Genomic DNA, 121,896 nt, shown 5'->3' with positions numbered 1-121,896 from the left:
ATGAATAATGCAGCCACCACTTGGGCCTAATCGGACTTTTGATGCAGCAGTTATGGCCTTTGAACGTTTGAAATTTTGACCTTTACTTACTTACATCCCCATTAAGCTAATCAATGAAATTCCAGAAAAACAAACAAACAAACAAAAAATCACCATTCCCATATTAATTCATCACATCAGACCGCTGCTGTCTGGGATGTTTAAGTAAAAATTCTGGCTTTATTAGGCTATAGCGCCCCTCTTTGGCCAGTAAGTGTAATTTCAAAGGATACAGGTAGTTGAATTTTTATAGCACACTTTGTGACTTTCAGATTTTTTTGAGGTTGGGCCTGTCAGTTTCAAATTATAACCTTAAACAGTGCCTCCATCAGACCATCTGTAATACAGCACATCATGTTGCATCCACAGTTTGAGATCAGTCGATTTAGTTGATTTTACCTCATTTAAACCTCCAGAAAATTAATATAATAAAAAATGTTACCCAATCTTGTATATCATGTACTTTATATGTCTTGCTGACTGTCATATGAACTGTTCTTGCTCTACGGGCGTGGTGTCATCCACAGCAAATGTGTGTAAAATGTTGATAATTCTTATATTTTGTTTTATTATAAGAGCCTGGCGTCAAACAGACTCCAAAGAAACACTGATGTGTACAAAATGTGTACAGGACATTGAAAACATAGGCCTACTGTCATGTTAATTTCATGGTTACCCACTTGAGATAATAAGAAATGTGCTCTTTGGATTGGATTGAGGAGTTTGGACTTCACATACCTTAGAGTTTGACATTGTGACTTTTAATGCCTCCGCTGGCCCAACATGTGTCATTTTTATAGGTGTAATGCAAGGGATGGTGCATTTATCCCTGCACCGCCCACGTAAAAGCCGTGCAAAGCGGGCACCAAATCGAGCCGCTCGTCATTACTCCTTAATTTGCCCCGAGGCGCGTCACCTTACCTAGCAACTGTCAGCCAATCAGAATTCAGCTGGAGTTGCCGCTGCATCACTGATTTTCTCGGCTATCTAGCGAGCAAAAATCAACCGCGAATACACTTGGAGTAATTCACATCATTAATTATTTTGTCTTGTGTGAGAAAATAAGCTTGTATTTACGAAGACACTGTAAGTTGTCAAAAAATTTTAATTTCTTTCCATATAGTATGGCCATGCCAAACGATGGATATCGTTACTAGCTAACGTTAATTTAATCAATCGGCGTTTGCTAACGGCGAATAGCTAGCTAATTAGCTGATTAATGTTAGAAGCCAACGGCTCTGCAAGGCTGGTATCAGATCATTAAAAGTAGTAGCGATGTATTTTGTACGCTGTGCTTGTCTGGCTGTGTTTCTTCTTTTTCTTTTTCCTGCTAGCCATTTATTTTTCAGTGTGCTTCATTACCGTGCAGGTGAGAAATGGGAAGAGAGAAGGAGGCCAAAGGAGAAGGCAAGGCTAAGCACACATCAGCTAACGCTAAACTGAAACGGCTGAGTGATGAGGAGAGAGCCGGAGCCGGAGGGGATACACCCAAGAAGAGGTGATGTGTGAACATTTTACATGAATCGTTGTTTCATCAGGCGAAAGTGCCGTCTTTTACATGTATGTACAGCTTCCTGCAACACATCAAAACCTGCTCTTGCATGCAGCCGGCTAGTTAGTTTGTCTTTCGTGTGGTTGAGCTGCTAATATGTGGTGACAAATTCATCTGAAGATTGAAAAAAAAAAAAAAAAATGGTACCAGCAGTGGTAGTAAATTAGTTGAGAGAAGGAGAGCCCTGTGCCTGCATGTGAAAGTGTGTGTATGTGCGTGTGTGTGTAGAAAAAGGGCATGCACAAAAAAAAAAAATACTCCTGAGTGAAGCTAAGCAGGCTGAGAGGCTGGGTTGGGTAGGTGACATTCATTATGCTGAGTACAGTGGGTACTCCATCTTCATATGAATAAATTAATTTACCTTGATATCTGATGTGCTTATTATTACCATGCATATGTAAGCAGACAAATGAATGCAGAGTGATCTGTCGTTGGCTCGTGTAATTGATGAGAGCACAGAGATGAATAGACACCTGTAAGTGCTACTGGCAGTGGAGCAGGCGGCTTTCTGTGACAGCTAGCCTCGTGTTATTTCATGGCACACTGACTGAATCACTGATTAAGGATCAGCTGTACCCTTCTGAGCTACAAGACTCCTGGAACTAATTTGCCTCTGCATGAAAGTCTTACCTGTCCTACTATCTTGGTTTAATATGCAAGATTGGGATGCTCACTGGAGGAGCCTGAAAACTTCTCAGTTAGGTGGGCTTTAATTGCAGCTCATTTTTATTGTACATCTACCTCTGAAGGGTGGAAAGGTCAAACTGGAATGAAACATGTTCAGGGCTGCGGGGGGATCTTCTGAGACACAGCCTGTCTTACTGATGGTGTGTTATGGCATTGTCTGACTGGAATGATACCAACTAGGCAGAGGCATGAAGCTAACACCAGCCTTATTTGTTCTCATTATTGTTTGCCTGTTATTCTCAAGCCTAGATTTTGTAACCAGAGCTACCAAAACTGACCCTGAGGGATACATTCAGTCATATCGCTGTGAAGGGATTGCAGATTTGGCTTATCCACAGATTATTTAGATGTATGTGGTGTATTTTCATGCTTGTTCACCTGTCTTAAGAATGCTCTAAATACACTTAAACACTCCAAATACTCTGTGTACATCACTGACAAGCTTTTCCTCTTGTTTGACATCTTGTCTCATTCCCATTCCCATCCCCATTTCCTGATGTGCAGCAAGAAGTCAAGTAGATCCACAGAGAAAACAGACAATGGGAAGGCCCAAAAGAAGGTAAATCACTTTCTTTCACTCTCTTTGTTACAAAGAACCAGCCAAATTTGACCAGATGTCCCATTTAGGCTCACCCCAGTTTAGAAAGTTGTGAGGACAATTCTGCGTCAGCCACCCTCTGTGAGCGGCTCAGGTTAAGTGCCCACCAGGGGAGGAGTTGTCGTGGTCATGCGAACATGCCCATAAATTTAGTTGTGTCTGGAAATAAGCGTGCCAGATACCAGGGTGAAAATTCCAGCCACGGTTATTCGCTGACCTCGGTCCCAGTTTGTGTCACAGCTACGTGCAGCAGCTTGTCCCATGTTATTTGATCCTGCAAGCTTCACTGAGTAAGTTTACATGCACACCAATACCCTGGTCATGGCGAGTACTGTAGTCAGGTTAAGACAATATTTTGATCACATGGTTTAAAGCACATTTTAACAACATTTTATTTCATAACCTTGTTACGTTGGATTCATTTGGCCTATTGCGTGCCACTTCTCTCTACTGCACCGACACCTGTTGCCATCTTTTAACTCCAACATCTGGACTACTGTGTCTTGTAACCTTTGACATCCCTAGTTTGAAAAAAAATCTGACAAAGGAATTTTCATGACTCAATAAATTAAGTTTGAAATCTAGCTGTTTTAACTGGATTGCTTACTCTGTGTATGACCTAACATCAATTAATGGTAAGATAAAGGACATGACAGCTTTATCAGTCAAAAGTTCAGAGCAATAAAATCTCCTGAACCAATCTGCCAAGACACCACAGATTATAGGACAATAGGATTATGTTTTGAATGTATGTGTGCATAAGTTAATAATCATTCGCTGCTACCTCTCCTGCATTGAACTGGCATGTTTTCACTAATTGCGCACTATATACTGTATTGTTGCTAGGCAAAACTGCTTGCTCACCGCACTGCCACTTCAAGTCACAACTTCAAAAACATACAAGGACTTATGCTCATTCTTACATCCAGAGACCTCTAAGTCTAACACATGTGCACGCTTGATGCGCACGATGCCTTGTCTCCTTACTCCATACCTATTTATCCCTTTTACTTTATATTTAGTATTTGTATATTTTTGGTTTATATTTTATATTTAATCTCCCTTGAGTAGCTTGGTACTGCATGCTGAATGTCAAACATGTTCAGTGACAATAAAGGTATTTGTAGTATTGCCCTAATGAGGTGAAAGTGAAATTATTGGCAGGCAATTCAACGTAATCACAAACAGCCTGGGAGGATGCCACATAACCTGTTGTGTGTCTGAGCAAATTTCATGCGTGCATTTGAGTGTGTATGTGAAAGGGTGAACACAGTCTCCGTTTTTTTTACCTTTTGCCTTTGTTCCTAATGTTGCTTATGTTTTTAACTTGTGTGTATGTGCATAAATTTTGCTCTTGCAACTGTTGCTTAATGTTGCTATTGTTCTACTAGTATTTTGTAATTTCTCACTTTGTTCAGGTGAGAAATTTGTGATTATTGCTTGAAAAGTACTCCTATAAATACAATTTATTCTTCCTTCCTTTATTCTTCCTTTTCTCTCACATCAGGTCAAAACACCTGAGACAGAGACACTGGAATATGCCAATAGTGACAGGTAGGGATGAAGCCCTAATGACAGCTGACAGCATCTTATTAAAGGCTTTGATAATGAGTTGACAAGCTACCATGGAGTGATTTTGCCAGTCAGTCCTGACATGGCATCTCTCCCCGAAAAGCTGAAAGGTTTGATATAAATAATAAAAAAAAAAAAAAAAAAAAAAAAAAATCAACACATTGCTGCTGCCATTGGAAATTAGCTGTAATCCATTAATCATTCAAATGAAATCTTATTTCTCGCATTATTTTTTCGTTCTCTCCTCGTCCCTCCTGAGGTGATTGGAATTAATTCTTCTGATTTGATGTCCGAGGGGACTGGACAGCAGCCATTCCCATTTCTCCCTAAGTGTTAAGCTGTCTCACAGAAAATTAATTTTGCGCTGCACCAAAGACAAATATCTGCGGCTTGTCAGGAAAGCAATAAATGAGAATGCATGTTTTGAGTAGTTGGATGCTCAGCAGGGTGTAGCTGGGACAGCAGGCTTTGGCCAAAGGCCTGCTGTGTTGAATCTATCTCACAGCAGTGTTTCCATAGAGCTGTTAATGGATTGTTTCCCAGACGTGGATTTAGCCCAGCCCAATGCTATGAATGACATTTCAAAGGAGATGTCAATTGGTAAAACTATTTTTCTAAAATCCAGCTTTTAATGTTTCCCTTTAGGGTTTTTCCTTCTAGAATGGCGCAGGTGGTAACTGTGCTAGTTGAGTGCGTTTGATGCAGGGAGGGAAGATGAAGCCAATTTAAGACCTAGCAGCAGAGTTTGGGTAGAAACATAAGGCTATTAGAACCACAGAGCGTAAATGTCAATGGACGCAGTGAACCACTCTCCTTTGTATAGCTTTCTATGGCTTTTGCTCAGTGGTGCAGTATGCCAAAAAAATATGGCCACTTCTTCACATACCCTCTTTCTTTCTTCTCCCCATGGAGCAGCTGAGCTCTGCAGTCTGACTGCTGCACACAACTCATAATCACAAAGTGGACCAGAATGAGGAGAATATAAGAGAAGTTGAGTGTTTCCTTCAGAAAAATTGTCAGGCCCAGTTGGAATGTGGTTGGGGGGCGGGGGTATGATTACGTGACAGTCTCTAATAAGCTGTGCAGGTGGAGGAGAAAAAAAACGTACTAATGGGAAAAATCTATGTACATGTTGGATGAATATAAAGGCCAGGAAATAATTAAGGGGTAGTTTATGAAATGACATTTAAAGTTGTATACATTGCAGTGTGTCGAGTATTGTGATGGTATGGAATAGGGAGTCTCAAATTTATGTTTACTTTCCCTCACTTGATACTCCCTGGTTTCACTCACCACTGAACTATAAACTAATTAAACGTCTGTAATGCAGGAAGTGACATTGGCAAATGACAGCCTGAAGCAGGTGCCGTGTTGTGCTTTTTTTTTTCAAAATACTTGATATTTACATTAAAACTGTGTTGAATTGAAGAGTTTTTTTTTTTTTCTCCCAAGAAAAGTGAAACTTCTAACTAAGCAAGATAAGAGGGGCAATTTTTGTAGCATATAACCTTTTGGGTTTAGTGGCTTCTGCATCTTTTTTTTCTCTGAATCTAAATTGATAACTTAAGCACATATATCTGGCATTTAACTCAGCATTGCCAAGAAAGACTAGACAGATTCAGACACGGGAGTGTGTGAGAAATACCTCATTAGACTCAATCAAAAGTCATCATTAGTGACTTCACACTCACTGATATGCGGAGCGACCACATTAGGCACACACAACATGGACACCAGTTGCTGCTACCTTAGTAGCTTCTAATGGGCATTCAGTAAGCCAGTTTGATGTGAATTATACTCTACAGTGCATCACGCTTTCCCTCTAACCAAATGTGGTGTGAAGGAGAGGAGAGCAGTGTAATTTATTAGCAGTTGTGACTTTAATTTGTTGATTTCTTAATTTGGTCCATTTCTCTTCCTCACCCTTTCTTCAGTCTGCAGGGAAATTCAAGCTTGCAGTCATGTAATTATTATTTTTTATTTCTAATTGCTATAATTATGCCATTATCATCATACTGTTTCGATAATGTTGTTTAATCACCATAATTATGTGTGATTTCTTGTGGTCAGTGAGTCATCATTGTGTGCTTTAGTTTTTTTTTTTTTTTTTCTCTATTTTGCATGAAGGGGTAATTTTGCCCTAACTATGTTTAGCCAGCAGTGTTGCACACAGTGGGGATAAAAGCCATTAGGCTTTTGCTCTACCTCATTATTAGTTTGTCAAGCAGAGCCTAATTTGACATCAACAACTTTTCTGTGACCTTAAAACAAAAAAACTAAATGGAAAATTCTGAAGACCTTATTTGTGTCTTTGTCTGAGTGCAAGACGGAAAACAATGGGTTCTTAACAGGGTTGACAAGTGGAGTAAGTAAAATTAAAAAAAAAAAAAAAAAAAAGATAGAAAGAAATGAAGAAAATGAGATGTTAATAGGGGTGTAAGCATTCACTGATTTAGATCAATGCACTAGGCCTAGAGGAATGGTACACCAAGGTAAAAAGGTGAATTTTCTTTTTAGTATTACTGTTGAGCACTATCTTCATCCTCCACTGAGATTTGAGAGTTTCTGTAATTACATAGCTGTAGTAAAATGGAGCTTTAGGGGTTTGCATTTTCTACAATAATATCCTCCAGGAGGGCTTTGTGGGAGGATAACAGGTACAGTTGAAGACTTTTTTTAAGCAAAGGGATGCATACAAGGCGAGAAGAGTAAAAGTTGAGTTTGATTGGATTGCCCCCATTACTACATGTGAAAGTAACTTTTAATCTCCAGAAAAACTTGTCATTTGATTCATGAAAAATCAACTGTTAGGTCTCTCTCTGCATAGGTGACCTCTTTTTGCAATACTGTTGAAGCAAGCCCTATACAAAAAAACAACCTAGTCCAGCAGCTTGTCTCTGCCAGTGTTGTCAAGCCCCCACTCAGCAAAAAATTTAAGTGTAGACCCACTTTGGATATCATGATAAACTGGGAAAACAGAAGTGTGGCATGTCCCAGTTGCTGCACTAATCTGGTGACCCATTTTCTGACTTTCTATGGGAGACAAACTTCCTGCCTCCCCTTTTTCACCTGCAGCCAGTCAAAATGCCAGCAACAAAAAAAGGTATCAAAATGTTCTTTAGTGCTCCACATGCTAACAGCTCTGCATGCTCAAGATTACTGAAGCCATTGCACATATAACACAGCAGCAAAGCATAATTAATAAGCAATGGCCTGTTTAAAAGGATTATACTCAGACTGATTTTCATTATTTTCTATCTACAAATGAGATTCCAAAAAGCATATTATCATGCTTATTAAAATCTGCTGGAGTCCATTTTAACGTGCATCTCTCTCTCTCTTACATATAACCGGATTAATCTCCAAAGATTCCTTCTTGCAACAGTGGCCAAACTACAGTAACAGTAAAATTGAGACGTTTGCTTAATTGAATTGCATCATTTTGCTCTGCAGTGCATTGCATTGAGACAGGTCTCAGTCAAAGGTACGATATTATTAGCTCCTTAAAATTTATCTTAGGTACATTGAATAGTCAATTTCCTGATGAATTGCTGATTGTCTAGTCAGTCTCAGAGGTACAGATGCAGTATATGCCCGAAGAGATTAAGGTCAGTGGTCATTAATCTACTGAAAGATCAAGTTGAAGGTACAGTTGTATCTCCTGCTATTCATAATTTGCAAGAACTTGCAATGCAAATCACTACAAGATGACTTGGGATAGCTCCATGAGACTACGGACAGTTGTGTTTTCTGATTTAAACATTAACAGTTAATACAAGGATGACAACCAGCATTGTACTCCACTTCAGGATAGGGGCATTTGTTTCCTTGACTTGTTTTTTGTGATATAGTGTGGTGGTGAAAGAGGAGTCATTAGATGGGGACTTCACTGAGGAGAAGAAAGGGACAAAAAGGAAAAGACCAAAAGATGAGCCTCTGGATGGCCCCTCTTACACCAGTTCTACCAGTTCTGCCCCTGTGTAAGTCAGTGCCAGTTCTCCATGCTTTGATCTGAAATGAAAGTGTTCTTCTTTATATGCAGGTTTTTACTGATATTAAAGTATGGTCAGGGAAATTTCATTAAGGGAAAGGGAGTTTGAAGCACCTAGACCATATCTCATTATTCTATCTGTTGAAGACAGGCGTTCTGATTTTCTGTATGATGTATAAGCTGTGTGTGCTCTATACTCCTTGAATGCCCGCAGCTTAAAGAAAAAAAAGAAGAAACATCGGCAGGAAGAAGAAATTGGTGGAGGAGCTCAAAAAAAGAAGTCAAAGCACGGAAAAGAAAAGGTAAATGTCTGTCCTCCTAAGGCAGTGTGTCTCCATGAATAATACCACATGATGTTTTCTTGAAATACAGCTCAGTGTGGGAGTATGTGAATTCACATTTTACATATTTCTCTTATTGACACAGTTGGTGAAGAAAGAGGAGGAGGGTGAGCATCCAGTTACAAAAAAACCAAAGAGGACAAAGGAGGAGATTGAGGAGGCCAAACTCCTGAAGATTAAACAGAAGGAGGAGGAGGAGCAGAATCGCTGGAGATGGTTGGGAAAAGCTCCTCTCTCAGCATGATCTGACCCCCACATCCACACACACACACACACACACACACACACAAACAGACTGCAGGGGAAAACTGGAGAAAAGCAATTTTGCTCTCTTAAATATCATCCTTGTTCTTTCTCTCAGGTGGGAGGAAGAGAAATATGAAGATGGGGTAAAGTGGAGGTTTCTGGAGCACAAAGGACCCTACTTCCCTCCTGAGTACCAGCCTTTACCAGATAACGTTCAATTCTACTATAATGGTCAGTAAAGCATAACAGTGGGATGTGTAAGAAACCTTGATTATTAGTGTCTTGAACTATAAACTACTGTCATGCGCTCCTAATTTTCTGCCGTGGCAATATGAGCAATCAGTAATGCATGTGGTACTACCTGGACACCTCACATATACTGTTAAGACAATTTAAAGTGACTGTTTACATTTGACGCAGTGCAAGTTAAGTGTAAGGATTTCAGGATCCTCAGGTATGCTTTTGTCAGTCAGTGCACCATTTCAATAACTTGTGACATAACAAACACATTGCGCCCTACAGAAAGTGCAGTGACAGTTTGATTCTAGGCTTTGTAATGACTGTGCACGTGGACATGTCATTACTACTCACATCTGTTGGCATTTCAATCTTTTGGCAAATCTTCTAATACTAAAACTTCAAGGAGCCTCGTGATAACTTTCACCTCACTGAGAAAGGGTTGTAACAGTGTGGATTTTTTTCTTATTGTGGTGAAGAAGTAGCGTATCCCTGCAGCTTGGCAATTTATCCCCCATATGTTTAATGGACTGTCCCTCCCCTTGAAGTGATGACCAACTGAGGAGTTTTGTTTCTCCAGAAGCTTTTGAAGATAGGATGGAAGACAGTCAGTGATAAGTAAAGCATATTGTTTCATGTCACACAGCATATGCACTGCTGTAATTTAAACCAGCAAAAAATGAAATGCCAAAAAAAGAAAGTAAAATTTGCAGCAATGACGGTAATGAGCTCAACCCCATGGTAGGTTTCAAATGACCCCGGTGATGTGGTTATCATCACTGGCCAACACTGAAACTATCAAGGAAGGGTTTATATTACCTAAACTCTGAATCATAGCCTTTATAGGAGGCGTTAACAAGGATAGAAGTTTAATTTGGCATTTGGAAGATGACTGGTATCATATCTATGGTGCCAGTCATCACTGGCGACATGTCCCTAAGCAAAACACCCAAAATTTTCAGGCAAACCTGAGCGCTTATCTTTCTGAAATGTATGTATGAATAGAGAAAGTGAAGAAACTGGGAAGAGTTTAGGAGGTATGCCTTTTGAATCAAAGAAATTAATTTTAAGTTAGGTGGTGTTTCCCACAGTTTGGCTGTTCACTTGTGGCAGTGGTTCACTCTTGTTTTCACAGCAGGAGGCTCTGTTGGGTGCAGTGCTACATGTCAACTGGTCTGTGCATCGCAAAATGAAAGCTGCACAACCTGTGTATACTATGTCAAATTCAGAAACCTGAGTAAATAAATAAATAAATCATCCTGGGTGGGAATATATCTACCCATCACCCGGGCAAGGCCTTTGGATGGAAATCTATTAAGTTTCACGTACAGTCTCATCAGTCTTACCTTTGTACCCTTCATAAGGTTCAGTCTGTAGCCTGGATTTACCTGTCTGGAGCAAGGCTCAGGCACATACTGTTTCACAGGCACACACACAAACAAAAGTGCACTAACTTGGTTGTTCACACATTGACAAACATGCACAGTATCACATCTTTAAGATGCCTAAGGTGTATTGGATCAAGTACTGTGATTGATGACTGTGATTGTTTTGGCTTTCTCCCAGCAGACTAGCTGTGGCAGGGAGTTAGTTTGATCTGTTAATCCCTATACGTGTGTGCATTTGTGTGTGCGCATGAGTTACAGTTGTTTGAATTGTGGTGTTGAATATAGATCTGTGTCCTTGTCTCCCTACCTACCTCTCTAAATTCCTGGATTAGCCCAACAGGGCCCTAGGGAACCTGTGGTTGGTGTTGCAGCATGTTTCATTTTGATCAAACCCTCAGCTCCCAAGTTAGGTGTATGCGTGTGTGTGAGTGTGTGTTATAGAGTCTGCAATTATTGGGGGTTAGGCCACTTTTGCTGTGTTCACTGCTCATTATTTTTGCTACCGCTGATGAATAAAACTGCCTCAGTCCATGTAGCTACTAAGTTGTGACAGCAAAGACACAAAGCAGTCAAAGACCTTCAAGCAAATACATTTTTGAAAGCAGTAATCAAAGTGCAGTTTGTGTGTGTCCAGGTAAGGCAGTGAAACTGAGCCTGGCAGCTGAGGAGGTGGCTGTCTTCTTTGCCCAGATGCTCGACCATGAGTACACCACCAAAAAAGTGTTTCGTGAGAACTTCTTCAAAGACTGGAGGAAGGTAAGGCAAGAAGGCTTCAAAGGTCTTGTCCATTTTGAGGGGAGGAATGAAAATCCCATTGGCTCTATGAAGTTGAGATTTTACTTGAAGTTCTACTGAAATTTTAATGGGTGAGGTGCTGTCCCCAGACCACTGTTACTCAGCAGCACCCCACAGGTTGTGAAAGCAATATTGAAAGAAATTCAGAATTTCAGGCTAAGGAAGAAAGGACAGAGAAGTAAAAATCCCCCAAATCTTCCTGAGACACCTTCTTAAGTCTTTTCCTTTCCTGTTAGGATTGAGACAAAGCAAGAGTTTAAGTTAAGCAATCCCCAGAGTCAGACTCACTGTCATTGAAGTGTGTCTAGAGAAACAAAGAAATGAACTTAAGGGTGTTCCTTGTATAAAATTTGGAAAAGCCTAAGGAAAAAAGTGAAGGCCAGAAATAAACATACAAGAAAATCACATTAGTCACATTTGCAAATGTGAACCAAATGGAGACATGAGTACAAATACTTTCTGTAATGTTATCAAGCAACACATCCTTGATAGTGCTGTTTATAATAGGAGTGTAGTAGTTCTCCATTTTCATTGTTCAGTTTTCATCATTCCTTGGTTTTTAGACCACAGTTCAGTTTATGTCATGGTTTGGTTTGAAAAAAAAAAACTGACTCTGGAAATGACCTCCAGTTACTGTAGGGGGGCTTTGAAAGAGCTTGAATTCAAAGTAGTTACTTATGATTATTCCACCAATCACAAGTTCACATTGCTTTGCATTACTATGCAATGCTCAATCATGACTGGGTGATATTACTGGACAATGTGACTGCAGTTATGCTTAATTTGTCAGATGCACATACATTTTGTAACTAAACTTCTACATAGCCAGCTGAATAAATCTCGCCTTGGTGTCAAAGCTAAAACAAAAAAGCTAGCAAGACCATATTCTCATAACATTAGTGGAGGAGCTTCAGAAATTTTCTCTTGGTGACTTTGAGTAAGCAAAATGTGTATGTTATGTATGAATGCTGGATGTGCACTTGTGTCTGTCAGGGTGTCCTATGTACATAGAAAACACCCTGCCAAGCCCCAAGGCATATCATGCAGAATTAATTTTGCGCTGCTTAGTGCTCAATGCACTTGAAAATACGATTTGTGTGAAGGCATTGATATGCTAATCCATACAACTAGCTCCCCTGCATATGAACAAATCCAATTAAACTGTTTTATTATAGCCGGAAAAACCTCTCCTCGCTTCACTGCCCTCAGTGCCCGCCCACCGTCAGATGTCAGTCATGCTTAGACACGCAGAATGACTGTGTGTCCATCCTGTCAGACTCTGGAGAGGTGTGTGTGTGGTGAAGAGTTCTGATCTCATCCTCCCTTTTTCATCTCATTCCTTCCAACCTGAGTGGAAAAATTGATCTAGCTCTATACTGCTATTTACCATCGGTTAGTCATTGCTAAGGATTTCGTGGGGTTATCTTCCCTTTTGTTTGTAAAATAGTTTGCCTTCTTCTTAAAGCTATTAAGTCTTCACGAGTCCTGACGAGATAACACTTAAGCCTCGTAGCCAATTCATGATTCTTGTGGTGAGTCCAGTCTGTGGCATCAGTGGCGATATTGCATCATTGCTGGATGTGCGACTGTGTGGAGGGTCTGTAAAGGGTTTAAGTGCAGTGTTGTGCACCTCTGGGTTTTTGAGCACCACAGACAGTGTTACAGAGGCCACGTTACAATGATTGTTTCTCTAAAAGAAAAGTCATGAGTGAACGGGATGGCATCAGTATGTCAAGAGGTCAAGGTCAATTGATAGGTATACTGTAGGTTTCTGTGGCTCCTGTTTAGCTGTGTCTGTGGGCTACATAGTTTATATGCGCTCCTTTCTGGAAATGTAACTGTGCGTAGGGCGACGCAAGACAGCAGGATCTGTGATTGGTCTGCTGGACGTGTTTGTGAGTGGATTTTCACAGAGAGCGAAGACAAAATAATGCCTGGTTTCCCTTAGAAATTCTTTCTGGAACTGAGGAAAATTGAAAACATACGGCGATACTGCCCACTCATCTCCAAATAATTCAGACTTCAAGATTTCACTAAATTCATGGTGAAAAATATCCCAAAACAGAGCAGCCCTGTGAGTCAAAGAGTGGACCTCCCTGTTGATCTGTGCTTCATTTGCACAGAATTAATACAATTTTGACACTGCTGTCCAGTGTGTCAGCGGTCAGTGTTTGCCCAGACTTCGTTGCACTGAGATAAATACTCACACCGGCGTAGGCCACTGTCACGTCGGTACGATGACACTTTGATGCAGATGGTTTATCTTCATACTTCACTCTCTCAAACCACTTTGACTGCAATTGACTGATATCTGTGGTGACCATGCACACTGTCTGTAGTGTAATGTATGTGTCTCTGTATGTGCGATCAGGAAATGACCCACGATGAGAGGTCATTGATTAAGGATCTTGACAAATGTGACTTTGGAGAGATCCATGCGATGCATAAAGCCAAGGTGGAGGCCAGGAAAAACATGAGCAAGGAAGAGAAACTGGTAAGGTTCAGGCTCCTGTAACTTTTTTATGTATCCTGTTCTTGTCTGCACTTTGATCTCCCAAAGTCCTTTCTGTTTTTATTGACAGATTGTAGATTGTTTTGGTAGACATTCTAGTTCATCTCAGTTCTGGGTAATTTACTCCTGTCAGCTTTGCTAAACTGTTTATTTGCAGTAAATGATCATTTACCTCTGTGCTATAGGCTCTGAAAGAAGCTAATCAGAAGATAATCGATGAGTTTGGTTACTGTCTGCTGGACCACCACAAGGAACGCATTGGTAACTTTAAGATTGAGCCTCCAGGGCTGTTCCGAGGCAGGGGTGAGCATCCCAAACAGGGTATGCTGAAAAAAAGGATACAACCAGAGGACGTCATCATCAATTGCAGCAAGTGAGACTTGGGCTGGGGCCAGCGAGGTTGGGGTAGTGGTGCATCGGTCAAGTTTCATAAAGAGCTGTGTGACAGACACAGTCATGAAGCATAAGTTTCATTTGGTTTCAACCTAGGGGAAATTTAATGTTTCAAGTTAAAGTAAAATTACTAGTGTAAGCATCCTCTACAAGTAAAGTATTTTATTCAAAATGTAATCAGTACTTAATGATTTACTTTTCAGAAAAGAAAACAATACTAGATGTGATCTTTGATCTTTGACCTTGCCCTGTGAGGGCAAGGACAAATTATTTTAATTGGTTAAAAATAGAAATTACAAAATAAAGTTCACAAACAAAATTGAGACACATTTCTCTTATTTGTTGACTGTTTATTGTGATTGGCTCCACAATCAGCCAGTTTCTCATGGTCCAGTTTCTGGTACTTATGAAGAACCTATAAAATTTGTAATTTGCAATAGATGTTAAAGCACAAAGTACCGAAAAGCTACTCCATAATCAAAACTGGAGTAAATCTAGCCTTATTAGTTACATCAGCCTGTATTTGCTAGTGTCTGACAGAGCACATTGAGATTGACAGCTGTACATGCATCAGAAATACGCTGCTGTAGATGATGCCTGGTTTGGATTTTCACAGAATGATTTTTTTTTTTTTTCCTTCAGATGGCCCCAGAAAGCAAGTTATTAATGACATGGCTCAGTCTTTACCTGCAACAAGAAAATACATGTTGTGTTATTTATCCCTGTGATTCCAGACTTTTCGGATAAATTTGATAATATTTTATTGATATCCACATCAGGCTTGCTCAGTAATCCTCCAAAGGCTTATATTGAAACACGTCAGTCTGATGTGAACATCAATAAAAATATGGTCTTGCATATCTATTTATTTTTAGTTCAGAGTTTTCAGAGTAGAGCTGATGGTCGGCCTTGTCACACTGTTTCACCCTAGCTTTTAACTGATATAAACACATAGGAACATTGTGGATTTAAAGTCATGTAAATCTAAAGCCTGTCACGTGTGCCCGGATTGTCTTACATTTATGTTAAAGAGGACTGAGCCTCTGGAATGCAGTAGCTTGAACCCAGATGGTGTTGCTTCTCACACTGATGACGTTCTGTTGCAACACACACACACACACAGAAACTCCTGTATCCCAGCGGCGCCGCCTGGTCATCACTGGAAGGAGATCCGATGTGACAACACTGTGACGTGGCTGGCCAGCTGGACCGAGAACATCCAGGGCTCCATTAAGTACATCATGCTCAATGCCAACTCCAAGCTCAAGGTAACACATCAGTCTGCTTTATGCAGGCAAAGTATACTTTTTCCTGGAATACAAAAATATGAACCTTAAACTCATTTACCAACCAGTCTATGCCATCCACACAAAATCACTTTGCTGTTTTTGTCCTGGGACGGACAAGCACAATGAATGTTTGATAGGTGGTATCTCCAAAGTTTACACCGCTCAACTTTTGTTGATCCCCTTAACCTCCTTTCTGTGCAGTTATTATTTCGTGCCAAGCAGATGAATATTTCACTGCCTAGAGCTGGTTTTATGTCACTCTAAATGTCACATTACGAGAATCTAAACCCTGTGCACACATCATACTCAATGTCAAGTCCGGAATTAGCTCTTTTTGGCAGCTTCAATGTCTTTAGTTAATGTGAAAGACTACAGTAGTCGGTGGTGTCCCTCTGTAACCAAGTTTTTCCATCAAGTAGTCTGCATTATATCATGGAGCATTATACTCCATGACTGAAAAGAAACAAACTGTGAAAAAGGCTACCCTGTTTGTGATTTTTGGAGTGTAAAAAGCTGGAATGTCAAAACAGAACTTGAGTTAGGTGGTGTTTAGTGCTAACAGATTCAAACCGGGTAAGCCTATTGACAAAAACTTTGCAACATAGTATTGTTTCTAATATTTCTTCAAATGTGTTTTGATAAGATTATTTTGTCAGTTATCCATTGCAATTGATTAATTAAGAACAGCAGGTGTGGCTCAAGTTCTCATACTCGTTGCTGTGTGCCTTGGCATTAATTATACCTCTATCTAGATGGATGGATGGATGGGTGGATGAATGGATAGAGTGATTGATCGTGTGTCAGGGATTGACATGATATATCTATCTATGGCGATAGATGGATAGATATAATGAGCAGTGTTTACTCCCTATAACAGAGGTAAAATTAGTTAAGTCCAACCTCACCAAATTGTTTTTTGTTTGCCAGTGATTAAAGTTGCTATGTTAGATGGATTTGCAGTGGCGATGTAAACTGGCTAAAGCAGCTACCATGTCGACTGAAAGCTACGCCACAGTGGTTAGACACATCAGTCGCTTGTGATTTGTTCACAGGATTCAAATCCTGTGAACAAATGGTGGTATGCTCCGCCAGATAACAAGACTGGTTTCTTTTAATCAAATACTAATCTCCCAAGTCCTGTATTCTACTAAGTGCTCTCCTCGCCATCAGCTGGTGACAGTTAAATACTCCTGCTCCTGACAGCCAGTTGAGCTTCAACTTAACTTTAGTTCCTCAGTGCTGGGGAGAATTCAGAGGGTTTACAGCTTAAACACAATGCTTTATGTCAAAGCCTGTCTGTGATTTCAGGTAATATTTCCTTAAGTAATTCAAAACAATCAGAGTTTATATCACCTCAGCACTGTTGTTGTCACTGATTAACACTTGTTTTTAGAACTTGAGGCTTGTATGTTCAGACAGTGTATCATCAGTATCAACCATATTTTGTGTGTGTGTGTGTCATGGCTGTGACCAGTGTACAGCGTAACGTCTTATCTTCCACCAGAGGAGAAGTTAGATAGTGGAAAATCAAATTCAGTATTCTAATTCCCTGCCCAATTCACTCACACAACCTCGGGCTTTCTCTCACAGCAACATTCACTTGGGGATGACATTGACACAAAATAATCAGATTTTTCATTTGTCAGCAAATTCGCAGCTCATTCAATAAGCTGTGAAAACAGAAGCAGATGTCTTTAATGACAGTTTTGAGAGTGAATGACAGCTCATTTGTGTTCATGTGTTAAAAAGATTACATGTTGTTACATATGTGTATCAAATCTCATTTTCCTCCCTTCGTAAATCTTTCTTTCTCTTCATTCATTCTGTCTTCCTCTGCATTCCCTTATTTGTAAAGGTTAAGTTATTCTACTGTTAGTCTCCATGACTCCGTGTGTGTGCGCGCGCACGCATGTGTGTTGTTGAGTTTGGTTATGTCTGGGTTTCAATATTCAGCCACCAGGAAAGGGCAGGCAAGCAGAATGTCACCATTTGGCTCTATTTCAATCAGTCATTATTATAGTTGTGTAGGCATGTGCATTTCAATATTTTTGTTAATTTGTATAAAAACATCTTCCATCCTGAATCCTAATGATTTTAGGGCTACGAATCAATTTTTGCCTGAATTTCATATTCACTTTTGCAGGGTGAGAAGGACTGGGAGAAGTATGAGATCGCTCGGAAACTCAAATCCTGTGTGGAAGGCATCCGCAGCCAGTACCACCAGGACCTCAAGTCCAAACAGATGGGCACGCGTCAGAGAGCTGTGGCCCTCTACTTCATAGATAAGGTCTGGCTCTGTGTTACTGGGGATGCCACAAATCAGCAGTTTCTCTAATATACTTTATTACTCTATACAGTAGTGCTGAGACAATAGTCCTGTTCCCACAATTAAATCATTAAGAACCACTCATATGCTCCAGACCTTGTCCTTCGTCTTAGCATATTGTCCTTTGTCTAACATGCACCGAATCTTATCAGCTTCTATATTTTGGCACGAGCCAGATGGGAAAAACTGAATGACAGTGTAAATGCGTAGGATCTCACTAGCTTAGAATTGAATATCTCCTGCTGCAAAACTTTTGTAATGAAGCTGCTCATACACAGTGGATCGTATGCCTACAAAAGGCTTTCCAATCAGGATGTTCTAATCTTTTAGTTTGTTAAACAAGTTCTCATTCACTCAAACACCTGTTCTCACACATAGTTGGCACTTAAGGGAAATCTCTAACTCAAGCATGCAGGGACCACAAGACAAATTTTACATTTTTATACACCAGATTAAAATTGGACGCTGGTATCACAGAATGACTTAGAGAATTGCTGAGTGCAACATGTTGGAAATCACAGCAAGGCATCTTGATGACCTTTCTTTTTCTCATGTAGTAGGAAAAAGAAAGAAATGGAGGGGAAAAAAATTCCCTCAATGATCCCAAACTAATTATCTTAATCTATATTGAGTGAAATATGATAGATTCGTTCAGTGATTGGTATTGGCTGAAATGTAATATGCTAGTGCAGCAGTTTCCAGCACATCAAATTAACCATGGCTGAAGTTGATTTCAATTCTGACATGGCTTTGTTTTATTTAGTCTTCAGTTCTGTATTTTGGCTTGATATGTAGTATGCTTAGTTGTCATTTGACTGACACAATTGCTGTATGAGCACTATAGGAGGAGAAGGAGTGAATGTGCTGAATGATTTTTGCATGCACTTCATATGAATGTCCATTCAGTGTGTACTTATCTCTGTACTCTTCTGACCCCGCAAAGCTGGCACTGAGAGCAGGTAACGAGAAGGAGGAAGGGGAGACGGCAGACACAGTGGGCTGCTGCTCGCTGCGCGTTGAGCACATCACCCTGCACGAGCAGCTGGACGGGAATGAGTGTGTGGTGGAGTTCGACTTCCTGGGTAAAGACTCCATCCGCTACTACAACAAGGTCCCAGTCATCAGGAAGGTAGAGCAAAGACACATGCACACTCAAAGATTCATCATCGCACCGCACTTCAAAAAGTATGGAAATACAAATTTGATGCTAACTGCTTCAGTGTTTATACAATGCTATTCCTTTCACTGTTCAATTATAATAGGCATCAGCTAAGGACACCAAAGTAGTAGCAATTTATTGTGATATAAAACCAATATCTTTCTCTCTAATAATCTAAATTTTGCCCTTTGGGTCTTTGGCAAAATACCCTGAGGAGAAGGTCACTTGCATACATATGCACAGAGTGTGAGGAGAAATGTCCTCAGGGCGCTGTTAGATTGGATTCCCATGGCTGCGGGTGTTCAATTTGTCTGTCTCTTAGAGCTGTTGATTCCCGCTGCTGTACTCTGCTTCTCTTTGGCTGTGTTTACATGCACAGAGAATTTTATTCGTAACCCGGTTACTGGAGCAGCTTGGTTTGGAGTCGATGCATGCAACTGTCATCACTCTGTTAGAATAACCCGGTTAACCTCCTGCTCTGTTTGTGAGAAATTTGGTTAAGGTGCCTGGCTTACTTTGATATTAAATTGGTTACTGTGGCATATAAAAGACTTACTCCTTTCATTTTAGGTTTATGCTGTCTGCATAAACTCAGAGGGAGGGAGGGCATAGCTGGTGGCTGTACCTTTTTCATACTTTTTTTGCTGGCAGATTGTTCTGTCTGGATGAGACACCACAGGTAGTCAGGGATATTCTCTCAACTGCTTTATTCATGGCAGCAGGGAGACTGAGCAGCTATGTATCAAATGTGTGTATTAACAGCTTAACCCAAAATGAACCCTTAAAGGACAATGTAAGTCTAATTTTGAGATATAGCCTCTTTACCAGTCATCTCCATTCATATCTAAGTTTGTTTTTTATAATTAGATATCAGTATTTTTATATGTGCTGTGATGTACAGTACAGGCCAAAAGTTTGGACACACCTTCTCATTCAATGCGTTTTCTTTATTTTCATGACTATTTACATTGTAGATTCTAACTGAAGGAATCAAAACTGTGAATGCACACATGTGGAGTTATGTACTTAACAAAAAAAGGTGAAATAACTGAAAACATGTTTTATATTCTAGTTTCTTCAAAACAGCCACCCTTTGCTCTGATTACTGCTTTGCACACTCTTGGCATTCTCTCGATGAGCTTCAAGAGGTAGTCACCTGAAATGGTTTTCACTTCACAGGTGTGCCTTATCAGGGTTAATTAGTGGAATTTCTTGCTTTATCAATGGGTTGGGACCATCAGTTGTGTTGTGCAGAAGTCAGTAACTCCACATGTGTTCATTCATAGTTTTGATTCCTTCAGTGAGAATCTACAATGTAAATAGTCATGAAAATAAAGAAAACGCATTGAATGAGAAGGTGTGTCCAAACTTTTGGCCTGTACTGTATCTAATTACACAGTAACATTTCCTTGTTTTTCATCACTTTAAAGTTATTAATATTTTAATACCAAAAGGAACTTGAATTTAACTGCTTACTTCACTAATTCTACCACTTAGGCTATACCATTAAGAAGAAAAAAAAAAAAATAATAAATGTGACAGTATTTGTAACTAAGATGACTTATGTGGTGGCCATTTTCTTTTTTTAGTAACACTGTATATCCTATATAAAGAGGCCCAATAAAGCTCCATCAGTGTGTGAAACAACAACCTGGTACTGATGATATTTTGTTTGCTCTGTTTTTGCTTTTTCAGTTTTGTCTCTTTGTTTTCAGCTGTATCACTGCTAAGTTTCAACCACAAACCCCCTTTTTTTTCGTCATATCAAACAAATGTTCTCGCTCGACGACTACGGCAGCAGAAACGCACAGATTTGACTTCTTTTAGGACCCAGGGGGAATACTGACTATAAAATGTGGTTTATCAAACTTAGATTTTCATTTTTTACAACTAAGTTTTAATACTTACCTTTTTTTTTTTATAGTCACATTTAAATAATCGCATGTATCTCCTGCAGTTCTCCAACCCCCATTTGAGAACCACTGCTATAGAAATTAGTTAAACCAAGTCTGACAAAGACTGGGTGCAGCCATTGCTAAGAATCATGTAAATGGTAAAGGTGACCTAAATAATTAGCACAAGCTTGGAAAAAAAGACAGCATTTGCCCTTTTAGTATGATGTTTTTTCATGCATTCATGTTCATTATAGAAAACATTGTTAACTTCCTTAGAGGTTCGTTGCATTGTTTACAGCAGCACACCCATACAGAGATGTTAATGGAACTGTGACAGTGCTGTAGTCAAGCTAGAGGTGCAGTATGTCGTTGCATGCCATTACTGTTAGTTCAATCACGGTCATGTTCAGTACTTTAGGATTAAGATCTGGGATGCAGTGATGTTTCTCATCATTTAAGGGTTGTTTTGACATGTAAAGACAAGTGATACCACTAAGCATGGCAGTCAGATTTTTGACACTTGCAGGTCTTTCACAGTGTAGCTTCAACTCACTGTTGAGGTTCATGGCCTCTTTGTGTTTACATTAACCATCTTGCCTCTCAAGTCTCAGCAGCAGATATTGGAAAGGAAAGTAGAGTTTACCACAAGCAGACATTGAAATACCACTGCAGTTAAAATGTCACTGTAATTAAAAGGGGGGTAAATGACTGATATTACAGAATGAGCTTGTAAATGATTATTTGCACAACATTATTTTCCACTATACATTTATAATAGGTTAGTTAGATTATTCTCTTAATGAAATTAAGGGCATGAATCATAATGTTCTACATGTAATTGTATTCAGTATAAGTCATTTCAAGTGGAATGTTCAATTGGTGTTGCTTTACAGTCGTGCTTTTTGGCAGGTGGAGTTTATTTTGGTGGTGTCTCTACTTCTTCTGTGCTTAAGTCTACATGACAAACACTTCTTCTATCAACATGGGTATAATAAAAGAACGAACTAATTTACATATTACAGTTGTTGTCAGCGATGCCATTCAGACAGTCAACACTACATTACAGGAAAACAGCATGAGTCAGGGAACAGTTTTTTTTGTTTGTTTTTTTTTTCCATCTACCTTCATCTGTACCCATTGCATCAAACGTGTGTGTGTGTGTGTGTGTGTGTGTGTGTGTGTGTGTGTGTGTGTGTGTGTGTGTGTGTGTGTGTGTGTGTGTGTGTGTGTGTGTGTGTGTGTGTGTGTGTGGTGTGTGTGTGTGTGTGTGTGTGTGTGTGTGTGTGTGCGTGTGTGTGCGTGTGTGTGCACACATACATGCATGAGTGCAGACACTTCCATCTTTTTCTCTGGTGTCAGCCCATAGTAGTCTCAATTTTAGAGATGGAAAGAGAAATGTTAGCACCTGACAGTGAATAATGTTTTGTGTCTTGGAAGAGGGTGTAATTATTTAAATGAGTATATTCAAAAGCAACACATTACCTCAGATTAATTAGTTCTTTGCATATTTTAGCATCTTCAATTCCCTGAGAAATCCGCAGATCACTGCTAAATGTCATTTGGAATAAAATCTAACAGGAATGGAAGGGAGGAATTTCCATTTCTAACCTCTAGAGAGGAAGATGGACCACAACACAACATGTCTGCTCACCAGTAACTAATTACATGATTGTCCATCTCTCTGCACTCTCACCTTCACTACCCACTGAGGTTCTATGTAGAATTTGATCATGGACTCTAATCCATGTGGTTGTATATTTTAAAATATAGTGTTTTTGTTTGTTTGTTTGTTTGTTTTAGTGCTATGACATTTCTGCTCAACTGAATAGTTTGGAACATTACACACAACAAAGGCTGTGAACTGATGTTGGAATCATGTCATTTTGAATGCATCATGTACATCACCAAGATGTTCCATATGCATAATACTTTTGATTTAATTAAAAAAGGTCATTCATACACTAAAGTAATCATTGATGAGACAGGGAATGGCCACATGAACCATCAGTGCCATCATCATGACAAAATGGGTTGGTGGTCAGTGTTTTTTTGTTTTTTTTTTAGATGGTGCCTGGAATGCAACATTAGTCTCCGTGGCTTCACTTGCCTAGATCACTCGTCTCCATGGTAACCATCAGAGTCACTGGAATTCGAAGAATCCTTTCTCACGTTTGCTACCGTCTTACTACTAGAATTACGGCGACACATACTCTGTTCTAGCGTAACCTGCCTAAACTTGTCCGATTTGTGACGTTGCAACATTTTTCTCTCTATCCTCTCTGCCTTCTCTCTATCATCTCTATCCTTTCTGATGCAGATACAAGCTTAAACTATTCACACAAACTTCGCCAGTCTAATTGACGTCGCATGCTGTCTTTCGCAGTCAACGTTTGGATTTGAATTGATGTCTATAGACGTCAGTGGCAGCCAATGAGTTAATGTAATGTCGCGTAATGTCACGTCCATGTTGTAAACACTACACATGTGCGGAGAGTGGGCGCATAGAAATATACAGACTAGAGCTAGTCGCGTCAGCCCTACGCCACATACTCAATGTCACGGAGTGGGCAACAAAGCTTCTAGCACTGTATTTCTATGAGTGGGTGTGCCTTCATGCATCAGTGGCAGGGAGCTGGTCACGGGTATTAAGCTAAGAAAGCGGTTTTGAAAAACTGACAAGACAAGTGTCTCAAATGTCTGCCATTTGGAAATATTTTAAAGTATCGGATTGGGACTCAGTATCAGCAGATACTCAAAATCAAAGGACTCGGACTCGGACTCAGGGGCAAAAAAGTGTGATCGGGACGTCCCTAATCTGAATACTATTTGAATGATCTCATGAGATGGCCCAATAGCTAGGGTTGGGTATCAACAACCAGTTCCAAGTTGGAATGGGTTCCAAATTCCCAAAACTGAGATTGGATAAGACATTGACAGTGCATTGACATGTGCGTTTCGATTCTACTTATTGGTTCCTAACTTTTTCATACTGTACTTTGGCATTCTTTCAGTCGTGCTCCTGAGTATAAACTGTACTGGTGTTTTACAGTCCATAAAAGTTGCACTTAGCTGCCAGGACCTGCTACGTGGACCTAACAACATGTTTTGTTATGCAGTACATGAACAAATCAGGTGAGAAGAGACACTTGTGTTAACATCATGGACCATGGCTGACTGCAGCAAACACTCACAAGTTTGTCTTGGCATCACTAAAAAAATAACAGCACAGCCAAATGCAGCACCAGCAGTAAGGATATTACATGCAAGGGAGGGAACACCTTCAGTATGATGAAGCATTTACATCAGTCAGGATGTCAGATGAACCGACATCTGCCTTTTTGTATTGAAGGTAAATGAACAATTTGTACAGATTATTTTCTTAGATAAGGGTTCAGACAGCACCTCTCTGCCACAGGTTCATCCCCAGAGACCCACATCTACGACAGAAACTCTTCGCTTTGTCCATGAAAGGGCAGATGAGTGAGGAGAAAGTGGATGAATGCCACCAAGTGGTGACAAGATGTGTGGTGAAGGGGTTAAATCCCTTTGCTAAGGTTGAGTCTCCCCTGTTTAGGTCTGCAAAATGCATCATTAATATCTTGTTATTCACAGAAAAATCCATGGACTTAAGCCTTCTTTGATATTTTCCTCTCATAGCACATCAGAAACAGCTGACAGAATAACTGTTATAGTCTACAGTAAACTAAGATTAGGTCTACCCCATAGTGGGTGTAGCATTATAATATGAGTGTAAAATTTCTAAATCCCACATACAACCATTCCTCCAGGGATAGCCTGGTACAGCCTAGAAAAATAAAACATAAAATCAGATCTGGAAAAGGTCAGCAAAGTGGCACTTACCAGTGATGGCTGGACAAGCATTTACTTGTCCAGACTATTACATTACAGTTATGGCACATTATATCACCGAGGGAAGGATGGATCAGAAAGTCCTTAAAACAAAAGCTGTCTACACAGCACAAATGGGGCGGTGGTAGCTGAGGAAACTAGGGACAGTTTGGATGATTTCAGGGTAAGGGGTGAAGTTGTATCTCAGAATGGATAACTCATCCGACATGGATGTGGCAGTAAAAACAAAGCTGCACATCATTAAAATAGGCTGTTTCACACATGCACGTAAACTTGGGGCTCAAAATCTTGACGTACCCGGGATGCGATCGTGTGGATGAAAAAGTCATCTATGACCACTGTGCTCTGAGAGAACCACCACATTCTGAGTAAGGATCATTTCTCATCATTAAGTTTAATATCAGGTATTATTGTCTATGTCTCAGTATTAGATAAACAATGATGCTATTAACTTTGTGTGTGTTGTAGACCTGCACTTTGTCCTTCTCAACGTCAACACACTGGAACTCTCTTTCCCTCATGCTTGAGAGGTGTGTTGAGCAGTATCCTTCTATCAAAATCATCATCAGATCAGCTGACAAAACCAATGGAGAGGGACAAAAGAAAGAGTCCCACCTGGGGCCAAATCCTCATACCCTCCCATGCTGCAAAAGCTGAGGGAGCATCAGTGCAAGATGGAGATACAATGTTTGTGTCCACTCTAAAGAAGACAGGAAGAAGAAGTGATATCAGATAAAAGAATAATTAAAAGAAAGTAGCACTCTGAGGAAGAATTGTATTCAGTGTCAGGGCCTTTCATTGAGAGATAACTGCAGTGGATCCTGACTTTAAGCATAAACTGGAGGATGATGACAGTCTGGGACCGGGTCAAGGACAAATTACCGGCAGCACTTCCTAGAGAAAGAGCAGGTATTCAATAATGTGAATTGAATTTAGACTTTTAATTATCAAATACTCATCTCCTGCATCATGTCCTGTGCTACTCCTTTGTCTAGTCTAATTGCTTATTATTACACTTGCAGCTGACAGAGCTTGGTGATAGTGAGAGGGACATGGGGACAGTCCAGCTGGACGAAGGGTAGAGAGGGGAGGAGAGGGAGAATGGTACTGTACCGGTGAGTAATTACACTTGATGTGATTGTCTTAAAAATCCTGTGTTTTCTTTGTTTTGATTTTCATCTCAGATTTAAACCTTGTAAATGAATAAATTTTAAGTGTATTTGTCGTCTTCTTCTTCTTCTCCTTCTCCTTCTCCTTCTTCTTCTTCTTCTTCTCCTTCTCCTTCTTCTTCTTCTCCTTCTTCTTCTTCTTCTCCTTCTTCTCCTTCTTCTTCTTTTTCTTCTTCTTCTCCTTCTTCTTCTTTTTCTTCTTCTTCTCCTTCTTCTCTAAGTAGGCCAGATGGCTCCCTTGGAGGAACTTTTGGCAGAAGATGATGATCTGAAGAGGACCCTGATTCAGACCACCACCTTGTCCATCTGGGAGAAGACAAATAAACTGGAGGTGTATAGGGACATGCTGCTGATAATGACCGCTGAGGACCCTGCTCTCTGGTGGTACAACAGGATAGACACACATCCTTTGCTTTCAGACCCAGCCCTCTCATACTTGTCTCTCTGCTCCCAGTGAGAGGCTTTTCTCTCCTGCTGGAAATCAGCAATCAGCCCAGAGAGATCACACATCCTTCCTGACAAGGCCGACATGCTGATTTTTCTTCAGAAGAATTGTTGGCTTTGTATTGCAGATATTCACTCTTGGACATTGTTGCTGCTTCCATAACAACTGCCCGTTGAATATTTTGTTAATTTTTTTTGTTATGTGTTTCCATTATTTATTTAAAGAAGTTTTGGTTTGTAATTGTTTTTGTTGATCATCCCTAATAAGAAACGATAATTACTTTTATAAATAAAGGGAAAAAGAACCCTTCCTGTCACAGGTGACAACATACTGATTATAACCTAAATAGTCCAAGAATAAAGGTAGGCTAATTGTTGTTCTTGAATTTTTTTTTCTATCAAAAAATATTGGAAGTGGAACTAAAATTTGATGAGAACCAGATTGATAAGCAGAATCGGTTTAATTGAAACGATACCCAACCCTACTAACAGTGTGAAAAACATCTGCTTGTGCAGAAGCAGGTAGTGATGGGTGCGTGCGCACACACACTGCAGAGGTTTGGTCTATTAGTATTTTTTTTTTTATTTTTGACACATCACTAAACCAATTAGGCAAGCTCACTTTGGTGTCTCTGCTTCCCTGAGATTCCCTGATTTACATTTTCATTCTGAAAGCACTTGCTCTTTACTTTATTTTTAATTATTTATTTGCTGAGGAGAAATTGCCATGCATCTGTGTGTGTGTGTGTGTGTGTGTGTGTGTGTGTGTGTGTGTGTGTGTGTGTGTGTGTATCAGTGTGTGTTTTTAAAGCACGACATCTGCTGCTATTAATTGGTGTCTTGCATATTTTAGCTAGTTTATTTGGAGAAGCGAGCAGCATTGAAACCCAAGGAGTTGTTGGAAATGTCAGATATAATTGTGCTGTTTTTTCTAGTCTGGCAACACAGAGATTGAGAAGTGATGAAGTCAGGCTCTAGACACTGGCAATAGAGTCTTTTTCACGGTGGAATTACATACATGCACACATGCCTGCACACACTGTGTCTGTGGTGTACCACTGTATGTAAGTCGTATTTCAGATGTTTTGCTAGCTAGTCAAATTTAACATACTGCTGCCACATGTCACTTTTCTCCATTTAATTTATAAAAAAGAGAGAGGGACAGCACCCTGGTCTGACTTTTTAAAATTTCTATACACGTTTCAGGCAAGATGCCCTTCTTCAGTGCGTATTCTGGGAATTTTAATCAGTAGACACAAGTGGGGTCACTTATAGGTCATTCCAACTGGCACTACCAGTACATTCCAGCAGTGGGGGCGTTTAGCTCTCTTTTATGATCCACTACACTGAGGATCCAACACTCAGTCTTGAAGGTTTAATTGTGAGTTGAGTCTCTTTTCCATTTAATTTAACATTTCACCGACTACACTTTCATCGTTGGTGTTTTTTTGCATGCCCTCCACCTACCACTTTCAGTTAACCAGGCCACCAACCACACGTTGGGGATCACAACAGGATAGCATATGTCAGGCCAAGTCTGGATTTGGCTGTCGCAAATGAAAGCTGAATAAAATATGCACAATGTTACGCTCCCTAGCATATTCATAAAGAGTTTATTTGTTGAGTGAACGTGCCCTCATTAGGATGTAGAAGATGTCCTCTTCCCAAATGGCCAGTAAGCTTGGCAGTGAATGACCCCAGCATAGTGGGGTTATTTATCTGCCATCTCCATAAAAAAAAATCCACTAGACCTAATTCACATGCTAGTGAGCAAAATATTTGACACCAGGCTGGAGAAGTACAAGCCGCAAGCTAGTGGCTGATTTAAAATTTCAGTTTTAAGCAATTATGATGAAGCTACAAATCCCTTTGACAGCACTGTGTCTGTGGCGCTGTGCAGAAAGAACAAAATCAAACATCACGATATCTTTGACTGAGTAGCTTTTTAGATCAGTATTGTGACAATATTGTAGGGTTGGCTGTTGATGCTTTTATAAGGTATTTATTTACACATGAGACTTTGATAAATGGTCATTAGTAATGTGGATATTATGATCATTTACTATGACAGGCTGCATCTAGTTACTTCCACAAAGTGAAGCTGCAGCTTTCACTGACCTTTCTGTCTTATACATTTCTGACCTGCAGTAGCATGTAGTTCTGAGTAAAATAAGGAGAAATTAATGCTCGCATGAAGACACCACCCTGTATTTTCTTCTGCAGGTGTATGCCAAGTAAGAGAGCGTCCCATTTGTGACTTAAATGTTGAAATACTTGCAAATGATATTTTGATTTCCGCTTTCCAGCGAACAGTAGAGAGGTGAGGTTTTGCAGGTGAGTCTAGGTGGTCTAGGTTTAGGTCAGAGTCTGCAACCTACTGCGAGTTGGTTTATATAGAAGTTTATGCAGAAGTTACAGTGATCAGTTCTCTGCAATGACAACAGTTCAAATAAAAATGGCCTGCTATGTTGATTTGAATGGGAATGTCTGTTATTGCTCCCAGAAAATTGCATCCATTCACTGTAATGCAACCAAGACAAGATAACATCACAGTATTACAATATCCAAAATCTGTGGCAATATCTACCCTTACAAAAAATGTCAGTACAGTATCTGTATATTGCCTAGTCCTATTTTCTGTTCATGTCTTCTCAGGTTTTCAAGAATCTTAAACTGTTCATGGAGAATAAGGAACCTGGGGACGACATGTTCGACCGCCTGAATGTGAGTGTCTCTCTGATGTTTCATTTCCAGTATGTGACAGGTTTTCTGTGTTTATAGCTGTGCCATATTCTCAGTTTTGCAGCCAGTTCATCACTTTTTTGATGTAAATGTGTGGGGATTAGCAAAAGATGGCTTATCAAAGATGAAGTGCGCTCACAGGTGCTCTGAAGTTCTTACTTAGAGTAAAACTGATCAGTAAAATGTGGGGTACCTGAAATGTTTTAGGGTTGTGCTAAAAGTGCAAGAAACTCTCCTTATTGTTATAATTTAAGAAAAGTAAAGAAGTAGAAAAAAATCTGATTGTGAGAATTTTTTATGGTTAATGGAGACAGAGGACTGGAGGAAAGGAAAGTCAGAGAATAAGGTGTAAGGAATGAGATTGAATGAGGATGAGCTATTGGTGTGGAGAGATGAAAGGGGTAAATTTAGGAAATGGAGGTGAGGAGAAGGGAAAATATAGGAAGCAGGGAGGCTGAAAGGAGGCAGGAATTTCAAAAGAGAGAGGGGATGGACTCAGGCAGATAAAAATGAAACTAGGAGAGTGAAAATTGAGAGCGAGCATGCTGGGTGGATGGATTACCGCACATAAAAACCTAGTGTCCTCTCAACCTCTTCCTCAAGCTGCAGGCAGCAAGGCCAGGGAAAATGTAGTCGCAGTATACATGGGGTACTTCTTCCACCGCTGGGCTAAGTGGGGCTTCCCAGGGTGCACTCAGTCTTTATAAAGCACAATCAAAAGCCTTATTTGTTTGTTTGGAATCATGCCTCAAGTGAGCATATTGTCCTTGTTGAGGAAGCAAATGTAAAATCACTTTTGTTTTAGCAGAACTAGATGACGAGTGAGTCAGCAGCTTTTTTTTTCCTGGAGAAGAAGCCAGACTATGGAGTGCTCTGCTGACACACAGCCTAGTAACCCAGGGTTAAGTGCTGTGATTGGTGAGAAATGCCATGCTTATGGGAGGCAGGGTTGTCGGTGGAACTGTTTGGTGCTGATGAATAGTGAGATAGGATGAAGGGGTTAATAAGAAGGAAGGTGAAGCATGTGCGTAGGTAAGAAGACGGTGTGAGGAGGGTGTTGAGAGCAAGTGAGGCAGCTGTATGAAAAGATTGATGGGTGGGAAAAGGAAGGTGTGAGGTAAGACAGGAACGAGAGGGTGAGATGGAGAGATGCAGCGACTGAAGCAAGGGAGCAGAGCACCTCTGCTCTGTGCCCTCCAGTGCGCCAGGAAATGTCAGGGTGTGTTGGAGGTGGAATGGTAATGGCTGCTGTGGGCAGCTCTGATTGATACCTGGAAAGGCCAGGCCACTGAGAGAGAGAGGAGGAGGGCATGTGGAGGAGTGGACGGAGGCGGGAGGCAAGTAACAGCTGGTTCAGGTGAGAGGAGGATGGAGAGAGAGGGAGGACGATGGGTGAAGGCAGGAGGTGGAAGAGGCTGTGGGGAGAAAATGGAGGGAGGGAGAAGGCCATAAGTGCAAGAGGAGGAAGATGTTAGAATGGGAGATGAATTGAAGATGAGGGATGAAAGATGAGAGCTTTGAGTACTGCCTGACTTGGCAGGTCTCGGAAAGAGGTGGAAGATGCTGATGAGAAGTGGAAATGGGGAACGGGGAGTGAAGAGGTTAAGGGTAAAGGAAAAGGGAAGGAAGAAGAGACAGAGTGAAAGAGGCTATTAAGTGGCTGTCGGCTCAGCCATGTTTGACCAACAGCCATCCTCCTGACATCTGGAGCTAAACTGCCCTGCCTGGACACCTTGGTGCCTATTAATATTTTCACCTGTATAAGTACATACATCAATATACAATACATAGCCTACATGGACATTTTTCTAGGCAATGTACTGTGTATTAGGGATCAGGCAATCTGCCTATCTCATGATACAATTCATTATGCAATACCAGGTTCATGATTCACTACAGTTGTGATGCAGTCTAATAGGTAAAGGGTCAATAACCATGGGGCAACTGCACAAAATTAAGTGATCATCGTATATAATTTGTTGGAGAGCTTGTGAAATTTTGATGAGCAAGTCATCATTTGTGATTAATGTATTACAATAAATGTAGGTAATATCAGTTTGTTTTTCTGCTACATAATGATACATGTCACATTGTTGCATCCAATCCCTATTGTGTATGTGCTGTAAATGTAACAGAGTACATGAACAATAGCTGAACTAGCCTGAGATTAACAGTAGTGCCACTGTATTTCTCAGTGTGGCTGGAGCTTTGTTTACCAAAATAGATTTCCTTGAGGTCTTACTTGGCAAGGAAAATGCAGGAAATCTGGGTATATTCTTTTTTGCATGTAGCATAGAGCGCTTTCATTTTGTATGCATTCCATGCATACAAAAGTATGTAAGCTGCAGATTCTCAGCTCTCCAAGCAGCATAATCCAAGTCCTCTTGACTCCCCATTTGACTCATGCACAAGCATCTCTGCATAACTTGAAGTGAAGTGTGCGTTTGTGCGATATTTAGGTGACAATGGACTAGGAGGTCCAGTAGTAAAGGAATGAGATTAAGAACTAAAAAGAGGGTGCATCTCAATATCAGTCCGCTGAACCACTTTGCCGTGTCCACACATGAAGGTGTCATGCAGAGGTTCATATGTGATGGTCTGATCTCATGTCAGCACACACATGCAGGAGTTTGTTAGGTTAATTTGTATTTTGTAGTGTTCGCTCTTCCTCAGAATCTATATCGTACTATAAAGTAAAGGTAACCTGTGGACTTTTCTAGATCAAATTGTCAAATAAACTAAACTACCACCTGCATGGTGAACTACATTATGTTGGCACATTTTATTTTGCCTCCATTCTTGCGCTCTTCCACCATCTAATGTAACAGATTTTACAGTGTAACTGATACAGAGAACTACCAAATTGGACCCAACAACAGCATGAAGCAGATCATTGTAGCCACAGTTTGTATTGACAATGGTCAAAATTTTCATCACATTGGTTGCCAGTTGGTTAGCAGAGGAAGTGTAGTCCATGCAGTAAGATCTTTTTTTTTTTTTTTTTTTTTTTTTTTTTTATAGATGGGAATTTAAACTTGTAGTAATGACATGCTATATTAATGCCTTGAGATATCACACAGATTACATGCACTCGCACATGTGCGTGCACACACACACACACACAGATGCAGCACATGCCATGGAGAGAGAGAGAGAGAGGGGTTAGGAGTTATCACATTTGCCCCTCAGACTCACAGACACCTTCATTAACGTTGCAGGGGCAGAGCAGGCTAGCTCATTAGCAAGGCAGACACGGCACACAGTGCGTGTGAGTGTGAGCATTTGTGTGCACTCAAACACACATGCACATGTATGTGAACACACCACCCTCCCTCACCTTACTTCTAATGGGCTCCTGCAGTGACAGGGCACACACTGCGGCCCTGGGCAGGCGTGTCCTGACCTCGCTCTGATTAAACCAACCACATCATTATTGTAATCTTCATCATAATCATCAGCAGTATTACTTGATTTGCCAGAGCCATAAGGCTACCGGCAAAATCATCCAGATTGCTTTTTCCATCCATGGGTGCATTCATCTGCATTTATATATGCATATGTATGTATGTGTGTGTGTCTGTGTCCTAATTCCTTGTATTTGCTCATCGTTTCAATATGTTGGCACTGAGCAGGCAGGTTTGTTTTGCTTTCTCACTGCCCTGTCTCCTTATGCTTCATCTTGTATCTGTTCTTTAGAAGCTGCAGGCATTGCATCGGAGCTAATGGCTATTTAACTACTGCCTGTGACGTCTCTAACTTGTACTAATACCTGTAGAGCTGTCAGAGGGGAAATAATACTGTGATCTTTTTTAATCTCCAAGCTTTAATGGATGATGATGATAATGAAGACAGAGATTGGATTTTAGGTGTTTTGTTTGTTATGGTATATTACAGGTGGCTTGGGGTTTAAATACCACAGTGACATGATGCTACAGTGCCACCTAGTGCCAGTGCACATGTTTTGATTATCTGGCATTACAATGGCTCTGTGCAGACAAGAAGTCATTCTGTTCTGTAATGCATCTGTCGTACTGATGTGTGTGTATGTGTGCTTTTTATTTATTTCGGCCATTTTGTCTTTCTGTCTTCCTTGTTCCCCCTCTCTCCTCCACAATGCAGACAAACATGCTGAACAAGCATCTGAGTTCCCTGATGATGGGCCTGACAGCGAAGGTCTTCAGGACATACAACGCATCCATCACCCTGCAGCAGCAGCTCAGAGAGCTCTCAAACAGTGGGTCACACAGACAAAACCATTACAGTCACACAAACACAAAATTATGCTCATTCCCAAAAATACACAGACTACATCTGTTCCATAATGGGTGTATATCCTGTTGGCCTTGTTTAGCTTTGGCATTCCTCTGCCATTTGACATTTGGTAGCAGCTTTAATGCTGTAGCCTTTCATCTTTCTGGCTTTTATCATCGTCTTATTACCTGGTTGTGTCATGGTACATCAAGATAAAGTTGTCATATTTTCCTTTCATATTTTGACTTTTTATTTTTAGCTGGTTTTATTCAGGCTGCCCTGATCTCAGTCAGCTTTTAAAGATAATGACAGCACTAAACTATAACTCTATCCACTACTGAGGCTCTCTACCTTGCTCTTGTCAGTATCCTATTGGCTGCCTTTGCCACAGTTTCTCTCTTGTGGACAGAGGTGTCACTCTCAGCTCTGAATTGCCACTGAGAGACAATCTGTTGCCAGCATGGGCTAATACCAACAGTCTGTAATTGCATGTACAGACTTGTGTGTGTTTGCCTAAATCAACCTATCTGTCTATCTATACACACACACACACACAAATATTATCATGGCTTGATGATGTTTATTTATTTATTTTTTTTAGCTCTATCTGTACGCTAGACTATTATAAAAGAGATTTTTGGTCTCAGTAGGATTTTGCTGTAGAAACACTAAACACTCCCCTGCCACCCCTGCAGAGTCTGAAAACCAGGCAGAGAAGCTGCTCTCCTACAACAGAGCCAACAGAGCGGTTGCAATTCTCTGCAACCACCAGCGGGCGCCGCCAAAGACCTTTGAGCAGTCCATGGCTACCCTGCAGGCCAAAGTAAGAGAGCTTCTATTTAATTGTTTATTGGAAAATAACAAGAACAGAATTCATCAGAAAGACTAAATTTTCATAACCTTCAACTGCGTTTCTGTATGTGCTCTGTTCAGATCGATGCTAGGAAGGAGCAGTTGGCTCTGGCCAAGTCTGAGCTGAAACAGGCCAAGAAGGAGGCCAAGGCCAAAGGCAGCTCTGACCCCAAGCTGCAGACGTAAGTAACACTCCAGTGGAGAGCAAACAGCCAGCTGCACACACAGATACCACGAATAACAACAACCTACAGATATAAGTACCATATAGCCACAGAAATAACTACAGCAGCCACTCAGAAATAACTGCTACAGTATGTACGAGGAGCGGCTGGTTGAGTACTGCTGCTTGGACACAGAAACCCTGAGGGGCTTATGGACACACTGAGTGCACCCAATGGGTGAGCCGTCTCTTCAGTCGAGTATCAAGCCTCCACCCCCTCTCTGATTTTAGGGGCTTCTAGGTCTTTTTCAGGGGAAACGATGAAATATTCCTTGACTGTTATTTTTTAACCTATCATTTGGTTTATTATTGGCTAACATAGTGGTTTGACTAAGATCAGCATTTTCTTCAACTAGATGCTAGATGCCAACATTTTCTATACTGATCCAGACATACTATATCAACCTGATATAGTATGAGCATTTTCTTGCTCAGAATTACATTGAAAGAATCCTGCAGTCATAAGCTTTCATGAATTGTCTACCCTGGCCTCAGGGGGTGAGTAGTCGTATTCACAGATGGATGTTTGACAATTTAGTGGATCAGATCTGAAAAATGGGTCTCCTAATTGTCAGGGATATTTTGTGCAGTCTCATCTCTAATTCCATGGGCATTTTTGCCCCAAGCAACAGGATAGAGCACACACATCCAGTACAGACACTCAGGTTCTGGACAGATGCAGAAAAAACAATGAAAACATGTAGTCGACACGCTGAATTAAAAACTGGTAAAATGTAACGTAAATCTGATTGTTTGAATCCCATAAAAATCTTCATCAGGATCCTGATTATTATTCAGATATAGATTAAATTTTGATAGCAACTGCTTTTTTTTGTTTTGTTTTTTTTAATTGTGTGCAGAATTTACATATTTTCTTTTTTCCCCCAAGCCCTCTTGAGTTACTACCCTTGTATGATAGATGATGCATGCAGTGAAAGGAAAGCAACATCTACTGTATATACTGTTCTATACTGTAACAAACAGCCACACTACTGCATTAGCTATTTTAACTTTGTTTCTAAATCAGTCGTGTATATATCCCAGTGGAATAAGATGAGCTGTTTTCTCCCAGGCTGGTGGAGCGCAAGAAGAATGCAGTGCAGCGCAGTGAGGAACAGCTGCTAAAGCTGGAGGTGCAGGCGACTGACAGAGAGGAGAACAAGCAGATCGCCCTGGGCACCTCCAAGCTCAACTACCTGGACCCACGCATCAGTGTGGCTTGGTAAGCTCACACACACACACACACTGCTGCATTAAATATTAGTATGTGAACATAGCAGCGTGGTGAGAATATATACATACACACTCACTGCCTACTGTGCCTGCACCAGAGCGCAGATGCATTATTCTAAAAGGGCTGTTGTTTTTACATGCACCAGTATAATTAAACATGTCTATAATTGATCACTGTTCACAACTGTATCGGCTGATGTAAGCCCAATCACCTGGTAGAGATCATTTCACTTGTCGTGAGAATTGGGTGTGAATATCTTGAAATACGACAGATCACTTCATTACTAACAATGTCTTTAAAAATATATTTAAAGTGTTGATCTTCCATTTGAAAGCAGTCATTTAAGCTTAATGGACAGGTGTTGGTGCTTGTTTTTAAAGAGCACAAGATCTAATTACTCTGAGAACAAATGCTTGGTTAAGCTTTTCTCCCTCATTGTATAGCTAATTGGCTGCCTTTCTTGTGCTCCTGCAGGTGTAAAAACATGGAGGTGCCTCTGGAAAAAATCTACAACAAGAGCCAGAGAGACAAGTTTGCCTGGGCCATCGACATGACAGAAGCAGATTTTGAGTTCTAACTCTGAACACTCTCAAAAGCTGAGGCAAAAACCAAACCGTAAACTTAATAAGACATACAGTACTTGACATTTTGTTCATGTTAAGTTCACAGGCTACTGCTGTTGTACTTGGTGAAGTTGGTGCAGCGACCTCTATAAACTCAGGGCTTTGAAACATTAGAATGAGTCAAATGATTAAGCACTGACTTTATGATGCATGTTATGTTTTGTTATCTGTTCATTTCTTTTTAATGTTTTTGGCACTTTATTTACAAGATGTTTAATTTTGTGTTTTGTTTTTTTGTTTTTGTTTTTTTTACTTTATAAAACTTCAGTTTCTATAACCTTGAATAAAGGCTCCTGGTATGCATTAAAATACAGGTTTTACAAGCTGCTTAAAGGCTACATCACTTAAAAATTATAAAAGTGAATTTACATCAAATGACAAATAATTTTGAGGGGGCCATTTTTTCAGTAAAATGCATATTAATGCCCACTTTTGCCTAGTTTCTCACAACTAACTAACTAACTGATGTACTGTGTTATTTCAATTCATGAGACAAGCACTGTATTAAATTACTTTAATAGAACAAAATTAGTAAGATTTGGAATGCATCCCACACCTTGGCACAAAGAGTGCTGTTTTTAAATACTATAGGTTCAAATGTTAACTCTACCCATCCTCCTCGTTGACAGGGATGGAAATTCTAGTTGCCTGCTAGCCCGTGGCTCGTACATCTCAGCCCAGGCTCGAGCAAATCTGTCCCCGCCAGCCAGAATTTTTCTGGGCTGTAATGATTTAATGATATGGTGATGGCAGCCAAATATCCACACCAGGTTGGCGCATAAAATCCACGTTTTCCATCCCTGTGTGAGGAATATAAATTCCAAAGGGCATATCACACTATTCTACCTTACAAATAACATCCTACTTTTCAAGTCACTACATAACTGTAACCGTTTATCACAATATTCAATATATAAAAAAGCATTTCACACAATAACACACCAAGTCAACATAATTCATGTTTAGAATGGAAAAGTCTGCTGCTCCTGAAGATAAACCGACTTCACACCTTGTTACTTGGGAACCTGTGGAACAAAGCAAACACATAAACAAAATTATGTGCATGTCGTAAGATGGGTTGGGTAGAGAAACTGGAGGTGATAATTACTATGAAATGCCAGAACACTTCAGAGGCAAATTACGTTGGGCAGAGGAGCCTTGGTACAGAAAACATTTAATATCTTTTGCAGTCAGTGGCCCCCCCAAGCTCTCTGGATCTCCAACAATGAATAAAATGCTGCCCTATGTTTTATTAAGTGGCCAAAGTCACAATATTCTTCATTCAAACCTCGAGATCTAGTACAATATTAACTACTAATGGGTAAAATGGCTGATATGTTACAATGGTTCAAAATCAAAAAGCTTGCCACTTACATTTGACCTTCATTATGAGCCTTGGCCCTCCTTGGCCTTCTCAGGCGGCGCCTCGATCTCTTCTACACCGGCCTGGGTCATCAGATCGGCAATGTTCTTCTCCAAGTCATCGATGCGCGTGCTCATTTCATCGAGTGGAGGAGCAGTTAAGGCACATAGCTACAAGAAGAGCTGGCATCAAGTCACACTTGAATGGAACAAATTACGATAGACTCAAAAAGGTCACAGAGGGGAGAAATACACTCAATCTGTTATGGCACTGTGACAGACAAGACCTGAGCATCAATGCATTTAATCAGTGAACAATGTGATAGGAGGCATCTGAAATGCGTGTTTGGATATTTCTTCCGATAATCTGGTCTGACATGGTCTGGAACTTGTCCTGCATCTGCTGCAGCAGCGTCTGGACCTGTGGAACAACACAAATAAGCCGTTAGGTCGTTGATTACGCAACATGAATGATGATTAAACTACATAATCAGAGTGATCGATTTCCGATGGCGGTGGCCACAGGACGTGCAACAACTTCACAGAGGTCAGAGAGCTTAAGAGAGGCAAAGTTTGAAGTGATCCACAATGACACTGGAATTAATACCTTGGACACTGTACACCATGTACACTCTTAATCCACAGCACATAGAACAGCAAGAAAAGATTATAATAGGCATATCCAGTTTCCTTGACAACAATGTGGATGTTAATCAACCCTGGAGGCTGACTTCATTTCACTAAGAGCAGCACAGAAAAAAGGCCCTCTGAATCACCACTGCAGTGCACTGGTGTTTTTTTTTTTTTTTTTTTTCCAGTGAAGTATCTGCAAAACCTGGCCCCTGCCTCTGTCATTTTGACGACTGCAGACCTTCAGGATTTCCCAGGAAAGTGAGGGACAGCTGACTTCAGCACAGGTTAACACAGTGGGATCATAATGGATGTGGATGGAGGTTTTGATCGTGAGTTTCCTTGCCCCTTAACTACCTGCAGAATAAACACCTGACTCACTCTAAAAAAAAAAAAAAAAAAAAAAAAAAAAAAAACCTACCTACACAAACCTACTAAGGGGATTCATGCAGCTGATGGGGGCTCCAAGGTCTGATGAAGCTCCATCTCAGTTATCAATGACATGACAGAGTTTGTCTCTTGTCAGTGCTCATCTCCATGACAACACTGATGAAAACTGTGGGAGCCATCTTAAATGTAAGTTACATAGGAACATATTGGTGGAATTCAGTTGAATATACCCAACTTTGGAGTTATGATGTGACATAAAGAACACAATTAAGCAACTTTGGTGTAAGATTGTAGTTGTTGAGAGCACTGCTGTAGGAATACACTGCCCTATTTTAGCATTAGCTCTGTTTTTAAGTTATATTGTGATTTAGAATGAGAGGTTTGACTCATAACCACCCGCCGGCTGGTTATGATATTCAACAAGGCTTGTCCACGGGTTAAGAGCAGCGTAATGGCCGCTAACCGTGATGTTAAGCATGTTACACAAACAAATTCACACAACTCAACTGTTTCACGGCTAACATTAGCTCGCCAGTTAGCCGGCTAGCCACCGCCAAGCACAGCCGAGCCCCTTCACTGCCATGGCTAACACGAACCAGCTAGCAGGCTGTCATCACGACTCACCACGTTGGTCAGGTCCTGCACCGACTTGGGGTCCGTTTCAGCCATATTGCGATACTAATGATTATCGATGCCTAATGTGGTGTGAAATTACAACGTGCTGGGTCCTGATTACTGTATTATCTGGCTAGCAAGTATCCGAAACAGATAGCAGCGTCGGTCGCACCACCCACCGCACTGTCAGCTGTTCACCCTCAAACACAGGAAGCCTCGCGAGATTGGGGCGGTTGGCATCGCGGCGCACGGGAACATGGGATATGTAGTTCTTTGAGTTTTTTTTTTTTTTTTTTTTTTTTTTTAAGTGCACTTTATCGCGTCTTTTGCCCCTAAAAAGTACACACGGGATTCATTCACGGCATTTATGTTAAATATACACGCATGTGCTGCAACTTAAAGCTTTATCTGCAACTTTGATTAACTTTAAATAATAAAATGATAGTGGAGGAGCATCTTTGCGTGCGCGAGTCTCTCTCGGTGCGTGTGTGTGTGTGTGCGCGTCCGTGTGTGTGTGTGTGTACGCCCTCCCCCGCGAGCGAGTTGGGATTTGAAAGTTGGAGCTGCCAAGGAAACTTTATCATATTCTGACTTTACAGCTGATCATTCCAGTGAGGTGAATGTGAAGGAAGGCGACTCCTAACGAAGGTAATTCACTATGAGCGCGTTAACCGCTTATAACCTAATGTGCGGTGTTGAATCTGTTGTGCGATATCCTGTCTCACTGAGCTGAACCCATCACCGGCACACAGACAGATGATCCCCGGCAGCTGACGGTACAGTAGCTACTGAATTAAATACAGTGCGCGTGCTGTGCATCGTGAACGCGCGAGCTATTTCTAAGTTTATTCTAAGAACAATTTACGATTTAAGCTTTAGGTTGGTCATTTCCAAAAAAACAAAAATGTTTGCTTGACATTTTAGAGGACTTTCCCAGGAGAACCCAGTTTCCCACGATGCTATAGTCGACATTAATACAAAATTGCATTATTAAGCCAATTTATTTTACTGGTTATATATTTGTAATAGTGTCAATAGGCGTTGGAATCGCGCTGTTACTGTGGTTCAAGCAGCCCAGAGTGATGTGTGTAAGTTCAGGCATGTTGTTGGCCCAACCCCTGCAAGTTATGCTTTGCTTACATAACAGAAGAGCTTGTTCTGTGAGTGGAAGTGGCCCAGTGCAAGGCTCCCTGATATGATGGTTTGCTCACTGCCAGGCAGAGAGGGGGAAAAAAAACAAGGCAAGTCCTGGATTGGTAAAGTCACTGAGTAATGTTTAACTTTGGGGAAACTTGTAAAAGAAAGCCTTGTTGGTAATAAATGATGGATTATGTTTCCAGAGCCACTGCAGGTACTTTAATTTAGAAGTACAGCTCTCGCTTTGAATTGTTAATAAGTCTTACAAGTGCTCCATATGACACGGTGTTGCTGGGAGAGATGTAATCTGAATGTCAGAGCCGGCTTTCCCTCCACCTGATCCATCTGCCTGACACTTCCTCCCCCCGGCCGTGAGGTCCTCGTGGGAATATTGTCATCTCCATGTCCTTTACAGCTGAGTTATGTGAAATAACAGATGTCAAAAGGGTAATTAGGGGCCCGTTTGTCTTCTCAGCTGACTTTCAATGAGAGCCCGGCGTGCAGCATCATGATTATGCAGCCCTGCGTGTGCTGCAGTGCTGAAATATTATCAGCAATCGTATCCTGGCTGTGGTCAAGACGTTTCCCCTGCACAGAAAGTCTGCTGACGTCTTAGGTTTTCTCGGTGTCCTCGGCCTCTTTCGACTGGCTCGTCTCGTCTCAACTGTTCAGGCGGAGTTGCTTGTCAGCTGACACACACTTATGGAAGAGGAGGGGTGGTGCAGATACACACCAGCACTCTGCTTAGTGTAGACAAGTTTATGCCAAGGTGTTGCTGGCAAATAATGCTATATAACTGTTGGCTCGTCAGTTAGGTGTAATTTATTGCACAGCCACGGGTTATTACAACAATTCCTGAATTTTGCAACTTCCTGTACATCTGACTGCTCATGCTCCGTGGTGTTTAGTTGGCCGTGGTTTTGTTTACACAGGCACAACACGGCAGCTCCAGCAGGAAACAATGCCTGCAGTCATTTCTCAGGACAGGAAGGGCTGAATTGTTTATCAGTTTCAGAAAACATTTCTGAAATGTCAGGAACCTCATTATTTGTTGGCTGGCCAGGAGAGCGAGGGAATTCCTAATCTCTCTGCTTAGGGATTTTAATGTTAATATCCCCTGAAGAATGTCAGCTCCCACATAAATTAAGCGACCACGATTTTGGGGAATGAGGCCCCTGTGATACGTGCGCTGCAGTCCTATTGGAGGAGGAAATGGGGAACTATGTGACCGCCCAAAGCTGTGAACCCACCACGGTGGCAGCAGTCAAAACTGATTTACTCATTGATTTGTTTTATCTGAATGAATGTGAGCTGAAACCCCTTTTCTAAAAGTGCATTCATTACAAATAATTTATTTGGAGAAAGTTTACAAAATTACTTCCCTTGTGGTCCTCCATTGGCCAAATGTGCAAGAAGACTTAGATAAAGGACATATGCAGTTAAAATATACAAATAAATAAAATAAGCTACAGAATAAGAACACCCTAAGACAACAAAAAAATAATACAATTCTTTATTTTGCACTTAAAAGTGGAGAGAGGTCAGCAGAAGGGGTTAAAAGGTTTAAAGCAATGGAGAGAGACTGAGACTGCCTTGTATTTCTTCTTGTTATCCCCTCGCTGCATGAGTCCCACCGTGGCTGTTGACTTAAATACTCAAAGCTCCAACCCCCTCATGGTTTCCACCACGTCTGCTCGGTGGTCTCCCCCCTCCATTACATCCCTGTCATCTTTGACTTCACCCTATCTCGGCTGTTAAACGTCCTCCGACACTCCTCATCCCTCCCCTCCGCAGGATCCACTTGTCTCTTTGACCGCAATTCCCCACCACCAGCCATCCCTGTCCCCTCTCTGTGGCATCCATTTTTATAAAACACACATCTCAGCGCCTTTCCTCTCCTCCCGTGTGGGAGCCCTGTGTGTCTTTAGTTAATGAACGGAGAAGCAGGCGAGAGTCCCTGTGATGGCGTGCGATTACTTCTCCAACTGCTTCTCCTGCTAAACATCCTCGGTATTCCTTTGTCCCTGGGTGTGACATCCATCCCTGCCTGTAATAACTCAATGTGAGGATGTGTTATGCATATGCATGTGCGTATGTGTGATGTGAGTGTGTGTGTGTGTGCAGTGGCTGAAATTCAATTTCCGTTTCATCTCCCGCGGGCAACTCAACAAATTACAGCCGATCTGTAAAGAATAATTGTTATCACCTAAAATAATTGATTTTTTTTTTTTTTTTTATTATTACAAACATGCAGTTTTATTCTAATGAAAAAAGTCACTTGGCAGAAATTGCATGATACTGTGTTTAGTGTAGAGTAACACTTGTTTCTGCTCCTGGTTCAGAGTCACTGTTGTTGCACTGAATTGATTTGCTCATGGTCAGAGAGAATGTATGGTGGCCAGCAGGGACAAAGTTTGAGAACAGGCAATCAAAGTGGTGTAAAACTGTGATTTTTCCAAATAATATCGCCTCAATAACTTATCAGCCAGTGTGGTGGATGACCCTTATCGATTTATCTGTCAAAGACACAGTTTACTGCCGCTTGGTGCCTGCTGGGTGTTAATTTGGGACCCTGTTGGTGAAGTTTGTTCGCCTCATAATGCCTGTCGGTCCTCTGAGACCTGTCTCTGTGTCCTCGCTGTGTCCAGGTGAAACACGTCGATATCCCTTAGCCCTCAGTGCCTTCGGTGTCTCTGTGATGGACGCAGAGGTGGACATCCAGGAGGACGTGGAGGGCTCCTGGACGCTGCTGTCATGGCTGGCCTCCTGCCTCATGGTGTTTGGGGGGGCTCTGCCGTACGTCCCCCAGTACCAGGAGATCCAGAAGAGCAGCAACACCGAGGGCTTTTCCACCCGGGTCTGCCTGGTGCTGCTCATAGCCAACATCCTGCGCATCTTCTTCTGGTGAGGAGGCACAAGAGGAGGAGCATGCCTGAAACCTGTGTGCTGTGATGCTGTTTGCTGTGTTATGAGAGATAGGATATAGGATATAATATTATACGAACGATGAATTTGCACATAGTGGTTGAATAAATTAAAGTCTGAGACTGAGTGTGATGCAACTCATGCATTATGATATGTCTCGCACAATAGACTGCAATACAGTAAGATACAATACCGACAATGTAATACAATCTGCCAATTATCTTCATCTTTGGTATTTTATACTCATGATGATGGCAAGAACAATAGGGAATTTCCCAGTTTCAGATCAATAACGTAAATCTATCTAAATAAGTAAAAATAAAGTAAGTAAAATTTATTTATATAACGCTTTTCCCAGAGAGAACTCCCAAAGTGCTTTACAAGTTAAAAATACAAATGCTCAAAGCTAATAAAACAATATACAAATGCGATTCAAAGAAATAAAAATACGATAGACGGCAATAAAACAATATAGATAGATAGATAGATAGATTTTTATTGTCATTGCACAATCATATACGTATAATAATGCAACGAAATTAGGGCTCAGTCCTTTCGGTGCAGGGGAGAATAGAAAGCATTGTGCATCTTGCTAGTTGAATAGCCAAGTCCAGTAATAGATGGCTGCAGCCATGTCTCTGATATCAGAAAAAATGCAACAGTCACGGAAACACTTGTTGGATATAAATATATATAATCAATATAAAAAGGTGATGCTAAGAAAATAAAAATGCAATAAAAAACAATAGAAACAATGTACAAAGGCGATACAAGGAAATACAAATACAACAGTGGCGTAATCCTATGGGAAAGCCTGTCTAAATAGATGTGTTTTGAGCTGCTTCTTAAAAATGTTGACAGACTATCTATCTATCTATCTATCTATCTATCTATCTAATATTTGTGGTGGAAATAACTGGCAATATTTCAGTATCATTTTCTTTAAAAAGACAACAAAAAATGTGTTGGCTCTGTTACTAAGGGGAACAAATCCGGCAAGTTTACAAATGAGCCATGTCAACTCTGAAAGTGCTAATGCTGATGTTAAAATGTGTTTTTTAAAACAAAACTTGTGGTCTTCTGTGACTTTGATGAGTAAATCGGTGAGTACATTAACCACATTAAAGCCAGTTATTAAGTAGAGACAATGAGAATTTGGTCAGTGGCATTTGACATCGTCCCTGGCAGGGTGTATGTGGAGCGAGGCTAACCACAGGCTGGCCCACAGAACTTGAATGCAGTAGAACGGACTTTCCCATTCAAATCAACATACCAGGAGGGTCAAAGCGGCTCTGATGTTTATGTGCACCGCTACCATGGACCTCCAGCAAGTCACTGACTCTCTCGGGTGAAAGGTTTTGCAGAAAGAACCCAGGTAGCGGAAAGACATCTTGCATTTCAGAGTTTTGACTGTTTTCGAAGCGCTGGTGTAACACAACAGCAAACGGAAATTCAAATTTTTACAATTCTTCCAGTAAATTCTGCTTTTAGCTTACACAGCACAACATTTCTGCACAGCTCTCAGGAAAGTGCTGCACTTTACAACCCTTCTGACCTCTCACTATAGCAATGAACTGTAATCTCAGTTTTATTCTGTACTAACTTGACAAACAGTGCAATGTCCCTTCTACTCCATTCAAGCCCTGTGGGCGAGTCACAGAAACTAATGTCCTGGAACAGAGCTAGATGTTAAGGTATTATTTTAGTATAAATATATGATACAGACCAATGCAATAAGCGCAACAGGATGTGATGTATGCAGTTAGATACAATAAAATACATACAGTGTGATATGATATGTACAATACAGTAATATGCTGCAGTACATTACAAAATGATATGATGTTATACAAGACAATGTGATATGATATGATACATGGCATGCGTTTCTATTGTCATAGGTTGGAAAATAATAGCACCTATATCTATCTTCGTCCCTTCTTTCCTCCTTCCCTTCCTTCCTTCCTTTCTTTCTTTTTCTCTTTCTTTCTACATTTGAACTTTCCCAACTTCTTCCTCCCCTGCTTTTTCCTCACTTCTGGAGGGATAAGCCATTCATGAGGTCATTCGTCAAATTGGTCTGGCAGTCTGAAGTTAATGGAATAGGTATAAACTCATCGAGTGTGATGAGAAAGGATGATAACATGATCCGGCCCGGTGCTAATCACAGCCATACGGCGCTGTGCACATGAGGCCTCCTCTGAAATTGTTTTGCACCTCAGGGAGCACGGGGCATTCTTCTGATTGGGAGGAAGTGAGAGGAAATTTAATAGATTCATTATAGAATCAAGTTGGGATATGATTGGGAAATGGTCTAGCTGTGCTGCTTGCACCGTATATAACACTTTAATAGTGATTAGAAGGGACAGAATAGAGTGAAATCAAATGGATAAAAATGTAAAAGATAATTATATTGATTACTTCCCTGGTCTCTTTTTTATTTAAATCATCACTTTTATTTATGCATTTATTCATTTATTTTGATAGCGCTGTACATGCTGGCAGTGAGTCGCAGCTCACTGGTATATGAAAATTGGAGTGTGTGATTGCATCAGTGTGTGTGTTGCAGGATCGGGAAGCAGTTTGAGCTCACGCTGCTCCTCCAGAGCGTGGTGATGATCCTCACCATGTTCGCCATGCTCCACCTCTGCTGCTCCGTGCAGAACACCAACCGGGTGAGCACCAAGCAGCACCGGTTGTCAGGTAACCAGAGTCCTCACCAACACTAGCCACCACTAACAGCACAGCAAATAACTCTGCAGCAGTAACTGGGACGGGTATAATCAGACAGCAGGTGTTTAACTGGAGGAGCTCAGGAGAGACTCAGCAGCGAATTGTACAGTCAAATGCTTTTCAAGTTACAAATTAAATTACTGTGTGATTCAAATATAATACAGTAAAATCCATTGTAAAACTCTTCCTCCTCCTCCTCCTCCTCTCTGTACGTTTCACTTCATTACACACATTATACCAGTGGTTGGGAATCTACGGCTCACAAGTCACGTCTTGCTCTTCACCACAAGTCATATGGCTTTCCACAAAAAAACGCCTTTATGCTAAAATTCTCTCTCTCTCTCTCTCTCTTTCTCTCTAACACACACACATACATACACACATATGCACACACACACACACACTAAAGACCAGGGAAGATTAAGCAAATAGGTCACTGATGTATCAGCAGTGACATTTTTTACAATGTAAAAAAATTTCACTTTTTTAATCCCTGCTTTTACGCTTTTTTTTTTTTTTTTACACAGTGTTTTCTTTCCCGTGTGTCTGCTCTGACTTCCTGGTCAGCAGTGTGTAAACTCACCCAAAAAAACGCAACACACATCCTGTTTTTTTTTTTTTTTTTCGCCTGTAATCGGAGCAAAGACGGCCACAATAAGATGAGCAAGACGTTGAATGAAGGAGGAGAGCTGAGTAGCAACCCTGTACGGCCATGTGGAGAGAGAGAGAGAGAGAGAATGAGCAGTGGTGATCGAGCGAGCTTGACAGTGAATGAAGAGAGCGAGCTGAACTAGCGAAAGCAAACATTTTTTTAAAGCTTTTGAATCACCGCAACCATGAGAAGTTTTTCATCATACAGTCATTGTGGCTGATAGACCTGGTAGTTTGTGAGATTAGCCATGGACAGAAACACACACAGACAGGATTAAACACATGATCTCCTCTAGGCTGCCTCCTGGTGGAGATAATAAACCCACATGCCACATGGTGATAGGTATGCCACTTCATAAAAACAACTCACAGGACTCTGTGATGGCAATATGTATGCAGATGTCTTTTATTGATTTGATGGATATGATGCAAACTGGTTACGTGTGTGCTGGCAGTTCAACCAAAATACAAAAAAAAAAAAAGATATTTTCCCACATATTTTTCCAGCAAACTGTATTTATTGACCTTGAAGGAGCAGGAGCTCACTCGGATAGATACTGTCTGCCAGTGTTTCTTTGGAAGGAAATACTTCTCAAAGAAATTCCTCTGTCCCCAGGCCCGTGCTTTATGCCGGATATTGGTGTTGAGTTTTTCATGTGTCCATTATTGAAGGTTTGAGCTCCACGAAAGTGAACCCATCCAGCCCCGTCATATGGGTTTATTTGGAGAAAGGGAAGATTGCGGTAAACGGGAGACCTTGTCAAATCACACAGAAACTATCAGGGGTATCTGTTAAATACGATCTAGTATGTGAGGAAATATGATTTTATTTTGCTTTTTGTATTTAAAGTGAGCTGTCTCTTTAAGAGCCTTAGACGTTCAACTCCTGCCTCTTGCCAAAAGAGGGGGCCATTGGAAAAGCTTTAAATAAGTCAGGTTCCTGCGGTCACTTGGACCTCCCCCTTTTGGAGGGCACTTACTCTCCGTGATTCTCTTTTTCACTTCTCTATTTTTTCTTCTCGGCCAATTACTTTTTCCTCCTTTTATGCAGAAGTTACAGCCGTACATATATCACATTATGGTAAAGCCTGAAGGGCAGTGGAATGAATGGTATCGTGACTGACGCCCATATTAAGATATGTGTGAGAGTGCAAGGCAGAGAAGAAAATGTCCTATGGATATATTAGTCACTGTAGCGTCACACATGAGAAATTAGCCTATTCTGAGCACGACTCTGTGTGTGTGTGTGTGTGTGTGTGTGTGTGTGTGTGTGTGTGGCTTTAGATATCATCAGTCACAGAGGGAGCTGGATGGAGTGGTGGTACTAGATTGGAGAGGCTTGGGAAGGACTAAGATTAAGCAGACTAATATCAGCACCCATTTTTCTCAGTGTGTGTGTGTGTGTGTGTGTGTGTGTGTGTGTCCGCACACCTCTTGTCTGCATGTGTGCCCACTTGTGCTGAGGAAAGGAGCACCATCCAAGTGTTATTTTCAGGGTCAGCTTTTATAGGATAAGTTTATGGGTAATTGTATTTTTCCTTTTATAGAGGCCCGGGTTGATTGCTGGTGGAAATTCAGTCAACCTTTTTTTATTTTTTAATTTATTATTTATTTTTTTTTTTTATTAGAAAATCGCCCATAGAGTGATTTTGGATGATGGAATCTTTTAATAGCGCGATCACACAGAGTATAATGCGTTATTGAACATATCAATTCTGGTAAGAGATGGTTGTATTTTTTTTATGGTGATTGATTTGTGAGGAAGGAGAAGCTTGACGCCTGGGGCTGCCCCTGACCACGGCTCTCTGTGGTCGACCAAATCCCTTACTTTCCCTTTAATTAATCAATTAATTAATTAAGGGAGGGAGGGCGAGCCGATCGACCAACCACAACCTCAGTCAACCAAGATCCAACAGATTAATCAGCCGGTCGATCAGAAAGGGCTCAGGTCGAATGATTCCTCCTAGTAAAGACGTGTCTTCATGTCCTCCGTTTACGTGCGCGTGAGATCGAGCTTCTATGTAAATGTGCTTCTACGATTTTTCACGCGCTCTCGGTGGATTCTCCGATGAGAGTGAGGTTTATGTAAGAGGCAAGAGGTCTTTCATTATGTCCCGGTCTTATCTTTGGCGTCTGTGCTTCTCTTGGCCCAAGTATTACTCATCAGCCCTTTTACTCCTTTAGGCCCATGCTCAAAACTTTCTCCTTTTTTTTTTTTTTTTTTTTTTTTTTTTTTGTAAATGGTAAACGCCACGGTTTATGAAGACTGGAGGGCTGACGGATTGAAATGTTTATTGTCCCCCTCCGCCTGGACAGATGATTTTAATAGGTTTGAAATGTACTTTTTTTTTTTTTTTTTTTTAAAGAATAGAAATGTAGCCGATGGTAAGTTTGCTGGCGACCCGTGTGAACTCTTTGGGAAAATCGAGGCGGTGAGATATGGAGGGATGACAGATGAGACGTGAGGCAGCCTAGAATCAAATCTCGCGTTTGAGGGAGTCTGGCCCGTGCGCGTCGCCCTGTCCACGGTGACCCCGGCCGCGGAGACGCAGTGTGACCGGCCTCTCATGCTGAGCCCCCTCCTCCCTGAAGGGCAGATGAGGGGTCCAGTTTCAGAGAGGGAGAGAGGGGGGATACGATGCAGGGGTGGGGTGGGGGGAGGCGTTGTCGGGACGAGAATAGATCTGAAAAGCCCGTCATCCCAACTGTTTGTTCCTCCCTCCCGCCGTTGCTAACTCTTTGCAACAGATCAGGGTCATGTGCATGTAAAGGAGACGCATGTATGTAGCTCTAGTTTTCCTACTGCGCTCCCATTCATTTCTCATTTCTCCCCATTTATCAATCCTCACTCTCCTCTTTCACCTTTTCTACCTACCTTTGGCTTTTTCCCCCAATTTGCTTTTTGGCCTGCTTGCCTTGCTGTCCCATCCTCTTCCTCTCCTTTGTCTTCTTCTCTTCATCTTCATCTTCTTCTCCTTCTTCCTCTTCATCTCTCTCCTTTTTTCTCTTCAATTTATCCGTCTCTTTTTCAGAGGAGACATGTGAGACTGCCAAAGTCCACATGCGTGCCATACCGGCGTCATCCATGATCCCTGCGCTGGCCCGCCAACACCTGTCCCCAGCTCACTGACCTCATTTACCACCTCGCAGACACACACACACACACACGCACACACACATGCACACACACACAAGAAATTTCAAAACAGAATAGCTGTTTATTTTTTACTTATTTTTTATGTACACACACATAGGCATACTGCACACAGGCCAAGCATCAACACTAATAGTGCCACTGCAGATGTTACCTTTTTGAACTTCATTTAAATATGTCACTAAAATTTCCATTTAAGTGGAGTCAGAGAGAGAAATCAACATAATTAGATCAGAATGTGCTTTTCTAGCAGGGTCACCTTCATTACCATATATGAGATGGCACAGAAATGCATGGGCTGACCTCAAAATTTATCTGTTTATTCATTCATTTATTTATTTATTTATTCCACCTATTTTCTACTTGTGATTACCGCCAGCAGGTTGATGTGAGCAAGATGTCTTCCCAGTTGGACGGTCATGTTTACGGAGCGTTCGGAGCGACTTGAACGCAGCGTTGCGGCCCTCGAACCAAGTGGCTCATGTTAGTTTCAAATAATGCATTTCATACCAAAATTTATTCAAGTTTCAAGGCATGGATAATTGGAAAATGGGATGCAGGAAGGTCCCAGTGTTGCTGTGATGAAGTGACATGTTTTAATTTTTTTTTTTTTCTTACTTCGCCCCCTTGAGTGTGTCTTGGAGAGCAGCGCCCCCGGCATCATGGAGGAAAGCAAATCTCTGTGGTGATGATGAAATCCAATCAGTTGTCATGGCTGTCGAATTTAAAAAAAAGAAAAAAAAAAAAAAGAAGGAGGGGTGGGAATACGAGGTTGAAAATAACCCGAATTCTCTTTTAAGAAGGCTGTCTTCTCATTGAGCCGTTAGAATGTGCAAAAATGAACGTGCAAGTTTTTACGGCCTCCACCGGCGAACGCGTCTTTTGGACAAAGTGTTAAATGAAACGCGGGGAGTCGGGTGATTGGAAGCCTCTGTGCCGGCGCCGCACATCAGTCTGTGTAATGGTCTCTCCGTGCTGCGAGCTGACTCAGAGTTATGACTTTGCAGTGACTTCCAGCGGCTGCCCCACGGTGCCACATTAACAGTCCCGGCCTCACCATGCAGGGGCTTGGGAGGCTGACAAGGGGGCGAGGGGGGGAAACCGAATGGATTCAAAGGCGAATGTGACCTCAGGCTAACTGTCAGGGCTGCGGCTGCAGTGAAAGCAGGAGGTAACTTTGAACAGGCAGAACATGGGAAACGCAATGGAGGGCTGTGGGAACACAGAGAGGGAAATATATATGATTTGCATATTCAGATTATGCAAGTTTGACACACACACACACACACACACATATATATAATTAGTACTCGAGTTGAGGGGGGATGAGGGTGGATGGCATCCCCCCTGTAAAACTGCCATCCTCACTTTTCATCAAGTGAAAAAAATTGACCATCCCCCGTGAATTTTTTTTTACAACTCGACTACTGTATGTAATCCATAACAAGATGGAATGATTAATGCACACCCCATTCAGGAATCATCTGGGTGCATTTCCAGAGTGGGACAACATCCTCCTCTACTGGTTAGAGTGGGAACAGCCCAACCTGAATACAATAATAATTGACTTTTTTTTTTTTTTTTGTACAGATAATATGTACATACAGTATGTTTTTTTCCCTTTACATCTAACTGCCTGTGCTCACCTGCCTACCTTTTGCTTCAGAGCTGGGTGAAGAAACAAAGCGCCATCGTTTGTTATTTAACTTTTCCAGTTGAGGGGAAACAGCCGGAGCCACCAGACCATGAACGGGGAGGGTGGAGGGAGAATGGACTGTTGACAGGTGGCTGCTGACCCTCAGGTCGTCTTTAAAACACTTAACACTCAAGTGGCGAAGGCAGTTTTCATTTGCTAGAGATAACTTCTCCCAGAGAGGTTGAGAGGCAGAGGAGACGCTGGAAGTGCGATAAGACTTTTTGGTCCGTCAGCGCTTCATTCATTGTGTCGTCGCCAAATAAAGTTTCTTTGTCACCTTATTTCACCTGTTCAGCACCCGGGCGCCGACCCCCGCTCTTCTTCTTCTTCTTTTGTCCTCTGAGCAGCTGGGCAGCCGTGAGAAGACCAGCCCATTTGACGAACTTGACTCTTTTTTTGCTGTCTGACGGCAGTAGATCGATTCAGGAGCGCTTCATTTGACTTATCTTTCCAAAAAGCACAATCTCAGAGCCAGACGCATTAACAGCATCTGCTTTTTCCCGATACTGAGCGGACTGTTAATTGCAAACGAAAGATGTTGATCTCTTAATTGCACTACTGACTTATACACCTGCAAATGGACGGCTGAACCAGCTGAACAAGTCATACAGTATCACGCCCGCTCAGACTCAACCATCATATTATGTGCTTAGTGTGATGTGACGACAACAAAAAATGAGTGAACAGGGAGACTTGAGAGTTTTTGAGTTGAGTTATTTGCCTCTGCGGTTAATGCCTTTGTGCTAATCCTCATTTGTGTTTACAAGGGCTTTGTCTTTGCTTAGAGCTGTGCTGAACACGGTCCAACCAGAGACACCGAAGCGTTTCACACACTTTAAAACATCGTTCAAGCGGCTCATGAATCGACCCGAGCCTATAGTCGGCGGATAAGTGCAGCGCCAAAGCACAGTGATGGTGGCTGAAGAGGGGACGAGTGATGCTCATTCACTTCCACCGCCCACATTTCACCAGCTTTAAACGGAGACAAAAGGAAATGCTATCCACATCATTGCATTTCTCCGAATGATATCATAGTTCATAGTTTTATTGCTTTTCAATCAAAACAAAGCAACGTTCGAGCCAAAACGGATGGCTTTTGAGGTCTGTCTGTCAAGGCTGCGATTGGATAGCGATTACTTTCCATTTTGGCTCGATGGCTGTCTTGTTTTGATCGAAATGAAATCAAAACCACCACACCATCTGGAGACATGCAGTAATGTGCTTAATATATAGTTTTGTCACACTGAATCATGAATGGGTTGCATTTCAAAGTGGCTTGCTTTGAATTGTGACATTATTTCAACTACAGCGAAGTTGAAGAGGCTATAAGCAAATCAGAAGTCATTGTTTTCTTCAGGACAGAGATGGAGGCACATGTAAAACAACGCAGCGGTTCTGTTTTTCATTTTGTTTTCTGCACGTCACTTTGAAAAGTAACGCCACGTGTGCACTGCGGCTCCTGTTGTTCCCCTGTAGTGATCGCATTTCGGTGTTCCTCTCAGCATTCGCCCGCCTGTGCCGGAGTTCAAACCTGTAACCCTCCCGTCACAAACCTGCTTCTCTAACTAGGCTACCGCCCCCATCCCTCCCTCGTAGCGGGAGACCGGCGTGTAGCGAGCCAGATGAGTCATTGTAACACCCTCGGTGTGGCGTTTGCCCTTCCTTTGGTTCTTGCGAGAGTTCGGCTCCACAAAGCAAAGAGGCTAAAACGTGGACTGTAGTTCTGCACAGGCGCCCCGGCCTGCGTGTGTGCTTGCTTGGCAGTGGTTTGTAAACTGAAATGTGAAGTCTTTGCACTTGTATGTATGTATGTATGTGTGTGTGTGTGTGTGTGTGTGTGTGTGCCTGACGTTGACCCGGTGTGCTGTCACAGTAAGTAGTCACTGAGTGGTGCAGTGCAGTGTATGATGACTCTGCCACTCACCCTTATCTGCAACACTCAGGCAGCACTGCAGCAGGACGAATCAGGTGTGTCACACACACACACACGCACACACACACACACACACACACACACACACAGATACACTTTGCATCCCAGCCGACTGCATACATTTTGCACTGCACACAGGAGTGTTGTGCTTACTTCCAACGCTCAGCGTGTTTAATTAAATCCCTGATAACAGCAAAAGTTTAATTAGCAAGTCAAATGAACTCAGGTAAGTGAATGGTGGTTTATTAGCGGGCGCCCATCGGATTCCTCGGGGAGAATTTTTTTTTTTTTTTTTTTAAGTATGGAAATAAAATAATGTGCCTTAGAGGGAAAATCTGTGGAGGTAAATTTTGCTTATGTGTTTTGCATAGAAGCCCAGAGAGCATTGCTGAGGTTTGCATTGAAGAAACGCTCCTCCCTGAACTAAACAGAGGGTTAGATAGTACACGCTGGTTTTGAGGAAGCTCTTCTCTCCGTCAGCGCTCCCACTGCCGTGCATCTCAGGTAACGCTGCTCCTGACTGGCAGCACGTCGGAGTTTGATGCTAGATGGAGGGATGACCGCATGTCTCTCACTCTTTCTGAAGGGCCGAGGCTGCCGGCCACCAGAGGCTGCTCCACCTCTCATGGCCTGATGTGAATTATTCAAACAATGAGGACGACAGCAGATTCTCTCCAGACAGTGCACGTGTGTGTGTGTGTGTGTGTGTATGCTTTTACGCAGGTTTTTATACATAGATATATAGACAAACAGATACTTTATTCATCCCCTTAGGGAAATTCAGGTCACCAGTAGCTCACAACAGAATACATAATGTAGTTTGCATCTGATGAGTGTTTCCAGCTCCTCACTTTTGTTGGGCGATGAGTCGACATTCCCCATGAGGATCGATGGTACTAAAAGCTTAAAAGATCTCCATCTCCCAGCCTTTACTCTAGCGCCAGATACAGATACAAATGCAAACACAAAACTCAAAGTCTGTCGCAACAAAGCTACAAGGGCTGCTGCCCCTCCGCCTGGTGAATTCAATCAGCAGTTCTAATTTTGTGAATTGAATAATTGCTCTGTTGTTTTATCAAGCACGAAAAGCATTTATGTAGTCATTTATCAAGTAAAAATCCCAAACATCTCCTCGTTGCAGCTTCATTCAAATCAGAGAGTTTTGCTTCTTTTCATTCATATCATTATAAAATTAATATTTTGTGTTTTTGGCTGCCGGTCAGCCTGAAGTAGCACCTGGAAGACATCACTTTGGGCATCACTGGTAACTGATGTGCTATATTCTGGTTTTTGATACTTTACAAACTAAATGATTGATCAATTGAATGGAAAAATAAGTGACGCCTTACTCAACAAGGAGAAAAGCCATAAGTTGCAGGCCTACTTTGCACATGATATATTTTATATGGAGATGGAGGAGGATCCATGATATGACGGGGAGGCAGGTGCATGAATATTTGTGTCTCAGTTTCATGTTCTTCTCCATTGCCTCGTTGCACAGATTCACCTCGGAGATCTCCTCTCACCTCCTGATAGACATCAGAATATACTGCAGATTAAAGATGCGACACATGAGGACAGCCTCACTAATCCAACACCCCTCTCTCACCTGCGTCCTGTGACTCTCTCGAGTTTAAAAAGATGAAATCTAATCAAAGAGATCACAGCTGTCACTCCAGATAAGGCACATTGTCTGCATGGAGTTAAATGCCATGGTGAAGCACTTTGCGACCTATGTCTGTGAAAAGCACTATACAAAGAAATTTTACTTACTGACTTACAAACACCTTTTAGTGGTTTTGGAAAACTATTCAATAAAAAAGCCTTTTCACTGCATAGTCCCTCAGACTATGTGAAATGTCTTTGTGAAAGTATGTGTGCTGCTATTTCTTGAGTCGGACGGGGAAAAATGTCTCAGGTGCAAAAGTTCAAACGCTGACAAATGGGCTTAATAGCTGAAAAAAAAACATTAATTCTAAGGTGACAAAAAGTGCAAAAATTTAAGGTGCAGGAAGAGAATTTGTTTTCCGTCAGCAAACCACAAACTGATGATGGATCGGAGCCCGAACGCATTTCTCTTTCTAAAGCGATTTAAACCCGAGCGTGCCGTCTCTCGATTGATCCGCCCGGCCGAGGAGAGGTGGAATCAAAATGAACGGAAAGTCACTCCCCGGCTGTCCGATGGAAAAATATGATGCCGAGCACATCTGTTTCTCGTCTGCCCCCCGCCCAACACCTTGTGGTTATTTATGGAATGTGGGTTAGTAATTCATGGACTCCGCTTTGACCCCGCTGGTCTGGTTGTGCCAGTCACGGCAGTGTTGCAGCTCATTACACCAGCACTACAGAGAGAGAGAGAGAGAGAGAGAGAGAGAGAGAGAGAGAGGAGCTGACAGACTAACACTGCCTATCACCGTCCATATCAGACATCTGGATCCTGACAGGTGTGTGTGTGTGTGTGCAAGAGAGAGAGAGAGAGAGAGTGTGTTTCAGGGCACGCAGTACATCTGTTTGTCTACCACTGCGTGTTTGCATGTGTGCATGTTTGTGTGTGTGTGTGTAGTGTGTCAGGTGTATGGACACGGGCGTCCATATCCAAGGCCAGCCTGAAGCTTGCTAATTGAACATCAAGTCAATACCCTCCAAGCGTCTGCTCCGTCAATGAAAGAGCCTGTTGTGCCTCTTCCGCTGGGACAAGAGCCGTCTGTCCGAGGGGCGTTTTGTTGTGATCGCAGCCTGCGGCGGGTGAAGCCCATGCAGCAGACAAGACGGGGATTATTGTTCATGTTGTATTGTTTTTACTTTCCATGGATCTGTCTGTCACTGACGGCGTCTTGCCAGTTGTCCATCTAATTCTCCTTCTCTTCAGTTCACTGCAAAAACGCTAAATCTTACCAAGATTATTTGTCTTATTTCAAGTCAAAAATGTCTTATTTCTAGTCAAAATATCTCATTACACTTTAAATAAGACATGATCACCTCAGAAGTAAATTGTTTTTAGACAATTTTCACTTGTTTCAAGTGAAAATTTGCTTGTTTCATTGGCAAAATTTGCCAGTGGAAAAAGTGAAAATTCACTTGAAATAAGTGAAAATTAGCTAGAAACAAGAAACAAATTTTGCCAATGAAACAAGCAAATCTTCACTTGTTTCAAGCAAATTTTCACTTGAAACAAGAGACAGTTGTCTAAAAACAAGTTACTTCTGAGGTGATCATGTCTTATTTTAAGTGTAATGAGATATTTTGACTAGAAATAAGACATTTTTGACTTGAAATAAGACAAATAATCTTGGTAAGATTTTGAGTTTTTGCAGTGCTCTTGTTTTAATGCTCCTCGGCTTTCCTGTTGAGCTTGTTGATCGTGCTTCCCAATCGAACACCCACATTACAGCGTTCTTCTTCTTCTTTTTCACCTCCAGTCAAGCGTTCAGGGAGCATTGTGCAGTTTTATCACTGTGCGACAACTACCGGTTGTCTTGGCCCACTCGTTAGTCTTCATTTCTCTTTACCTTCTGCTTTGCTTCTCACAGTTTCTGAATCTCACGGGTCTTATCTTACACCAGACGCAAAGCGGCGCCAAGAGCGATGCCAGTGTCTTTGCTATAGGTTCCAACTGGCGCACTTATCATCTCCCCGTCCAGCACCCACATTGTGTAAACAGCAAATGCATTGGTGCCCATCTGAGTGCTCATGGGAGTGCGGTCGGGTGTGTGGTTGGTGCACTGCTATCTTGGGGCGGCTGAAAGCGATTACATCACAGTCAGGTGCACAACATGCCCATGCTGCTTGTTACACACAGGGATGCCCGCCTCACCTCAGCAAGCTTTCGGTGAAAGCCTGCTGTTGCCGTAAATGATCTGATCGTGCGCTGCCACTTCGTGCATGAGCAGATCCGTTTACTCTGCAGAGAAGCGTTTCTTCTTACCTGGCAATTGCGCCATTATAGTAGCAAAAGTGTACAAGGTTTTTAAAGGGAATCGGAGATGGCACTCTGATTGGTTTATTGCATGTTACACCCAAAACACACCCATGATTAATTAAGAGACTAACTAAGTTCAACCCTTTTGAACCAGACCCCTGGTGCGATCATGACAACAATCCTTTTTTCTGCCATTAAAATAGCAAAAGTGGACTTGGACACACCCTAAATGCACTTGCGTCATGCTCTGCAGACCCATATCGCTCGACTTATTTCCGTCACTGTGCCTCTTTCTCCCCCTGTCATCTGTTCAGTAAAGAAAACATCCAACTGCCTGCTAGTTTGAGGTCCTGCAGCTCCTCTGTCAGGCCAGCCAGTATGTTCAAAACAGGAAAATACACACCGCAAAAATGACTTTGAGTCATTGAGTTTGATATACATCTCATGTGTGAAAACTGATTTTGAACTAGGCAACATCACGGCAGAGGAGCGGCTTTGAAGATCCCGTCACATTGCTGCAGATTTGTACAGTGACTGAGTGCGTGCGTTCAGGCTGCCCCGGCCAGATGTATTATGGCAGCATTAGAGGGTTAATGCACATTAGTCCTCGACTCTGCAACACGCAGAGTCAAGCTCGTTATTCCCCAGTGGGTTGAAGTGCGATGAGCTCGGCCTCAGCCATTCCTCCATCTCTCACTGATGACGCCTGCGTTGCTCAGTCTGCTCTGATCAGGCCTGATCAGAGGGAATGTGTTAGAGTCGACCCCTAGCAACCCTCTGGCTCGCTCATTAAGAGAAAGCTCTTGGTGTCTCACACTGCGTCGCTCACACATACACACACACACACGGCAGGCTTCAGTTCCCTCCTTGAAGCAGAAATCCACACTAAAACTCTTTAGCACTGTTAAAAAAGCAGCCATTTGGTGATGTGCTCGGCTCTTCTGGGTGCATTTTGCTGTTTGGTGGTGTGTTTTTCTTATTCCTGGGCATAACTGGTCAAACACAGACAACGTGACGTAAAAGCTATGAGTCGTTCTTCTCGACTTGGTAAACCTTTGCTGTTACTATGCAAAGGCGATCGCCGTGGCCATTCCTATCTTCACCTGCATGCACTGAAAAATCATAGCAAATGTCAAAAAAGTCATAATGATTTTTAACTCCATGTTGCCTGTAGAAAACAAAAGTCAAAAGTCAAAAACTGGATTTTTTTTTTTCGTTGACTGTCAATTGAATTGAACACATTCCTTGGCATGAACATTTCTGCTCCACCTACAAATATTTCAATTCACCCCAAAATAATTCATATTTGCGATTTATTTTTTTTATATTTTTTTTTCTCAGAGACAATAAACTATGCAGTAACTATCTAACAGGCAAGACTCAGCCGTACACCGATCTAAAACATAAAAGAAACCGAAACACATTCTGTGAATCAACACTAGACAGAATCTGAGAGGTACTGAGAGGGCATTATCCAGTCATATTTCATGTGTAAGAATCTGTAAATTTTATCTTTAATCTTCAAAGTTCAGTCAAATCCGACTCATTTCAGTCGACTCAGTTGAATTCTTTCAGGGTTGGTTTACAGCCCCACTGGGGGTTGTACGAGCACTCCGAGTTTTCCCAGCGCCATTTTTTTTTTGTCAACGTTTGTCCAGGCTGTTATGGATGGGCTTAGTTATTTTTTTATGCTTTTGGCATTTGTGCTTTATTTGATAGTGACAGTAGAGAGAGACAGGAAAGAAGGCAGGGGAGAGAGAAAGGGTATGACATTCAGCAAAGGGCCGAAGCCAGATTCAAGCTGAGGTGGCTGCAGCAAGGACTCAGCCTTGATATGTGATATACAACCTTTATTATACTGGGATCGCCTCTTGAGGCCAGGAGCCGTTTTTCAAAAGCCTTTGGTAAAAATGGCAACACATGTAGGATTCACAAAATCAGACATGCAAAGCAAGAAACAGAGACACGGCAATAAAAACCACAGAGAAATCAAACTAAGCAAAGTAACACTAAATGTTAAAACAGTTGCATCTGCCAAACAAAGAGTTTAAAATGCCAGTTACCTGAAATTCAAACAAGGCTCATTTGCATCTCAAGCTTCAGAGATTTTTGAAGTTCACTGCAGGCAGCTGGGACTGCGAACATAAAAGCTCTTTTGCATACGCCTGTTTATGTCCATTAGTCCTCCCAGTGTCACTTTCTTGGCTCTGCTGCAGAGCTGCAGAGTAAATGAGGAATACTAAAGAGCTCGAAAGACAACGGGCTGCATTTTCTTCCTGCATAAACACGAAGCCTCTCTGATTGATCACCTGCATCCTAAAAAACAGCACCGTCTTCAGCGTTATTACACATTTTCTGAAGTTACTTTTGCTGAAATAAAACTAAACGTATTCTTCAAGTGAAAACACCTTCTCTGTGATCTCGCAAACCACGCCAGGGCATTTTGTACGAGAACAGGAACTCGCGGCACAGGACAGGGTGCCTCTTTTCCTAATTGGTGAGGTGCCGCTGCGCCTCGGGCACGCTGCCATCCGGGAGACGGTACACTCCTCCGGGCGGCCTCCGTCTCATCTGCAGCACATCACACAACCTCCCGAGAACACCGATGACTCCTGGACTTCCCTGAAACCCCGGCGCATATGCACGCTCGCGCACACAAACGTGCACAAAACACGCACACACAACGTATGCCGCGTCCCCCGAGGCAACTATCGGGCTACCGTCCAGGAAAACACCACCTCATGTAACTGATGTGTGTTTCATGTTCGAGTGTCAGAGCCAGATGACCATTCTGCTGCTTTCCCTCTGGTTCAGCACTTTTTTAATGACTGGTAATTAGTGTTAAAGGAACAGCACACCTAGAATACAAAAAGGATAGAAAACTTACTTACTTACCCCTGGTGCATTTTTTCCATCCAGATAGTGTCAGTGATTCAGTGAGAGATCCATGATCCGCCTGTTTCTAGGCACCCCAGTTCAATGGGGCTGAATGGATACACTGCAAAAACTCAAAATCTTACCAAGAATATTTGTCTTATTTCTAGTCAAAATATCTCATTACACTTAAAATAAGACATGATCACCTCGGAAATAACTTGTCTTTAGACAATTTGCTTGTTTCATTGGCAAAATTTGCCAGTGGACAAAGTGAAAATTCACTTGAAACAAGTGAAAATTTGCTTGAAACAAGTGAAAATAGTCTAAAAACAAGTTATTTCTTAGGTGATCATGTCTTATTTTAGGTGTAATGAGCTATTTTGGCTAGAAATAAGACATTTTGACTTGAAATCAGACAAATAATCTTGGTAAGATTTTGAGTTTTTGCAGTGTGTTGTTTTGTGGAGGTCAAACCATAATAAACTCCATGTGAAAAACTTCAAGAGCAAAATCTCTTTCCAAAAATAATGACAGGGGTACGCGCATAAGCCACAGCACTCAAGGACACAGAGTTTTGTGAGGAACTATTTCCTGCTGAACACCAGCAAACTGTATCTATCTGCCCCAAATCTGCACTCCTTGCTGATGGATTGTATCAGGGAGCTGGGAAACTGGAAACCAAAATCACTCAGAAACTGAACAGATGGATAGACTGCACTGTACAGGGCAAGTGGCAAAAAGTCTCTCTTTTTTTTTTTTTGTATATACGATGAACTGTTCTATTAATAACAGCCACCTTAGACAGAGAAAACAGAAAGAGAGAAATAAATACATCCAGAAAATGATCAGTAATAACTTGAGAGGTAGAGGTTTTTTTTGTTTGTTTTTTTTCTGCTGTGACAGGCGTACAATTAATGAGACAACATTTTTTCTCCCCAATTTCTGCTGCCGTAGCGCCTCAGAAAATGGACTGCTTTGACCTTGCGGCTGAACCGTGACTGTGTTTTTCCTCCATTGATTGCTCCCTCACGCAGAGTGTGTGTGTACGTATGGGCATGTGTCTGTATGTGTGTGTGTGTGTGTGTGTGTGTGTGTGTGCGTGTGTGTGTGTGCTTTCCCAGCCCCTTGACCCTGACGAGGCTTAACTAATGAGCTGGATCGGCATTAGCGACCCACAACATGCACAACAATTCTGGGAACCCATGACCCCTGTTATGAAGGAATGGATTCGTCTTTCTTTCACCTCGCATGATGTCATAACTCAGGGACGCGGGGGGGGGGGGGGGGGGGGGGGGGGGGGGGGGCCTCAGATCAAAGTCAAAATGCAGATACACACCGACAGGGACTGAATTACCTTCACATTATACCGACATGAAAGGAGCCACTTATGTGTGACACTCATGGATAGATAGAGACAGACGAAGAGGGAGCAGAGGACCCGGCCTGGTCTCCTCAACCATTTTTACAAACCTGCGGTGAAGGTGAAGACTTTCAGCCTCACACACACACACACACACACGTGAATACGCACACATACACACACTAGCACAGACGGTGACAGGAAGATTGATGGCCTACTCTCGCGCTCGTTTCAGTTCCCTCCCAGCACGATACCATGCATCAGTCTCCTGTAGGAGCGTGACGCCTCCGCACACTAACAACATTTGTTTTGCTTTATCAAACACACAGTTCAATTGGCAAACCACCCACGGCCCCAGCCGCCTCCCAGTCCGCGCTTTAACGTCCTTTTATCTCCCCAGCACCTCCATCCATCCTCCTTCCACCTCCCAAAAAAAAAAGTCAGCGGCCAAGAGAAACGACAGTGAGCTGCAATGGCGAGCCGTTTTCGCCTAAAAGTCCACCGAGTTTTACGAGCCATTCGATTTTTACCAGAAAAAAACTTCAATTGAACATATCCGCAATGACATTCTTTCCAGCAGAAATTGTAATCCAAGATACAATAGGATGTCGATTTTCCGAAAGTTAGCGATTATTATTGTCCATTGGTGCATTTTTATCCATATTTCAATCATCTGAAATTTAAGTTTCCTTAATTCTGAAGGGGTTCAGACAGTCGAGGTTCCACTGTCTCTATGTTTTACTAGTCATGGTTTACATATCCATACAGCAATGCTGGCAAGCCATAATGCCAGGGCAACATGTCAATAATGTAATTTTGACTATTCATTTGTTACCTTTGACTTACATGGAGTCCCATGTCTCTTATTTATGAATATGTATGAATATGAATCACTATCAATAGTCAAAGGGCCAATCCCAATTCACCCCTGAACCCTACCACTTGCCCCTACCCCTCCGTTCACACATAGGGGTAGGGATGTCCCAGTTCTTGTTAACACAAAAATCAATGAAGTCAGCGATTGTTTGTTTGACATTGCACCACTACACCAGCTGGCTAGCATGTTGTGTGGCTAACGCTGGGCTAACTACAACAAAACTTGTTTACGGTCTATCATTCATACCTCAAGCTGATTCACCGGTGCTCCCAGGCGTCAAATTAAACAATAAGCCCCGAGAAGCCGTGGGTTACAGTGATTTTACAACGGCCGAGGGGCGTTCTTATCGGCGGCACGGCGCGCAGCGGAGACATCTCCTTACATTCTTCTGATTCGCTATTGACAACCGCAAAAAAGATGCCAATAGCCCACGCAAGAGAGATTACCACAGCTGAAGACGTCATTTTGAGATTGAGATTTACCGGCAAAAAAAAATTGTCGCGTCTGTTGTCAACGTCACTGATGACTAATGATGACGTTTCCGGGGATGAAGGGTTGTCCCATTTCATAGGGGAGTATTTCAACCCCCTACCCCTTGTAACTTTGTTGCAAGGGGCAAGTGGCACTCGAAAAAGAGGGGTAGGGGTAGGGGTGAAAATAAGAAATGGGATTGGCCCAAAATCACTGTGTGGACATGTGGAGCTACTATTATGACTCGTAATATCTTAATCAGTCACGTCTGCATTGTAGATACTAGTGAAATGTCACTGCAGATTTATCTTCAGCTGCAGGTTTTACCAGCAGAAGTTCACTGGTAATGTTGGCTGCGTTTGAGGTTGAGACGACTCGCCGTAAGATGCAGCTCCCTGCGACGTGAAGCTCTGCCTCTGCCCTGTGTGTGTGTGCACGTGTGTGTTTGTTGTTGCGTTTGATAGTGTGTGTCCTTTCGCCGTGTAACTGTCAGCATTGTTTTATTTCCTTCCTCTGGCTCTCTCTCCCTCTCTCTCCCTGTGCACCTCCTCCCTCTCCTCCTCCATCTCTAATCCAGCAGTGTAACTTTCCATTAAGCAGAAAGAATCCGAGATAAAAACAGACCTTCATTGCCATTGTCCTTCACTCGCCCTGATATCAGCCACAATAATCCTCCATCCCTCCTTGCTCGCAAGCTAAATGTCTTTAGTCGTTTCAAGATACACACACACAGACCCACTGTGTCTGCAGGCTCAGCCTTAATGAACTTAAGTGTTCTCTTTGAATGTTATCACCAGTTTAGGATTCGCTAAACATATTTACAGTAAAATGCATGTTTGATGTGGCCTCAAAGAAGCTGGATATTTACAGGGCTAATTAAATACAGTTGGCCCATGAGGAGCAGTGAGTGGCAAAGCTGTACAGCAAATATTAATGTCTGGCTATGCTTTAAAAGAGCATATATAAGGAGCGGTTTTCTGCATATTTTTAATTGGAAACACTGTGCTAAGCTGATGGGTTTTTTTTCATGCAGGAACATCACAGGCAAGTGATGTTGCATTTAATAGTTTTGCAAAAAGGTCAGAGGATTGTGTTATTGTTTTTTAATCGGAGTGATCACCGTTAGTGAGCGGCTGGTGCATCGAGGCTTGAGTGACAGGAGAGTCTCTCATTTAAAACGATGTCAAGAGAAGCAGATAGAATTGTAGTTAATAAATAGAAATTTCAAAAGGGGTGAAACACACTAACAAAAATACACAAAGACGAACGCTTTCATACATTTTCAAAGGATTCCTTGTAGTATCCCCCTTTTGTGCTGTGTATGGAAACCGTTTTGATTAATTTGCTCTCACTCGGCATGATGTAGCAATTCTGAAAAATGAAAGAAAGAAAGTAAGAAAGAAAAAGATGTGTTTGCCATGGCACCAAAAGAGCGGGGCTGACAGGTCGGGAAGTGCCGGGGTTAGTGGAGCGTGGAGCCGCCGCTGCTGCTCCGGTGGACGGTAACTGGACAGAGCAGCGAAGCCGCAGTGACCTTGGCGCTGACCATGAAGGACCGGCGTGCAGAGAAAAGAGGAGGTGAAGCATCGCGGCAAAGCTGCCCATTCTCTCTCTAACACACGCCGGGTGGGCATGACAGAGACCGAGGAGGAGACCAAATTAACTACATTTCAGCTGTCTCTCTCTCTCTCTCACGCTCTCTCTCTCTCTCTCTCTCTCTCTCTCTTTCTCACATGCTTGCACCGCAGTGATGTCGAGGTGAAGAAACTGGTGGGTTAACCGTGACCTCACCCTCAGATCAACTGTATTCTCACAAAAAAAAATAACTTTATGCTTTTTTTTTCCCTCATAAGGTCCTATCCACATGACTCGAATCAGCTTAATACTCCTTGCGATGATGTAGGCTCAGCTCATAAAGGTTGATATCCGCCTGTGAGGTGGTAAACTAAAAGCTTAATCGAGTGTAGGTGGGTTAACGCTCCATTATGCACACATACACACACACAGACTCGGTCTCTCTCTCTCCTTTTGTAACACACACACACAGTCAAAGTTAAGCCTGTGTGAAGGTGATCTGGTCCGATAGCGATCAGCTGTTGACCAGATGGAAGAGTCAGGAGGTCTAGATAAGGAAATGACAGCTAAAGGGACAAAGAGCGTCCAAAATATTTATTAGGGTCCACGGGGCCAGACACATCATCAGTGGGAGGCTTCCTTCCTATAGAGATAAGCAGGCGTTTATCAAAGATAAATGTGGCTGGAAACAAAGTGGGAGGGCAAGACGGGGTGCAGTGCTATTATTAGCTGCACAATAACAATGTGTAAGTTAAAAAAAAAAATGCTGTCTCGGTGAAAAAATAGCAAGCCCGCTGTACAGAAATGTCACCTTCAGAGCCATAATGGTGTTTTGTAATGTGGCGTGCCTTTGGGCTTTTGCTGTAATCCGCCTTTAAATGTTTGACATTGTAAATTTTCTTTTCGCAGGCTGACTTTTAATCTTCCCACTATGTTTACAAATTGTCACGCCTGTGTATGTGCGTTATTAAAAGTATCCCGTCTAATTCTCCAGACAGAAGTGGCAAATAAACGCAGCCAAAGTCTCTGAAACACACGTCTGGTTTATTCAGCACATTTGCAGTTTATTAGACGTGCAGTATGTAAGGCGATGATGGCCCGGGGCTTGTGTAAATATCATTATGTAATGATTGGGCGCATTAGGCCATATGTTGACATTTGCTAATGTTCTGAATATGAGAGAACACGCGCTGACATAAAGGACGATGTTCATAAGCCATATCGCTCCTTTCAATCACATCGCTCGGCGCTCCCGGCTCATCCCATAGAGTGGCGTGCGCCGCGCAGTGTCTGCTGTCTGGGTTTGTCCTGTTTGTAAAATGCATTTTGACATGTTTGAAAGAGAAAGCACTCAGCTGCTATTAGAACAGAGGTATATATAAAAAAAAAAATCAGAGAATATGAGATCGAAGGAGTCTGGACAGCAAATATGATGGAGAGATTGAGGACGGATCTTTCTTTGACCAAGAAATTATTATGAGTCACTTGAATAAACGTGATTGTTTGCTTGCAAATTTAGGAGGTTAACTTGGTAAATTTGGTACATTTTGTGCGCCAAATATTGATCCTAGAATGATCAAATCCAGTTTTGATTTAGTTTCGTTTTCCATCTAACATGTGAGCTCGGAGGGAATCGGGCAGCTGGCTCCATCATCTGAGCTAATCTCTCTGTAATAGTTTATGTTCTGAGATGTCAGTGAAGTGTCAGATTCAATAGCAGACAGTGTGAACTTTTGCCTGATATTCATCTTTTGATCAGAAATGCACTTTTAAGAGTCTGCAACACTAGTTTTCTCCGGTTTAGAGCCGTACTTTGGCCCCTTACTGTTCAGAGTGCTGCTTCATAAGTGCACTGCAAAATCCTCGATGCGTGTGATGGAAAACAGCAAGTGAATGAAATCACAGGAATCCAGACTTCTCTTCAAGAAGGAGGGGAGAGCTGCCGTCTATTTGTAGTTTACTCTGCTCTTGGGGGTCTGCTGTCCCAGCTGTTCTTGTTCACTGAGTGTAGAAACCAGCCCTGCTCACTATACACACACACACACACTCACAGTGTACGGATGCACAAACGCTTCTTCATCTTCTTCCTCAGGGTACAATTACCTCATCACCCAGTCTGAGCCTACAGTAATTAGCACAGCAGTGCCTCATTAAAAGTCATTATTTAGATAGGGTGTCCATTGACCTTCTTCTGTACCCAGTTGGCTACTTTCCTTTGTTCTCCTGTGTGTGTGTGTGTGTGTGTGTGTGTGTGTAGTTATCACCCAGGGATAATGTCCACTGCGGTGTACTGGGAAACACTTACACCTGGTGTGTTTGTGCCCATACGCAAATCTGATATACGGCCATATATGTAAACTACATATTAAGTATATATGTCCATGTATGTCTCATACATACAGTATATGATAATTATATAGGCATATATGACAAATATATTTTAAAATATAGGAAAAATGGCCACTTTCAAATATGTGCCACCATATGCCACTTTCAATTTGCACACATATCCTGAAATATATGTCCAAATATGTGAACTTATATGTCCCATTATTTAAAATATATGATCATATATGGCCATATATCAGATTTGCGTATGGGTGTTGCCATATCGCAGCCATGTGACCGGCCGTGGTGGGTCGAGGCTGAGTCAGGACGGTGTGGAGGAATAGGTATCTGCTCTGTTTACCCAATTATTTAATTTTAGGGGACGACAGTGGATAAGCAAATGAATAAAAAGGAATCACAGTTAAATACTGTATGTTTTGAGGCCTGTGTTTACAATACTGTTGGTCTCTACATGTGGTGCTGCCAATTCCTGTTTGCGTCTTTTAGATCACTTCTGCTATTTTTTACCATCTAGATAAATAGAAATGGATGAAAAAATAAAAGTAGACACAACAACTATCATGACTGGCAAATAATAGATAAAATAGAATAAAACAGGCCCAAACAGATTTTGTGGAGTATTTCCTATGAAACGGGGACAAGCCTGGGTCTCTAAATGCCACTCTGATGTTTGGTTGGTCCGTCCCAAAAATTTCCAAACCCCCTCGCTACACAGACTGCAGAGGTACATCTCATCTCTCAGGCAGCTGCTTTGGTTGTTTCGCTCACACACACACACACAGCGACACACTGTCACACACGGATCCCAGACTGAAAATATTTCAGAGCTCAGCTGCTGCTTCCAAGCACAGGCTGTTTACATTAAACTATCTGACATCGTTAATTTACCAGACCAACCTGGTTCATCGCAAATATATTATCCGGCCAAGTATTCAGAAGAGTTTCACAGAGATGTTTTCCGTATTTTTTTGGAACATGAATGGGAATGAAATGGGCAAAGTTTGGTTTCTAAGCTACTAAAGCACACTCAGATACAAAACATGAAGTCAAAATCGGACTGATATAGTCCCAAAATACTGCAAAGACTTATACCCCACCAAAATGAACTTTGTTTTATAGTACTGATGTTGCACATAAGCAAGAATAAGCGTAAGTAACAGATTTATAGGCTAAAAACATCCTTATCAGTGAATGTTCAATCTGAACAAGCCTAGGCCTATGTGAGGTTACTACTTGTCACAAAATCCCCCATCTAGGTTTGACTCACCACAAACTGCATGTGTGTGCTTGTTCTTTTTCCCAGAGCTTTTTTTTTTTTTTTTTTTTAAATCTTCTTTTCAGGGCTTTTCTATAACTTGATGCATATGGAGTCTGATGCAAGTATTAGGAAGTTATGCTCTCCTGTTGTTGCTGTTGGGTTGCATCAGTGTCCACTGGCTGCTTCATCAATTCAGAAGCAAGTTGAGAGCAAACTAGATGGGGTGGGAGAGTATTAACAATGTGCAGAGAAGCCGGGTAGAGGGAGAAAAAGAGTGTAATATGAGAGCAACAATGAGGGACAAAGGGAAGGAGGAGCAGACAGAGGGAGAGAGAGAGAGAGAGAGAATGGCAAGAAAGATGACTGTTTCACTAAAGGCTTTTTCATAGAGAGAGAGAGAGGGAGGCTGTGGCCGCCCTGCACAGAGGCGGCAGCAGCTCGGCTTAGCCTCTTGCATGCTTGCTAAGAGATCTTCCGTTTTGCAAACACAGGCTCCTCAGACACAAATGGCCCATTAGTTGACAGAAGATTATTTGAAACCTGTGCGACTGCCAACCGGCGCTAATTTGTTGGCTCCATTAAACAATCCCTCCACCCCGAGAATCAGGAATCAGCAGAGCGCCGTTCCTCTGAGAGCCATCGCTCAAATCTGGGCATGAAACATGAATGACAGCTGGTTTCATTTACTTTCACTTTCACTTTGAACATCAAATCTGTCTGACAAAAATAGAGCGTGTAGGAAATTATCGCGATGCATCCAGCCGAATGCAGCGCACCGTGCTCTGTGTGTTAAACTGGCTCAGTCGGACGGGGATAATTGGTAAAAACGGAGGGATCAGCTGACCCGAAACACCAGCTGAGGTAAAGTTGCAGAGTCGCTCATGTGAAAGGGCTCGTTCGAGAGACAGAGATTATCATCTGACAAAAGGAGCAGCTACACCGTCGAATCATCCGGTAGATTATAGTCGCTGATGTTAGCGATTCCTGCTGCCTATAATCTGTCTCATCGGTTTCATTGGAACTTCATTTATTCGTTCAGGGTGTCATTAAACACTTAGTCATGGTCCTAGTCCACCTGTGTGTGTGTGTGTGAAGAGAAAGAGAGAGAGAGCATTAGAGACACATAGAGAGAGAGAGAGACAGCAGTATCAAGTTTCTTCCAGGCAGACAGACAGCACATGTAGTGAGGATTTAGGGTTTATTGATCAGATGTAGTCGTGTAAATCTGACTGGCAGAGGGAGAGGGAGAGAGAGAGAGAGAGAGAGAGAGAGAGAGAGAGAGAGAGAGACAGTTCACAGTGCTGTTCATCACCTTTACACTGGAAAATCGGGCTGTTCAAGTACACACAAGCATTCACACACACACACACACACACTTGCACCAGTTAGTATGGCTGTACTTGTGAGGACTGCTTGTCTACATTTACGTCTTAAAGTGTGAGTCAGCATGAGCGGAGAGCTTTGGCTGCGCTGCCCTCTAGAGGTAAAAACTTTCAGGCGTGTTGTGCGCTTCGTTTGGACGTGCCGGCTTGCTGCTCTTACACAGCAGCTAGAGCCGAGCAGGCCGCGTTAAAGGAGGTTTGGCAGCAGCTCGAGGACTCGCTATGTGGCTGTTTTGGAAATTGCATACCTGCAGCTGCAAAAAAAAAAAAAAAAAAAAATCGAGTAGCAGTTTCACAGAGATTTAGTTGTAATAGTGGAAGACATTAAACAATTCTCACTTGTCTCACTTGTTACCCATTGTTTCCACGTGGTGTTTATCGGTGTTTGACGTGGCATCTGTGCCTTTTACCGTCTGGTCACGTCGACAAAACCGACACATCTGCCAAAAAGTGTGTTTTATTGGATGTTAAAGACTGTCTAGTATTTTGTGCGTGAACACAGATTTTTTCTCTTAACTTTGGTTTTATCGAATGATGCTCTTACCTGTCTTTTACTTGTGTTATTGGTATAAAGAAATATGAGCTGATGTTGGGATGTGTGTGAATACTGTGTTTTTTTAACCCTGGTTATATGGACTGATACAGTTTTATCAGTCTTTTGGTTGTGTTTCTGTTACGGAGAACTGGGAAATGCTTTTGAATTTTTTCAAATTGGCTTTTTGTTTGTTTTATTTCTTTTTCTTTACTGTTAGACTTTGCTATGAAGCACCTTGAGCTGCTTCTCCACGACAGATGGTATAAATATTATCATCATCATTAATATTAGTAGTAGTGGTAGTACCTTTACCCTAAAGCTGATTCTAATACTAACTCTAAACCCAAGTTCTAATAAATACACTCTGAAATAACACTGTTCATCATATTCTCTTTAATTTATTATTGATTTATTGTTGATGAACCCTGCAGTCCCAGGTCTGCCTTGTTATTTGGCGGTGTGTGCCTCTGGTTGCAGCAGATAATGGTGAAATGCAGACAACATGACATCACATCAGGATATTTCCAGTGCAGCTCAGTCGAGTTCAAGAGTGGAAACGTTTTCATCGATCTAAAGCATCAAAGATAAATGTCAAGTTCTGTTGGCGGCTCCTCAGAATCAAAGACGAACGACTTCTTTCTAGACTCACCATTTTTCACCGACGTTCGACAGTCACGGGGGAGACAAAACTAGTTCCACTTGTAATTTGTTCTCAATATGAAGAAGATGATTTTTGTCATGTTCTGCCACACAGGATGATATGATGCATTTTCGCTTGCATGAAATCATCTTCTAACGGCATTTATTTAGGAGGAAGATCAACTATTAAAGCAAAACCTGCATCAGTGACTGACCCACCCACTTCCACCCTTGAAATAATATATATTTGAGTATATTTGAGTATATTTTTTAGTATTTTTGAGTGTAGCGCTGTCAAGCTTCAGGTCGTGTTGGGATGTTCATTGTTAGGACTCGCTTTTTTTTTCAGCTGGAGCTTTTACTGCTTTGCCATTACCTGTGCTGTCATTACTGCTCTCTCCACCCTGTAAAATAGCGGCTGTATGCGGCCTAGGTGAACTCACTGGTGGTTGCTGAAAGGCATTCTGGGAAATGTAGGAAATCGTTAAATCTGAGGATGGAAATCTCCCTCAACTGTCTCCTTAAAAAAGTGAGGACTAGCAGCGTGCCGTGTCTCTGGAAGGGCTTCCTCCTCTTTCTGTCTTTGGGAATTCATTTGGTCCTTGTAAACACACACACACACACATACATACGCAGCCAACCAATCCCATGTTCAGCCTGTGAGCAACACGATAAACAAGTCACTGGAGATCCATTCGTTTCCTTCAGAGCTGAGCGACCGGGGGAAACTCTGTGGATGTGTGGAGGTCAACGAGCCGGTCGGCAGAGAGGCTCTGGCCGCAGACGAGCTTTTCTCCGCCACCGCCCGGCAACATCCCATCATCCCATCAGATTTTACACTTCCTCTCTTCCCTGTGGGCCTAATTTTGTTTCATGAACAACAGCTCTGTCTGGCAAGTGCAAAATGGTCAAGAAGTTGATTTTAGCCACTCAAAGCTTCAGGATTCAGGATAGTTGCATCCAAACTCATGTTATTGCATTGTTTCCTGTTTCTTTTCAATTAATGATAATTCATTTGAAGTTGCCGGGTAACTACATTGGCTGGTTATTACCTGTTTGTAGCTGCAGACCACCACAAAGACGCCATCAGAAGCTCTTCCATCACTCACAGTCGGTCAGAATAAAGCAACCCATCAACCACTTTACTGGCAATTTAAAGGAGCAATACACCCAAAGTGCAAAAAAGTGATATTTCCCTCTTACTTCTATAGTGCAGTCCATCTATCCAGATAGTTTCTGTGTGATTTGCGATCTTCCCATGTGAAAAACTCAACAGCAAGAGTTCTTTGGGCCGAAATAGCTCAGTTGGGAGAGCGTTAGACTAAAGATCTAAAGGTCCCTGGTTCGATCCCGGGTTTCAGCAGACAACTGGCTGGCGTTTTGGCTTGAACCCAAGGTTTCCTCTCAGGCTGTCTACTGTGTGCGCCTGCTAAAAGCTCCACCGTCAACATCCTCACTGGATAAAAAACCTCATTTAAGAATTCCCCAGTTTGGCATCAATAAAGTAAATCTATCTATCTGTCTATCTGTCTATCTATCTATGTATCTTTCTAAAAACAAATGACGCAGGTGCTTGGCATAATCCCAAGCCTTTGAGGGTGAAAAATTTGGTTGAGAGGTATTTCCCATCAGAAGACACTGTCAAACTGTATCTCTGTGTATCTTTTATTGATACTTTTTGCAGTGTGATAGTTGACACAAAAGTAATTAGTGGGAGAGAATTAAAACCACTTGAATCCAATCAAACAGATTCTTTTCTATTCTTTCAACTAAAATGTCTCTAGCAGTCATTTTAACTCAAATTACTCCGATATTTGTGTTCATCCCCTCGTCAGATCTGTGTGGCTCATCCTTCATGCTGCCCTTCAGGAAGCCACCAGGAACACGTAGACCAACCCTCACTATTTACACCAGGCATTCAAGCATTAAACTGTGAACTATTAAATTGTGAATTCATCATGTTTTGTTTTTTTTTTTATTATTTCTGAATGAATAAATTTTGTAATCCAGTAAATATAATCCAAATAGATGTCCCAATCATCTCTGTGAATAATTATGCATTGGAAGTCACAGGCAGGTGTGTGTGTGTGTGTGTGTGTGTGTGTGTGTGTGTGTTTGTGTGTGTGTGTGTCAGAGCACCGCGGTTACCTCTGACCGGCCGTTTCAGAGCAGTGCGGTCCCCTGGTAAATGCTTAATTTATTTGGTTAATTCGCTGCACACAAAAGATTAAAACAGACAATTTACTTAAAAGAAAATGCAAATTGGGCAGCAACGCAACAAATTCAGCAGAGGCTTAAAAAATGTTACCCGGAAAGGTAATGCAGCAGCAGCAAATCAAAACTAAATGACATTAGGCACTGCACACTACAGTATGCACGCCGTGTTGTTCCCTTGTGGAAGAACACACACACACACACACACACACACACACACTGGACAGCAATAAAGTAGAGATGATGATGTATGTGTGCAGTTGTGTGTCTACACCCAAAATGAGATGATAGCATTTTTAATTTCTCAGCAAAATGCATGCACAAAACAGAAAAACCTGCATGACTCATGGTGTCAAAAACGACTCAAAGCATTTTCTTAATCCCACATTTCGTCACTGAATATGAACTTTACTGCGTTGTCACAACACACCCTTTTAATTGCACTGCGCATTCGGCTGCATCCCCAGTCACGCTTATCACCGCCTGGCACATTTCCACTTATTTCACTATTACCCTCGTCTGTAAATGAGCCACTAATTATCTTCTGGAGACCTTCGCTCTCCCACTTTTCCCTGCTTTGTTCGATTGCAGGTTTTTAAGGGGAGCCGAAGGGGGTCAGCTGAGCCCAATGTTTCGGGTCAGGTGCATTCACTGGAGAGCTGCAGCTCCACGGTGAAGTCAGCGAAGCTTTTAGGGAGCGAGACTTGAAAGTTTGCAGAGGCTGGATGAGATAGTGGCGCTTGTTACCGCAAATAACCCCCTCTAACGCATGGATGGGCCTAAACCCTGTCAGCAGCGGCTGGTCTCCGTGTAGCGCCCGTGCTGCCTCAGTTTGACATTGTGTAACATGGCCTCTAAAAATTCCCCCTCCGCTGGGAAACGGCGAAACAGAATTAGCAGGAGGGGAGGGGGGAGCCGGAGGGGAGGCGGGGTGGAGTGAGCGGGTGTATGGATATGCAATTATTCTGGAGCATTTTGTGGAATCATAATGAGACGAGCCAGCTGAGCTTATGCTGTTGTCGCCTTCATTCTCGCTCTTTTTTTTTTTTTTTTTTTTTTTCAATTTCCCCTTTTATTGTTTTGCTTTAATTAGCTTTGTGTTGACTGATCAGCGTGCGGATTGCTCGATTCCCCCGCCGACAAATGAAAAGTTTGCGTAAAGACTTGATCGCGGGAGAGGAGGATAATGAGAATATTTATGATCAGCACTAGAGTTTTAGAGAAACCTCTTTTCGTATGTAATTGAAATGAGTCAGCGGTGTTCAAATTTGGCCCGTTAAATTAAAAACAAACTATATTTAACTGAGCGGCGCAATTTTTCCCAGTGTTAAATATGAGTTAGTAGCAGAGTCAAAGCCGCTGGGAGGGTGACGCATTTTTGTCCTCAGGTGTGTGTGTTTGTTTGTTACTGTACATACCCAGAGTGACCAAAGAAGTGGAACTATTTTGAAGCTTTTGCATTATTCAGAGGTGCCAGAGAAAGAAAGACAGACGGATGGAGAGAGAGAGAGACTCGTTGACTTCCAGCCCTGGTATCTATCTTCATTAAGACCTGTCCCGCTTACGAACCAACTTGTGTTCCCGCCGCCTTCCAGAGCGTAAAAACAAGCCTTCGTTCTCCGGTCTGGGCCGCACAGAAAATGTTCAGATCGAGTTCAGAACGGTTCAGCGGCTTGAGCATTTCTGTTCATCCCAATGACCGCAGAGGCTCAGTCTGTGGTGTCTTTTTTTAAAACATGACACAAAGGTATTAGAGGATTTTTTTCTGGTATGTCTGTTCCTGTCAATACTCCACTGAGCTCGGTGAACTTGAAAAAAGAAATATAAATAAAATAAAAATAAAAAAAAGCTCCGGCTCAGCTGATACATGCTGTAGGAAAAGCTGCTGCCCGCCGACTGTGCTTTCTAGGTCAGGTTAGGGTATGAGTGGAGTTGGCCCTTTGCACTGTGAGTCAGAGCCATGGAAACACTGGAAGATGGCATCCTCACACACACAGGCCTCAGGAGCCTAACATAACAATGAGCACAAACCATAAGAAATCCTGGATCCGACACATTTTGACTATGGGGAAATACATGGGGTTTTCACATGGTCGCCCCTGCTGCAGTCACAGTGTGATTGAAAATGGTGTTTGAAACATTTTTATCTTTAGTTAAAGGGAGGCTAAAGGGTGGCATGGAAATTTTACAGGATGGCAGAAAGAAAGAAAGAAAGAAAGAAAGAAAGAAAGACAGTTAACTAATGAGCCAACACCATAAACCTTTTGAATACAGACCCATTAGCTTGACACAGTTCGGATTATTCTAATTTCTTCAGTGTCGAAAAGTAAAAATGATCTTATTCTGGTTGTATCAGCGGTTATCTTTCTATCACTGGTGAATTCAGTCTGAAAAATGACAGGAACGGTAGCTGCTGCTGTGTCATCTTATGCCACTTTCACTTGAACTCAGACAGCGGATTTTCAAAATTTCTGACCATTTATTTATTTATTTTTTTATGTATTCCTATTAGATTGCCCGAACTGGGGTGGCAGCTGGGGTGGCAGGGCCTGTTTTAAGCCATGCCACCAGGGTAGATCCGCCCCTGAATGGCACCACACTGCAAAAACTCAAAATCTTACCAAGATTATTTGTCTTATTTCAAGTCAAAAATGTCTTATTACTAGTCAAAATATCTCATTACACTTAAAATAAGACATGATCACCTCTGTCTAAAAACAATTGTCTAAAAACAATTTACTTCTGAGGTGATCATGTCTTATTTTAAGTGTAATGAGATATTTTGACTAGAAATAAGACAGTTTTGACTTGAAATAAGACAAATAATCTTGGTAAGATTTTGCGTTTTTGCAGTGCAGGGCTTAACTCGGCCCAACTTGACCCTTGGCCGAAAAAGTTCTGTGTGAACCCAACCCAGACCTACAGGATAACACCTTTTTTTCCCACCTCAAGTCTGACAAGAGCCCAGAATAGGCATTTATTAATTTGTCTGCAAGTCGATGACCTCACACTAGAAGTTTTCCCCCTTATAATCCAACAGGCTACCAAATAACAGCATGACCTCTGAGGCCTGTTTTATTGTGGCTGTTACTCAAGGATTTGACCAGTTAGTTGAATTGGATCCTTTACATGCAACAAAAATGCAACAAAACAAAAAACCACACACAAGTTAGAGGGAGCTGAATGTGAGTCAGGCCCAGAAAAGGCAGAATCCAGGAGCCGTCAGGAGCACTAGCTGTCAGCCGTCTTAAAGTGCACTGAGTCGACTTCGCGGAGCAGAGCAGAGCAGAGCGGCGGTGGCGGTGGCGGCGGCGTCTTGCTCAGAAACTGACAGTGCTGAGTCAGCAGATCTGGAGCCTCTCGAGCTGTCAGGGCGGATCTCTGTCTTTGTCTCACCGTCTCTATTCTCAGCTCCCCGCTCGGCCGGATGGGAAGTGCCTTGAGTTTACCCTCCACATATCCAGTTGACTGAGTCTATGCTGCTCGCTCGCTCCAGTTCTCTCTCTCTCTCTCTCTCTCTTTCTTTTTCGCCCCCCTAACCCCTCCCCCACCATGCACCTCGCTCTCCTCTCCCCCAGCCTCTGTCTCGCTCTCTGGCTGGTGTGAGACAGTCAAGGTGTTAACAGCACTGGAACAAAGGCAAGTGTCGACTCTGCTGTATCCCAGATAGACCTACTGAGGCCATCTCTCTCACACACACACACACACACACACACACACACACACACACACACACACACACACTCATTCCCACACACGTGCACAGGTGTAGACTGATCGACCTGTGCAGCTTCGCGTAGACACACACACAAATTCGATGCGTGCTCGTGCTCACACTCACACAATGATAACCCTATCTTTCTAAAGCTGCTACCTCTCTCCCTCACACACACACACACACACACAAATACACACATCGACATCCTTGAAGCTATTTTTTCCGCCGTTTTAGTAATTGAATTGTTTGATCTGGAGCGGGCTTTGTGTAAGGAAAGAGTCAGTGAGAAGAAAGCGCGCCTCGCCCCCTCCCGGTGCTCTTGTCTCAGGGGGGCTTTGAAGTCACCAGACACCAAACGCCGCCGAGGCTGTGGGCTGGGATGCTCTAAAATGCCACTTGAGGCGAAGCCACACCGGTCACTTGCTGGTGTGTTGACTGGTTTTTCCTTCCTAAAATAAAAAAACAACCAAGTTGAATCGGCTGCTTCACATGAACATTAATGTAACTAAGAGATTCACAGATATTTTTTTTTTACAAGGTTAGATTATCAACTATGGCACAGCTTCTTCGAGTGTCGCTGTAAAGCGGCTCTGTTTCCAAGATGTTCAATTTTCCTCTGACCAAAGAATGATAAGGAAGCCCCGTGACGTTTCCACAGTCTTTAAATAATCAGAATCAGAATCAAAAATATTTTATTGATCCCCAAGAGGAAATTGGGTAAGTTTCCCTCTCATTGAAAAGCTAGATTTGAGCTGTTTTCTCTGTGTATATTTGTATATGTTTATTATATTTTAAGACATTTGATGGTTATGCACTGAAAGATGACCTTAAAGTCATATGTCTTGTTTTTTATTATTTTGGAATGCAGGCCTGTTTTGATAAAAGTTGCTTCTAGCATACACTACTCACAAAAAGTTAGGGATATTTGGCGTGATATTTCGGGTGAAATTTATGGAAAATGTAAAATGTTCACGCTACAGTGATCTTATATCATGAAAGTAGGGCATTTAAGTAGAAGCATACACTGGTGATTTCCTCATCTCAAACAATTTCTTGAAACAAAAGCCAACAACAGTGGTGGGTATACCACAACAAAAAATGTCAGTGTCAATAACTTGTCATGTGCCCTTGAGCATCAATTACAGCTTGACAGCGACGCCTCATGCTGTTCACAAGTCGACTTATTGTCTGCTGAGGCATGGCATCCCACTCTTCTTGAAGGGCGGCCCTCAGGACATTGAGGTTCTGGGGTACAGAGCTCCGAGCCTCTACACGGCGACTCAGCTGATCCCATAGGTTTTCTATGGGATTCAGGTCTGAGAAAGTGCAGGCCACTCCATCTGAGGTACCCCAGTCTCCAGCAGCCGTTCCCTAATGATACGACCTCGATGAGCTGGAGCATCAAACACCTGATGTGAATTTTGCCGTTAAGCTCCTTGTTAGAGAACAGCAACTTGTGCAAAAAGTACTGAAACACTGAACAGTTGGACATGTGCATTCAAAAGTTTACAGAAGGTCACATTAAGTTCACCTGTAAAGGTTATAATGCATTTTAGGTTCATCCTGAAATTTCACCCGAAAGCCGAATATCCCTAACTTTTTGTGAGTAGTGTATATTCAGGTGTTTGTGTTGGTTTACTGTGTGTCTTCCGGGAGCTGGATGTGCGGCGTTGTCCACTGAAATATATCAACAAAGAATACCAGGAATAAATTATTTAGATCACGGTTGCTTACTGACTAATAGGACCAGCTGTCCACATCATAAATACAAGTTTACGACTTGTATGTACAACTTCATCAGCAGTTCTCAAGTGCAAACTTCTGTAGATGAAATGGGACATTTCCAGTGAGTTGACAGGGACTGCCCAGACACAACAGTATTTATTCCCCGAGAACAATGAAGCGTATGCACCTACTTCCTTTTTACTGACTGGAGTATTTCTAGTCATGTGGCCAGTAGAAAAGATCTTATATGTCACCTGTCTTACCTTTTGTGGAATGTGACGAAGCCTGTGCTGCAAAATTTATAACGTTTTTTTTAGCAGCAGAGGGGACACCTGGTCAGAATGAGGTCAAAACACGAGACAAAGAAAGAGCTGCTCGGTAAAAGGAAAGTTAGGATGCTACGCGGTGTGGGAGGAGGGCAAATGAACGAGATGACTCCATGAATGATGCATGACTACATCGATTCTTTTAACTTCTCCAGGCAATTTGACCCCGCAGGTAAACACAGGAGGAAGCGATGAGACAGGATAGAGAGAGAGAGAGGGAGGGGGGATAAGAGGAAGTGAGATTAGGTGTGTGTTGCTGTATGCATGAAAGTAGATTGGATTGCGGAGCAAGAGGACAAGAAAAGAGTGTTTGTGTGTATGTGTGTGTGTGCATGTGTGTGTTTCTTGATAAGAGAGAGAGAGAGCGAGTGAGAGAGGGAAGGTAAGCCGAATTAAAAATGGGAGAAATGAAGAGGCGAGAGGCTCAGTGGGTGGCTTTACACTCCGAAAAAGTTGACAGAGGTTTTGAAATACCACTCCTCTCATTGTTGCTGGCGTCAGCGTGTTTATACCTCACTTCCTTGGCCTCATTCAAAAGGAAAGCGGCGCTTTTATGTCTCTGATAAAGCGCAGCCTCTAAGCCCCCCTCCTGGCTGCCCTGTCTCCTCGTGCCAGCCCGCTGTGGCAGAGCCACGGCTGCACTCGCTCAGGTTTGATGTACTGCTGAGGGATGGGACGCCGGGACCTTTGAATAAAACCTGAAGTGTGCCAGGCTCTCTTTCTCTTTTTGGCTTCTGTCAGTGCCACAGTCCTTGAGGATGGACATTAGTCACGCGCTGAAACTTGATAGATGTCTCGAAGTGTGTGTATCTGTGTGTGTGTGTGTGTGTGAGAGAGAGAAAAAGAGACAGAGACTGAGAAAGAGAGAGTGCATGTGTGTGAGTTTTTCCTCACGCCTGCTCCTTCTATCTTGTCATCTACTGGCGATGTGCCGTGTGTGGCTCTCGGTAATAAAGTCATTAATCATGTTCGCCGTTTGCCACAAAGACGCCACGCTGCAAGATGTCTCACTCTGTTCCGGCCCAGGATGCAGCGGCAGATGCAACTCATCGGAGTGTAATGGGAAACATCTCAGCCAGGTGTTGTGTGTGTGTGTGTGTGTGTGTGTGTGTGCGATCGAACCTGTGTGCTTCCACCAGTGTGTTTATGCATGTTATCTCACACATGCACACAGTGGTGTATCTCCTCAGCCTGTATCATGTGCAGGCGGAGTGTGAAGCGCATGCACAGCAGGTGCTCTCCTACATGCATCACAGTCCAATCAATTAATCAATCAATCAGACTCGGACGTATGAAAAAGAAAGTAAATGAATAAATAAAATCTCTAAACAGTAGATCAAAAGTCAGTGAAAGTTTAAGATGAATTGCTAAAATAGGAAGAGGTACAGAAGGGAGTGCAATTGGCTCTTATATAAAATAATAACAATAAATGGGTTTTTATTCAGCCATCAATCCCCTTCAGCTGATGTCAGCTGGTTTCCCACGGCTCCATGGCCATACATAATCCAGTGAGAGATTACCAATCATCTCACATCATGGTCCACTGGTGGCGGTGAATGTGGATGGAGTAAATGAGTAATGTTTCCTGCACTGTTGTCTGCAAAGGCGGGGAAAAAAAAGCCCCCGAATCTGAATTTCAAGCTGTTTGACACCAAAACCTGCTTCACATCTGATGGAGATACGAATCATGTTATTTTGTTTCATATTCCGTCCTAAAATCTTGTTAGAAGCTAGTGGGATGAGATAATCCAACTTTTTTCCAATGTTAATCAACTTGTTTCCAGACTTTTCTTGAATCAAGTGTCATTTTCGTGACACTAGTGGGCTGATCTGCCTTATTCTGCCTTCATTCAACATATTTATGCTTGTTCTCCTCAAAAAAATTCCCGAAACAAGTGGAACTGCATTTGAATCAAGTGCTATTATTTCGTCCCATTGGCAAATTTTGTCACGTGTATACCTTTTTGCTTTGCAGTAGCAAAGGGTACTACAGTATGCCCATTCAGTGTTAGGTTCAACACTGATATGCAGTCATGGTATTAGTCCTTTTTTATATGATTATTGAACTGCTGCTGTACTGAACGACACAGAGCCTGATCTTTCTGAAGGTCCTATTCAAAGCCAGGAAGTCTCCCTCAGTGGTTACCACCATAGCACTCTGAAAAAACATGTACATGAACAAATACATGCATGCAAACTTAAAAACTACAAATAGAATATGCATGTTCATAATCAAAAAAATTGGATGCCCTTTTTCAGTGACAATATCAATATCAATCAATCTAATCCATAACTTGTAAGATCACTGGGTGAAATAGATGGTATAAAAGCCTTTATTCCCATGAATACAGAAAATGCATAAAATACAGACAATCGAGACAGTTTTGTTTTTGTTTTGTTTTGTTTTTCTGAGATGTTTTTCATGGCTTTTGGTATCAGATATTAGTCTTGGGTAAAATCTGAGATACAAATACTCTGTTTCTGTATGATGTTGGTGCCTCTTTGTTGAAAACGATAGGAGTTATTTTTCAACTTACTGTGTTGTACTTTTGCCATGACGCTGGACATTCAGTTTGTTTCACTGCAAACTTGGACAGTTGTCTTGTGTCCAGGCTTCAGCTGTAGATAAAACCTGAGGGAAAACAAAAAAATGTCTTTGCTCTGAATATGTGTGTTGCCTCTGGACTGTCTCACAGGATTGTCGGTTCTCCACTTCATACAGGCTTATGTTGTTTGAGACAACAAACAGCTTGTTTTGGAAGCACATGGTGAATAGGGCTGTATCAGTCAGGGGAATGGCTTCCTGTAGGCTACATGTGGTGAACAGGGCTGTAAGTATAGCTTTATACCAACGGTAATAAACTCACTAAATGCTGGAGCCCGGCCTCACCAAAGGCCAGGTTATTCCAGACTAATATAAATGTAAAAGCATTTGAGTCTCTCATTTGTCTTTGTTTCATTCACTTATACATGTGCGCCGTATTGATTTAGGAGTGCTGCGTTTGCAGAATTTTTATGCATTCGCTAATGAAACACTCTCTCTTTCCCGCTCCTCCCTCCTCCTCCTCCCCCCATTTTCCTATATCGCCGTCCTCACCTTCATTCTCTATGCATCACCCTTCCTCCTTTCTGTTTCCATCTGCGCCCAAGCACCCAGTCATGCACCAGCAGGCACACACACATGCACACACACACACACACACACACGCCTCCTCCCTCTCACTCCTCTTCTTTGTTCAATCATAAAAACCCACCCGCTGTACGTCCTCATCTTCACTTTCTTTCCCATTGCCTCACTCTCCGACCCATCACGTTGATTGTAACGTCTTATTTTCCATCTTTCCTCACATATCGCACACACAAAAAAAATACAAGTTCACAAAACTGAATAATAAATGAGAGACTTTCCATCGACTGTGTCTGAATCAAAGATGGACTATTCCGGTAAATAATCATACGGTTGACCATCTCCATACATCTTCACTTGACCACGTACTGACCCTGAAGGTATAGGACACATTTTTAGTTCTGCTGTTCCCTGTGCTGATGAATCATCAGTGTATAATTCGACTTGTGTATCTGAAGTCCGCCTGTTTTCTCCTTTTTCCTTCCCAGAATTGGACCTGCGCTACTTCTGGAAGTGGAGTGCCTTCGAGGACTACCTGCTCTTCTGTTTCGGCTTCACGGTGCTGTGCGCGCTGGTCACCCTGCTGCTGCTCGACTCCGCCGTGTTCGTGGAGGCGCTGGGCTCGCTGGCCGTGATGTTCGAGGCCATGCTCGGCCTCCCGCAGCTGCTGCAGAACCTCCAGAACCGCTCCACGCGAGGCATGAGGTACAGGCCGGTCAGAGGTCAAACCAAGCTCACACACACACACACACACACACACACAAGGGGATACATCCTGTCTTTGAGTCGGCACCACATCTCAGTTATAGTACCGTGAATACCTGTGTGTCCTGCTTATGAAATACTCAGATAAGCTACCTGGACGACGCTGATGTTACCTAGAATAAACATGTAAACACCTTTTCTGGATACAGTTTTTCCCGTAAACTCTGTTTCACCAAGTATTGTGGAAAAAAATAGGCCAAAACATGAAAACACGGCAGAAATCACAGGTGATGCAATAGATCAGACTATTACTGGTGCAACCAAGAGACAGAATTGAAAGATTGGAACATCAAAATAGCAACGAACGCTGACGCTGTGTGCAATTGCTCAGGGAATGCAAATAATTTACATTCTCATTAGCTCATGTTAATGGCATGTAGCTGTAATTTCTAATAATTGATAACCTTGTATGCATCATTATTTCTAACTGTAAGGATTTAATAGGCAACTTCCCATATTGCATTTTTGAATTGAGCATTTTTTTTTTTATTAAAAATCTGTCATTGTGGCAAAGATAGCTCAGTTTGTATTTCTACCACTTAAAAAATTGCAGACGATTTCACCAGACTATTTATTATATCCGACTCTGATTAATTAATAATTGCTGATGAATTGCTACACCGGTGAAGGCTGATGTGTCTGGGACATTTTCAAAAGAATGCCAGGGCATTTATACAAGACAAAAAGTGCAGTGGCTGGTGCAAGCGCTCGCAATATTAATGAGGAATTCGGGGGGGAAAAAACAAAAAAAAAAAAAAAACTTTTCGTGCCGGGTTTATACAGCAAACAAGCTCAAATACATGGAAACACCTGTTCGACAGTCGGATGAGTCAAAGCTTGGAGACAGAGGGAGAGTTGCAAAGAGTTACACTCAGTCTGGCTCGACGGATGGAGGCGCACCAAATCACCGTGATGTCATGATGAAATCACTTCGCCAAGGGCAAATCCTCCACCCATCATGCACCCTGACAAGTTGATTGCGTTCATAAAAGAGATGAATTAGTAGCCGCCGCAGCCGCCTCGCTCCTGGACTTCCTGTTCAAACCCGAGCTCTCGGCGGTTAATTTGGGGGCGCTGGGAGATGACAACTCATTTGGCCGCGTCTCTTTCAGTTTATTCTCTCTTCCTCTCCCTCTCGTCTCTCTCAGATCAATAAGGGTTTAATCAGGGAGGTGAATAAGAGAGCCGGCAAGTTCTTGTTAGAATTTCGAAGCGCCACATGTTGAGCTGCTTTGCAAGGTTTCGACTGTGGCCGCGCTCAAGTCGATTTACACAGAGGCGGGAGGGAGGGAGGGAGGAGAGGCTGGTGGATGGAGGAAGATGCTTGCATGATGAAATGTTGCTCCATTCGAGACCGCGTCGTCGTGTGTAAAGGCCAAACTGATTAGGCTTTAAGGTGCAGGACTGTGAGTTCAATTATTCGCCTAATGGTAGAGCCTCGTACCAATTATGATCATTATTTCCTCATTACAGCTCCCCGAGGCGGAGGGCATCACCGTGAGTTGTGTGTATGTGCATCAGTGTGTGTGTGTGTATGTCTGCACAGTGTGGTCACACATCATTCGGAGAAGCCCATAGGGACCTGACAGTGGATTGCTTTGGTCACCTGTAATTTTCTGCCATTAGGACCCGCGTTGTCAAGAGTGTACAGTAGGTTTCCAGCGAGGAAAGGAGGATTCACGAGGCTCGCCACATGCCAACCGCGGGCGCATGATGAAACGAGCGGCTGCAGTCAGCATCTCGCTCTGACGTCAGCTGGAGAGACCAACTCTCCCCGGACTTGCCCGCGTCTTCATTTTCCATCTTTTGAATGGATTTAGTCTTGATGCAACAACTGCCAACAACTGTTTTTTTTTTTTTTTTTTTCCCCCACACACTTCAATTTTCCTTATTTTGTCAGCCTTTTTTACACAAGTGCGCAGATAAGCAAAAGCCCTTTCTCGGAGTCAGTACATTTTCAACAAGAGTTTAAATGAGACAATAAAAACAAAACAGTGAAACAAGAGAGTGTAAGAAAACAGAATCAGGACTCTAACAGAGGTTTATTATATGGTGCATAGACTCAAGTAAACAAGTTAGTAAGTAAATAAAGAAATAACTGAAATTCATAGAAGTGAATAAATAAATAGACTTTTTTATGTAGCATATTTTTCAAAGTTGCATAGTGCTTCACAGCAGGAAAAAGAAGCATCAGTTACAAAAATAAACCAACCAAAAATAGAGTAAGCATTATCATTCATAAAAGAAAATCGAAACAATTTAAACTGCATTTGAATAAATAACTAAAATTAACAAATGAATTACTAATTACTAATCAGCAAACTGAAATCAAACAGTGCTTACAAACAAACAAACAAACCAAAAAATCTATTTTCACATTTATTTGTTTCCCTATTTATTTGTATCTGTATTTTTTCTTACTATGATAATAAGGTGATGCCAGTCAAACTCATGTGGGTGTTGTTTAGCGTATTATTGGTTGATTATTGCTTTAGTGTATGGCTTGACTGGATTTTCAGTTTTTGGCTGACAACAAAACAACTTTGGCAACACATTTTGGAGTCCTACTGCATTATCATCACCATAACTTCACAGCTGAAGTGTGACTTGTTGTAGTTTGAGTTGCCAAGAAAACAGTCAGGGCTGTAAAATGACTTCATCCGGAGAAGTAAGAGACGTCGCTGCCACTGCAGAGGAAGACGAGCCAGCCGAGTGGAGCGCACTCCTGCTGCAGGTCGAAAGCTCCTCATCAGAAAACCCTGCAGCCCGAAACATCGCTCCATATGCAGTGCTGCAAAAAATGCAATGCAGTAAATTGCATTGAAGGCAGCCTGGCGTGTGTGTGTGTGTGGGTTCTTGTGCATACAACATGAAATAAATTACTTTTTGCCCAGCGTGCCGTGCACACGCCGGTGGCCGGGGGGGCTGAGGGGAAGCCTGCTGCTGTGATCGACAACCCGGCCGGGCTGAGACACCGAGCCGCTGACAGAGCTGCATGTAGAGGGAAGAACAGAGGCTCGGTAATGCCTGCGGTACACCGGACCTCTCCCTGAGATACATCACTCACTTGTCCTCTTTTCTGCCTGCGCCTTCCATCTTGTTAATCCCTCCTCTCCTCTTTTTTTGGCGTCTTCTTCATCTTCCTCCACATTTTTTTCCTTGGCCCCGGTTTGTTGTTCGTTTGTTTGTGTCATGTGTCAATCCCCCAGAGCATAAACATACCAAGGAAATAGTGTAAATCTGGTGAGGAAAAGAGAAAAAGTGAGGAGGGTGTTCATCTGAGCTGGTGCTCTGCGTGTCTCCCCCCCCCTCGAGTGACAGTCTTTCACCGTTTTCCCTGCAGACGAGTGACAGAGATGTAGAGTGTGTGTGTATTATCTGTGTGCCGCAGCACCCCTCCATCTTCATTATAACCCTGCTCCCTGTCAGGATCATTGTCTTGAACCCCCCCCCTCACCCCACCCCATCCTATATTTTTTCCAGATTGACTGTCAGTCAGTGATGTGATAGCAGCTCTCATACCCACACACACAGAAAAAGCCCACGTCAATCCCGCAGATTTTGCCTCCTATCAAGCCTCCCATGTGTCCTAAACACAGCGAAGAAGCTCTCGACGTACTTTTTTGCTCTGGTTCCTTCAAGTAAAGCTGTTGTTTATGTGTTAAACTTTGCTGTAGGTGATGTACTGTTTGAGTCACGATGACTTTCCTCCTTGTTAATCTGCCCCATTTCACATGTAGTGTCCCGGGGGCGTACTGTACATCTGGGCTCGCACTTCCTGTAAGCGTGTGAGTCGGGGTGGTGATTTAGAAACAGCTCTCCCCTTCAGCTCTCAGTGAATACCACGGCAAAGAGCAAATATGCAGAAATACTAGATTACGTGTGTGAGAGGACTGAAAAACAAAACCCAGACTTGCAGCGATGTCTCTGCGTCTGCATTAATATCATGGCAGTGAACATGTGCAAATCTACATAGTGGCTAGATTTCTGTGGAAAAGTAGAACAGTGATTGATGACTGACAAGATATTATTCACCCACGCCATGTCGTATTTCCTCTGAGGCTTATGCTGCGTTCATGACAAGTGGAACCGGGAAGTTTCTATCTTGTCAGGAGGAAAACTCCAAATGAACAGCGCTCAAACTTGTGATTTTATCAGAATCTCAGGGCTTTCTCACAGTTTAAGTTAACTCAAGATGTACTTTTGTGTTGTCATATAACTAAAATAACCAACAAAATAACCATCATCGTTTGCATTCATGAGGCTGATATGGGAAGCCAGATATACAGGGTGTCCACAAAGTCTCTTTACAATTTAAAAAATCTATTACCAAAGCAATTGATGAGATATGGTAATCAGATTTGCTCTATGTACTCAGTGGTTATCAAAGTTTTTAATCACACTGGACATCAGCGACCTGAAGCAAAAGATCCCTGATGCCATCGCCACCACTGATGAGCCATATCGAGGCGTATTAAATGAGGCAAAAAAAAAAAAAAAAAACTTCAATATTTACTCCTCATTTTGTAATAATTTCCACAGATTTGTCTATTCGTTTGCTTTTGTAATACATTTGTTAAATTGTAAAGAGACTTTATGGACACCCTGTATGTCCTACTGGAAAACCACTTCTCAGTACGAGCTGGCTGCAGTTAGCCGTGGATACATGCATGTGTTATCTGTCTGGTTTCCTTTGCTTTGCATCTATTTCATCATAGTTTGGGGTGTTGCTAATAAATTAGCCATGCACAGCTAGCATCACAGTTTTGTCTCTGCAGGGAAGACATTTTCAAGAACACCGTGTCGCTTTTATAAGAAAGGTGTAGCATCCTGTGGAAGATAAGATAGTCAGAGTGAACTGCATCACTGTACATGCTTTAAATTGTTTAACCATTTAACTGGGCAATAATTTATACCTGTAGGATGTGACATCGATTCAACAGTCCCTGTGTATATATGGTGTATATAGGTTTACTTTTTTACACATGCATTTCTTATTCCTGTATTTATTCTGTATGACTCAATGCACAAACTTTTGTTAGTACTTGATAAAATGTATAATGCACATGCTTTTTTACAAAGTTGTAAGGCACATATTTTTTTTATTTCTTTTCTATTTCTTGCTATACAATTCTTCTTTTGAGAATTTAAACCACTGCAGCTGACCAAATCCCCCCTCAGGGATCAATAAAGTATTTCTGATTCCGATTCTGATATTTTGTATTCGACAGCTTCTGCTTTTGTGAGAGTAGCCGGAAAAAAAAAAAAAAAAAAAACACAACTTCACTTGGGAAATAGGAATTCCCGAGTAGGAAACTTCTCAGTTCTCCTGAACGCAGCACTGCACTATAGCTCACAACATTAATAACTCCTAACATCACTATTGATCTGCACAACAGCAGCCTAATGGGACGTCTGAACCTGCCGCCTCAGCTGTTATTTTTCCCCCTATGTGTGTGTGTGTAATATGTTTCAGGCCCCGAGACCTTCATGTGACGGGTTCAGCGATGCTCAGTTGAATAAGCAATTCGCAGATATGATGATGCACTGCATTATCTGGGCTTCCTCTCTCAGGTGAAATAGTGAGTTGTTGATGTACAGTCGGAGTCTCCCGAGTCCCATTACTGAGGTGTGAGGCGGACGGTATGGATGTGTTCCATCAAGGACTAATCACCTTTCCCAGGTCATCCGAAAGATTGTCTTCACATGTGTGTACGGTGTCGAGAAGGAGAGAGAGAGAGAGGGGTAGAGAGAGACTGACACACACGTGAAAACACAGCGGAGGTCATGTGGCTTAAAGGCCTCATCTCCTTCGACCGCTCAGGCTTACATGTAAAGCCCAGACTTAAGCCGACACTGCACTGCTGGAGCCGCAGTCACTTCCTCTAGCATGCAGAGATACACACACACACACACACTCCTCATGTACACATGCATGCACCCACACATACACACATATGCCGCTACTCCAGGGAAATGGAGAAGGACAGAGTGGTGAGGGAGAGAGAGAGCAGGGGAGACAGATGGGGAGAGAGGAGGATAAAACTGAAGGAAGTACAGTGCAAACTGCAGGGGATGTCGGAAAAAGACTGTGGGAGTAACAGATTACAGAGATGAGAGGAGTCAGATCAAGGAGTTTGTACACTTTTTTCCCCCAGCCTCATGTCTTTGCTGCTACTTTGTAACTTCAGATTTTTAACTTTGGCCCGCATCGCTCTTTGTTTGTAATTTTTATGTTTGCAAAGTATTTCAAAATGTGCCGTAAAAATGTTTGCTACTCACTCAAGGAATTTTTTTTTTTTTTTAATTTATTAATTCAACATAGAAAGCAGGTATACATTTGAAAGCAGTCTCTATATAGTCGATAGCAGAGACATCTGCTCATCAGCAAAATAATGAAAAAAAAAATAAAATAAATAACTAAGGTCGGGCCACAACAATTATTACGTTTATAACTAAGTATCCATGTTTATCACATATAGAAAAAGAAGAAAAGAAAGAAAAATACCGGCACTTTCACACAATTTTTTTCCCTTTTCTTTTAAAGGAGGGAAATATAGGAAATATAAGGAATTGTTTGACATACTGACTTTTTGGAGGTGCAAAGTTCTGTCTCTGACTAAGCATTTCTTAGGTCGACCAAAGTCCCACTTTCCCACTGATGACTCGGTTTATCACCCCGCCGCCCCGTGGCCGGCTCCGGCTGAATGGAGCAGAATGGCCGCTCAGTCTGAGGCAGTTACATTTATTTTAGACCTCCCACAAAATTACCGACACTAAAGCTATTTAAATATCACATAGATTTAGTTAATAGGTCTACAGATGCACCATCAAACACAATGTTTTCTTGCCAAGTTAAATGCCTCCAGGCTCTCCGTACACATATTTTCTTTTGTGAAGACAGTCCCATCCAGCTATCTATTTTTTTTTTATTTATTTATCTATCTACATCCAATTTATTTTACCAGCTAAGCACTAAAACGCCACAAACCTTCACAACTGCATTCAGCGACAGTGCACACACTGAAAAGCACACAGATATACCGTAGCACCCTCTCAAGGGAAACTTATCTCTCCCTTTCATCTGTCTTTCCCTCCCTCCTTTTTTCAATTCAATTCACTTTTCTTCACTGGCCTGAGTGTGACAAGAGCAGCCCAGTCAAACGGCCGAGATACAATTGGTGCCGAGCAAAAAGAGTAAAATGCATAAACAACACACCTACCACCTACTGCATTTGTATGTGTGCGTGTGTGTGTGTGTATGTGTGTCCTGTTATCTTGTCAGTGAATGCTCTTTGCTTCCTTTTCCTCTGCAGTCTCTCTCTCTCTCTCTTTATTCAATTTCTATTCAGCGAGCCTGACTGATACGGCCAAAGCTTTAGTCGTAAACAATAAGGATGGCGTTCGCAATTACGATAAAAGAGTTTAGTAAAATGAAAAGTAACAAGCAGAATTGCGGTGATAATTGTTGAAGTAGCACAGTAACAGCACAGGTAAAATAAACATCATATAAACGTAAATGGAGGGAGTATCACAGAATAGAAAACGCAGTAAAACAAAAACATGTGGCAGTGGTGTATGCTGATATATAGTGAATAGTCCTTTTATTATGAGTATTATTAATTTTGTCCGGTTTGCTCTCTCCCTCTCTCTCTTTCTCTCTCTCACACACACACTTACACACACCCTCACAGCTTGCAGCCTCCCCCTCGCTCTCAGGTCACGATGACCTCTTGAGAGCATTAATGGCGGTCCTTCACCATGTCCTCTCGGTGGCCCCTCTGCGGCGGCTTTACGTCGGGGCCGTGCGGGGCAGAGAGGGCTGGCACCTTCACAGCGCGACGCCTGAGGGAAAGGTTCAGCGCCGAGGCAGCGACGGCCTCGGAGCAAACTGTGACCCGTGAACCCGAGCTGTGTGTCCCGAAGGCCCAGCGTCACATGTAGGAGGGTTGACCGTGGCTGCGTGTCGGGGGAAGCTATACCGCCTCACGCGCCGGATAAGGTCTTATCGGCCTATATGCACCCTCTCTCGAATATTTCTTTAGCCCACGAATAAACAGAGATCCCGCCTATCTGCGCTCTCCCATCAGTAATTTAGCGAGGGAACTAAGCGAATTACAGCCTCGCCGAGCTTGCACAGAGTGATAACGTGCGCTATGTATGTGTCAGTACACCAGATAATATCGAGCCGCCCCAGGTACTTCCTGCAGGATTATATGACGTTTGCATGTGGAAGCTTGAGAATGAAAAATGTGAGAGCCTTGCATATGAAAGGAATAAGTATATCTGTGTTTGTAGTCTGTGCACAACAACAGCTTACACAGGTACAGAGGCACAAAATATGAAAAAAACAGTTGAAAACGCAGGAGCAGGGCTGCTTTACTGCACTGCACCACACCACCAATCCCAATATAATCAAGATAATCAGGACTTTTTTAAAACTTAATATGAATGTATGAATATGAATGTTTCAAATTAAAAAAACGAAATACTTTAAGTGGGATTAATTATCTTGTATTTGTATTTCATTCAGTTAACTGGACTGTTTGTACTTAAAATATACACTTTCAGAGTTTTTCATTCATATTTATGTTTTTTATGTTTCATGAGCTCCTCTGCTGTGTGTGTGTGTGTGTGTGTGTGTGTGTACTGTATATTTAATTGAAAGGCAACGTGCACAGAGTTTTTACGCTGAGACACGGCGCATTTTAAATCATATTTGAGACACTGAACTGATTTTCGTTTCCCCGCGGTGCCGCTCTGCTGCAACCTGTTGCTGTTCAGAGGGAAGGCAATTACCAATTTTCTCTTTTGTAACGCAGTTTAGTGAGTTAGAACTGAAACGAGCGTCATGGCACAAAAGCAAGGGGAACCCTTACGGAGTTTGAAAGAGGGGAGGCGTGTTTTGTTTATGTGTGTGAGTGAGAGAGAGAGAGAGAGGGAAAGAAACCCACTGAGAGAGACTCTGCTGAATGAACTGATATCAGCTTCAGCCCAGCACTGGACAGCACGACATTAGACTGGTTTCCATCCAAATATATCGAAATTTTTGAGCGAATTTTGTCAAAATGCGCAAAAGAAAATGCGAATTTATGCCTGTTTCCATTAGTTTTGTTTTGCGATTATTGGGAGAAGAGTGTGCCGTGAGATGACGTCGGCCGTCAGATCGACGTCTGTGTGTCGACTGCACAACAACAAACACTCAGCTGACACTCAACACTGATCATGGGACAGATTCCTGCTGAACTTGTCGGCTCTTGGGAGAAGTCTGGTTACTATTTTGGCAGCGCTAACTTCGTACCGAACCATCCTAAATGAGGAATAAGTGACTAATAATAATAATGATAATAACTAATAATAAGACTGTAGCGTAGAAGTGTGACATGGTATCCAGTCCAGTCATCATTTATTCGCAAAACCTGTTTCCACAGCAAAAAGTCGCATTTTCTTTTATCGATAGGCTGAGAAATCCACCTCCTCCAAGCGTAAAAACTTTTTTGCGAATTTTCGGCCGTTTTTCAAATTTCTGCCGTTTCCATCCAAGTTTTTTTTTTTTTTTTTTTTTTTTTTTTCGCAATTTCTGAAAATGCGAATAAAAATAGGTGGATGGAAACCCAGCTATTGACTGCCACATCTATATGCATTATTATGGCACTTGTAAGGGAGGGATTGCAATTCACTCAGTTTTATCATTAAGCAGCAACAAGTGAACATCTGGAAAGAACATCAAGTAAGCTTCTTTTTATCAGTTGTTAATATAAAAGAACTACACCTCTTGACTAACCTCTTGTTAAAATAAAAATAATGTCAGTATTGCATCATGCACCCCCGGGCTATATTGGACTCTTCCACTTGACTACTACAAGCGAATTGCCACTTGACCTTATGCTCATTTTCTTTGCCGTGTTACCAGCTGCTATGAGGGAACACAATCATGTTTCCTCAATAAGAGCTCAGCTGTAATGCTGGTAGTACACGTGCATCCACACATGTGCACTTCAAAGACTCCTAATGCATTACAAATAAACCATGAAAAATCACAAGTAAGAGAGATACATAATCATTCACAAATTTTTATTAGGCACTATATTCCATTACATTTAGTGCTGATATAGTGCAGCAGTAGCATTGTTTGATACCATACTCTTTCCTGATTGGCTGACAGGTGTGCATGTAGTTTGGCTCAAGTTTAATGACCACTCTAAATTAATTTGCCACTTAAATTGTAAGCATCGCAACTTTAAAAAGCTTATTCATTATCAACCGCAACACAGATGAGTTATCGACTTGATTAATTGATCAAGGAAAACACACCAATGGCTGAGTTTAACATTTCTTTCAATATATTTGGAGAATACAACAGTTTTGCAGAATGGGAAAAAAGAAACCAAATAAAAAAAAAAAACAGCATAAGGATCTGACACCTGAAGTATTTGAAATGATAGATACCTCACCCCATTGTAATTTATAATGTTCCTATTCAGCTTATTTGCAAAGGGGCTACAATTATTCTCTGCCATGACAACAGCAGGCTCTTGCTTCATAATCTTTTGATTTTGAGTGCAAACCAAAAACTTGACCAAAAACTTGCAAATGCTTTTATTTTATATTGCTTGCAAATGACCATGATATAAGTGGGATAATCAGCTCGTAAGTGTGTGCTGAATGGTTTCAGGGTGCTTCACAGAGGCCTTAAAACCATTTAACACACACCTAAGAGTTATTATCTCTTACATAAGAACTCATTAGATATTATGAGTCCATTACAGTTTCTTATGAGTGCCCTTATAATGGCCAGTCATCTCCCAAAATATCCATCAAAACAAGTCAGTTCATTGTTCACTCGGTCTATGAATCCTATTTACTCATTTCAGGAGGAGTCATTTTCTACCGTTTGCCTCATCCTGCCTTGTTTCATGATATTGACAGTTCCTGGATAGTTGCTACACTTGTGAACGTGAAGTGGAAACAAGATTTTAAGCATGGATATGAGACTGTAACGACTTATTGTCATTTCAGAGAGGAGAGGAGAGATACAGGGGATAGATGAGAGAAAAAGAAGAAGAGATAGTGTGTTTTTTGTCGGTTGTATTCTATAAACATTCACAGCTGACTTTAGTTAGCTATTAAAACAGTTTAAATGAAGTACAAGCCTATGATAAATAGAGCTCGGTTTAGCCTCTCCATGAAACAACATGTGACAGCTGATCTAATATTGAAAATCTCCAGGCCCTCTCATGTATTCTGGCCTGTTTACATTCTCCAGAATGTCCGCAGGCAAAATCTGTTTGCTGCTCCCTCCTCCTCCCGCCTCCCCTCCGCTTCATTTTGCAAGGTAGAATCCATCTTTTTCTGGCAGTTTGGGAACCTTTCGGTGTTTGTCTGTGTGAGATCGATCAGCATGCATAATTCATAGTCAGTGGGTTAAGAGCAGCCCGGCCTCTCTCTTACTGGGCCCTTTGATTTCCGTCTCCCTCTCTGCCCCCCTCAGGGAGAACACTGGCGTGGATGACTGCAGCTCACACACATACACACACACACACACACACGTGCACACACAAACACACATGCACATGCACAAACAGGCATGCACTGACACACACATACACGCAGAAACTTACATATGCAGTGTTACGCTGACAAAGGGATGGAAGAGGTGTTTGAAGCCTTTTGAAGCGTTTTGCATCAGTCCCTGCTGGCTGAGTGCATCTCTTTCTTGAGCTTTGTATTAGCATTATCAAGCAATTACTAGAACTCTCTAAACTCCCTCTGGAGACTCTTTAGTTCTCACACGCAAAGCCCCGCTCCCCACTTGAAGCTTTAAGGCTGCACTGGGTTTAATTTGTGATCAACTACCTACTTATCTCCAAAACAGCAGTGGAAAATGTGCCCAGTGTCCGCTGTGATAAACTGGACAACGTTTTGGGGAACACAGCTCAGCAATTTTCCCAACAATGGGAAATTCACCACGGCATGGCGGCAGATACACCCACACAGCCAGAAGTTGCTGTGTAATCAGCAGGCGGCAGCCCATTTGCGCCCTTTGTGTTTCAGCGTTGAATGGAAAAAAAAGTTCTTTTGTGGTGCAGCTCATTGATTCTAGGTGCTGCACAACCTAATCAGAATCAAAAATAGGGTTGTTTTGCCGGAAGCTGCAGGCCACCACGACTTTTCCATTAACCACAGAGCGCCATCACTTCCACATTGGCCTTGAGTACTGCAGACATAAAATGTTTAAGCAAGGATATGAGTATGCATTACAATGTGCAGGGAAGTGGGAAGCTGACAACAACCTTTCAGCAACCTGCTCTTGGAAGAATATTCGAGGCATTAGCTCTACCTTTGTCCCTCCAACCCAACATCTATCTGTCCACCCATCCATCCATCTCTCCCTGAGGCTGTGAATGGGGGCATCAAGACAGGACAAGGTGAGCGGGAGGAAAGAAGATGACAAGACGACATTTGACAGGAGTCAAGATGAGGGAGGGAAGAGAGCTGAGGAGGAGGAGGACAAAGAGGGAAGGAGGCAGAGGTGATGGAACGAGAGAGTCAAATGCACAGTTGAAAGATGCTGAGAATGAAGGGAGAAAGACAGATGGACCTACAGATTGGACAAAAATGAAATAAACCAGCAGGGTAAAAAGCATGAGGGGGGAAAGAATGAAAGTGAACTCGGGGAAATTTGAAGGGAAGCCAGAAGGTGACTGCTGTGAGGTGGACAGAGAATAGAGAAAACCTAATGGAGCACAATCAAATACAGCATACCTGTTCCAATAGAGTATATCACCCAGCTGTTGTTATAGGGATCTACTCAATTATTTCAACAGTCTGTGACAGTGGTTCTCAAACTGGGATCCGGGGACCACCACGGGACCTTGAGGGGCTTCCAGGAGGTCCTCTGGAAAGTTTAGTTCATAGTTATAGCCATAGTTTAATTCACTAAAAACTGTAGAAAAAATGCATGAGTGGTTATTTCCAAAGCTACAATACACTGAGACTCGACTGACAAAAATCTGGCTCAATTGGGGCTGCAGAACATGAAAAACGTTGAAAAATTAAGGTCTGTGGTGCCAGACTGTAGATGATTTTTACTTTATAAATTATGATTGATTCATTTTCTCTTGATCAACCCGTAGATTGAGGAATTGTTTCAGCACTAATATGACGTCCTCCTGATCATATCTTTCTTACTTTTTCTAAGCATCTCTCTCTCTCTCTCTCTTCCTCTCTCTCTCTTCCTAAATGTCACTCACAGCCCTGTTTCCTGTAGCGCTGTTCCAGTTGTCCACTCCAGCCGGTTAGATGAGCTAATAGGTGGCCTGACAGCTCTCGCTCGATACACATCACCATTACTGCCTGGCCCACATACAGCGGAGGCTATCACGCTGTGCGATCAGACCTACCCGTTATTTTCCCCTTTGCGCTCCACCACCCTCTCCACCCCCTCACCCCCCGCTCTCTCAGCAACACTGTGGCTGCGTTCCTCACCCTGTCCTTGATTTATCGCGCCCTGCCCTTCTCCCACTACATCGTCATCTGCCTGTCTTCTTCCCCCATCTCCCATCACTCACTCTACTCATCAGTCATTCTCGGTTTTTCCTGACTTTCCCCTTCTCCCTCCCCATGCGCCACATCTCATCTTCTTTTATTCTCCACTTTTTTCCTCCCCCAAGTGCCCTGTTCACCATTTCACTCTTTCTCCTCCCCGCAGCCTCTCTCATCTTTTGCCACTTTGCTCTGATGAAGGTGTCAGGCCAGCGACAATCAATGCAAGACTTGTTAACCAAATGAATGCTTGTGTGTGTGTGTGTGTGTGGTTGATTAATTGATTTTATTTAGGGATTATCAGACACAACTCATCTAAGAGATAACATGTTCAAGTGAAAACAATTATTTGGTCCCAAAGAAGTTAAAAGACAAAGACACATAAAGAAGCGTGAGATAATCACCGTAAAAAAACGAAACAATACAATTATGCTGATCTGGGCATAATTGGACCTTGGACTGATGTTACCGTGGGTGCCATAATGTGTCATAATCATACAACAATTTTTATAAAAATACAATTTGGCTACATTCAATAGCCTACCATTGATAACACATACTGTATGAGTTCTGAGATTGATCATTTGTATCAAACAATTCAGCAGATTCAGCAGATTTTCCTCAACTCTGTAGCATCTCATTGCATCAGTCTCAGACTCCATTCTCACCAGTTTCACAGGGTTTGGAGTAGCATTGTACACAGTCGTCCTCCTGATCCATGTGGACCATGTCACTAGCCTGTTCACAGAGTGAGTTTTATTCCTGCAGGTGTCAGAAATCGACCCGGGCCCTGTTTCAGTTTGACCTTGAGCAGAGACAGCGGTGTCATTCAGGTTTACGTGGTAGGGATCTGGGACGTGGCTGTCAATCAGAGCCAGGGGACAATGGCTATCTACCCTGAATAATCCTCAGCATACAACAGAAGCTTGCATTTCACAACCAATTTATATACCAAAGAAATAAAGGAGGCCCTAAAACAGAGCCTTGTGGAACCCCACATGTAATATCCTGAGGTTCTGACAGTTCTTCATGTAAGAAGCAAAGCATTTTACAGCAGTATGTCTAAAGCCCATGCACTGTAGCTTTGTGAACAGTTGTATGATTCAATTTTGTGACTTTATACTCCTCAACCTGCTCAAACATAAGAGATTCAAAAGGTGGTTGTTACAGTTGATACTGGCCTGCAATTGCTAACACTTGAAGCATCGTTCTTCTTAAAAAAGGCGAACAACCCAAGCCTTGCTCGTTCACATGGGCTTTTTCTCTGACTTATCAATAAATTTACTGTATGAGTGATTGCACTAGAGATGTGTGTGAGAGAGATTCTCACTCCCCGTGCACACATCTCATCTTCCTTTATTCCCCTCCACTTTTTACCTCCCCCAAGTGCCCCGTTCACCATTTCACCCTTTTTCCTCCTCGCAGCCTCTCTCATCTTTTGCCACTTAGTTCTGATGAAGGTGTCAGGCCAGCGATAATCAATACAAGACTTGTCCGTGCTGAGCTGAACTGAACGAATGCTTGTGTATGTGTGTGTGTATGTGAGTGTATGTGTGTGAAAGAGAGAAAGCGGATGTGCAAATTGTTAGTGTGGATATCGTGATGAGATTGTGGATTTTGTGCATCTCTTTGTGTCTTTATGTGTGCAAAAGCATACTTGCATGCTTCCTTGTTGATGTCTGTGTGTGTGTGTGTGTGCGTGTGTGTGTATGAGAGAGAGAGGTAGATGCAGTCACTTACTGCTCTCAATCAATACCATAATCACTCCTCCTCCCAGTAGACCCTAAACGCCTCTCCCAGGGCCAAGTTCAGTTGTTTGCTCTGTGTGTCTTTCATCTCCGGTCACGTGACTGTGGAAGTATATCTTCAGTATATAGGACCAAGTAAGACCGGCGTGACAACCATCCAAATGTGGGAGCTGTGTGTGTGTGTGTGTGTGTGTGTATGCGTGTGTGTTTGCCGAGATGAACAACCTCAAACCGGTGTTTTGTCTCCATTCCCCTGTGCCGCTGTTTAGACTGCTTTTTGTGCAGATGACCCGCCTCTGTTAATTACATTGTTAATGATTCATCCTCGGTAATGATGTTTGCCGTCTCTGGAGCAAAGAAATTAGCCAAAGGGGGGAGCGGAGAATCTGGGAGGGCGACCGAGGACGAAGGAAGGGAAGGAGGGGCAGAGTGAGACAGGCACAGAGGAGGGGGAAAGACAGGATGGAGGGTAGAGAGGCTGCAGAAAAGGACAGAGATGACATTGTTTAAAACCAAGCATAAAATGTGGATTTAAAGGTACAGTGCACAATATTTTTGTTGCCCCACAGCAGAAACGTGACCATATTGTATTAATCCTGTGCACAGTACCCCTGAACCAGGTGCTGAGATTTCTGGCTTTCAAAACTCAACTTCTGTCCCATATATGCATTTTCACCAGCTGCTATAAAGTGGAGGACAGTGCTGCAATCAAGCAACTGTTATCGCAAGAAAGAAGAAGAAAATGACAAACCAGTGTCATTAATTTTACAGTACTTAGCATTAGCATAGTGATATAGTTCTTCGTGAGATAGATCTGTTTCTCTTGGAGCTGTTTAATCTCATCTGTGTCATTAAAATGTGCCTTTATTAGCCTATTTATGACAATTTAGCCAACTTGCACCCAGATTGTATCCGGATGTTATTTATCCACATTACATTTACATTTGTTATCATAAAATGTGTCTTCCCCACCCACAGAGAAATCTGATAGCATGCCGCTCTCCATATTTTCCCTTGCTAGATGCAAATTCCATCTACAATTAGATTGTAAAAAAAAAAAAAATTTCTCATTCATATTCAAAGTGGTCAGAGGTTTTGCCTGTAGGCTGATGCAAAAAATCTCCATCCTAACAAGTCCTTTTTTTCCTTTTTTGTTTTTTTTTTTGACAAGTGAAAAAATCTGCTAGTGAGATGATATAATCCCACTTGTTTCCAATGCTAATCGACTTGTTCGCCAGATTCTCTTAAATCAAAGGTTTAATTCAACCTGATCTCACAGAAATCCGTGAAATGAGCACAACCTCTTAACAACGCATTGCGTGCTCCTGGCACATAACCTGTTATAATTATGTGTGGCCACCACAGAAACAGCGTCCACTGAAAGTCAATTAGGATCCGTGTCGTATGGCCACCACGCAAACGCTGTCCACTGAAAGTCAATTTCATGTGGGTGGTAGTTCATAGATCCCGGAAGTGCAAATTTAATCAAAATAAAATAATAAATAAAAAATAAAAATCGCCAGTTTTCTAGACTAGGCCTACCATATTGACCCGCATAAAAGACGACCCTGATTTTAAGATGACCCCTCTTTTTCAAGACCATTTTTGGAAAATAGGCTACTTTTTATATGGACAAAATCTTGTTTGAATAAAAAAGCCACCGGCCTGCATCAGGCGGGTCGGCCGCGGCACCGGCTGGTACCGCGCCCACCCGGTCAGGTCTGCGGGATCTGACGGTGAGCGGTCAGTGCCGCGGTCGGCCCGCCTGGTGCCATGGCCGGTAGGAGTAGTATCTAACATGGAAGGGCGCAAGCCAGTAATTTCGCCTAGGGCGGCACATAGGCAGAAACCGCCACTGTATAGTTTATAATGTCATCATTTTCATATTTTTCTAGTCCACAAAAATCACATTTTAAGCCATTTTGAAATCAATGAACGAAATTTTATTTAATCTGAAAAACACCGGCGTTACCAAGGCAACGCGCTTCATGCTACCTGGTGACTCCCGGCTTCTCGGCTTCAAAGACGTCACGCCGTGGGTGGTGGTTCATAGATCCCGGAAGTGCAAATTTAATCGGTATTCTGAAAAAAAGGTCTGATTATTAGCCATAACGTTGTAACCACCCAAGGCAGACTCACCACGAGCTATGAGGATGTGTAACGATGGCATGTGTCCACAAGTCCCGTATAATATCAACTTTATTTTAAGAAAACACTTTTATTTGCGATATCATATCACGGAGAAGCACTACATTACCCATAATCCTAGTGTTTATCAGCGACGTGTCTGAATTGACAGCTTTCATCATAAAGTCAATAAAATCTAATAAGTGCATGAAAGTTGATAATGTGCTGATATGTTACGCCATTGAACACAACCCTTTCAGTCAGCGAAACAGAGCGGGTGGACAAACCGTGGAAACACGTCAAAATAGCACTAAAGATTTATATAGTCTATATATTTTTTTTTTTTTTCATAACACATCTTTATTCGTGGTATAAACATAGGCTACATGTTACGGTTATGCTTTTGCTGTTGAAAAACTACCGTATGTATGGTTTTTAAACCTAAATTCACAATGTTTATCCTAACCCGGAAGAGGGTACCAGAACTACAATTCGTGCAGAGTTGCAACACACAGAGCTGTCCGGCGCCATAGCTTTTGTAGTTCTAACATGTTATGTCTATTATATGAAGTGGTGATCACTAATTTTGCAATCTTAATCAAAGTTTTTGGGTGTGGGAAGAACGCCTGAATGGTCAGATTTTAATTTTTTTTTTCTTAAGATAGTGAAATCATGTTTTTTCCATGTTTTGACACTAGTCGGTGGCGCCCCCTATTGGTTTGCCATCGGACATGATAGTAGAGGTCAAGAGCTTTCCAAAAATGTTGACCCCATGTCTCTACCATATTTTGTTGCTGCACTGTAAGCCTTTAAAAGTGTCTCAGGTGGCCATATTAAGTTAATGGGAAAATCTGAAATATGAAACATTGAGTATTTTATGGGGAAAAAAGCTTTGAAATGGTCCAAATTGAAAAGTATGACTGTGTATATGACTAACATCAATATTCTAAATAAATTTGGCCATTAAATACCCCCTTAAAGAAGTTTGACTGATTTTTATCAAGCTTGGCCCTAAAAGAGGTCTGCAGATGTACACCTGAGACAGCCTTGGCTTGGAGCAAGATGAAAATCAAACTTTGTCACAGAACAACAATGAAGACATCGTTTGAAAGGTCTTGACCTATGGAGTAACATATCTCAGTGTGAGACCAGTGGGCAGTTCCTGCTCCCCACAAGTGCCCTTTGAACCTTGCACCTGAGACACTTTTAAAGGCTTACAGTGCAGCAACAAAATATGGTAGAGACATGGGGTCAACATTTTTGGAAAGCTCTTGACCTCTACTATCATGTCCGATGGCAAACCAATAGGGGGCGCCACCGACTAGTGTCAAAACATGGAAAAAAACATGATTTCACTATCTTAAGAAAAAAAAAATTAAAATCTGACCATTCAGGCGTTCTTCCCACACCCAAAACTTTGATTAAGATTGCAAAATTAGTGATCACCACTTCATATAATAGACATAACATGTTAGAACTACAAAAGCTATGGCGCCGGACAGCTCTGTGTGTTGCAACTCTGCACGAATTGTAGTTCTGGTACCCCTCTTAAAACATTGTGAATTTAGGTTTAAAAACCATACATACGGTAGTTTTTCAACAGCAAAAGCATAACCGTAACATGTAGCCTATGTTTATACCACGAATAAAGATGTGTTATGAAAAAAAAAAAAATATATAGACTATATAAATCTTTAGTGCTATTTTTGACGTGTTTCCACGGTTTGTCCACCCGCTCTGTTTCGCTGACTGAAAGGGTTGTGTTCATGGCGTAACATATCAGCACATTATCAACTTTCATGCACTTTATTAGATTTTATTGACTTTATTGATGAAAGCTGTCAATTCAGACACGTCGCTGATAAACACTAGGATTATGGGTAATGTAGTGCTTCTCCGTGATATGATATCGCAAATAAAACGTGTTTTCTTAAAATAAAGTTGATATTATACGGGACTTGTGGACACATGCCATCGTTACACATCCTCATAGCTCGTGGTGAGTCTGCCTTGGGTGGTTACAACGTTATGGCTAATAATCAGACCTTTTTTTCAGAATACCGATTAAATTTGCACTTCCGGGATCTATGAACCACCACCCACGGCGTGACGTCTTTGAAGCCGAGAAGCCGGGAGTCACCAGGTTAGCATGAAGCGCGTTGCCTTGGTAACGCCGGTGTTTTTCAGATTAAAATAAAATTTCGTTCATTGATTTCAAAATGGCTTAAAATGTGATTTTTGTGGACTAGAAAAATATGAAAATGATGACATTATAAACTATACAGTGGCGGTTCTGCCTATGTGCCGCCCTAGGCGAAATTACTGGCTTGCGCCCTTCCATGTTAGATACTACTCCTACCGGCCATGGCACCAGGCGGGCCGACCGCGGCACTGACCGCTCACCTGTCAGATCCCGCAGACCTGACCGGGTGGGCGCGGTACCAGCCGGTGCCGCGGCCGACCCGCCTGATGCAGGCCGGTGGCTTTTTTATTCAAACAAGATTTTGTCCATATAAAAGTAGCCTATTTTCCAAAAATGGTCTTGAAAAAGAGGGGTCATCTTAAAATCAGGGTCGTCTTTTATGCGGGTCAATATGGTAGGCCTAGTCTAGCTAGTGGGCTGATCTAACTTGTTCTACCTTGTTTCAACAAATTTATACTGAAACAAGTGAAACTGCATTGGAAAAGATTTTAACACACTGATGAATCTGAGACTAAATTATTGTTCAAATTAAGATTTTTTTTTTTTTTTTTTTTTTTTTTTTTTTTTTTGCAGTGTGTTGCAGCTCCATATAGATCAAAATAAAACTGCATACAAAATCTCTTTCCAGATGCAGATGTGATGTTTGAGGAGAATAGAGATGATGTACGTAGCTGACAAGACATTGCATCTCAGCAGCACAGACTGAAAGATCATAATGTTCAAGATGCAGTTAAATGCCAGGTGCAAATGCATCTGTGACAGAGACCTGTTGATATTGCGGCATTTCCTTGGTAGAAAATGTTAAAAGCTACTTTCTTAATTCCCTCAAAAGAGGAGACAAGCGGAGGCAGCAAGAGTTAAGACAAAGGGTGAAAAGGACAGCAGAGACGAGAAGAAAGCAATTCACTGAAAGGAATAAGCAAGGAGAGAGATGAAACATGATATCTGCAGTTCAACACAGGGTAGGCTCTTAGAAATGAAATGGGAAAAAAAAAAGGTAGAAGCTTTGGAGAAACAAAAAGGGACGCTTTAGTGAAACAAAGAGCAAGCATTTCCCACGAGGGACCTCGGCAGCTCAGAGAGAGAAGTAAAAGCCTGACAATTTAAAAAATCTTTAGCACACTTATTTTTGGAGTGGTACAATAAAACCCCAAAAGTTTAAACCGTCTGGGGAGCAGAGCACATCAGTGAGACTCGCGATCTGCCCCAAACAAGCTCTGCCCGGTCGGTCGGGGAGAGGCGGTAATGGCCTGAAGACAGAAGAAGCACAAAAGCAGATTTGCTGCTTTTCACTGACATTTTCATGTTCGTTTTTTTTTTTTTAGTCTCCTCAAATACATTTATGGTAGACCATCAATTTCGGCTTGCATTTTAATGGAAATACTAAGTTAAGGCACTTTCACACTTTAATTTTCAACCTAGTAACCCTGGGGTAAGCACACGAGCAGTTTCAAATTAACTGCTATCCCAGACCATTGAATCTCCCAGTATGATGGTTTTCACCGGCATAACTGCTAAAATATCAAGGGTGAGTTGATGTGACAGTGAATTTTGCCAACCAATAAAGATCTAGGGAAGCACTTTTTACCACTATGACATACTGTTACTGTAGTTACACTGTACACTGTGTGGGGGGCTAATAATAGGGGGCTCAGCTACAGTTCTTGCACTTTCTTTTTTTTTTTTTTTATTCAGCATGATGTAAATTCCAGTGAACATATTAACATAAAACATTCAACACAACTTTTGATTTAATCGCTAGGCCTATTAACTCTCTTTCCCATGAGCTGCATACAAAGTCAGTATAGAGAGACATTGACAAATGCTCCATTAAGCTTTTTGAGTTGAATTGTTGGTACACTGCTGGTTGAAATGAAGTCAAAAGCCAAACTGTGATACAAGCAAAACTGTGGCCCAAAAAACTGAGACGCAAACCGAATTACAACTTAAAAACTTAATGCAACTTAAACTCTCGTCCACTTTTAAGAAAAAAACAAGCTGTTGCAGTATTTTCCCACTATTTAGCTCACGGAAGCAGGTTGGAGCCTGCGAGTGCAGTTTGGAGGAACTCGCGTCATGTTACTGTCCCAGAAAACACGTTTTAGCAGCATGTGTCAGTTTGAGCTAATCACGCCTCTCCGGCACATGCGGTGTCTGGATTTGGACACTGACAACACATTCGCAGCGATGTTGAATAATGATGCTCTTACTTCCCTGCCATTTCCCTGCCAGCGCCGGATTGTTTGGCGGTAATGTATTGGTCCCTCGCAGGGCCCTGAGGGGAGCCCCGGGGAGGGACGGATAAGTTTGACATGACTCTGCAAGGAGAACTCAAGGATAGTCCAGGCCGACTGTCCCCACAGTCATTAGGCTGCTGGAGTCCCTGTGCGCCCATACCGGCTCATCATGCATATCCATCTCCCCATTCCCTATCTAAATCTTTAGGTCTCCATCTCCATCTCTCTTGCAGTTTTGTTACACCCGCCGCTGTCCTCCCCCGTTTCTCCCTCACCTCTCTCTGACCCTCGCGTCTCGTATATGACTGATGGCCCTGCTGTATCCCCGGGTCCAGTCAGCCTTAATGAAATGAATAAACTCCTGTCATTATTCACACCTACTGGACTTCGCTGTCCTGAGGACAAGGCGGAGAGTCGAGTCAGAGAGGCGAGGGAGACGAGAGTCAGGGGTGATTGATCAGCCGAAGAGTTAAAGGAATGTGATGGAAACGCGTCGAGAGCGCAAGTTAGTGCAAGTTACGGAGGGATGGGCAACATGACAGAGAGAGGATGTGAAATGTGTGAATGAGAAAGTGGAGCGTGTAGAGGAAAAGATACAAAGTAATGAAAGGAGAGAAGGTAGACCGGAGGATTATGAGTACAAGAGGCAGGCAGAGGAGATGTGAAGCTTATCCCTGCTCTGCTCTGTCTGATGCTGTCTGTGAGAGTTTGAGAGGAGCTCTTTGGGGTATTGCGCTGGCATCAGGCCCACGGCATGGCTGATAACGGCTGCCTTCTGCAGAGTCTGTCTTTCACTTTCTCCAACTCTGTGTGATCAAACGGGGCGAACTTCACTCAGTTTATCGATCGCTCGCTGCCTGTCTGCTCCGTCTCCCCGAGACATAGACAGCAGGAAGCTAATTCAGAACCAAAACACTTGCAGAATCAGATGAATGATTGCAGATTAATGCTGCAAGAAATTATGGCTACTGAGTCTGGCATCATGTCAATTGCTGGTATTTTACTCACTGAGAAAATGGTTCCAAAGAAGAAGAAAAAGCGATTTTCTCTCTCCTCATGTTGTTGTCTCTTGTTGTCCCCCCTCTCTTTGTGCCACAGTGTGAAGATGGTGCTGCTGTGGACGGCCGGCGACGTCTTCAAGACCACCTACTTTGTGATGAACGAGAGTCCGGCTCAGTTCTGGGTGTGCGGTTCAGTCCAGATCCTGATCGACGTGGCCATCCTGCTCCAGGTCCTCTACTACGGCCAGGACACACGCACCAAGCTGGGTTAAACGCCGCGGCATGCACGCTGGATTTCAAGGAGTCTAATAACAAGCCGGGGACTGTGATGAAAATCAGCCACAGTGCTGATGGAATCACCAGGGGAGAGGAATTTTTTTTCTTTTTTTTTTTTTTTTTTGAAGATCAGCATCCAAAATGTGATGAAAACCAAAGTCAGCATAGATTCTGTCTTTTTTTTTTTTTTTTTTTTTTTTTTTTTTTTAATTTTTGAGCCTCTGTTCAAAATATTCAGCTTCACATCTGTATGTTAGAAATTACCTTTCAAGTTCAATTAAGCAACAGATCTACCCCTTTACTCGCTGAAGGAACTTTTCCAAAGTGCTTTTCTTAATCGTGCACTCCTAACAAACCGTTGGGCCTTAATCTGCTCGTTTTATGGAACGCAGCACTACCGGTGTGTGTTTATGTTTGTTTTAGCCTTTTATTCTATTTATTTCCTCGCTGTAGAACATTAGTTAGTTACTGAAGGGTGATGGACACGGAGGAAGCCGCTAGAGGAAAACATTACTCACCTTGGCAGCTCACTAACAGAGTACTGTTGTAACGGCAGCTGGAAGAGCCGGTCCTGTACCTGCGCTGGAATCTGCTGCCTGACTGATGAACCTCTCGCCTCACACCCCAGACCTCCCTCTAATGTTCCCATGATATATACCGAGTGTGTGTGTGTGTGTGTGTTTTATGTGTGTGTGTGTGTGTGTGAGTGCGTCATTTCAGCGGAAATCGATTTCGGCCATTGGCATGCAGGGTGCCAGTCAAGCTGAGGCCAGAGGATGTGCACAGTGTGAAATATCTGGGATAATTACATGGGTCATCGATCTCAATGATCACTGTTTAATGTATACTATCATTCTGTTTGGTGGTCTAATTGGAAGCCAGAAGCGATCTCACACATACCATAAAGACGGCAAAAAAAAAAAAAAAAACATAAAAGGGCATGCCGCAAAGTGTACCTCAGTCCAGAAAAAAAAAAAAAAAAAAAAACTTTTGTAGACACCAACTGCCTTTTACCCGCCTTGAACAAACTGTCTTAATGGAAAGTGCCAGTGTTATTGAATATTTCACTCGTCTGTGACATTCTCATTTCTGTCATATGCTGTGTTTCATTTTCCCATTACCGTCCGCGGGTCGTAGTATCCCATCATCCTCCGAATCCGCGGTGTCTCTTTTTTGCTCATACAAATAGCTTCCTTGTTCTTTTCAGGCAGCGATTTTAATAACAGGCAGTGAGTTTCCCAGGTAAGTAATGTTTAAATCAATAGGCTCAGCAGGAACATTATAGTTTGCATTGGGTCTTTTCTGTAACACATGCAGAGGATCAGCCGGGCATCACTCAGCTAGCCGTCGCTCGCTGGTGTTTTTATGACTCCTCAGCAGAAAGTGAAATATTTTTGTTCCAAATCTGAATCTGAACCAAGGCTGTGTTTGGCCTCATTGTCATGCAAGAAGCCCCTTTAAACACCAGAGACACTGACTTTCACCTCAGATTAGTTTCCATTTTGATAGTTTAATTCTCTGTAATTATAATTAGTGCAACCTAAACTAGTAAGCAAACTCTGAGGTGTTTAATTCTCCCGCGGACATGCTCCATCAAGGCGGAGACAGTTTATTTAATGCATGAAGATGCTCAGACAATGAGGTGCTGCTTTATGCGTAGTTTCCTGACGCCGCGTAAACAAACAGCATCATTTAGCCGCCGTTCGGAGGCCGCGGCAGGTCAAACGTGGAGGGAACATTTTGGGCATAAGCTGTGATGATGTGGCGAGGCCGCTCATCTGCTCGGACCGTCTCATTAGCGAGCCTGCCCGCCTCATTTCGCCCGCCGCTCGCGCCAGGTGCAAAACGTTCCACGCCGCTCGCTTTTACGGATATCGACTGAAGATGGACGCTCACCCCGTCTTGATAGGTTAGGGAGGAACTTTACAGCCGTTACAGGGACATTTTAACTTTTTTCCATCTGCTCCACTTTTCCAAAAACCCAGGCATGTTGACAAAAGACTTCACTCCGCACTTCGACTCGTAATTGAATCACTAACTCAACAGCAGAGCCGCGGGAGCGATATTACCGCGCGACGTTGGTCAGTGTGCGTTTCCCTTGTTATAAGCAGCCGCCGTTCACCTTTTGATGGGAGGCACTGCAGAAAAAGATAATTAGAAGCAGCGGCTCATTAGCAGTCTGGGCAGGTTTCTTTTTGCTCCCTCCTCAGCATGATTTAATCAAGCCATCAGGCTACCCGCTTATTAAGTTCTTCAGTTATACGAGGGTGGCTCGACGAAAAGCCGCGGTCAGTCTGTGCCCGTCTATCAATCTGCACCTGTCTATTTTTACTGTTGTTTTTTTTCTTTTTTCTGCTGTAATTTTGCTTTAATTGCACACAGCAGTGGTTATAGTCTATGATATACAGTCTTTGGCTGCAGATAGATAGAAAGTTTGTATCACAGCGTACCTAAACAGAGCTTTAACCCTCTAAATAGCATTTTAGGAAAATTATCAACATAATTTTAATAATCCGGGAAATTCAGGACAATGCTCACGACTCAGACGTTTATAAATATAGACACAACAGCGACTGGAGGGCCCTGGTAAAGTGATGCATTTGACTTGATACGACGTCACTATTTTGAGCCCCTCGTGATATTATTACTCGTTGCATCTCAAGAGCATAACGAGTGAATGGCAGCATGATTGAATATAAATAGGAGAGCCCGTGCTGTTCTGTTTGTGTGTGTGTGTCTGTGTGTGTGTGTCTACTATAAATACAGCTAATACTTGTACGGGATGACTTTGGGCATGAATATGTTTTGCGTACACTTTTGTGCCAGAATACCTCAGTGTGCTGTGTTAACCGAATGACTCAAATGACGCTGTGAAATATATTTGGGGATTCGGTCACAGTGATATTTCTAGAGGTGTTGGGGTTACCGATGGATTTTTCCAGGGCCTACCTATTACTGCAAAGCTGGAAATAACTCGGCTGCCAGCTCTGTTGTTCCATGACCCTCCATGGTTTGGACTCCGTGTGTGTGTGTGTGTGTGACGGTCCGGCTCTGTGCTGCCCCGTTAATCATCGTACATTACATCGCAATCTGTTTGCCATACTGTAAGCTATATGTGGCTTATCTCTTTTGCACTGCATCTCATTGTCGTCTTGCATTTTCTCCAATTCTGCGTTCTATTAGCTCTTATCACCAGATGTGTATCTTTATATTGTTTTCCACATTGGGCTTTTCTGTTTTTTTTTTTTTTTTTTTTTTTTTTTTTTTTTACTCCCCTTTTTCTCTCAAGGACACCAAGGATAGGCTGGTGCAAACACTGGATGGCGGCGATAATCCCTGCCGTTGCCTCGGCGCTAACAACATCGATAAGAACTGAGTGGTTTTAATATTGCCGTTTCAGATTCATGGAGAGAGATGCGCTTGTACCAGATGAAAAGCTCCATATCTGCTATAGGTCAGCTCCTCGGGAATGGAAACAAAAAAAAAAAAAAGAAAAAGAAAAAGAAAAAGAAAAACGTATTACTGTATCTTATTTTATGATAGACTGCCAGGCCATTTTGAAATTAGATAATACGCTTTGAAAGTTTCATGGGTCTAAGGCTCACAAAAGTAAGTTATGATTTTAGATTGTCAGTTATGGTAAACAACAAAAGCAATAAAAACACCAGCGCTGGAGTTAGAAGTTTTTCTCTGATATTCAGACACTCTGTTCCTCCTCAGGCTACATTTAAAGCACTTATTAAATCTGTTTTATACGTCAGATGAAAAATACATGAACATCTGGAAAACTGCTTCATTTAAAGTGGTCTTCTTTACCTGAGATGGTTGCTCTGAAATGTACAGACTTGTGCTCAGTGACGGTAAATACTTGTGACCTCTATCACTGCAAAACTCTGTGTGGAAAAGAAGGAAATGTTACTGTCCCGGTGGTGTGTTTTTGCCAAAGATGACACTATCTCATATGTATGTGAAATTTTTAAGCAAATATTTATCCAGAGCCGTTTTCTCAAATATAAACTATTTATATTCCAACATGTGGTCTTGCGTTGTTGCTTCTAATATCTTCAGAAGAGGAACGAGCACGCCGTGACACCGGCAGAAGAGGGGGAAAAAAAGAGGATCTTGGAGAGATTCGATCGGAGCCCGGCAGCACGCTGTGAGTTATCGCTGAATTTAGACCGGATTTATACAGAAAATAAGAACCGCGACCTCAAATGACCCAGATCTAATGGCTTTAGCCTCAGCCTGCAGTGTAAATACAGACCTTCATCACATAACGCTTACAGTATCATCAGAGTTTCTCCACCTGCATAAATGCGATGTATGCACCGCCGCTCCCATTGCAGCTGCGGTACAGTATAGAGTGTGTGGGCAAGTTGCCTGCAACCTGCAGAAAAAAAAAAAAAAAAAAAACCTTGAATGTTAAGATTTCTGTGGGATCAAGGCTTCCATCCCCTTTGGCTAATGCATCCTCACACCCACGCATATACACTCTCTCTCTCTCACACCCACCCACCCACACACACACACACACACACACGCACACAATCCATCACAAGGTGAGACCACAGGAGATAGTTACTAATGCATATCCAGGAGGAGAAGAGGTCCATTGCAGTATGGAGAGATGATAAAATATTAAACCATGCGGCGGTACAATGGGAGAGTCTCTGTGGTTTATAGATGAGGCGGACAGGGAAAGACTCTCTGGCTGCGCCGTACCTGTTGGCAGCTTCACTCTACTTGTCGTCTGACCTGGTTTGTGCATCCATTAATAACACCTTGACTACAGGTCAGGAAGGACCGTCTCTCTCTCTCTCTCTCTCTGTCTCTATTCCTGATGGCATTGTGCTGTACCTGTCTGTCTGCCGGCTCTGTTTTGTGCCACACATCTCATATTGGGTCATTAAAGATACATGAGTTGGACTAGGGTAGACCTGCTGAGATATTATCAGATTTTTTTTTTTTTTTTAAATAAGAGGAGACAGGGCACTCCATCAGTCTGCAGCTGGAGAACCTGGAGTGGTGGCACCGTCAGTGTACGACGCTTTTCTTCCATAGCCACACACCTTTGATATTTACAACCTATCACACAAGTCGAGGGCAACAGCTCAGTGTTAACAACGCTGCTTGCCCTGACACCTGCATGCCAATCGCGCTATTCTGCGCTCCTTTTACAAGCCACCACCGCAGAGTGCTGTGACTTTTGCCTCACGGTGCATGTTTGTGAGTCCAGGATCGCGGCGCATAATCAACACTGCAAGTGTACTTTGTTTGAAATATTTGCCTTCACACTTTTTTATATGCATGTGGGTGTGTGAGAGAGCGGCAGGGGTGATGGACAGAAGGGAAGATAAAGAACTTCTGCTGTTGTTGTTGTTGTTTTTTTTTTTTACGGCTTGTTTTTGTACCGCTCGGTGAATGTGTGTTTTGCACCTTCAGATGAATTTCCTGCTCAGGATAATAAAGTTACACTCAGTCTGAGTGGACTCGGGAAGCCCACGCAGCAGAACTGTTGATAATTGAAAGAGGCAAAAATCAAATTTATGTTTTTTTTGTTATCTCTAGTCCAGTCATAAAAGATATTTATGACTGGACTGTGCCGGACATGATCTTGCTGTTTCGTGGATAGAGCATGCATTGAAGCATCTTTTTTGTGTGTAGCTTTAACATCTTCTGGAGGAAATCTCAATGCAATTTGACAGTGTCCCTAAATATAAAAATAATGATAATACATAGTTCACAAGGCGGCCGTGTGACCGCCATGACCGTGTCAAGCACGCACAGCTGTGTGAAAAAATGCGTGTGTGTATACATGTGAAGCAAATACAGCTGAAACAAGCACATTTATTACGTCAGTGAAAAGACACAATATAAACTGATGCTGACTGACGTATTTGATGTATTTGTGGTTGAAAAAGGTTTGGGGTCAAGTGTGCAAGAGGTCGTGCACTCTGATTGGTTGATCATAAGTTCATATCCATGTATAGGAATTGAACCAAATGCACATCAATGCAAAGCTGAACTGCACTGCTATGTTGTTTATAATTGCACCTTATGTTGCATGTATGTTACGTTAGACTACAAATGCACTTTAGCTGACATACAATCAAACTCCAGCTTTTTACAAACAAATAACATTTGTTAACTGAGAGACTGTTTGTGTTTCAAGCATCTAGAGTATTATTATAAGTGCATTCCCTTGACACTACCAGCGTCTTCTGCCGTGTTCTTTGAATGTAGATACATGTTTTGCAGCTGCCCTTCTCCATTTTTCCAGGCACTTTTCTGGCCTGTGTGAATGAGTGCTCACAGAAAAGTCTTGGGAATTTATTATATGTGAAGAGAGAGAATCATTAACCTTTCTGGAAATGTAACATGAACGGACTATAGACGGCTCCCCGTTCAAAGATGCAGGGCTCTGGTCTTGTTAGCCTTGCAGTCCTGCTACAAAAGCGCCGTGCAAACGCTCCACCTCCGAGGTAAAAATGTTTTGAGTCTTGCTAATGCTGAGCCTGACTTCCTGCCTCTGCGTCTGCCTGTCTATCAGTCTTCATGTCTTCCCGTCCACCCATCCATCAGTTGATTCTCCAACCTGTCCATAGAGTATATTAATGATAGATGGGCTGGACTAAAATGGGATCTCATCATTGATAGTGCACTCTACCCCGGTAATGTACATTACATCACCATTTACACTATTTATTAATGAGCGTGTGTCATCATGTTGTAAAAGACAGGTGTGTGCACTTTGGATGGCCATCTGCTTCTCCTCGCTCCTTTTAAATACTGAATGATCCTTGTTAGTGAGAAACATGGTGGACCAATGGCAAAAATTTAAAGTAACAGTTTATCCAAAATGCAAAAAACGATATTTCACCACTTACCTTAGTGCAATCTATCCTTCTAGATAGGCTCTGTGTGATTTGGTGAGGTTTCCATTCTGTTGTGACCTTCCCTTTCTTCCTTCATCCTAATATAAAAGGACTGGATGGGTATTCATTTGAGCTCAAACCATCAAAATAACTTACATTTGGGAAAACTCAGCAGGAGCAGCTTTTTCTAAAAACGATGACACAGACACCCGGCATAATTCACAGCCCTTGATGGGGGAGAGTTTCATTGGGAACTATTTCCTGCCAAAGATCACCAGCAAACTGTATCCAATTTGAAATTATTGGGGACAAATTTTTAGAAGACAGTGAAGATCATGGCAGAGTGGAAACTTCACCAAATCGCACAGAATCTGTGAGGACAGATGGGTTGCAGATTGAGACAACAGAGCAAAGTAAATTATAAAGTCAAGTTTTCCCGACATGAGGAAAAACTCAATTCACCTGTTTGCAATGATAATTTCCTATAACCTTTTAATGCTGCATAACCTTGGTTTGAAGAAATATTTTGCATGCATCTGAGATATACAATGTCTCAAAAAAAAAAAAATCTTCCGCTCTCTGTGTAAGAGTGGAAATTAATCCCCATTATGCTGCCAGCCAAGCAGAAATTGTAAATTTGGAGGCCCAGACCATCAGGGATAGGCTACATTATGAAAGCAGGTTTCTGACTGGAGGGTCTGTGATGTGAGTAGCAGTAGCAGCTGTAACCCAGCAGCAACAACACTTATGAATCACAAACGACTTGTTTGACAGTTTGTAAAATTTGATCCTCTATCAGAATGAGATTTACTGCAGTCTGACCACATGACAGGACACTAGCTAGCCCGCAGCTTTATTCGTTTTGGTTACTGTCATGCTTAACTGCAAAAATGTTTAAACTAGAGAAGTCAAACTCCAAAAACTGCCAGTGCTCACGCAGTACTTTTTAATTTACACACTGCTGTGCGGGTGCTGATGATGCTGATGCTTTTTTTTTTTTTTTTTTTTTTTGCACATACTTGGTTTCCTATGCGTTGATATAGCGATAGTGACTGCACCCAGAAACAACTTGATGTAAAACTGTGTTGCAATTAAAGACAATTAGAATTAAACACAATCTGTTTCAGAGATTGCCGTCCACAGCTTGAACTAATTCATCATTCTGTTGAGCAATCTTGTTTAATCAACAGCACCCAGCTATGTATTGTTGGAAAAATCTGCTGTTCCTCATCCATCCATCCATCCATCCATTCATTCATCCATCCATCCCTGTGTTTTCAAAAATACAGGAAATACAAGTCCAGTTTCCACCAGTGGCCACAGTCACGGCACAGGGCCAAAAATAAATAAATGTCGCTGAAATAGAGACACATGCTGTCAGTTTAAACAACTTCTCACAAACTGCTGGCTGTTATTTATTTATGTTGTGTATTTTTCTGCCGCTCGGTTGCTTGCAGCGTCGTGCGTAAAGAGATGATAAAAAGCTTCGGCTCTGTCAAAATTAATGATCAATCAATCCGCATAAGAGTGTGAACTAGAAGAGATCTAAATGCCACCACCCAGTTGTGGCTGCACAAATAAACTCCATCACTTCATACAGTATGGATAAATGGCTGTTGATTATTACAACAGATTATAAATCGACCCCACTTGTGCCGTTTGTTACCCAACTAAAAACAGGATCAATTTTACAAAAAGAGAAATGTGTTTATATTGGGAAGTCAGTGAGTAACCATGAAATAATCACCATATGCATGAGCTCTTTGGATTCCTTACAGTGTTGGGTGTCTTTAGGCAGAAGATGTTATTTTTCTGAAAGGCACCTCTGTCTTCTCCATCATTCCACGAAAAGCTATTTTGTGATTTGCCGGCGCACCACTTTTAAAAGTGGACATATGGCCACGGTTTTCTGCTTTAGGCGTAAAAGGCATAGAATAGCTGCTAATAAAACGTAAAATGAGAACGAGCCAGCAAGAGACACGGAGAGAGAGAGAGAGAGAGAGAGAGAGAGAGAGGAATAGATCAAAATCATGATACTTTTGGGAAACCAGGCCCAAAGCAGGCAGATGGTCTCATATTCATGCACCCAGGTATGCAGCAGAGCCAGGGCTGTAAAACCTTTTCAGCTGCAGAGCCAAATGAGAAAATTCGGTCTCTTATTCTGGCCCCGGGACAAATCAAAAACATATTGCTGCTCTTTTATAGCGGGAATTTCCATTGAAATGGACCTTTCACCCCTTTTTGGGACCAGTTTTAGAGGGCAGGACGTGGATGACAGGACAGTATGACATGGCAGAGGAGGGGACAATGGGATGTGCAGGCATGAAATTTCTCTTGTACCGCTGCCTCATGGGCATTCAGTCATGCACTGATGATAAGTCAGGAGAGGAGAGGACAAAGAGGAAAGAGAAAAATCTCAGCACTTGGGGAATTCGACAGTCCAACAGTCTCACAAATCACTGATGTACCGAAGGCGTGCAGGCAGAAGAAAGGGCACCAGAAGGAGAGGGAACATGGTTTCTCTGCAAATGTGAAATGTGAAAGCTCACAGCACTGATGAGCCGTGAGGCGATGATGGGGTTAAAGTTGAAAGTACAAGAGAGAAGAAAAGAGAATAAAGCCAGAAAGGAGAAAGGGGGGGAGAAATGCATTTGGGAAATTCAGCATAGCCAGATGTCCCTGGGCTTGCAGCAATCCCATTGTCCCGTAGTCCACTGCAGGACAGCCATCGCCCCGGGCATGCAATAGAGGGCTGGGCACAGCGGGACAGGATCAAACTCTCATGATGGATGGCCTTTTGCTCAGTCACGGGACAGTGGGAAACAGCAAGGCAGGAGGGGCAAACTACAAACCAGACCTCTGCAGCTTGAGAGATTTTGCTCTTTATTTTAAAGAATTTGAATAAAAGAGCCATGTTTTCAAATCAGCCACACATTTTCAAATCTCTCTTTATTTATTTTTTTTTTTTTTGCACAGGCCTTAGTCTATCATAAATGTTGCATGAGCTATAAAGGCCTGCACTTCAAGTAAAAAGCATGAAATATACAAAAGGGAAGTCACAATTTTTTTTTTATTTTTTATCCCATTTATTTATTTATTTGTTTGTTTCAGTGACAGCGGCGCTCCACCACTCCAGCAGAGCCGCTCCTGCAGCCGCTCGTGTCCGTCTTGCCGTATGAAACGAGGGCATTAGCTGTTGAAATGTATGGCGGGGATCCATGAAAGAGGGAATTATCCCGCACACGCAGATTTTGGCTGCAGGATAATCCCCCCTTCTGTACAGTAGATCTTACACTTGGTGGCTATTATCCCCAGCAACACACACACGAGAGGCAGCGGTGTGTGTGTGTGTATGAATGTGTGTGTGGTCTATATGTCATGTTTTGATTCCGCTATGTAACTCAGTTTAGTCTTCAGTTTTGGTTTCATTTTCGTTTTCATTTTAATTTCGGCGTGGGATTATTAGTTTTAGTTTCATTTTTCAGAGCGTTACAGCTTCGAGTTAAGTACTTATTTATTTACTCACTCCTTCATTCATTCATTAATTGTTTGGTCCTTTCATTTATAGCCAATCAGACAGGGGATGAAGGTAAAATCCCTACAGTATGTGTCCTTATTTTTTTTTTTTTTGCCCTGCTGGTAGGTGGGGTCTCTGCATTACCGTGTTAATTGGTCGGTCAGCAGGTCCAGAGCGGTGTATCTCAAAATCTACTCGGTGAATCACCATGAAATTTGGTGTCACCATTCATGTTGGCGCGAGGATGAATTCCAGCAATTTGGGTGACCCCATTACCCTCCCTGTAGCGCCATCTGCAGGCCCAGTGGGGCATCTCTGTTAGAAATAGTTCTTGTTTCTGACTTAAAGTTGCACTGCTGAGGGTTGACTGAAAACAACATGTAATTAGCACTGAATTTGAAGATTGATTCAGTCTACGTGACTCTGTGATCATGTACTTATTCAGGCCTTCTGTTCACGCCCTGCAGTCATTTCGTCCGTATTTGTGCAGAAAAGAATGGCTTCACAGACCATCGCCATGTACAGTGTTACCTCTGCTTTTGCCTCGTACATTTTTATTACGACCTCCTCCACCGTCGCCACGTTTGTTGCTGCCAGAAACTTTTAATTGAGCTGCCCTCTAGTGGATTTATTGCTTAACATCCATGCCGAGGTAAAGGAGAATGTGAACAGTGGCGGTTATCGTCTGAAATGGACGTATTTGTTTTTGTACATATAGGGAGCATATATGAGCTTTTAGACAGTCTCATGTTAATATGCTCAAATATCCATTAATTGAATCTGGAATTTATGTAATACTACGTGTTGTCCAAACATGAGGCTATTGATAAGACATAACCTGCAACCTCTACACAAAACTGTCATTGCTGGTGGCAGCTTATGACAAATTACATGCTTATGTTTTTTTGTTTGAGTTTTCAAATTTCACTTTAATTTTAGTTTCAGTTTCTGTTTTCTGTCTGTAACCTCGGTTGACACTAATCACAGATGAGCAGAGCATGACATGGCAAGAATCTTGAAGGAGAGCAAACCATTTCCCGTGCTGACCGAGTGAGGAAACCGGGCCGGACGCAGGCAGATGGTGCACAGACGCGGCGCGCTCTGCATGCAGGAGGAGGGCAGGACCCAGCAGGGTGAAGATCAAACCCCTCTGTCGGACAGCCTCATCTGGCCTGAACCACGACGGCACGGAGAAAAGAGCAGAGCATCACCAGTCGTATAACGCACCACTGACAAAACATAAAGCGCAGGCCTGACAGCTGAGACCAGCCATAAATAAAGCAATAAGCATTGACCTCAAGGTGTAGATGGGACCGTGCTGCAGCATTGTTTGTGACAGAAAGGCTCAGTTGTGTGTGTGTGTGAGAGTGTGACTGCACGCATCATTGCACAAAGATATATAAGATGAAGTCTTTTTTTTTTTTGTACCATCGTAGAAATGATATGACATGAAAGGCTTGTTATTGTCGTTACGGACATTTTTCTTGTGGCTGCTGCTGACAGCTGGAACTGAAGCCTGCTGCAGTTTAGTGAAGAAAAAAGAAACACATTTTCTGGGTTGCTGAGGTCAAACTTGCTTTAGCAATGGCTCCCCTCGAGAATGCATGTTCCTCACAGTTTTCCTTTGCCTTTCGATGAAATCTCCCATCAAGGAACAGGAAATTTTTTCTAAAAATTTTCATTTTGTAATAGAAAATCAAAGCCATTGAGATTGGTCAAATGCCACAATCATGTGACCTGGGATGTAGAGCGATCTTTGCTGATTGGCTGGGTGAAGACCAAATGATTATTGAACTAACTGAGACAGGGGATGGGCCTGATATGTAAAATTTCTGAAATTACCAAAAATAGTCACTTGCCCTATAAAGGGTTAATCACTTAAATCATATGGCATGCAAAATTTCAGCCAGTTATTTACCTATTTTGTGTTTGTGTGCCTGTGAGAGAAGCTTTCTCTAGACTGTGTGTGTGTGCGTGTGTGTGTGCATGCACATACATGTCTATCAGGAGGGAGAATGCAGTATCGTCGGTGTCATGTTTCATGGAACGAAGGCATTAGCCTCTGATGCTGCAGTGGAGCCAGACAACACGCAGCCAGTAAACAGATAAGCAACGACGAAGACTCGGCTGCAGGAAAGAGAAGACAGATGAGTGATGAAGTTTTTCTTTTTCCTTGCAGATGCAATTATAGAGTCAAGAAGTTACATCTAAGCAGTATTGTGTAAATATTTCTTGGTTGATTTCACTTGGGTAGATTGCAAGGGGACAATTCAGATTATCTCAAATCGTCAATTATGGGGGAAAAAAAAGTTTATAACATTGATTTTCAACATCAGAGTGTGTAAGCATTTCTATTTGATACGGACTGTGCTCTTTTCAATCAACTCTCAGCAAAATTGTACAAAATAAAGTGCATTCCAACATCAAAATATTTGCAGGGGCTTGTGTTGCATAGTCAAAAGAATCAGGATGCTTTTTGAGGGCCTGTGAGGCTCCCACACTACTTATTTAACATTTTATTGAGACTCTATCTTGGATACAATGAAACAGCTCTCTGAAGGTTAATTTGCCAAAAAAAAAAAAAAAAAAAAAAATGTTTTTGCCAGCAGTGATCCGGTAGACGGATGCCTTGGCCCCTGCGTTATGAATGGCATATCAGGCATGGGAGTGTGTGTGTGTGTGTGAGAGAGAGAGAGAGAGAGGAGGCACCGTGGGTCACAATGAGCATTCAAACCTTCATCTTTCACCTCTCTTTTCTCACTCTGACTCTCTCTCTCTCTCTCTTTGGGCCCCCCCTGCTTCCCCTCTCCCAACCCAGTCGCAGTAAACGACTCCATAACTTCGTTTATTAGAAGGGACTGAACTAACAGAGTGAAATATCCGCCTTGTCACTGTGCCACAGCTGGCTCACCGCTCGAAAAAGAACAGCCAGCGCTTTGGCATGTGTGCCCATATGCTCTCAAGCTCTGAGGAGAAATGGAGGTGTGCCTGTGTGTGTGTGTGCATGCGTGTGCGTGCGTGGGTTCGCATGCATGTACAAAACCATTCATGCCGCATTTGCCTCATGATTGCCTCAGCACCACTCTGCTATTTTCTCTCCTCTTTCCACCAAGTTGGCATGTAAGGTCGCGCATGCAGCACGCTCGCACATAAACACACCCAGCCACCCACCGACCCAGCCATCCACACACTGACACAAATGCGCACAGTCACGCACACACACACACAGGTCCCAGCTGTTTCCTCGATAAAAAGGCAAACTACAGCAGCGAGCACAGCGGGCAGGAAAGCTGCACAAGCTGGAAATCTCTCAAAAGCGTCAACAAGAGCAACAACAAAAACTAATTTACATGCACATGCCTGCATGCACCTATTCACTCATAACGGTTCGACTTTTCACAGTGTCTTCAAATCCCTCTCACTTTCACACACAAAAGCACGCAAAAGCCTCAGCACACACACACACACACACTCACACGCACACACAATTCCTCCATTCCCTGAGCAATTAGCCCAGGATTAGATTGAGGTCAATTCCTGTGATTCACTGCACGACCTCAACTCCACCGCTTTTGCTTTTTGTGTAATATTTTAATCAAATCCAATCCCTCTCCCTCCACAACAAGTTTCTTTTCTAACATCCTCCCTCTTTTTTTTTCCCTGCTTTAATTTAGATTCAAATTAAACTACCTCCAGTCTGGCAGTTAAACTGAACAGTGGGACTCTATTGTAGCTTCTCGGACTATTAATCTTCTGGTGGGAGCTATTTTCTGCACTCAGGTAAGGTAATTATGATGGCATATTATATGGAAAGGAGATATTTATGACACAGAGGGGCTGCGTGTGTCACTGAATGCACCCCAACTCCCAGACTATCTACTGGACAAACCAGTACACTGGGAGGCGGGGGGGATAATGATGATGATGATGGTTGCGGTCGCCACCAAAGTGATGAAGACGACGATATGGGTCATAACCCTCACTGCCGCTGGTGCGGATTTGATTTCCTCTCTCAGTAACACGGAGGCACGAGAGGTGTGGATATTTTTTCCTTTTTTTTTTTTTTTCTGCAGCCCGATCCACAACATTTCACAGTCCACAGAGTTTATGCAGCATAACTGATTATCATTGACGGGTATTGAACCCGGGGTCATTTGCATGTCATGGGACTGCATTAGCTTGATGATGTCAGGCTTTACAGCACATCTTGGACACCAGAGCGTGTGACTGATGGTGATTTTTTTTTTTTTTTTTTTTTTTGGAAAGCAGGGGTCGTGTGTGTGTGTGTGTGATCTCAAGTCTGCATGCCAAGACAGCATCAGCATCAGCATCAGCATTAGCCTCCTAGGCTTGCTTGGAAACTAGTTTGTCAGCATAACATAAAGCAGCACAAACTCAGCAAACCAATATTCATGATGTGAGACTAAAGGAAAGGGTGTGACAAAGAGCTCCTGTCTTGAGAAAAACACTGAGGTAAACAAGATATTTAAGTTCTTAATGGCACATATTCGGCGCTGTTACTTGCCCCAAAGTAAGATCTTATTCTTTGCCCATTTTTATTATTGTAATAGCTCTTTTTGTCGATGGGCTCTCACACATTTCCATGAGGATGGATCAGCGTACTCTGTGTTGGAAAAAGAGCGAGGTTCTGGTCAGCTCTCGGAGTGAAGGGGCTCTCAGGAGACTGTGATGTCTTACGCAGAGGATGTTTACTGATGCTCAGCTGAGGAGAAGAGAGTGTGAGCGCTGCAAGTGTGAACGCTGTGTCGTACCACACCGATTCTGAGGGTCGCTCACTGCTACGGCTCATTTTAAAGGAGATAATCCTTACTTAAGTGTGTTAGAGGTCGCCAGCTCTGCGTTCGTCTGCCTGGCCTTGTCTCCATACGTCTGGCCTCGGTAGCATGGCGACGGTACGTTTTATCAGCTCGAAAGGGCCTAAATGTGACCTACAGCTACAGAGAAAATTCCTTCACACCTGTTTTCCTCACCTTTTAACTCCCTCGACCCCCAAACATCATTGTTTCTGTCTCACCGTGTGTCTTCTGTGGTGCTCTTGCAGCTGCTGTTCTCCTCTGGTCATCTGTCTCATTCCTTTTGCTATTTTTTTTTGTTGTTGTTTGTGTGTGTGTGTGTGTGTGTGTGTGTGTGTGTGTATTTCTGCTGCTCTCAACCTGTAATAAACAAAAGGCACATGAGCTGCCTTATGTCCTGCCATAGTCAACATGATATATGAAACACAGCAGGTATATTAATAAGGTCATTAATTACGCTTATTTGTACCTTAATTAGCCAATATGTCCATGTTGACACACTTGTCTTCACATAATGCACATGTAGTATTCATATAAAGTCTACCTTGTAGTTATAGGCTTATTATAGAAATTTAATTTTTTTTCTCCTTTTAATATGGGAATTAATGCACCGATGTGCTCCAAAATGAAACTCAGATTACCGACTTTACAGAAGGAAACAAGTGTGGTGTAAGTGTGGAGTTTGTGTGTAAGCTGTGTATGTATTCATTTAGAGTTCTCGCATTCACAGTACTGCATTGTGTATATTTATGGACATGTGCAGACACGGACACAATGAAAAA

At 42.3% G+C, this 121,896-nt stretch overlaps 3 protein-coding genes and 1 non-coding gene across 4 annotated transcripts; 3 read left to right on the top strand and 1 right to left on the bottom strand.

Annotated features, from left to right (window-relative positions):
- Positions 1-977: 977 nt before the first annotated feature.
- Positions 978-36,621, top strand: LOC115360941 (DNA topoisomerase I, mitochondrial). The gene is made up of 20 exons (XM_030054143.1): positions 978-1,125; positions 1,409-1,537; positions 2,783-2,837; positions 4,384-4,430; positions 8,300-8,428; positions 8,654-8,741; positions 8,866-8,996; positions 9,142-9,257; positions 11,286-11,407; positions 13,818-13,940; positions 14,144-14,331; positions 15,475-15,619; positions 17,784-17,927; positions 18,910-19,095; positions 29,159-29,227; positions 33,365-33,479; positions 34,192-34,319; positions 34,430-34,530; positions 35,644-35,793; positions 36,280-36,621. The coding sequence occupies exons 2-20, from the start codon at positions 1,416-1,418 to the stop codon at positions 36,380-36,382; spliced, it is 2,262 nt and encodes a 753-aa protein (XP_029910003.1). The 5' UTR covers positions 978-1,125; positions 1,409-1,415; the 3' UTR covers positions 36,383-36,621.
- A 307-nt stretch (positions 36,622-36,928) lies between these two features.
- On the bottom strand, positions 36,929-39,641 carry hsbp1b (heat shock factor binding protein 1b). Its single transcript, XM_030054144.1, has 4 exons — positions 39,435-39,641; positions 38,145-38,211; positions 37,803-37,936; positions 36,929-37,453 (listed from the first exon to the last, which is right to left on the bottom strand). Exons 1-3 carry the CDS (start codon positions 39,477-39,479, stop codon positions 37,815-37,817), a joined length of 234 nt encoding a protein of 77 aa, XP_029910004.1. The 5' UTR covers positions 39,480-39,641; the 3' UTR covers positions 36,929-37,453; positions 37,803-37,814.
- Positions 39,642-39,983: 342 nt separating this feature from the next.
- Positions 39,984-106,026, top strand: LOC115360855 (PQ-loop repeat-containing protein 1). Its single transcript, XM_030054012.1, has 5 exons — positions 39,984-40,073; positions 43,211-43,466; positions 46,057-46,190; positions 82,495-82,711; positions 105,730-106,026. The coding sequence occupies exons 2-5, from the start codon at positions 43,261-43,263 to the stop codon at positions 105,902-105,904; spliced, it is 732 nt and encodes a 243-aa protein (XP_029909872.1). The 5' UTR covers positions 39,984-40,073; positions 43,211-43,260; the 3' UTR covers positions 105,905-106,026.
- Positions 72,187-72,259, top strand: trnaf-aaa (transfer RNA phenylalanine (anticodon AAA)). Its single transcript has one exon. It is a non-coding gene; the product is annotated as a tRNA-Phe (tRNA).
- Positions 106,027-121,896: the final 15,870 nt, after the last annotated feature.

This window comes from Myripristis murdjan, chromosome 6, assembly GCF_902150065.1.
Source record: "Myripristis murdjan chromosome 6, fMyrMur1.1, whole genome shotgun sequence".
Lineage (NCBI taxonomy): Eukaryota > Metazoa > Chordata > Actinopteri > Holocentriformes > Holocentridae > Myripristis > Myripristis murdjan.
The sequence above is the reverse complement of the archived record's forward strand: the minus strand, read 5'-3'. Positions and strand labels throughout refer to the sequence as shown.

Excerpts from the sequence above, each read along its gene's own strand:
- LOC115360855 (XM_030054012.1), top strand. The coding sequence starts at position 43,261 with ATGGACGCAGAGGTGGACATCCAGGAGGACGTGGAGGGCTCCTGGACG. Across the intron at positions 43,467-46,056 it reads ATCCTGCGCATCTTCTTCTG|GATCGGGAAGCAGTTTGAGC; the intron begins GTGAGGAGGCAC and ends TGTGTGTTGCAG. Across the intron at positions 46,191-82,494 it reads CAAGCAGCACCGGTTGTCAG|AATTGGACCTGCGCTACTTC; the intron begins GTAACCAGAGTC and ends TTTCCTTCCCAG.
- hsbp1b (XM_030054144.1), bottom strand. The coding sequence starts at position 39,479 with ATGGCTGAAACGGACCCCAAGTCGGTGCAGGACCTGACCAACGTG. Across the intron at positions 38,212-39,434 it reads TGCAGGACCTGACCAACGTG|GTCCAGACGCTGCTGCAGCA; the intron begins GTGAGTCGTGAT and ends GTTGTTCCACAG. Across the intron at positions 37,937-38,144 it reads AGACCAGATTATCGGAAGAA|TCGATGAAATGAGCACGCGC; the intron begins ATATCCAAACAC and ends CTGCTCCTCCAC.
- LOC115360941 (XM_030054143.1), top strand. The coding sequence starts at position 1,416 with ATGGGAAGAGAGAAGGAGGCCAAAGGAGAAGGCAAGGCTAAGCACACA. Across the intron at positions 1,538-2,782 it reads GGGGATACACCCAAGAAGAG|CAAGAAGTCAAGTAGATCCA; the intron begins GTGATGTGTGAA and ends CCTGATGTGCAG. Across the intron at positions 34,320-34,429 it reads TGGCTACCCTGCAGGCCAAA|ATCGATGCTAGGAAGGAGCA; the intron begins GTAAGAGAGCTT and ends TGCTCTGTTCAG.